The sequence below is a fragment of the Toxorhynchites rutilus genome, chromosome 3 (genome assembly GCF_029784135.1).
Source record: "Toxorhynchites rutilus septentrionalis strain SRP chromosome 3, ASM2978413v1, whole genome shotgun sequence".
Classification (NCBI taxonomy): Eukaryota; Metazoa; Arthropoda; class Insecta; order Diptera; family Culicidae; genus Toxorhynchites; species Toxorhynchites rutilus.
In genome coordinates, this window is record NC_073746.1 from 311702038 (window position 1) to 311823933 (window position 121896).

Consider the following 121896-nt stretch of genomic DNA (forward strand, 5'->3'; position numbering starts at 1 on the left):
CAAAATTTCACGGCAAAAAGCCGTGCTAAGGTAGAGCACCTTAGCACACCCAGTTTTTGCAAAAATGTTCATGCACCATAATGGACGATGAAAATTATGTTCTCGAAGACTTCAAACAGCTTCCGGGTCTCGCTTTTTATACTGCAATGCGAAGGGAGGCCGTAGCCGAGTGTTTCCGGACCTAGAAGCAGTCTGAATTCCCCAAAAAGTACTTGGTTTGACAGGCCATATGCAGTTTTGGCCGAAAATCCAAATCTTTCGTCTCTACCGGCACTATCAACAAAGATGTCTACGAGAAGGAATGTCTTCAGGAGCGGTTGCTACCATTCATAAGAAGCCACGACTCTTCAGTGTTGTTTTGGCCAGATTTGGCATCTTGTCACTATGCAAAATCCGTCCTGGAATCGTATAATGCACATGAGGTCAAATATGTGCCAAAAACAGCAAATCCCCCGAACTGTCCAGAACTTCGCCCAGTGGAAAATAACTGGGCTCTGATAAAGCGAAAGCTATTCGAAACTAAAAAGAAAGCGAATGGCATTAATGGTTTCAAGAGGAGATGGAAAAGCGCCGCCGCCAGCATATCCGAGGTTACTGTACGGAACCTAATGGCAGATGTTCCCAGGAAAGTTCGAGAATTTTACAGACAACGTAATTAACATCGAAGTAAGCTTTCCTTGTTTTATATATAAGTCTATTTTACTGAAATAAACAATCGGTTTTGTTGTATTACGTGATTTTTTGTTTTACTGGCATTTTTGTGACACCAAGATGTCCGAAATTTAACGTGGATAGGCTTTAATTCTCGAGTAATGTAGAAATTTGTGTTTCACTTGTATGGCAGCCCCCCTCCCCCCTCAGACAGACGGCAAGTGTGTCTATTCGTCCTAGAAACGTTTTGTGTCCCTTAAAACCTTCGCATGCCAAATTTGGCATTTTCTTGATTAGTTTACGAGTTATGCAGAAATTTGTCTTTCATTTGTATGGCAGCTCCCCCTTAGTGAGTGGGTGGAGTGTCTAACCACCGTGAAAACATTTATTGGGCCCTAAAACCTCCATATACCTGATTTGGTTTCGTTTGCTTGATTAATTCTAGAGTAATACAGTAATTTGTTTTTTATTTGTATGGCAGCCCCTCTTAAGAGAAAAGGGAGGAGCATCTAACCACCATAGAATCATTTATTGCACCCTAAAACCTACGCATGCCAAATTTCGTTTCATTTGCTTGATTAATTATCGTGTAATGCAGCAATTTGTGCCTGTGTGCCACAACGGGAATCGAACCCGAATCCCCGGCATGATAATGTGTGACGCTAACCACTCGGCCACGGGAGCACTAAGTTATGTACACACGACTTATAAAAATAATAAAACTTAGAAGTTTATATTTTAAATTGTAAAAAAAAACTTGATGATCAGTTTAAAAAAACTTAATAATAATAATAATAATAATAATAATAATTGGGTTGGAAAAATATGAGTACGGGAAAACAAAGTAAATATCCATTTTTACTAAAATCTAAAATTAAATCAAAATAAACTGTACCAATAAATTTAACCCTCAATTCTCTTGTATTCATTGGACCCCATCCATAAGAGTTTTCTGCATTTATATTTCTTTTTGTACTTGTCTGTTGTCTTTGCCAAAATAATGGTTTTTCATTGAGCTGCTCCAAAAAATTGCAAAAGATGTTTTTGTAGGTACTTCAGTAGTTCAGTAGATTTCATTGTTGTTGATTCGTTTAGTGTCGTAAAATTTTACTCCGCTTACCACAGGTTCAGATAGACTGCAGAGTTTTTCAATGCTAATTTGTTCATCTTCTCCGTTAACTCCGAACTTATTTTTTCCGGTTCAAAATTTGTTCACTGCTTGGGAAACTTTGAATCTTATATGCATGTAATTGCCTCGACCTGGACCTGGTACCTGGACAAAGTTTTGTGAAACGCTGACCTCCGCGCTAGTGACGGTAGTGACGCTTGAGACGGTTGAATTACAGCTTCGCAGATCACGCAAGGTTTTTCCCTGAGCACGATAGGACAGCTCCAGATTTTCCGTATGAACGTACAAAATTTATTTACGCGTCTCCTTTGGCTCACATCCATCTTAGCCGAAACTTGACTATAAACAATACACTTTGAAAAGAAGCTGTGCGAAATTAGGATAATTTATACCCAATACATTTTTTTTTTTTTGAAGGTTGTGTTCAGGACACGACCGCTTTGTTGAAATTATCTTAATCAATTTAAATGTAAAACGAGAAATGAATCATTCTGAGAGAGCTTTTGAGTAGAGAGATGCGATTTACAATGCTTGAGAAAAAAAACATACGCTGGGAAGGAAATATCGTGAAGACCGACTAGTAAATCGGAGTTGAAAAAAAAATGTGCTGAGCCATGTTCTAGCCGTCAACACATGAATGTCAATGTCGCTAAATTATTTCCGTTAGCTGATCACTCTCGTCTCCATCTAACCATGCGATTTCGGAGGAATTACCCATCTCCACAGCGGATCCTAGATATTGAGTGTTTGTAATGATAGTTCCAGTAAGATTTGTAGTTTCAACGAAGTGAAGCATTCGCCGTCAACGAAAGCAGAAAAATTGGCAAGCTTAGCAGTGCAAAATATGTGCGCCACAATCGGAGAATGCGGTTCACATGAGGATCTTTGCAACGTTGCCCGTTTGTGAGAGTTTGTGGAAAACCTTTCCCTAACAATAAATGTTGACACTATAGAACTCCGACAATTGTTTGGAGCAGCTTTTTGGAATGGAATTTGGCCTAACACTACCTCCATCAATGTTTCGTTAAGGTCAAAAAGTGAAAAAGCGTGGTCGATGGAATATAGACTTTCAGAATCTAAATTTTAGGTTCTGTTCCTGAACCGTATTCAACGTCAAGTGTTTCTATGGTCTCAAAATCTATTACATTAACAGCCTTAATGTATTACAAAGTTTGTCGAGAGTTAAAAAAGAATACGTTTTTGAGAAAACATGAATTCACAAGACATTTGACAAATTTCATGCCAACTTATCTTAGGAGTTGGCAGCAGCATCTCAGATAGCAGTGAAACATTGAGGGTTTAAAGAAATTGATCATTAGAGCAGCTTTGCATACTTGAAATGAAACATAATTAAACTACTTTTTGAAAAGGGCCAATTATTTTCAAAATTGAAATTAATTTTTCTCAAAAAAACCTTTTTTTTAATTCTCGAAAATATTATATGAATAGCCCTTACAATTCCCAACAAGATAACATGAAAAAGTTGATGTTAGAAAAACTCTTGCCCTGTAAGAGTGACCATCTTATGATGTATGGGTGACTTGTTGGAAATTATAAGGGCTATTCATATCTATTTTTTCAGAATTAAAAAAACAAATTATTTTTGAGATAAATGAATTAAAATTAAAAAAATACTTAATTTTCAATAATTTTTTTCTTTAAAAATTTGTTTGATATTTTAATTATGAAAACTAAAATACTTTCCTTATTTTTTTCTTTAACCAATATTTTGTACTTCTTATAGTTTTAGGGTTAAGATTTTTCGAAAAAAAAGTTGAAAAAAAACTCCAGATTTATAAAAAAACCTCACTCTGAAACTATAAGTCCTTCAACATTTTAATTGAAGAATGATGGGTAGGAAATTTTGTATGGTTTCACCCAAAAAGATCAAAAATTTCAAGAAAAATTTGGTTGGAAAAAAATTATTTAAAATTAAAATTCAGATAGACACTCCTCCCCCATATCCGCCATATTAATGAAGCATAAATTTCTTAATAACTCAAGAACTAATCATGAAAATAGAATGCATCTGCATTACTCGAGAATCAATCACGCAAACGGAACCAAATTTTGGATGTGACGGTTTTCGGGTACGAGAAATGTTTCTATGATGGTATGACGTCCCTCCCTCCTCTGGAATAGGGGGGTTGCAATAAATTAAAACACATATTTCAATCAAACATATTCCAACCAAACATGACAATTGAAAGTTTTCGGAAAACTCTGAAGAAAATGTAAAAATTTGCGAAAATTCAATTCCCATATGTTCTATAATTTCATAGTGACAAGCGTTGTTAGTCTATTTGTTGTTTGCTCTTTGTTCGAAAGTGGAAATTGATTTTAATGTGATAAAACTCACTCTTATAGCTTCTTCTATCTATATAAATAAAAATAGATCGCCGAATGTGTTGAGAAGAGCAAAACTCGAGAAAGGAATTGTCCGCTTTAGAGCTGTCTTTATTCTATCATATTTTCTGTATGAAACATTTATTCCACGTAACGGAGAAACATGTTATTTGCAAGTGGTTGGAAAATTTTGAACGAGAATTGTGTCTGAAAATAATCCCCTAAAAATAATATTATAATGTCGAGTTTTTGTAGAAGTACTAAGAATTTTATAGTGAAAGGTAATTTTAGAGGGTAGATTAGAAAATCAATCAATGAACAGTACTGACATCAGTGACTACAGTGTTTGACAAAATCATGAACTGAAATTATGTTTCGAAATGATTTAAAATTTATCGATTTCCCTCATTTATATATATAAAAATGGAGTGATGTCTGTCTGTCTGTCTGATTCTTATAGACTCGGAAACTACTGAACCGATCGACATGAAAATTGGTATGTAGGAGTTTTTGGGGCCGGGGAAGGTTTTCGTGATATTTTGAGACCCCTCCCCCCTCTCTAAGGGGGGGCTGCCATACAAATGAAACACAAATATCTGCATTACTCGGAAATTAACCAAGCAAACGAAACCAAAATTGGCATGTGCAAGTTTTAAGGTGCAATAAATGTTTCTATGATGGTTAGACAGTCCTTCCCCCACTCAAAGGGGGGGCTGCCATATAAATGAAACACAAATTTCTGCATTACTCAAGAATTAATCAAGCAAATGAAACCAAATTAGGCATATGGAAACTTTAGGGTGCAATGAATGTTTCTATGGTGGTTAGATACCCCTCCCCCCTCTCTTAGGGGTGGCTGCCATACAAATAAAACACAAATTTCTGCATTACTCGAGAATTAATCAAGTAAATGGGCGGGACGAAGTTTGCCGGGTCAGCTAGTATATATATATATTTATGATATATATATATATATATATATATATATATATATATATATATATATATATATATATATATATATATATATATATATATATATATATATATATATATATATATATATATATATTTATTATATATATATATATATATATATATATATATATATATATATATATATATATATATATATATATATATATATATATATATATATATATATATATATCTTCGTCTTCTTGAATGGCGTTAACGTTCCCTGTGGAACTTTTGTCGTCTCAACGTATGTATTAACTGGCGTCATTTATTAAAACATAGTTGAGATTTCTTAAGCCAAATAACACACCTTGAATGTATTCTGAGGGGCAAGCTCTAGAATACGCGTGACCACAAGTCGAAGGAAATTTTTTTGACGAAAAATCACCCGACCAGAACGGGAATCGAACCCGAACACCCGGCATGATAATGTGAGGCGCTAACCACTCGGCCACGGGTGCACTACACATATGTACGTTTGTGTACGCGTCAAAAACTAGAAAAGTACAGAACCGATTGAGCTTAAAGTTGTACACAATATACAACCCACTTCAAGGAGTGTTGTTACGGCATAAAAATATGGAAAATTGGAAGAAAAATGATTTTATATATGACCAGAGTGCGTTTCTGAAATTGAGCTTCTAATGAAAATCGACTATTCAGCAATGAATATGTGTTCTATGTGATGGAAACATCTTTTTCCACGTGTTTGACCTTTTTATATTTATGTTGTAACGTAGTATGCTCTCCATGTCAGCCACTTTGTAGCGGCAATCAAATTGAATTTTCGATATTATGGAATACGCCTCATTGTAATGAAGGAACGTACTAAATTTCAGAGCAAACAATCAAAAGAAAGGGGATCTTTCATTTGGTACCTATATGCGGGAGTTACATAAAAAACGTAATTGGCCATTTTGTGACTGCCGCCATCTTGGATTTGCATTTCATAAATAACTATGTTCTACTAATCAAGTCTTTCCATTTGATTGCCATTTCCATTTGGTTTTGAGAAAAAAATGTAATCCGCCATTTTGTAGCGGCCACTATCTTGGATTTTGAGTATCATGGAATATGCAGTTTTACAACTACAGCAGGAGATAAACATGGGTTCCAAATTTTGGATCAATCGGTCAACAGGTAAGGGGATACATTTTTATTAATGTGAGAAAGGGCTACAGAAAGTTACAAAGTTACAAAAGTTCATGCAAACGGGTCAAGCTAAATAAAACCATTTAATAAAAACTAGCTACAGACAAACATGTTTTTGTACGATCCCTTTTTGTGTGATTCCTCATTCCTGCGAAACGTTTCATGCGATTTTATTTTATGTGCGATTAGTTTACGCTGTTCAAGTTCGGATTTATTATTAGAATCGCGCAAAATGTGGCGTTCAAATAAGGATCGCACAAAAACAGGATTATCTGTAGTCTCAAAACTCTTCATAGTATTTTTATGATATTTAAAATTGTTGGCATGTAACGTATTTCTTAACACTTTAAAAAACATTATACATCCCGGTCCGATGTTCGTAAAAATATCGATTACGCAGCGGCCCAATTGCGCGCCCATCTTCATATCGAGTCAAATCGGATATATCCCCAACAACTTCCACCACCGGAACCGATGGAGCCCACCTCGCGCGCTCGTTTCGATTCGATTCGGAACTCGTTAAATTGAAATTGGAATTATAGTGATCCTTCCGCCCGTCGTTCGTCGTCATCGGACGGGGTGACGGGTTCGCCACGGCACGACATGGCAATCGTCTGCCACTCGAGCGGAAGAGATTAATTTTAAAATCAATTTATCAGTAAATGGCATTTTTATTGACGTGAGATAAATTTTTGCACTGACTGACACACACACACACACACACTCTCCTTCGCCTGGTGACACCCGTGCCTTCACTCGGTTTCGGTTTATGTTGTGTTTTGCGGTTCAAAGGATATTTTTTGACACATGGGACCCATTGCCCGGCATTCTTTAGCTCCGGCGTGGCAAAAAAAGGACAATTTTACCGTGTTGTTTTTGGGGGGTTTGAATGGATAAAAATGCTGACCCCAAAAATGCATTTTTATAATTGAGCAGCAGATGCGAACCATATATATTTCGCTGAGCTGACAATGCGTGATTTGAGACATGGGTCCACATTGGATAATTGAGCATCAGACTCATGACAATCAACACGTATACGTAAATCGAGACCACTGATTGCTGGAAAGTCGCTAGTCGCTTCATTCGTCATACTACGATCCAAAGCACAATGAAGAACGTAGATTTGTAGAGGCAACACTCGAAAACCCCCACTGTTTGTGTAAACTCTCCACTCGAATCGCCCCAATGGTTAGAGGTTAGATAGCACATCAAATGCGTTCTATCAGACCATTAACAAGAAAATTACATTTACTGATAAGACCAAATTGCAACCTGTGGGGTGGGCAAGGAGGGAATGTAGGTCGGTTAATTCTCGACATGTGTTCCTCGATGAGTTCGATTCCAATGAGGTGTTCTGCTATCAGTAAAACAACACACAAACGAAGGTGGAGCTGTTCTCCTATTTCATTCCGGGGAACGATTTGCGGAACTAATTGAACTCAAGCACATCAACTTGTTCCGTTAGTCTTCGCCGTGTATTTTCTCGAAACGGTTCGAGCGTTGTGGAACATTTGAAATTCTCTCGGAGCAATATTTGCATTTCCCTCTGTGCTGAAGGATGATCAAAGAGAAGCGATTGAAGTGCAGTGATTTCTGATTTACTGAAAAGATATGAAACGATGAGTTACTGGGAAAAGTGAGAGCAACATAATTCTTAGGTGAAGGTATTCCTCTGAAAATTCAACTGTTCGACTCGAGTGGAGTTTCCATCGGGCAGGATGAAACCCAACGCCAACAACATGCACTACTTCTCGGAGTCATCGGACGAGGATGACGAGCAAACGTTACTGATCAAAAAGTACGTATTCCGGATGTATATGAACGATGACACGATTCGGTGACGCAGTACGCGCCTTTAAATCAGAGTTACCTCTTCGGAACGAGGAACGAGGCAACAGATGAAACGAAACGGCGACCGGCGACGACGAAAGGACTCGGATGTAAATTGACTCAATTGAATATTCAATCAGGAAAAAATGCTCCGGCTATATATTATAGATTCCGAGAAATTCGTTTCCCTTCACTTGTTCTTATTATCCGCCTGTCTCCGAGGCGGGTTCTGTAATCTTTCCCTGCGCCCAGAAGCATCACGCTTTGCCGGGCCGCGACGTTTACTCCTACACGCGTCGGGAGGATCGAATATTTATTCAGATTTATGAAGATCCAATCACGTGTTTGAAGCAAACTCGCTTTCAATTATCTTCATCCTTCTCCATCGATTTATGTTTGCCCAATAATAACGGGCTTTTTTTTATTTTCCGATGAGCGACAGAATAACAGCCATAATGTAACAGTCGATAATTTTATTCTCGAAGGTTATTGACTTACAATAAGTGTATTGAACAGAGAGAGAGAACTTTGAATTGAATTAAAATGCAGATAAATGATGTTAATTGCCAGAAATGTGGCTTTATTCGAAAGATAATCCTTTGGTATACTATTTGGATATGATTCCCGGTATATGGAACCAATGAAGCGCACAAAAAAGAAACTTCTTCCAGCATACAACGGTGTTTCAGCAACGGGATGAGTATTTTCTTCATTTTAAATGCAGTGCTTCAGCATATTCGTTAATAGGCTTAACCAAATTTTCTGAACCATGTATTTTGTTAAATGCATCATTTACAGTCGTTGTTCAGACATCAGTCCCTTCATTTAAAAACCATTTTTATTTATAAAACCACTTTCTTTACTGTTAACTCTTCAAGAAAAAGTTCTCTTGTCTACTACGAATGGGCATTTACCATAACGTTATTTACACAGTAGGGGAATTAAATAAGGAATTGATAACGGAAGATAACCAAGAAGTTTTCGATGACGGAGGAGAAGAATTGTGATTTATTTGACAGCGAAACGAGTGACGAGAGTATTTTGAATACACGAAGAGGACAAGAAAGAATGAGTTTTGATCAGTGGCGTAGTGTGACATTTTGTTTTCGTTTTCTAATGAAAATCAAATTTACAATTTCCTTCTACTAAAATTTCCTATTAATTCTACCAAAACTCGTCAGTATAATATAAATTTATTTTCCGACACAATTCTCGCTCGAGATTCTTGATCCTCTTGCAAATAACATGTTTCTCATTTACATGGAACACATTATTGATAAAGGGAAGTAAATTTTCATTCACCATTTTTATTTCCAAAGCGCGTTATTCTACCTGAGAATCTATGAAATCCAATTGGACTAAGGCGTGGTGCACAAATTACGTATTCATTGCGCCTAAAAAGTTTAAAGCCTCTTTAATCCAACATCATCATCATCATCATAACGAAAAGAGGCGAATGAACTGAAAAGTTTAAAACCTCTATAATTCATCACGTTCGTTCGTTCATAACCAAAAGAGGTGAATGAACTGAAAAGTTTAAAACCTCGTTCGTTCGTTCGTTGCATAACCAAAGGCGCAATAAAGAGAATTTACAAGGCAGCGACAAACAGTGTTTTGGGATTAACGGGCAGTGGTAACTATATTGCCACCAATTTTGACGCACGATTACGTCTTTCGGGAACATATTGGGGTACAAATTGAAAATCGAAAATCGAGCACATCGTGAAAATTGTCCAATTTCTAACGCTCATTGCTCAGCAATTGTATGATGGATTGATGAGATTTTTGCGTCAATCGATTTCGGCACTCCATAACAATTTTATATTTATATTGAATAGAATAATATTTGTAATGAAACTAACTATCGTACAGTTGAAAAATCTCAACCCCTATCCTAACGGAAATACTCACTTATGATTGGTTGAAATTGACGACACATGCGGCGGGTCCCTAACAGAGACATCAAAACCAAGCTGCCTGGGGGAAATCGACATTGCAAATACATGAAAGTAGGGGGAGCTTTTTTCCCACCGAAATGTGTTCTTTAACAGAGATTTTAAATCAAGGTGCCTGGGGAAATCGACAAACATATGCATGTCGTGGGCATTTTAATATTGCAAGTAAGGTGAGTGATAAGATAAATTCTAGCAAATAAAATTTTAATTTGGAACTTGAATGTTGGTTGCTTCGTGAAATTTCATATTTCAATTTCAAACGTTCATTGTGAAAAATTTTGCACAATTGTGAGTACAAAATTATTGTGTTGTGTTGAAAATGACTTGATATATGAAACGATCTATTTCAATTTTGATAAATAAAAACCAAGGTTTGTTCCCGCTCAAGAACTGGTCGTTACGTTTATGCTTGTTGTGTTCATTTTCACCCAAGGAAAGTTAATACGACAGAAAAATTAGAAAAGTGAAGAAATACTAGAAAAAGTGATTTCCCATATGCTCTACATATAGTATTAGGTGTTGTTGTCCAATTAAAATTCGCATTGGGTCGAATGAACACTCAGAAAGTAAAAAATATAAAAAATACCTTTTCCATTTCAAATACGTTTTCTCTATATTAAAGAAAAATTGATAATTGTGTTCGGTATTGGTAATTATCATATATTACATTGGTGAGTTTTTTTTTATTTATTTCATCCATACATAACACATGAGCCATCTCTTCTAGAATCACAGAGGGCAGTTTTCATCATATCTCGTTCCACTTCGGTATCTTTATCTGATACGCACCATCCAACGACTGTTTACCATCCTTCTGTCATCATCACTGGGTAAATACTGGTGGAGTTGACAAACAATATCCAAAAACCAAACAAAACGGCCCTTTTCAGGGCCACCAAATCATTATCATCATCATCATCAAGTATCAATCAAGTTTTACGATGTAATTCTTCAAACATATCCAAAATTAACAGATAGCCTAACGGAATCCTACGTCAACTATGCGGTCGTGTCTCGGACACAACCCTCCTGTAACTTTTTTCAACTGTTTCAATAGTTATTTTTTGACGTAGTACTACGTCTTACATTAAGGGTGCCAAATCAGAAAACACGTCACGTTTTTATGAAATAAAGTTAACGTTAACAACTATTTTTGCTGCGAACGGATTTAAACGATTTGCATACCAATCGAATCGGAAATTTTCTAAGATTCGTTTGATATGCTATACATTACAATCCCATAGTCTGTATATGGTTTAAATTGATGAAAATTGAAATCATTCTCATTTCCCCATACATTTGTCCTGTTTATTTGTGTGCTTTCCTGAACAGAGCTGTCAATATCGGCCAACGTATGCAGCCGCAAGAATAGAAACGACGAAGGGGGATAGCAAAAAGAGAATATTTGGGAAGTAAAATCCACCTTTGCATAGTAAGTAAGCTGTCGCTAGCGTATATATATTGCATCTCCTCTGAGGAAAATTCTCAGAATCTTTCTGTGCCCGAAATAACAAAAGTCGTCTTTTCTGCTAGTTTTGTGTTTTATGTGAACGCTAGCGAATATTTCACATGAAGTGTGTTTCGATGTTTCATTTTTATCGCTGGAACTGTGTGCATCTGTTAGACGCGTGTTTGATGCTTGTTGAATGGCGATGCATGGAAGATGCCTCTCGTTAAATACTCAGCGCAGTGCGTGTATTGATATAAAGAAACAAAATGCGACATATGACCAATTAGTATATTGTTTTCACAAAGGCAAGAAAGAATCGTTGCTCCTCGATATGATTCTACAAAACCACGCAACAAATTTCAAAAAGAAAAGATTGCGTAGTTCTACATCCTAAGCGGTCGTGTCTCGGATACAACCCCTCGATTTTTTTTTTATCAATGATAAATATGTGTTACTCCTCATGTAAGGATTATGTTCTCTCAAATGGAGTCGATTCTTTCCCACGGCTTTATAAAGGGTTAACATCAAAAACACAGTTTGACGCTGTTTCATGAACTCATTTTATTGCGCTTTTGGTTTAGCAAGAATCAAACTATATTTCTAGTACATCGATCGAAAAACAAAAATTTATGTGGATTCACAAAGAAAAATGTAAATATTGCGGTTGTCCGCTAACTGGGCGAAACAGGGAGCCCAGTTAACGAGTTATGTCGTCTAACTGGGCTGACTTTTCAAACGTCAAAAAACACCGAGGGGAACGTCAATGATGCACTCAAAAAATATTAATTGAAAAATATGGAAGCGCAAAATATTACTGAACACTGAAAGAAATAATTAGTAAATATAACGAGCTTTTTAAAAAATTCAACTAATCTAGTCATTTTCTACCGTGCTTATTATTGATTCAGCCTACAAGGAGAAATTGTTAAACATATATGCCAAGCAGCACCATGATTCGAAAGCCGAATATCGGCTACATTTATCCGGTGAAAATGCACGTGTTACAATTATATCAAAAACTCTTATCTCCGTATTGCCTTATGGCAACAATTGACATATTCAATGCGCTTTTCTCACCACAGTCTTCAGATATGACACATTCAAGTTTACGTATTCTATCGAGTAAAATAGACTAACCTCTGGGGAGGATGTCCATTGAATCTGACATTCATACCCCAGCAAACATTAAATAGCATAACTTGGCATATTAGAATTCGCATACAAAGTGAGATCGAATCAAAATCATATACAATGTCGTTCGAAGGATACATTGTGTACATTTAAAATTGTATACAATGCGAAAACTACTATTTTATCTATCAGATCAAGCCTTAATTCGGTATAACAAACATCGGTTTTATGATATACACTATCGTAAAATCGATCTATACGAAATCCTTTATGCATATCAGTCCGATGTAGTTTGTAATTCGCATGAACATATTGATTAAATCAGTGCAGTACTGCGTAAAAATTGTATTACCCCAGCAAACATTAAATCGTATAAATTTTGCATATTCTAGGTCGCATATAAATTCGTATCAAATACCAATCGTATAAAATATCAATCAAAGGATGCATCATGTATATCCGATATCGTATGAAATGCCAAAACACGATTTCCTATATGATTGATGGACTCGTATTTCGGCATAACGATCATCCTAGTATCGCGATATGCAGTATGATATACGCACATTCTATTCAGTTTATATAGCATTGTCGAGTCAAATCGCATATCAGTGTAAATATTATGCTCGTTATATACGACTTTGTATGCGTATAAAATATGGCATATACGTATATCACCATCCTGCAGGCTTACGAGACTGTGCTCCGCCTTGCGTTCCACCATTCGGTGAGCGCATCGCATGCAGCCTTTATGCGTGCTATCGTACCTCTCTCACGCAGGCTACTTGGTACCGTATCATGCGCGTTATCGCATGCCTCTCTTACGCAGGCTGCAAGACTGTGCTCCACCTTGCTTCCAACATCCGTGACCACATTGAATGCACCCATCATGCTCTCGTTCGTACGGAACCACCAAAGCACAGATGAGTAAAAACTTTTACAACGTCCTGATACATCATTTATATCCCGCAAATATTCTCATACATACAAATGACGATTCGTGAGGTTATAATCACAGTTGATGCAAATATTTATCGCCATTTGTTTTTTTTTCTATGTATGTAATAAATCGTACATTTGAATGACAATATTTATTTATTTGTATATGTATTTGTGTATGTTGTTGTCTTGCAAGTATGTATATACCAGTTAGGTGCATCATATACCACCCAAAATATTGGATAAATGATAATGTATGTACGCTGGTTATACGGTTTAATGTTTGCTGGGTTCTTCAATTAGTCTTCAGCTGGTCCACTTTATCTATTGCACAAATATTGTGCCAGCGAAATATTTCCAATTCTTGTGCAAATCAAACATTCTAGGCGGCACTGGCAACAAAATACCAGCGCAGATATGCATTACCAACTCGGCAATCATTCAACACCAAAATACTTCGAGCGTGAAAGTGAACCCATCTGCAAATTGGGACAGCATAAACAAGTGCCCAAGTTCGAAAAGTCTCGGACCATCGCCACACAGTTAATTGGCACCAAGTTCCGATTTTATGCTTCTCAAATTAATCGATTACATTCTGTATGTTGAAATTTTATTTGATGGTGACAGATGAACAAAACATAACCTTTTTTGTCATTATTGCAAGAACTGAACATACGAGAACAATACAAAAGCAACCCGATATTGATAAATTGGACGTTGGTCCGAAAGCTGAATCGATGTTAAGCCGATATTCTGCTATAAATGTTGACATTTGTGTTTAACATTTACTCACGTAAAATGTACGTATAGTTAGTACAGTATAAAAAGATTATCGAGTTGGTACTTGTCAGAATAAAATTTGTTATATAAATATGTACTATTCATTTCTCTCAGTGTATTGATGACTCTAGATATGTGATGCATTGGAGTACCCCTCACCAATGTTGTTGTTTATGTTATATTTGGCGTTCAACTGATTTTTAACTGGGCTATAGCCCAGTTAGCGAGCGCCCAGATTAAAAGCAGCCCAGTTAACCCTCCTGTACTCGCGTGCAAAATCATAACACGTATACTCGCACACGGTGTCACAGACCGAAAATTGAACTTCTCTGTAATGTTGCCATTGTGTATTTTTCAGGCTTTATTGGCATTTATTTGAATAAGAGGGTATGATTGAATGAAAAAACTCCAAAACATATGTTTTCTTCGTCTTTATTATGTTTTAATTCAGCCTCCTCAAAATAGAGTAATTTTTGATACTCCAACACAAATAACGAAATTTGAATTTTTCACTGTTATTAATTAAAAGTAAGCAACTGAATATAATTCATGGAAGTATAAAGAGCTATAAAATAACATAAAAACGTATTGATCGATTGTGGTTTCATTGGAGTAAGAATCAGAACATAGCATAACTGCATGCTCGAAACAAAAATATTTTTTACATTTCATGCAGTTGTTGCGTGTTTTTCGGGTTTTTTTTTATCGTAGAGAAGAATGTGTAACGACCTTCTAGATAATTACCAGATGTTTTCTCTGTTGTTCTCTGTTTTATTGGTAAACTAAGAATTAATTAATGCCTTTTTTAGATGGGGCATAAAAAGATGATATAAAAAGATTCTTTCTTTTTCTTTTTCTTGTTTTCTTGTTTCCTTGTAAAAAAACATCCCCGAAACTGTAACTGTTAAAAATTATCATAAGCTACCGATTAGTTTATAGTTTACTGTCTACAATTCTTCCACAAGTGAAATTCTTTCACAGGTATGTATATGTATGACCATTATACTTAGCGATTTTTTTTTGTCTTTATTTAAGAGACTTTCGGCCGTAGGCTGGTTCGTCTCTGCACTTAGCGAATGACTATACAAAAGTCATACATTTATATTTTGCTTTTGAACGTATGAATCTAATGACGAATAATTTTTATATGTATAGATCCGTTCAATCCAGTTACAAAAGGGACTGAAATCAAATAAGAAAAGTCCGGCAATGATCATATGCATTATATATAATAAATATTCTACGCCACTAACATTAATTTATACATTTCATTCAACAATATTCTAGAACATGAAAAAAGGTACTTGTCCAAAAAAGTTACTCCTATACTCACGTCGGTGTGTCAGACCAAAAGTGTTAAAAAAGTGACACACGTCCCATTTGCACCAACACATGCGATACGCCAAACGATGACGAACGACGAATAACGAAGCTAGAGAGAATCACAAAATCATAGTGTTGATATTTTCTGAGAAATGAACGAATTATTGATTTCTCGGTCTGACAGACCAATGCGCGAGTATAGGAGTGTTAAAGAACGCCCAGTTAGTGAACAAGTGCTGTACTTAAAAACTGAGATTGCGGTATACGGCTTATGTACTTGCTGAAAGCAAAATTAATCACCGTTAGATCCTTATAGACGACGGAACTGGGGGAGCACAAATTGAACCAATCAAAATATGGGATCTAGCACAGCAGAAAATCAACCGAACGCATATTGCATTACACAGTTCCATATTCGTATTGAATGAGCAGGTGGGAGCAGAACACAGATTGCATGTGCTCGACCAATCAGAACGCGGGATTTTCGTTTTGATAATGCTTGACATTTTTCGTTTTGATAATGCTTGACATTTTTCAATTGTTCGATAGTTTTTTTTTATCCTATTTATTTATTTAAGGCTCATTAGCATTTTAGCTGTAACAGAGCCGAATTTTAATCGTGTACATGTCACATATTTATCATATCTATAATTAGCACATTACACAGTTGCCATTTTTTTGGCGTTAGAGTATTCCCTTCTATACCATTGCAAATGGTACACATTTACACAGTAGCCATTTAGGCGTAAGAGTTTTCTATCTGTTCTTCCAATATCCAGTTAAGACTGGACAGCGGAGACAGTCGTTGATCCATTGTTGAGTTATTTATAGAACAGCAGCCCGATGTTTCTTGCAGAGCAGAGCAGTTGTATGGATGAATCGATCTTATTTCGACCGTGGATCGATCTCCATCGCTGATGATTGTTGCGTGGACGTAGCTATTCTGTAACAACACAAAGATGAGGTCAATGAGGGCCCTGAGTTTTGAACTCACGATCGATCGCTTACTAAGCGAACGCGCAACCAATGTGGCTACGGAGACCCCCTTTGTTCGATAGTTAGTTTCATAAAATATATAATTTGCTTCATTGTAATGAATTTTTATGGAGTGCTAAAATCGATTGATGTTAAAACCTCGTAAATCAATCAGCAAATGACAAAGTAATAAGCTTTCGAAATTGGACAATTTTCGCGATCCGGAAAAATAATTATGAATGAATTTAATCAACACTTAACGCGTGTTAGACGCATAGAGGTACCGCGGCGAACTCACGAAAATGCAAATAATATTTTTGACGTAGAACTACGTCTTTCAGGAAGGGTGCCAGATCAGAAAACAGATCACGTTTTTGTGCAATAAAGTTAACGTTAATAACTATTTTCCCAGCGAATAAATTCTGATACTTTGAAAACCAATGGAATCGGAAATTTTCTAAGATTCGTTTGATATGCAATACAGTACAATTCACTAATGTCTAAACAGATTAAATTAATAAAAATTGTAATGGGTTGTATCTAGGACACGACCGCAGTTTTCGACGTAGAACTACGGAATTATAATATTCAATCCTCTTGTTTATCACTTCGGATATTATTTTAGAATGCATGGACATTTTTGTAATATCTATTCATTTTTTTATTACTTCAGTAGACTCCAAACAGTCGAGTAGAGTCGAAAGCTATCAGCACTTCTCGTTTATTTGGTTCTACTCGCATCAGACTTTCTCCTTCCCATTCAGATATCGATCACAAACTATGAACCCTTTTGCTCCTATATTCCGCTTGAAATGTGATCGAGCCCCACAACATGCAATAGCTATCGACTTTACTCGAATCTTTCGAGTCAATTGAAGTAATAAAATATTAAATAGTTAAAAAGATATTACAAAATTTTTTATGCATTCTAATATAATATCCGAAATGATTAACAAGGGGATTGGATAATATAATTCCGTAGTTCTACGTCGAAAACTGCGGTCGTGTCCTAGATACAACCCATAACATTTTTTTAAATTACGGAAATTTTCAATTCCGTAATCAAGAGTGAAGAAAATAATTTACATGCAATTCTCTATGAAAAACTATGTACAACTTTTCATTTTATCGAAGACTAATCAATATCGAGTTATAATATCTTTTATGATGATAACCATGTTTGTGAATCTCTCTGCGATTCCGAAACCATATTCGTAATTTCCACCAGCAGTAAAAAAATTTAATAGTTGCAAGTTGCTCAATTTTCTTATAAATAATAAATGAAGAAACGGTTAATTGAAATTGAATATTTTATTCTTAAAATAGCTATGAAATACAATAATAACCTTCTTCCTATCTACATATATCTACATTAGCCTAAAATAGTATACATTTATATGTCATAATAATTCTTCTCAAACTAATTTGTCCTACACATAAATTTGCACTTTATAAGTTAAACAGTTAAATTTTACGACCATCCATCGTCGTCACTTCTTGCGTTAGAGATACCTTGTAGTCTTCATAACAGAGCGGGTGGTAAGTGCTTCCGTCCACTCGAATAGCGTTCCTGAAGTGCCACTCTTCAGCCTCATCATCGAAGAACTGCTCGAACTCATCGAAGCACATCTTACACTGCTTATCGTCATCTTTCAAACCAGTTGGACAACTTGGTGGCGGGGGAGTGGCTTCAGTGCGTTTTCTCAGCCCTTCAAAGAAGTTGGTCGGCTCAGTCTGTAACCGATCCTTTCCGTTGTCTTCACTATCATCACATTTGAGCCAATCGGAGGCTTTGCAGTACCATTGGCGTGACCTTTGTGTCGAGTCACGTTCGCTACGATTCTGCCGAAAATGCCAATCCAAATGGTCACAGTATTCCTTTGTTTTGTTTGCTGGGAACCGAATACCACAATTGCTACACTGTGAACCACTGTATAGTTGCGAAACTAACGACTGCTGGCGTCTTTTTAGGGATGCCGAGTTTTTCAGATCGACCGGTTCGATTCCCATGGGGTCTTTCTTGATCGTTTTGATGGGTTCTTCGACAATCTCGGTGGCCGCTATCAAACCCACTGCAACAATTTTCTTGTAAAGCTCGTTAACATCGAGAGTCAATGGTACGGATGGGGTATTCGATGCGAAGGTAGTTGGTTTACCGTTGATGTAACATCTATCGCCAACAGAACTGTGAGAAGCCTTAAACGCCGAATATTGTCGTTGAAGAGGTTTGGCTGCGATCGGCGGCGAAATGATTGGCGTCACCGGAAATAAATTACGTGGTAGAGTTCGTTGATCATGATGAAATTTCGTTCGGATCATATCTCGAATGTTCACCTTCCCAGGAATCACAGATTCAGGAATGGCGGAAAATCGAATTGAGAAAGCTTTGCCTCTGAGTTTGAACACCCTCGAAGGTCCATTGAATTCTGCGGGGTATGGCTGGTTATTTATAATCACAGTAAGGAGGTAATCAGCAAACTGGATATTGTGATATTCTCCAAAAACTTCAAACGTCTGTACCTGAGCATCCAGGAACACAGGGATGAAATTCCGTTCATTAATGATCATGTTTATTTTGCCAACGACTAAATCTTTTCGACAACTCCCAACTTTGATTTGTGGCTTAGGGCCACTAATTCTGAAAACCCTAATCAACCCCTGCAGAACGATGTTCGATGGTGGATCCCCGAAGCTGCATCCATACCATTTGTTGTCGATGTACAATTCCCGGGTGGGAGCACCGAGCTTCATTTGGTACACCTTACCGTCGATTGTGAACGATTTGTAGCACTGGTTGGTTAGTTCGAACGATTCTCGATCGTCAACGAGGACCCTTCGGGAACCCTCCTGAAAGCCAATTTCCATTGGCTGGTCCCAACTCATGAATACGACGCACACGTCACCGTAAAATCGGATATCTCGTTGTATTCCATCGATTGGTACTGTCGCCAAGAACCGGTTGGTGTTTATTGAAGGGGGTGGACACCTGTAGTTATTGGTGATTGCTCCGACAGATATTGGGTCAGGGTTAGTAACAGGCTGGGGTATATCCCGTCGCGGTATCTTCTTCGGCATCGACAGTCCAGGTTCCGATGTACTTCCAGGATTGTTTGCAAGCTCATCGAAACGTCTTTTGGCATTTCTGCTGGAGTCAGCTACGCTCCTAGGCGGTAATTTTTTCGTATTATGAATTTCATTTTTTGATGAAGATGATGAAGAATGAGTATCCTTTTTATTAGGATTGGATTGTGCCACGATTGGCCAGGCCGAATCAATCGCGATGATCTTAGTGTCCAAAGCGCACAGTTTTGATTGTGAGAAGACTGTGCTCCAAGTATTACGCAGGTGAAACAGCTTCCCGCGAATGTCTGGTTCATTTGATGCCTTAAACACTTCATAGAACATATCCACTATGACTTCACCGAACAGCGATATGTACTGCTTGCCAATGTTCTTAACGATGGAATCGACAAGATACAGGACCGGGAGCTTGACACGTATTTGAACTTTGCTCAGATGTTCCTCGATGGCCCGGACGATGGCTGATGCGTTGCTCAAATTTTCTTCGGCGAGATACGTCAGCTTGGTGATCAGAGATTTACTGTTGCCTTTTAAATCTGCTAGATTAGATAGATACTTAATCTTAACGTCCTCGTTCTGTTTATTCACGGTATGTGGATCACTAGCGGTCACTTGAATTTTACGGTTTTTCGTTTGTGGTTCCATTGCTTCCGACTAAAAACTACTATCTAGCTAGATTTTGTTCGGATGGTCGAATTGAATTTCACGAATAAAACACTTTTTATGAACTATAACACCGGCGTATTTGTGAATATTATAATAACTTTGGCACGTTTTACTGATACTGTGTTATTGTTACTCTTTCGTTAATTGAATGTTTATTCAGTCTTCTCGTACTACCATATATACCCCATCAGCGGGTACAAGATTCAACAGGTATACAAATGAGGCAGACGGTTCACAGGTAGTGAAATGTCTGGTCTGCGTGAAATTGCTATGGGTAACAAGTTTTTTTGAGCCAACACTTCATAATACCCGAAGTAGTAGATAATTGTATAATTTCAACAAAAAACACCTTCACTGTCAAATTCTGAAATCGAAATTAATGCAAGTCAGTCTTCAGATTCACTGGACGAACCATGAAAATCAACTCAGAGCATCGCACCATGATTAAATATTTTTAAAATGAATTTTGAATGGATTTGTCATCCGCTGTGTAAGGAAACTGCAGTTCTCGTATTATAGTGGACTATGATCACCTAAGAATGCATTGGTTCAAAATACTACATTAAGAGGATATTAATGTTTCAAAATAGAATAATCAAACAATTAGGATATTATAAGGCGATGGGGAAATACCTCCAGCATTGAGGCCAGAATACGGGAACATGGAGAATAAAGGACACTGATTTTTTTTTCGATTTTCCTAATCGCTACCCATGTTGTTAAATGGCAGATGGCACTACGTCCGTCTCATGGAACATGCACATATGCGCAAGTAATCTCAATTCGTCTGAAGCAGGGGTTCTCAAACTATTTTGAGCAAACGACCCCTTTTCCAGACTGAAGTCATACCTCGGACCCCTATAGCCCAATTTCTTTGAGAATCCTTGGTTTGGTTTTTTTTTTTCTAACTGAATAATTATCAATTTAAAAACATTGCAGTTAGTTAAATGAGTAAATTTGACATCATTTTCTCATGAAGGTAATCTGACGTAGTGGTAACAACCGTACCTCTCACGCAAAAGGTCGCTAATTTAATTTTCACTCCCGACATTATTGCAACAAATGGAAATAATGTGACGAACCAGCCAAAAGTGTTGAGAATCACTATAATACAGAAAAAAAAGACATATTCGCATCATATTCAACAAAATACACATACAATTTAGTAAATATCAAGTGTAATTAATAATTATTAATACAAATTACTCACAAACTATAAAAACATTCAAACCGCAAACCAACCTATCCGCAGCTACAAAATATCAAAATACGGTTCAATAGTTAGTTACAGCCTGAAACCTCCGCGTTCGTTGATTTTCAAATGGTTCCTTCGGTTTCGGGTTGTTTGTAACCACACTGAAGCCTTTTTCGACAAAGTATGATGATGAAAAAACGAGAAGACATATTTCAGCAATGTCCCACAACACAGGATATTGTGTTTCAATTTTGTGTTGTAACCAGAACTTACACAAATCTTGGTTGTACTCCTCATCTGTGCTGATGATAATCAACTTTTCTTGCATTATCACCTTGATACATTCCTTGGCTGTGTAATGCGTCCAAGTGAGTATACGATATGATATAACATGATCTTGAAGCTTTTGTTTTATTTTTGACAAATGCGGAAACTCTGAATATTATTTTCTGTTTAAATTTTGTTTTTAAAGTTTTGTCAGAAAGGCCGATGTTCTTGATATTGTTTCAATCAAGTTTAAGTCGTCACCCTGCAGCTGAAATACAAATCCAAAAAAGCTAAAAATCCTGCTGAGCAAGAGCTTCTTGGTGGTAAGTGAACTTAAGCGTGTAGAAGTAACCGAGTATAGATTTCGTCGTTTTACTCAAATAGCTGGGCAAATTCTAAAAGAATTGCTCCGAAGTTTATTGATAGTACTTAGTGTTGTACGGTACAGATTACAGACTTCCGTCAAAAAGTACAGATTGGTATAGATTTTTCCGCGTGTAAAATTTCTCACGAAAATTATCTGAATTTCGAATTATCTAGAAACGCAATACGCAATCTAAAAAATGTATAAGCACCATCAAACACACGAGTGATTCGAGGCTAGCAAATGGTAATGTACATTGTCGTAAGTAAATCTAGATATAAAGTATGCAAGGAAATATAATAGTTTCCTGAAATAATTTTTAAAGAAATTGTCACGCCATGCACATAGATAACCAAGCATTTTGCAAATTCTATTTCAATAACTTTATAGGAATTCACTTTATTTAGCTATGTAAACACATTTTAATCTATTGAATTGAATCAGTGTACGTGAAGGACCGTTGCTATGTTAATAAGCCACAAAATTTGGAGGATCTTAAAGTAGAAATAACTCGCATTTTCAACAGTATCGAAGTCGTAATGTTAGAGTTGTGCATGAAGAATTTTGTTCACCGTTTAAAACGCGTTATCGAGAAAAGGGGTGGTCATATCGAAAATATCCTAAAATAAGCTTTATTTTCGGTTTTTAAGCATAAAAATCGGTTCACTTTTGTAGAAGTTATTAAATTTTTTTGTGTGAGCGTTTAATCTGAAAGACCTTTTACTATTCATCTGTATTCTGGAATCCGATCGAGTCAGAATTTCCCGAATAGATCGGAATTTAGCATTCTGTAATCAGTTCGCTTCAAGTCCAATTGAGTTGTGCAAATGTGGCTACTTTGCCATGCAATTCGACAACAATTAGCTCCATGTTCTATTTCTTTGAAGCAAAAATGACAACGGGTGGAATAAACGCACTTTTAAAACTAGAATTATAAATGAAAAATAGCTCTACCTTATCAAATATGTGTTTTATGTAAATAAAGTAACACTTTTTCTGAAGTGAGCAAAAATTTTGTTTGCAAGTGAGTGAAAATTTTACCTGATGATCATTTCATATTTTTTTTTTTTGGCAGACTTATCTCACTTCTTAACTAGGCGAACCTAGCCAGAATTTTCACCTGCCCCCGGGCTTCTGAATGCCAAAGGGGGACTAGGCTCTGCGCAATGCACGTATCTGCATACTCGTGCTGTTTTAGTCCTGACCGAGGAATTGTCGGACAATCGCGCAGGTGCTAAGGATGACCGACTTTTGGATGCCGGCCAATTCCTTCTCCATATTCAACACCTTTAGCGCTTCCAGAAGTGTCTTCGGGACAATTCCAGTTCCAGAGAGAACGACTGGAACAATTCTTGGGGCCTCCCTTAGCCCCCACAGTTCCTTGAGCTCCACGGCCAATGGTCGGTACTTGCAGATTTTGCGACCGTGGGTCTCCTCCAGATTCTGTTTCAGTGGAATAGCGACATCGATGATGGTGACTTTGCGGTCGCTCTTGTCGTAAACCATTATATCTGGGCGGTTGTGGTGGATCGAAATGTCGGTCAGAACAGTGCGATCCCAGTACAGCTTGAAACGGTCATTTTCCAGGACAGGTGCAGGCAGGTACCGGTAGTTTGGTACGTTGTCTTCCAGTAGAGCACATTGGAGCGCCAGTTGTCGATGAACAATACGGGCCACGTTGTTGTGGCGCTCGGTGTAGGCTGCGTTGGCCAAAACGGGACAGTCTCCCATAATGTGCTCTATGTTTTCACCTGGTTGATGGCACATCTGGCAAATGTCATCAACGTCTTGATGCCAGACGTACCGCCTGCAGTTTCTCGTCGGCATTATCCTGTCCTGGATGGCTATCATGTCGGCTTCTACTACTGAAGAGAGTTCACCACGCGTTAGCCACAGATTAGATGCGGCCTTGTCGACGTGTGGCCGGTCCAGTTGATGGGGGTGGGCACCATGCACTGCCTTCTGCTTCCAAGCTGCAATCTTCTCCTCCACTGTCTGCAGATTGCAGTTGAGTTGGTACTCCGCTTGCGCCAAGTGCAGAGCGCTGTATCCTCTGTCGGCGGCGCAGACAGCCCGGTATAGCGCGTTTTGGTTGGCGCGTTCTGCGAAGTACTCGCGCAGTTGTCGTACCTGGGCAACACACAGTGCAGAAATGTCGACGATTCCAAGTCCCCCTTCTTTGCGTGGTAGTGAAACTCTCTCCAGTGCCGATTGAGGATGGTGCATTCCGGCCTCTTTGAATGCTTTCCTCATCCTCCTCTCAAGGTCCTCTAGGTCAGTTTTGCTCCATTTGCCTACACCAAAACTGAAGGTCAGCAGGGGAACCGCGAATGTGTTGATCGCGCGTACCTTGTTCCCCGCGTTGAGGAAAGTCCTCAGGACACAGTTCACTCGACTCAAGAACTTGTCTCGCAGCTCCGTCTTGATGTCGGAGTGGCGAATCCCGGTGAGCTGTCGGAATCCAAGATATTTATAGGATTCGCCACGAACCATGTCTCTTATGAACTCGCCGTCATAGACCTCGTAACCTCCGGATTCGGTAAGCTGCCCTTTCAGCAGATGGACACAGCGGCACTTGTCGAGGCCGAACTCCATCCAGATGTCCCTGCTTATGTCTTCGACAACCCGGATAGCTACACCTAGACGCTGACGTGAATCAGCGTAGACCTTGAGATCATCCATGTAGAAGGTATGGGTCACTTCTTCGTGGGCGCCGTCGCCATACCTTATTTTATAGCCATGACCGTTTCTATTGAGCGTCCTACTGAGGGGGTTCAGTGCCAGACAAAACCAAAGCGGGCTGAAAGAGTCGCCTTGGAATATCCCCCTCTTTATCTGCAGCGTTCTAGACTGCAACACATTTTCCCCATCACTAAGGTGCAGAGACGTGCTCCACTGCCTCATCGCATGCTGCAGGAACCTAACGACGACGGGATCAATTTTGTAGAGCTCCAATACCCGGACGAGAAACGAGTGAGGTATGGAGTCATAAGCCTTCCTGTAATCGATATAGGCCATGCTTAGGTTCCGCTGGTTATAAACCGCCTGGCCGACTATGGCTGCGTCGATGATGGCCTGGTCTTTGCAGCCATGCGTATTTTTTCTGCATCCTTTCTGCTCTTCTGCGATGATATGGTGTTGTTCGCAGTGGGCAGAAACTTTGGCGGTTATGATGCTGCTTAATATCTTGTACAGACTCGATAGGCACGTTATCGGCCTGTACTTTGATGGGTTCAATGTGTTGCTGTCTTTCGGGAGGAGGAATGTGACGCCACGGGTGGCGAATTCAGGGAGGTTGTGTGGGTCACGTAGCACCTTGTTGAAGCACTCAGCTATCTTTTGATGTGCGACGGTCAGCTTCTTGTGCCAGAAGTTCTGAACACCATCGGGGCCCGGTGCTGCCCAGTTCCTCAGGTACCGCGAGGCTTCGCGGACATCGTTCTCTTCGACGATGATAGCTGGCATCTCTCCAATTTCACCACAACTCTCCTCCTCTCGTCTTAACCACATTTGCCCGTCGCGATGTTGTATTGGGGTCTCCCAAATACCAGCCCAGAAGTTCGTCACATCGCTAATATCTGGCAAACCTTCGCGGTAGTCGGGCTTCTCGTCGCTAATGTGGTCGTAGAACGCTTTTTCGTTATCTCTGAACATCCGATTTTGTTCCTGGCGCTTTGCAGAGTCAGAGTAACGTTTCAGCCGTTTAGTTAGGACGCTCAATTGCTGTACCAGTGTGTCGAGTTTTTCCGTCAGCTGGTGAGCTCCCAGCTGGCGAAGTTCAGTAGGCCGCACGATCACATCAACTTGGCGACATAATTTCACCGATCTGCTGCCTCTTTTGTACGCCATCAGTCTTCCAATTGCGGCGCGCTTGTTTAGGATCCGTTGCTCCAATCTCCTTCGCCATGGAGGCTCACGCCTTTCACGGAGATGTTGGAGCAGTCCGCCTCTTGGCCTAATATGGTATCCTAAACTTTTGGCGGTCGCCACAGCAGCACAGTAAACTTTCAGTTGCAGCTCCTCCATGTTCTCAGCATCAACCAAGTGCAGCGGAAGAACGTGCTCGTTCATGAGCTTTACTGCACTTGTCAGCCTGCGCGAATGCTGCAACTTCGGGATCCTGAGGCGCGACAATGGGTATGTGTCGCGGAACTGTGAGATCGCCTCGTCGTAGTGGAAGACCAGATCGCGTAGTAGTTGTTGATCTGGCTGTGGGTCTTCCGGCTCAGGGGGTTGTAGTACTGTGGCCTCCACTGGTGCTGATTCGCGTGCCCCACTCGCGAATGAATTGCTCAGCCGTACTGAACTTCGTCTCGACACATCGCTTGCTCTGTTGTTCCTGGAGCTTATTTCTCTCTGCACCTGCTGCTTGATCTCGTCGATTTGCGTTTGGGAGAGCATGTTGTTGCGTACTATCGCTCTACGCCTCGCGTTCATCGCGTTCTGATCAAGCCTCCCGACGAACTCTGGATACGCTTCCTCGAACATTGTTAGTATTCGAGGGCGACCGCTCATGTCCGTCTCCAAAGCAGTGCAGATGTAATAGGCGCGGATCACGAATTCATTCATTTCGTGTGTCCACATGATCCGGCGCCTAGTGGTACCCACAAGTGTGGACGACTGTCGTCTGGCAGTCGCAACACGTCTCGTAGGCGCAGCGTTTCTTGGGTGATGTCGATGGCTGCTGTTTCCGTGTGGCGATAGCTCTTCGGGTTGAACCCGGCTGGTGGCCCGCTCTTGCACATCGCCCTCCAGCCGCTGGCCGCTCGCTCTTACGCCCGTTCCAGGACCAACTCCAGTTCGGGGACCCTCCTCGGGTGATCGCATTCTAATTACTCTTCGTGATCGTAGCTCCATTTTATTGGGTGTATCTCCTTTACCCGGGAGACAGCGGGTTGGCAAGGCCTCCATGACCCGGGAGGCCTTCCCCGGGAGAGATATAGCGCTCTGACTCGCTCGCACCCCCTCACTTAGCCACTTTCGACACCCGTTCTCGGAGCCAAGACCAGGTGTGTGTTTCCAGTTCACGCCCGATCTAAAAATGTCGTCATATGATCTTCGTGGAGGCGTGAGATAGGAACATTTGAGACCAACAGGCAGGCTCCTACCCTATGTTGATCCCCATTTGAGAACCCAAAAAATATTTTTTTTTTTTTATTTATTTTTAAAGAGACTTTGCCTAATGTGGCATTCGCCTCTGCATTTCATATTATGGATACAGTTTTGGTGGAAATGCAAGGATATATATAGAAGAAAAGTTTAAGTTAGGGTTATGAGTTTTTTTGCATATTCACACGATATCGTGTAATAATTTTCATTCAAATTTCAGAAGAATATAATTGCAAATCGGATTCCGGAATATTTGTGGCTGTTCGATAATGTTACCACAACCATGATTCTTGGCACATACGGTAATCTGAATCTTTTATCGCCTTGTACCAACGACACGATCACAAGCGTAGGCAGAAATACAATACATCAACGAAGGAATGTTAAATACATTAATAAATACATTTGCTAGTCCGTGAATAAAGGAAGCAATTTGGATGTGTTAATATTTTATCAAACATGTCAATTACGTTAATGAATTACATTGAATCAAGCAACCCATTTTCGTGCGAATTGTTTCATTCGTTTTTTTTATAGATCACATTTGATTGATTTTATAGAACGTCAAAACGTTCAAACACACTTACAATATATTAGATATGTTTATTTATATTCACTAGAAATATTTTATTTGGCAGAACAACGTTTGCCGGGTCAACTAGTAAATCAATAAATAATTATCGCACTGCAAATCGGTAGGCAGTTTTAAAAATAAAAAAAAATTATGAGGTTTTGTCCAAGACGCGACCGCATTGTTGATGAAGAACTACGTTGTAATTCAATTCAAGTTGCTTGTTTATAGCTTTGGATATTATTTACGATAAATGATCGATGATTCATTGTTAACCGCGAAGAAAAATACACTAGCTGATCGTATGTCGCAGTTTGTTTCATGTCAATGCATTGAAAATTTACCTCGAACGCTATTCCGGGTGACCTTTTCGCAACTGATATACACTGGGCTACAGTCGATTATATACTTGTTGCACCAGCACCATTATTCCACATCTAATAACTACATCAATCTATCTTTGGCACCGCATGGAAACAATAAACGTGGGCAATATTTGTGAACATTATGCTACATGTTATTCTGTTTTTTGCATCATGTTATGCTTCTGGTAATATCATTTGCCTCGAAAAAAAGTTGAATTACTTGCTCATGCTCGAGATAAGCGCAGCTGTCATCCTTAGTGGAGAAAGTTTTTCTACTGGCAAGCGAAACCAAATCACATACTAAATTTTAGAACGATATTTACTTTCTTGGTGACTAAAATAACGAAATAAACTCTTTCTGTTAATCATTATGATCAAGATTAGCGCAAATGCAATCCTAGTTGTAGGCAGTTTTACAACTTGCACGCGGCTCAATGGTCTAGCTTGGTATTCCCCAAATAATTATGTGGCGCACAACCTTAACGCCTGCTTCGTCATAGCGTCAATTGCCTTGATGCAATGTGAAAGTCACCAATAAAGCCCTTATGATGACGGGAAACAAGCGATGTTAACTGCTTGGAGTTTGCCTCAGCAGAGATACAGTACTCATACCCTAGCGCAAATATTTTCCTTCCGCTATCTCTCCTACTTGTTAATATTAATCATCACGGCTGGATAATTTGCACCACCAAACAATCGTCCATCATAGTATCAAAAAAAAGTAGACAATTGTTACGTCGCGATAAGGCCAATGCACACGGGAGGAGATACACATGGATACAAATACAATTTCAGCGTAGCGAAGATGTACTATTTTTATGTACGGGTTATGAAGCACGCACGTACGCACACTAATCTCCATATATCGATGGCTTGAAGCGACTAAATATACACACAATTATCGGTTGTGTCCCATTTACCCGAATGTAACACATACCCGAATATAACAAATACTCGAATGCAACATATACCTGAATGTACATTTACCAGAATACGACAAATACCCGAAGAAATTTACCCGAAGGCAAAATTTACCCTAATGAAGAAGGAAAAATTCTGGATCAGAGATCATTCAGAAATGAGCATGAGTTATGGAATATTCCGAAAATTCAGCAGGTAACTTCACCGTAGGAAAATTAAATGAAAATGTGAAAATGCGAAAATGTGAAAAAGAATAGATAAGAAAAATGGTACTTACGTATTCGCCACCGCAGCGTTGTTTTGATCATGAATTATTATTTCGTGATGAAATTTATTCTGGGTGTTTGGATTTCCGGTCTATAATTTTCGCAGCAGTTTTGTTTGTAACAGCTCAAAACTGTAAATAGTTTTATTTTAAATAAATCGATTCAGTACAAATAGAATGTCACTTATATTTTTTGGTATAGTAACTCGAAAATCAAACAAATTTCTAGCTCAACTAATTCAAATCGTTTAGCTCCTAAAATAGTAAATTTCAGTAAATATTTTCCAAAAAACTAATAAATTCACCTTTCCACTAATTCTAATTTAAATTTTATTTCTTTTTCAATTTCCTATTATAGTTTCTACTCCCTATAACTTTAGTCCTTTTGATTCAACTGTAGTTTAACTTCCTTTCGCTTTAAGATCTCAACCAACTATAGTTTCCTGCTCAATGCACTGTATAGACCCTTTTCTTCTATAATTCAAATACTTTTTATCTCCTCCTTCATTCGATTATTCTTCAGTTTTTCATCTGTCTCTATCTATGTGCTATAAACAGTTTCCTATTGCTTCACGCGCAGCATCTTGGACCATTCTAACTCCGACAACTCCGATAAGGGGATTCGGTGCATGGCGGGCTAACATTCCCCGACCCGTAATGCCCCATTTATTCGGCTTTACCACAGTTTAGCACGTCCAATACCGCAAGCTTTGAAACTGGCCTTCGCATCATACCTTTCATTGTTTGGACATCTGCTTGACGTATCCTTCCATCACGACCTGCAAGTGTTTTTACAACTTTTCCTCGTACCCAGCTATTTCGTTTACTTTCATCCACTATCATTACGAGATCATTTAATTCCAACGGTTTAGTGTCTGCTAACCATTTAGTACGACGGGTTATTGTTGGTAAGTACTCCTTGATCCATCTGCTCCAGAATTGATCCAACAGGTGTTGTATTATCTTCCAGTTAGCCATCAAGTTTGTTTTCATGTCAGACGTTTCTTGCATTGGTTGAACAACACCTTTGGAGCTCAGCATTAGGAAGTGGTTTGGCGTGATCGATTCCTGATCTTCGTTGTCCAGAGGGACATATGTGAGCGGACGGCAATTTATAATGGACTCCGCCTCGGCAATGAACGTCAGAAACGACTCATCATCCAACGTCTTGCGGAAGCAGAGCGTACTCAACGATGTTTTGACTGATCGGACGAGCCGTTCCCATGAGCCTCCCATGTGCGGAGCCGAAGGAGGGTTGAAGTGCCATTTGGTGTTGGCGTTTGTAAAAGTCGCGGCCAGTTCTACGTTAAGTCCGGAGATTTGCTTGACGAGATCCTTATTGGCTCCAACAAAATTTGTACCATTATCGGTGAAAATATCTAACGGTGAACCTCTTCTAGCGATGAAACGGCGTATTGTCATTTTGCACGACTCAGTGGAAAGACTATGTGCAATTTCAAGGTGCACTGCACGAACAGTTAGGCACGTAAATAAAGCAATCCAGCGTTTTACCTGGCTCCTTCCTATCTTCACTAGGAATGGGCCGCAGTAGTCAATCCCAAGGTATGTGAACGGTCTTACATATGGTGACAATCTCTCCAGTGGTAGTGGAGCCATTCTAGGTGTCTGTGGTGCAGCCTTATAGACTCGACACCAGGCACATTCATTGCTGATTTTCTTCACAGCTGTTCGCAATTGTGAGATGTGGAACTTCTGCCTTTTCTCATTCACTATTGTTTCGCCATTTGAATGAAGAAATTTTCTGTGAAACCAGTCTATAAGAAGCCTAGTTACTGGATGATGTCTCGGTAGAACAATCGGACATTTAGCGTCGTATGTTATACATTGTGCATAAACTAATCTCGTTTCCATTCGTAGGACGCCTTGTTCATCGATGAACGGAGAGAGCTTCGCCAGGGGACTTGTACGATCGACTGATTTTTTGTTGGGGGCTTCTTGTTGTTGATTTTTCTGCAACGTTTGTAATTCTTCGTAATATTCGAACTGCTGTGCCTGTTTCCAGAGTGTTGATTCTGCTTGCCGAAATTGTTCACTTGATAACGGTGTAGCGGATTTCCAACCTGAACGAGTGATATTTATAAAGTGGTGCACATATGCAATCGATCTCACTAATCGCTCCCATTTTGAAAACCGGTGAAAATCAATTAATGGTACTTTTTCTGAAGTATGATGAATGTATGAAGTACGAAGTTCCTCGTTTGTGTCTGTCGCCGATCGTTCTCGTTGAGGCCAGTGATCTTCGTTGCTATATAAGAAGTCTGGCCCTTTATACCATCTGCTTTTCGAATCGAATGAGGGGCCTTTTCCCCATTTTGTGGCTTCGTCTGCCACGTTGAGTTTGGTTGGTACCCATTTCCATTCTTCGATGCTGGATTTGGATAAAATTTCTCCAATTCTGAATGCCACATATTGACGGTATTTTCTGGAATCTGATCTCAGCCAATCTAATACAGTGGTCGAGTCAGTCCACATGAATCGTTTTTGAATTCGAAGCGTATGGTTTTCGGCAATTGCTTTAGCCATGCGAGTACCCAAAACAGCTGCCTGTAGTTCTAATCGCGGCACGGATAGTTGTTTTAGTGGTGCCACTTTGGCCTTTGATGATACAAGGGCACATCGTGGATTCCCTCGATCCATTATTCGGAAGTATGCAACGGCACAGTATGCACTTTCGCTTGCATCTACGAATATATGAAGCTGCAACGTATCGTAGCTTTCTTTTTCGTAATTTGGAAAATAGCACCGTGGAATTGTCACCGCACGTAATTTTCCGATGACTGCGATCCATTGGTACCATTTGTCGACAATTTCGTTTGGCAAGGTATTATCCCAGCCTATTCCTGTTCTCCAGATTTCTTGAATCAATATTTTCCCATGAATCAAGAATGCGGAAATTATGCCAAGAGGGTCAAACAGACTCATCACGATTTTCAATACTTGTCGCTTTGTCGGTACTATTTCTCCCGAAGCAATCGGTTGAAGTTCACTTTGAAATTCGATGTTGAAAGAAAATGCATCGTGTTCCGGTAACCATTTTATTCCAAGAACTCGCTCTGAGCCGCCTGATTCGTTGAAACTAAATATTTTGCATTTGTCGGAATTCTGATCCCCGACCCGTGTGAGAACGTGTTTACTGTTAGACATCCAATTCCTGATTTCAAATCCTGCTTTAGCATGTACTGTTTTTACATCTAAGGCAAGCTTTATTAATTCTGCTTCTGTATCGCTACTATATAAGAAGTCGTCCACATAGTGGTTGTTGATTATCGCAGCCGCAGCATCAGGATACTCTTTCTCGTACTCCTTTCCGTTGATGTTTTTAACATATTGTGCTGCGCATGGTGAACACGTGGATCCGAAAGTGGCAACGTCCATTATGTACGTATCTGGTTCTTCATTCTCGTTTTCCCGCCATAGGAAGCGTTGGGATTGTCGATCAGCCGCACGTATAAAAATGCGGTGAAACATCTCCCGTATGTCACCTGTTATTGCGTATTGACGTTGACGGTACTGACTGAGAACAGCGGGGAGAGGCGTTAACAAATCGGGTCCTTTCAGCAGCATGGAGTTTAAGGAAATTCCATTCACTTTAGCAGCTGCATCCCAAATGACCCGGACTTTTCCTGGTTTACGACTATTAAGTACGAATCCAATTGGTAGATACCATATTCTTTCCGGATCGGACCGGTTGAGCTCAATTCTATCGGCTTTGTGCGCATATCCTTTAAGCTGGTAATCGATTATTTGATTTTGTAGATTCTTCTTTATTTCTGGCAATAATTTTAATTTTCGTTCTAGGCATTCCAATCTGCGTACGGCCATCGGGTAGCTGTTCGGGAACTTCACTGTATCATGCTTCCACAGAAGTCCTGTTTCAAACCGACCATTATTGAGACGAGTGGTAGTAGCTTGCAGTATTTGTAGAGCACGCTGATCGGATTCTGATTCGGGTTTGAAAGTGCTATCAGCTGCCAAATTTTCCATTTTGATGAAATCCTCCACCAGCTTATGCAACGTGTCATCTCCAGAACACTCACATATATGAAGCGATGTATGCGTAGTGGCGTTACTTCCGATTTTACCGTATATTGTCCAGCCCAAACGAGTTTTAGTTGCGACTGGTTCATTCGAACGACGTTCGCGACTTTTCAGTGCCAAAGTCAATTTTAAATTGTCCAAGCCGATTAAAATCCTGGGGATTGCAGATTCATAACTTTTCACCGGTAATCCGCTTAGATATGGGAAATGTTCTACCATTTTCTCATAGTTCAATGATTGACTGGGTAATTGTAATGTTTCAACAGTTCGCACATTCGTTAATGTATGACGAGGTCCATTATTGGCACCAGAAATCTCAACGTTAACTCTTTGAGAATTAGCCTCATTTCTGGAAACATTTGCAGTCCATTTCAAGCAGAGTGGATCTGCATCACCATTTATATTTAATTTCTTTGCTATGCGTGCTTCTAATAGTGTCACGGATGATCCATCATCGAGAAACGCAAATGTTTCAATCGAGACTTTTCCGTTATGGAGTGTAATTGGAATCACTTTAAATAATGCCGAATGTTGTATATGCTGGTGCGCTCCAACCGATTCGGATTTTCCAGGATGTAGAAGTTGGTGGTGACGAGCTTCGCATCCGTCTATACCACATAAATATGTTGCGCGACATGGCCACTTACCATGTGGGATTATGCAACGCTTGCACAGTTTGTGTCGCGCCACAGTTTTCCATCGATCATCGACACTCATTCTTTTTAGCTCCCAACATTGTTTAGCTTTATGACCAGGCTTATCACAAATTAGACACGAATTCATTTTGTCTGTTGCTTGGATTTTAAATGTTTTATATGCGTTTCTCTCTCTTTCAGTTGAATCATCAGAGTGTGTGTTAATGAAATTCCTAGGTTTGTGCTTTTCAGGATAAATTTGCTTAGGTGTATCCCACACTTCAGGATATGTTACATCGCTAGCAGCCGTCGCGAGAGTGGACATATATTCACCGAATGTACCCAGATTAGTTACAGAACAATTACGTTTGTATAGTGCCCAATCTAATTTTATACTTGCTGGAAGTTTATTCACCAGTTCATGCAGTAAACTCGGATTGTTAAGCTGTGCCTCTTGTTGTGCCGCTTTGAGATGTGCACAAAGATTTTGTACGACGAGCCCGAAGCTAACCAAAGTTTCTAGCTTGTCAGCCTTCGGTGCTGGAATAGATTTTACTTTTGCGAGGAGTACTTTTACAATCAATTCAGGACGTCCATAGAGTGTTGTCAATGTTGAAAGCACGATCGGGACCGATTCTGGCATGAGCAAATGGGACCTGACCGCTTCTAGAGCATTGCCTTTGAGACAACGTTGTAGTCTCATCAAATTTTCTCCATCGCTAAATCCACACATAGATGTTGAATTCTTATAAGCACTAATGAACATAGGCCAATCTATCGGATTGCCAGCAAAAATGGGCAATTCTTTTGGAATCACATGACGAGCGGACAATTGTCGGGAAGTTGGACCCGCATTATTTTCAATTTGATCTGGTATTACGTACGCTTGTTGATTCCCCTCTTGTCTGGGAAACATTATCGATTCACACATACTGTTGTCGTGTACAGGACCAGAATTTTGCATGTAATTATTATTGAATGTAGGTTCATTATGTACATACTGCACTTGATGTACGTGTTGGGATTCTATTGCTTCTATACCTGCCCCCCAATTAACAGTTTTCTCTTGGGTCAAGGATGGTATGACCTTATTACCAGAATTTGTAGTTATACCATGCTTCTCATTGAGCGATACGACTTTAGATTTACGAATCGCACCTGTGCTAATATTCGTAGAAACAAACTCCTTGATGATTGTCGGATTAGCAGCCGGAGTTGCCGTTGGGATTAATTTATTCCCTGAACCGGTATTCAACACCTGACTCTGTCGATCAATCCACTCTGTCGATAGCAAAGAAGAGCAGGATCACTGGGCAGCAACTTTGAGGGTGAGTATGGCAGGTTTCCTATCAAGTAGCGCTTTCCGGAACGGTGAGGCGATGCAGGTACGTAAACTAATTTTATTTCTCCATAATTTCACATCACATTTCTATTAAACAATTCACAAAGTATTTCAAGAAAAGTAATTCACAAACTAAATTATTTCAACTGAAGTTCGAGCAGCTGGTCTTCATCGGTCAAAACCGAGCGGTAAAAAGAGACCCCACATACGATTCAACAGCCTTTTATAGATGTTGGTTGGCGGAAGTGAAAATTTTAATTTCCTGGCTACTTCGATTGATTTTGTCATGTTTTTTGTAGCTTGAAGGTAATAAATTTTCTTGTAAACAATGTCGATCATTTCATACAGATGGCTCTGCATTCGTTCATCGAACATACTGGCCCCTCTGAAATCCCATTTCAGAAATTTCAAAATGTCGATTGTTCGTTGATGGCTGGTTGTTATGATGACCTCTTGCCCTTTTAGAAAAACTGGATGAGCTTACGGATTTATAATTCTGCTATCTTCGTTGGTTCTTCTGATGGTGTTGCTGGTTGTGTTGTCGCGATGGGTAGCAAGCATATCTTCGATACGGGCCGCACAAATTTTCCGCTGGGTGTTTGAAGAGTTACCACTCGAGTGATCCCGTCTGCTCCGGGGTGCAGTTCGATGATTCGTCCTGTCGGCCAGTGCACAGGAGGAGTGTTCTCGTCCTTTATAACCACCAGGCGACCTTTCTCGATGACTACAGGTGGATTGCACCACTTCGATCGTGGTTGAAGCGTCGAAAGATATTCGTTGTGCCATCGCTGCCACAGATGTTGGAAAAGTTTCTGCGTGTGCTCCCAGTGTCGAAGTCGATTGGAGGGAATTTTCGTGAGGTCCATGTCCGGAATTGCTTTCATCGCAGAACCAATCAAAAAGTGTCCGGGAGTGAGTGGTTGGAAATCGGTGTGGTCGTCGCTGAGAGGAACGAGTGGCCTAGAGTTCAGGCAACACTCGATCTGCTTGAGTAGAGTTTGCATGTCGTCGTCAGCTAGTTTGTTGGGTCCGAGAACACGGTAGAAATGCTTCTGTGCTGACGCGATAGCAGCCTCCCACAAGCCCCCGAAGTTAGAAGCCTTAGGAGGATTGAAGCACCAGCGTATTCCATTCTTCATGCATTCTTGTTCAACTGCCTGCTGGTGATGCTCGTTGCGGAATAGACGACGAAGCTCGTTTGCTGCGCCCACAAAATTTCTCCCGTTGTCGCTGTGGATTTCGGAGCAGATTCCTCGTTGTGAGACGAACCTGCGCAGTGCCTGGATAAATTTTGATGTGCTCAAATCAGGAACGAGCTCCAGATGTACTGCTTTTGTGCTGAAGCAAATAAAAACAGCTACGTAAGCCTTTCGTGGAGCTGCCTTTCGACTGACTGGCTTAAGTAGAATTGGACCCCAGTAGTCCACTCCTGAGACGGAAAATGGCCGCGCCGCGGTGACCCGTGATGCAGGAAGCTCGGACATAAATTGCTCCACGTGTTTTGGACGAACTCTATAGCAAGTCGTGCAGTTGTGAACCACAGCTTTCGCAAGCTTTCTGGCCCCTGTGATCCAGAAACGGAGACGAATAATGGTGAGCAATAGTTGTGTAGCTGCGTGAAGATGTTTGTGGTGATAACCTCGAACCAACAGTAGGGAAAAGCGATGTGACGACGGTAGAAGAATTGGATGTTTGACTTCGAAAGGCTGTTGCGATCTTTCCAATCTGCCCCCAATATGTATCAGGCCATCTGGTGCTAGGAAAGGATGAAACCATCGTAGAGGTGATTTGGCGGAAATGGGTTTTCCCTGCTGAAGCTTAGTCCAGTCGCTGTTGAAGCATTGTTGTTGAACTAATGAGATCAGCGTTTTCTCGGCCTTGGAGACTTCATCAGAGCTGAGACTAGACCTTTTTGGACGTGGCCTGGCGAGACAGTTGTGACGAAATCGTTGACAATAAGCGAGTACACGCAGCATGCGATCGTAGCTGGAAAATTTCTCCACGAATAAGTCCAGGAACGTGGGTTCGGCTATGGCGGGAACTGAGGCAACTGGTATTTTTCTGATTTCTAGTTGGGCATCCGAAGGTTCCAGTTCGTTGTGCTGCTGGATTGGCCAACTGCTGGAATGTTGTTGCAACCAAAAGGGTCCGCTCCACCAAAGTTCATTCAGGAATAGCAGCTCTGCTGTTGTCCCACGCGAGATGCAGTCTGCAGGGTTCTGTTGTCCTGCCACATGATGAAAATGACATCCAACCGTGGCGAGTTGAATTTTTGAAACACGGTTCGCCACGAAAGTTGTCCATGTTGATGGGGTGGAATTCAACCAGCTGAGTACCACCGTCGAATCGACCCAAAAGAATGTTTCGGCTGACAGTTGAAGAGACGCAGTAATTTTCTCGTACAATTGTGACGCAAGCAGTGCCCCGCAGAGTTCGAGTCGTGGTATGCTTTGCTTCTTTAATGGCGCTACCTTCGATTTGGCTGTAAGAAGCGCTACGTTTATGGTTCCGTCGGAGTTCGTCGAGCGGAGGTAAGCGCAAGTTCCATAAGCGCGCTCCGATGCGTCGGAGAAGATGTGAAGTTGTACCGTTGTTGGATTACGACATAAAACGTAACGAGGAATACGAAGCTCGTTTAGTAGCGGGAGTTGCGAGAGATACGATGCCCAATGTTCGATCATCGGTGGGGGGAGCTCTTGGTCCCAGCCTAGAACATTGTCGTCACTGTCCTTAAGCGTCCATAAGGCCTGCATGAATAACTTAGCGGTGGTAACGATCGGCCCCACTAGGCCGAGAGGGTCGAATAGACGGGCAATCTGGGAGAGAGCTATGCGTTTGGTAAGCCTCTCCTCGCAAACATTTGGCAGTTCGATCTTGTAGCGCAGGTTGTCCGTCGATGGTTCCCAATGTAAGCCTAGGGTTTTGATGCATGCATCTCGATCGAAGTCCACAGATGCCTGAAGAGCTCGGTTGTCCAACGAAACTTCCTCTAATACGGCTGGCTCATTCGAAGCCCATTTACGGAGTTGGAATCCTCCCTTGTTGAGAAGGGACTCAAGCTGCTGCCGAAGTGCGATGGCTTCTTGCACGGAATCCGCGCCTGAGAACAAGTCGTCCACATAGAAATCCCTTTTCAGGACCGTCGCAGCTTGTGGATACTCGTACCGCTCGTCTTCGGCCAATTGTTGAAGGACACGTGTCGCTAGAAATGGAGCACTAGCCGTCCCATAGGTAACCGTCCTCAATTCGTAGGTCTCGAGAGGATCGTCCGGGGAGAATCGCCACACAATTCTCTGAAGCGGAATATCCTTTTCGTCCACCAGTATCTGTCGGTACATCTGTTTGATGTCAGCGATTATCATTATAGGTCGGATCCGGGATCGTATGATGATTGACCTGATGTCCTCTTGGGTGACTGCACCCACCATGAGTGCGTCGTTTAGGGAGGGACCGGACGGTGTTTTACAAGACGCGTCGAAGACTACGCGTAACTTTGTTGTAGAGCTGTCATCACGTACAACGCAGTGGTGAGGAAGATGATAGGACGGAGATGGTGCTGTCTCATGGTCGTACACTCGATGCATATGTCCGAGGGCACGGTATTCTTCCAGAAAGTCGCAGTATTGTTTCCGGAGATTTTCATTATGCCACAGACGGTTTTCCAGAAGACGAAAACGGCGAATAGCAGTACGACGATTGTCTTCCAGCTTGGAGAGAATGTCGTTTCTGACTGGTAGACGAACTATATAGCGTCCTTCTGAATTTCTACATACGTTGCGTTGAAAGTGCTCTTCACATGCTGCTTCTTCCACCGAGTAGTTTGCAGAGCCGCTATCTTCCTCGACAGTCCAGAATTTTTCCATTTGCTGATGAAGATCTACGACGGTGGCAATATTAACTGATGCTGGAGCTGATGATTGGCCAGTCGATTTTCTTCCGGAAACGATCCAGCCAAAGACGGAGTTCACGAACAGTGGACCATTGGAATCAAGCTGAATTCTGCCAGAGGCTTTGAACAGGTCAAAGAATAGTTCGGCACCTAATATGATGTCGATGGGAGCAGTTTGGTGAAACAATGGGTCCGCGAGTTGGATCCCGGTAGGAATTTTCCAAGATGAAACGTCAAATGAATTAGACGGTAGATCGACAGTCACTCGTGGTAGGATAACGAAGTCAACCGGAGTAGAGTATTCGGTTACTAGAGAACGCACCGTAGAAACAATTTTGAAGCGAGCATGTGTCGAACGTTGTCCTATTCCAGCGATCGGGAGATTAATTTTCTGACGTTGGATTTTGAGCCGCCGTATGAATGACTCTGTTGCAAAGCAGCACTCACTGCCGGAATCCAAAAGTGCTCTGGCATGGTGTCCAATACCATTGTCGTCAACCACCAATACAATCGCTGTTGCCAGAACAACGCTTTTCACTCCACGACCTGATGAAGCGTTGACAGACGTTTCAACGATGGCTGCTGACATTGACATCGGCGGTTTATTATCCGTTGATTGTGCTCGAATTTTCAATGGTTGTGTTGATTCTGGAACATTGGCGCTAGGAAATGTGGACGAAGAATTGGAGCAGAGCTGAGTGTGGTGGTGACCATGGCACTTGCGACACGTGCTGGAAGAGGGACAATCATCTGCTCGGTGGCCTTTGCGGAGACAGTTCCGGCACAGCTGATGACGACGGACTTCTTTGTCTTTGTCGTTGATACTTAGTTTGGAGAAGACTCCGCACAAATATAGAGGATGGTGATTCGAACACAGGATACACTCTCTCGAGTTCATGGTGTTTGCTCCGTGGCTAGAAACAGGGCGCGTAAGTGGCCTTTTCACAGGTTGAGGTTGGGAAACATCGCTGGTTCGTCCAATCGATTGAAGTACTGAGACACGACGTTGAATGAAAGATGTTAGATCGCTGAATTTTATGGCATCCTTCGTTGAAGCGCAGTCCTCCCAGTCTCTCCTTGTTGTGGGATCAAGGCGAATGCTCAAGATTCTGATGAGAATGATGTCCCAGTATTCGGTTTTCTCTCCGAGTTGTTTGAGAATTTTCACATTAGCTTCGAACTTCTCTACCAGCGAATGCAACTCGGAAGCGGATTCCCGCTTGAGTGTGGGAAACTCAAAAAGCGAGTCAATGTACGACTGCTTTAGTCTTATGGTGTTCTGGTAATGCTCCAACAACAAATTCCAGGCTACGAGATAGTTGTTGGCGCTGATTGCTATTGTCTGCACTAGTTTTAATGCTTCCCCAGCCAAAGACGAACGAAGGTAATAAAATTTCTGCACACTAGAGAGTTCGTGCGACGAATGAACTAGTGAGACGAACAGATCGTGGAAATTGAGCCAATGATCGATGTTCCCCGAAAAGACAGGCAGCTTGATGTCCGGTAGACGGATGTGTGATGCCGTAGGGAAATGCTGGTTTGAATGGTTGGCTGGAGACGCAGGGTTAACCGGAGTTGATGGAGCTTTATGCAGCGACAGCAGAAATCCTTTTACACGGAAGTAAACAGTTTCGAATTCAATGCGGGTTTTCAGATGAATTTCGGTGCCGGCCTCGTCCAGCGTTTCCAAATCGCTTTGTACGGTGTTGAAGTCATTCCAGATCGTGACAAGATGCTCCAAACGGACAGATACCTCAACAGCATCGGTTTCATCATCGTAGTTGTCGACGAACGTTGCGATGAGGTTGAATGATGATAAGAGGCTCTTTTGTCTCGTTTTCAGTGATTTGATTCGCCTTTCGCTGGACATGATGAAGCGGGATCTGGAAAGCGAAAGACCGCGCAGCACAAACAGATAAATGTGAGAGAATGGAACGCTAATTACCTTCTCAAGGCAATTTTCAATGCCTTGTATGAGTTATAACAACGCAGTAACCAGCGGTGATGTAAGTTGTCTAATGAAGAGATCGAAGCCCGTTCTGAAGGGAATTGTACCAGGTAGCTAACCTCAACTGCGCACAGCCACGTGGTTAGGATTCCACAAGCGATAGAGATGTTGGATCAACGGAGTTCGACGTTAATCCGGTTCGAAGGACCACTTTGTCGATAGCAAAGAAGAGCAGGATCACTGGGCAGCAACTTTGAGGGTGAGTATGGCAGGTTTCCTATCAAGTAGCGCTTTCCGGAACGGTGAGGCGATGCAGGTACGTAAACTAATTTTATTTCTCCATAATTTCACATCACATTTCTATTAAACAATTCACAAAGTATTTCAAGAAAAGTAATTCACAAACTAAATTATTTCAACTGAAGTTCGAGCAGCTGGTCTTCATCGGTCAAAACCGAGCGGTAAAAAGAGACCCCACATACGATTCAACAGCCTTTTATAGATGTTGGTTGGCGGAAGTGAAAATTTTAATTTCCTGGCTACTTCGATTGATTTTGTCATGTTTTTTGTAGCTTGAAGGTAATAAATTTTCTTGTAAACAATGTCGATCATTTCATACAGATGGCTCTGCATTCGTTCATCGAACACACTCTTTTACCTTGCTTCTACTGCTTTGCGCGCTAGTACGACTCCTTTCACTCTTATCGTCATCGACTATGGTTTCTCCTAACAACTGATACTTCCGCCTCACATAATCTTCCTCGATGGCTTTTTTTTCTTCCCTCGACACCTTTTCTTGTTCTTCTTTCTCTCGATGCATTTTATCTGCAAGAGCTTTTTCCTCTTCTAACCGTTGCAATTCCAACTGTACTCTCACTTTCCGCGCGCTAGATGTATCCGATTTACCACTCTTGGATCTGTTACATTTATCTTCACATTTTATGCATCTCCACGTTCTATCTTTTATCGAAGCATCAACCTTGGCACAAGTGTAATGCCACCATGCATCACAGCTGTCGCACTGCACCATATCTTCTGCTGATTCAGGTTGAGAACAACCTACGCACGCTGATGTTGCACACGCCTGAGACAACATTGGAGTTTTCCCTTTTTTCTTCTTCTGGTCGACGTTTTTGCTCGCTGAACTCATTTTTCTAATCCTCTGATGTCCACAAAAAATTTTGGAGAAATGTTTGGATTTCCGGTCTATAATTTTCGCAGCAGTTTTGTTTGTAACAGCTCAAAACTGTAAATAGTTTTATTTTAAATAAATCGATTCAGTACAAATAGAATGTCACTTACATTTTTTGATATAGTAACTCGAAAATCAAACAAATTTCTAGCTCAACTAATTCAAATCGTTTAGCTCCTAAAATAGTAAATTTCAGTAAATATTTTCCAAAAAACTAATAAATTCACCTTTCCACTAATTCTAATTTAAATTTTATTTCTTTTTCAATTTCCTATTATAGTTTCTACTCCCTATAACTTTAGTCCTTTTGATTCAACTGTAGTTTAACTTCCTTTCGCTTTAAGATCTCAACCAACTATAGTTTCCTGCTCAATGCACTGTATAGACCCTTTTCTTCTATAATTATTTTCTTCTATAATAATTAATACTTTTTATCTCCTCCTTCATTCGATTATTCTTCAGTTTTTCATCTGTCTCTATCTATGTGCTATAAACAGTTTCCTATTGCTTCACGCGCAGCATCTTGGACCATTCTAACTCCGACAACTCCGATAAGGGGATTCGGTGCATGGCGGGCTAACACTGGGATTAATGTAATGGGAGCGAAGTTCCCATTTAACGAGGGCGCAATCCGAGTCTGCCACCGACCCACCGTCGGAATACCATAATGTTGTATATGGAAAAGTTGTTGAAAATTATAAGCAAATTCATAAAATTTCATGAATATGACGGTATAACACGACAAACATATTTAAGGGGCCTATTTACTACAAAAAGGCCAATAAATTAGAAATATATTTTTTTTAATATCTCGAGAATGACTGCATTTAGAACGAGGTTGATAATGAGCTTTTTTGTTTTTAATTGCATCAATATTCATAATTTGTGCCTAGAAATGTTTGTTAACATACAAAAATTTGAAATTTCGAAAATTAATAAATAGTTTCACCATCTTGGACTGCTTTTTGAATTTTCTGCGTGAATATGAATATGAAAATATGAAGAAATGCATATTTTAGATATTGCAAATTAAAGTTTTTTTTTGTAAATAAAAAATGAGTACAATTTTTTTTCTCAGTGTATATTTTTCCACGTTTTAACATCTAATATTTCTAAGACACCATTTCGGTAGGACTCATAGTTTTTTTTCCAATTTGCCCGAGACGAAGTTCACCGGCTCAGCTAGTAATTATAGAAAACTGCTCTACGATTTGTTCTTTTGTTTCAATATCCCCTGCATTCTGAGTGAACTAAGTAATAATTTGACTAAACAAATTATCCTCTTCTCAAACCCCGAGTTCCAATCCTCTGGCACAATTTAATTTTCAAAAATTTTATCTCATATTGTTAGTAAAAAGTAAATTCATTTCCCAACAGCTTTGTCGAATATCATATTTCAATCAGACTTTCGAGTTATGATTTTCTTCATTAAAAAAGAAATAATTGAGGATGCTTCAATTATTACAACAAACAATTATTAGAATTGTTGTTATGATAGTTAAAATTGTACTTTCGATGAAATGTACAAAGTAAAACAAATTAGAAAGAGTTAAAATCGCTTGTTTTCGGTTAATTCGGTCAATACGGAAATCGCAGTTTTTTCTTTATTACCAGAAAAAATCTCATCGATGAGATTATTTTGCGTAGAATTTATAAATGAAAGTAAAATTTATAGATGCTTGTTTTCCGTTGTCCCATTTTGTATCCTAAATTTAAGTAGCTCAGTAATAAGAAAAACAAAAACGCTTAATTGAAGTTGAATATTTTATTTCTATAATCGCAATAAAATACAATATTATGTTTCGTCCCATTCAATGATGAATATACAACATTTAGCCAAAAACAACAATTATCTATCATGATTTAATTTCTAAAACTAATTTCTTCTACACTTAAACTGATATTTTGTAAGTTTGAATGCTAATAATTCCATTTCTTGTTTTTCACCTTATCATTCTGGATCGATTTGTTTTGATTATCCTCCCCAGTGACAGTATTCCTCGTTGTCACAACTTGCGTTAGTGATACCTTGTAGTCCCCATAACAGAGCGGGTGGTAAGTGCTTCCGTCAACTCGAATGGCGTTCCTGAAGTGCCACTCTTCAGTCTCATCGTCGAAGAACTGCTCGAACTCATCGAAGCACATCTTACACTGCTTATCGTCATCTTTCAAACCAGTTGGACAACTTGGTGGCGGGGGAGTGGCTTCAGTGCGTTTTCTCAGCCCTTCAAAGAAGTTGGTCGGCTCAGTCTGTAACCGATCCTTTCCGTTGTCTTCACTATCATCACATTTGAGCCAATCGGAGGCTTTGCAGTACCATTGGCGTGACCTTTGTGTCGAGTCACGTTCGCTACGATTCTGCCGAAAATGCCAATCCAAATGGTCACAGTATTCCTTTGTTTTGTTTGCTGGGAACCGAATACCACAATTGCTACACTGTGAACCACTGTATAGTTGCGAAACTAACGACTGCTGGCGTCTTTTTAGGGATGCCGAGTTTTTCAGATCGACCGGTTCGATTCCCATGGGGTCTTTCTTGATCGTTTTGATGGGTTCTTCGACAATCTCGGTGGCCGCTATCAAACCCGCTGCAACAATTTTCTTGTAAAGCTCGTTAACATCGAGAGTCAATGGTACGGATGGGGTATTCGATGCGAAGGTAGTTGGTTTACCGTTGATGTAACATCTATCGCCAACAGAACTGTGAGAAGCCTTAAACGCCGAATATTGTCGTTGAAGAGGTTTGGCTGCGATCGGCGGCGAAATGATTGGCGTCACCGGAAATAAATTACGTGGTAGAGTTCGTTGATCATGATGAAATTTCGTTCGGATCATATCTCGAATGTTCACCTTCCCAGGAATCACAGATTCAGGAATGGCGGAAAATCGAATTGAGAAAGCTTTGCCTCTGAGTTTGAACACCCTCGAAGGTCCATTGAATTCTGCGGGGTATGGCTGGTTATTTATAATCACAGTAAGGAGGTAATCAGCAAACTGGATATTGTGATATTCTCCAAAAACTTCAAACGTCTGTACCTGAGCATCCAGGAACACAGGGATGAAATTCCGTTCATTAATGATCATGTTTATTTTGCCAACGACTAAATCTTTTCGACAACTCCCAACTTTGATTTGTGGCTTAGGGCCACTAATTCTGAAAACCCTATTCAACCCCTGCAGAACGATGTTCGATGGTGGATCCCCGAAGCTGCATCCATACCATTTGTTGTCGATGTACAATTCCCGGGTGGGAGCACCGAGCTTCATTTGGTACACCTTACCGTCGATTGTGAACGATTTGTAGCACTGGTTGAAACTTAGTTCGAACGATTCTCGATCGTCAACGAGGACTCTTCGGGAACCCTCCTGAAAGCCAATTTCCATTGGCTGGTCCCAACTCATGAATACGACGCACACGTCACCGTAAAATCGGATATCTCGTTGTATTCCATCGATTGGTACTGTCGCCAAGAACCGGTTGGTGTTTATTGAAGGGGGTGGACACCGGTAGTTATTGGTGATTGCTCCGACAGATATTGGGTCAGGATTAGTAACAGGCTGGGGTATATCCCGTCGCGGTATCTTCTTCGGCATCGACAGTCCAGGTTCCGATGTACTTCCAGGATTGTTTGCAAGCTCATCGAAACGTCTTTTGGCACTTCTGCTGGAGTTAGCTTCGCTCCTAGGTGGCAATTTTTTCGTATTATGAATTTCATTTTTTGATGAAGAATGAGTATCCTTTTTATTAGGATTGGATTGTGCCACGATTGGCCAGGCCGAATCAATCGCGATGATCTTAGTGTCCAAAGTGCACAGTTTTGATTGTGAGAAGACTGTGCTCCAAGTATTACGCAGGTGAAACAGCTTCCCGCGAATGTCTGGTTCATTTGATGCCTTAAACACTTCATAGAACATATCCACTATGACTTCACCAAACAGCGATATGTACTGCTTGCCAATGTTCTTAACGATGGAATCGACTAGATACAGGACCGGGAGCTTGATGCGTATTTGAACTTTGCTCAGATGTTCCTCGATGGCCCGGACGACGGCTGATGCGTTGTTCAAATTTTCTTCGGCAAGAGACGTCAGCTTGGTGATCAGAGATTTACTGTTGCCTTTTAAATCTGCTAGATTAGACAGATACTTAATCTTAACGTCCTCGTTCTGTTTATTCACGGTATGTAGATCACTAGCGGCCACTTGAATTTTACGGTTTTTCGTTTGTGGTGCCATTGCTTCCGACTTAAACCTGCTATCTAGCTAGATTTTGTTCGGATGGTCGAATTGAATTTCACGAATAAAACACTTTTTATGAACTATAACACCGGCGTATTTGTGAATATTATAATAACTTTGGCACGTTTTACTGAAACTGTGTTATTGTTACTCTTTCGTTAATTGAATGTTTATTCAGTCTTCTCGTACTACCGTATATACCCCATCAGAGGGTAAAATATTCAACGGGTATATAAAAAAGACAAACGGTTTAGAGGTAGCGAAAAATCTGATCTGCGTGAAATTGATATAGGTAACAACTTTTTCGAACCAACACTTCATAATATCCGAAGAAGTAGAAAAGCACTTTCAATGCAATGTTGTTTTTAACTAATATTTACAATAATATATGAGGTTTGTAAGGGCGTTTTAGTATTTTCAATGCTTATGCAATGCTGCTTATGCAAATCATTGTATAGTTTTGAGAAAAAAAAAATCAACTCAGAGCATCGTTCAGCTATCCCACCATAATTAAATGTTTTTCAAATTAACTTTGAATGAGTTTATTATCCACTGTATATGGAAACTGCCTAAGAATGCATTGTTTTAAACAAGAATATGACACAAAAAAAAACAATTATAACAAGAATATGAGAACATGGAGAACATTGGACACTGAAAGAATTTTTCGGTTCTCCTAATTAGGGGAACCGCGGGTAATACGGACAGTGGGGGTACTATGGACGGGTGGTTGATTAGTATAGTTACATTTTGAATTTCAGATTTCTGTTAATGAGAACACCTTCTACATGTTATTCTATAATATTCAAGCCACCCTATGCCAATGAATACTGATCAAAAGTGGAAAAGGAAACAAAAACCGAAAATCATACATGGATGTGCATGCGTGTGGATGTAATTTTAGCTGCTTCGATATTAAGCATTTTAAGTGGTTTAATATCAAAATTCAATTCGCTGATGGTTATATTTCGGTTTGTGAGTTAACAGAGAATCGATATTAGGTATATACGTAAAAGTAAATTCATTCGTAAGTGGTAGATTTAAATTATTGAAATAATTGTACTGGTGGGGTAAAATGGACAATTGCCAGTGGGAGCGAGATGAACTGTGAAAAGTCTGTTTAATCTATTCCTAATGAATGCCCTGCGTCTATAAATGGAAATCAAATCACCAGATATGGACTGTTTAGAAGCTGACTGGTACCAAAAGCAAAATAGTTGAGGGCCTGTTCGTTTGTACTGTTGAAAAGCACGATATCACTTCTAAGTGGATTAATACGATTTTTTAATCATTCAACGGACATTCGTGATGAGTTCAGACCTTGGATGAATAAAATTATTCCTCTCGCGATCGATAAACCTCTACTCTTCATATATTACAAACCTGTCCATATTATCCCCACTACATGTCCGTTATACCCACATCGAAAAAAATGTTGTACTTTTCGGTCTGTTTTAATTTCAGTGAAAAACATTGAAAACCCATTTTTTGTAAAATATTCGGACAATTAGGTAGAAAAACAGTATATTGAATTGCAAGAAACTTCATCAAAGTTTTGGGAAACATAAGTTTCCAAAAATATAATTGAAGTTCTTCTCAACATGTTCGTTTTACCCCCACCTCCCCTACTACCCATGACGCTTCACTTAAATACTGTTGCCTCGCAGGTATACCAATGACCATATACATAATCTACTACCTGTGAGTGTTTCAGAGTGTATCTTCGGCATCATGAGATCGATAGAAGGAAAAAGGATAACATTACTTTTAATGTATATTACAATGTACTTTCACTTATTCCTCTTTACTTGTCAATTAAAATGTGGAATGCAATCTTTCAGGGTAATTTTAAACAGCGATTCCGTTAGCCGAAATATTAATGATCATAATTTGTTCAGTCAAGTACAATTCTTGATTTTCCAAGAATACTATATACAGTGGTAGACATTCGTTTAGCCGCACCCTGTTTTTCCTCAATATTTTTAAAATAAGTCAGTTCTTTGTACAGTTTTGTTCATAAAAGCCTATTACTGTTTATTTTCATCGAATTCATTCTAAAAAAAAGCATAAATTCCCTTTTTATTTCTAGGTAATTCAAGTGTGTTGAAACAGGGTGGACATTCGTTTAGCCGCATCCTAAAATTTCAATAAAAGAAAATTTGTGCGGCAAATTTCGAGTCCAATCGGTAGTTAATATTTAGTATGTCCACCTCCATTTCGGATCACTTTGGAAACTCGATTTGGCATCGAGTCAGACAGCTTTTAAAGTGTTGCCATATTGATTATAGCCCAACACTCCTGAATTACTGCCTTGAGACTGGAAATGTTGTCAAATTGTCATCCGTTTGCATAGACCATCTCGGCCAAGATTCTCCATAGGTTCTCTATGGGATTGCACTCGACTGCAAGCAGGTCATTCAAGAAGCGGAATGTCCTTCTCGAAAAACCATGCCTCCGATTGCTTGGAAACGTGGATCGATGCATAATCCTGCTGAAAAAACGACCTACTCGGTAGCGTCATTCTCAATATGGCCAATCAAAACGTCCTCCAGTAATTGAAGATACTTTTCGGAGTTCAATCGGGTGAAAACGAAACAAATGGGAAGTTTGCTGTGATAGGAAACGGCTCCCCACACTGTAAAACTTCCGCCCTCAAAGTTTCGCTTCGATCTCTCGACATGCCGTTGACTTAAATTGTACCGATAGCAACTTTAACAGTCCGGACCATCCAAATTGAACTCTTTTCGCCGGAAAATACAACATTTCTCCATTCTAGTGTCCATTCCATGTATTGCCGGACGAAAATGAGATGGTTCTGCTTATGGGTGGCGGTCAGTTTTGGCTTCCCTTGAAGTTTCTTCCACATGTTGTTTGGTGACTCATTCAAGATGTGCGCAATATGCCTCTTCGTTACTGGAACAACCGATGCTGCCTTAATGTATGAGCAGGACACCGTTTCCTGGTTACTTCGTGTCTTATTCGACCTTTAAGACGCAAAGTAACTTTGGAGTTCCCATTTGTTGGTCGTTATATCCCATATTTCTGGCACTCCATTTAAACAAATTCCGTACCACTTTCTCAGATCGACCAATTTTTGTTACGATCGAGCGATTAGAAAACTTTTGTTCACTGAACATCTTTATTATTTTCCGCCCCTATTCCGTCAATAGAATACCTTTCGCCATTCCGTTAAATTCTACGTAAATAACTAATCTGACCAACTTCTTACGTTGCACATCTAATATTTATCTTGTTAATTGAACATTCCCAAGTATTTGTTTCAAAAAACATAGATAAAGGCTTGGTGATTATGCGAAAACTCGATTTTTATGCCCTGTGGCCAAACGTATGTCTCGGGAAAAACGACGTTTGAATTTTTATATCCACCGCTGCCGCCTTGTGTGTGTGTGTGTGTGTGTGTGTGTGTGTGTGTGTGTGTGTGTGTGTGTGTGTGATTGTGACGCACGTCCTTTCAATAAAAGTGACTTAAATATACTATCACTACAGCAAATAAGTATTCCGATAAAAAGAACATTCCTAGTTGTTTTGTAATTGTTCCAAGTTTTTTTTAAGGGCGGCGAAACGAATGTCTATCACTGTATTTCAATGATAAACGGGTTAGGGTGATTTTGAAAAAGAGTACTTGCAGTCAATGAATGTCCGCGATTGGATGTGAAATCGATCATGAAAAGTTAAGTTATTACTATTCATACTCTCTGACATTTGGTCCATTTTGTCTGAATAAGATATAATAACATATTTGATCAACTTTTCAATAACTATTAGTTGTCTGAAATGCATATAAACTGCGGTTCAGTGTTCCAGTTCCAGGGTTCCAGTGGTTCATAGAACTATAGGAGGAGAAATTTTCTAAAAAGATCTGGTTTAGATAGCTTACCATCAACACGAATGAACAGTCAAAAGTACAACGAAGTACTCCAGAATCATTTACTGCTGTTTCTGCATCAAAAACAATTTGATAATTGGGTAATTTGGCATTAATTCATAAAATCTGGAAGGTTATAGCATGGTTTTGTTGACTACGGCTTTAGCCGTACTGCCCAGCTTAGCTCACCTATTGTTTTATATTTCGCAGGGTCGGCTTTGACCCTCGGGAAGACTGTTCCGACCTTCTGAAAACCAGTAAAGCGGAGAACCGAAATGCGGACACGAGAAGTTGTCTGGGCAACGGACTGGTTTTGATGATAGAGGAAAATAGAGAGTAGTTAGAGTTGATTTTTCCTTATAATTGTATTTTTTCGGTTTATCGGGTTAGTATGGTACCGTAATCGTTGGGGCCCTTGCTGTCCCTCGTGGTCGTCGTCGTCGCGCTGCTGATCACCGTTGATGCTGGAAGAAAGGAGGTTTTTTCCTGGATTCTCCGAAATCTCGATCGCCCGGAAAGCTTCGCGTGAGAACGTGGTGGTAGGTGGCCGGAGTTTTTCAGCAGGGCACCCAAGAATGTAAACGTGGCTCAGGGTCCGCTTGACGAAATCAGTAGGAGGTCTTCTCTCTCTCTCTCTCTACTTCTTTTACTTCACTCTACCACTCACTTTTTACTTTCACGACACTTTTCTTTTCTTAATTTTTAACTTTCTACAGCTTGTCTTTGACTCTCTTTACAATTAACTTTCTCCAACTTTTCCGCTTGTTTTTCGTTTCCTGGCTCCGGACTAAGTGACCGAGTCAACCCAATATCTCCTTCTAAGTCACCTCCTTCCCTTTCCTCTCGCTCATTTCCTGCTCTCATTTTCTTCTTCCATTTCCTCCCGGAAGGACATCTGTCAATCCTGACAGATGAATGTGAAAGCCATGATGAAAACAAAAAAAAGCCTACCCTTAGAGAAATCCTCGGTCGAAAACTACTAAATACATTTGGTAATGCAAAATTAGTAGAATGTACAAATTTTTTGTACATATTGTCAACAAACCCGCATCCCTACCAGAGATTAGTATATTTTACTCGATAACATTAGTAAGCTTGGATATTGTCATATCTGAAAACTGGTGAGAAAAGCGCGTATTAACCATTTTCATTGTTCATTGATATAATTCTGATACGTGCATTTTCGGCGAGAAAATGTAGCCGATATTGGGCTTCCGAATCATGGTTCTGCTTGACATATGTGTTTATTAGTACGGTCGAAAATGGCTATAGATTGGTAGTATTTACCAAAAAATTCGTTATATTTACTAATTATTTCGCTCAGTGTACCACTCAGTGACGAATACCGAGAAGATCTACAGAACTACTATGGAACTCACCTTCGCGAATAATCGAGGTTCTTCTGTACTCTGTAGTGAAACTATTCTGTTTCATTAGGGTTGTCGCCGCAAGGATCACGATTTCCGAGCGTGATTCATTTCCTAGCCATATAGCGTGTGGTTAGACCGCGCTACTTTCATCACATGCGATCGCTAATTGACAGCCATAAAAGTTAGGCATCACTGAGCTTATAGGGGAAGTGAGGGCATAGTGGTCACTCTAAGGAATATGTCCATTTCCAGCGTAAACATACCGCTACAATTCCCGTTTTTCTAAGAATATTATAGTTCAACTCATTGTTGTTCAAGATAACATACAGCATTTACTATAAAAATTCAGAATAGTACATGTTTCATCATTAGAAAAAAGGTGAAAAATCGAACTTTTTTTTTGCTTGGGGGTAAAGTGGTCACCTAGTGGGGACAAAGTGGTCACACGCACAGATCAAGCTAAATGGGATAGGTACATGTATGAAATAAGCTAGGTATATTCACCTAGAGCATCAATTCAAATTTTCTCATGCATACAAAAACGCTGTAAGAAACACATAACGTTCCGCTTAATGAAGCTTGATTTAGCTGGAGTGGCATATTTTTCCAGGGTCAAAGCCACAAAAGGAACCTCTTCAAGAGCAGCATGTGATGAGGTATATTAGCTTTAGTAAACAGAACATTGTACGTCGTTATGCACCTATGACCACTTTGCCCCCAAACATCAAAGTAATTTCTATGAAAGTTAATCGCTGAGATTGAACAAAATATATGTTCACCTCTCCTAGAATATGTGAACATTCAGAAACAGAAACAGAAACAGAAATTCTTTAGATACCATGCGCACGGAACTACGGCCGTATGGCTATCGAGAGAGCAATTTCTGTTTTTATTTATATTTCGACATGCGACAGATCTACTGAAGTACAGTGTGACTCAAAATTCATTAAATTCTTCAAATATAAGGTGCGTATCAATACGGTGTCAATAGTCAATAGTTATACTACCAAACAAGCAGGTAACCATTTTGCCCCACATGACCAATTTGCACCCACTACCCCTATCTGTGTAAATGAAGAAGGACGGGAGAAATCCCAAATAGCTCACGTAAGGTGAAGGTGGAAGCTAGCCACAATGGCGCTCTTTCCTTTTATCTCCCTCCCTCACCCCTCGCCCGTAAATCATAATTTTGCGAAACAGTGTGAAGAAAATTATCGTTTTCGCACGCTTCCCATCAAGTAATATCAACCAAACTCTAATCGATTACTCACATGATATTAAATTTTCATCTGCTGTCGCACTATATAGTGAAAAACGTCGGAAAACTCGAGCGAGTGCTCTGAAAGTTAAATTTTCATTTTTCAATTTTCGGCAATGGTTTTGTTTGTATTGGTGAAAGCATCGTTATTTTTTCAACACTGATGCCAGACAACATCATCGAAACAGCTATAAAAACCATTCAATAAAATGTTACTCCTGAGTTATAGCATTTCATGTCATGAAAATCAATAGAATGAAATTGTGTTGATCTTCTTCTTCTTGAATGGCGTCAACGTTCCCTGTTGAGCTTTTGCCGTCTCAACGTATGCATTAACTAGCGTCGTTTATTAACCCTTTCGTTACGAGCGTCGTCTTTAGACGACATGAAATTTATACTGCTCTTCGATCACACCAGCGATGTGCATACTTTTCGGCGCAGTACTCCGTACAGGGGTAACACTTCGGCGGAGTTAATAGAGGAGATGTCTATAAAACGCGCCTGCCAGGTAATTTGACCCGCCTGATTTTCTCGTAAACCAACAAGAATAGAAATGCAATGGATATAGGCAATCGTGCTAGTCAATGATAGAATCCTACCACGCAAGTTTTACATTTGTAACATGCTTTAAAAAAATAAGAAAAATAATTTACTTTGGAAGCAATCTTCGATGTAATTTTCTACATCATTTCTATAAGGGTTTTGTTGGTTGCAACCGATTCAGAGGCTGAATCGGACTGGAAATATGTGAGTCATGTTTATTGAGTCGAATTCCCAGTGGATATCTCAGATAAATAAAAACGGTAAGAAAGGATTCATTTCCTTCTCAATTTGATATTTTCCGCATCAGCTTATCATCGGGCAGTACGGCATACCCTCGATCGGAACAATTTGCTCGCTGTCGGTCGGATAACATTCTCACGAGAGAAATAGCTTGTATGTGAGGGATGCCAGATGATTTTTTCAAATATCTCTGCATGACACGAATAAATTTCTTCCAATGTAATCATAATGAACAATAATGAGCAAATCATCGCTATATTTCTAAATCATGTTCGATACATCACACAAACAATTGTTTTCACATACTTTGAAATGACCTTTATTATTGCACGAATACTGGGAGAACACGCTCACCGGAGGAACGGTTTCTCCTCTTCGCTGGTGGGCATGAAGTGAATAGATTGATGGAATCTCTCATTCATACAAACTGTTTCTCTGAGCTTTATAGTCTCTGAGAGAAACAACTCATGGGCATATTATACTTCTGCTGGGCCATTTAACACCGTATGATTGGAAATTTAGAATTTGGGCGCCTTACGCGCCTTATAAAATTCGTAGCACTTTTGTTATTCAGTATCTAAAATACAGAACGATTACAGATGACTGAGGGTTAGTTAATCTACGTACTGACGTAGTTATTACTTTAAATTTTAAGAGCACGGACAAGATAAATCCATTCTCGCTTAGGGGGTGCATATTACACACTTAAGTTGAGATTTCTAAAGCCAAATAACACGCCTTGAATGTATTCCGAGGGGCAAGCTCTAGAATACGCGTGACCACAGTGCAAGTCGAAGGAAATTTCTCTGACGAAAAATTCCCCGGCCAGAACGGGAATCGATCCCGAACACCCGGCATGATAATGTGAGACGCTAACCACTTAAAACGCCACGGGTACACTTAAAATTGTGTTAATATCAATACAATTACTATTTTCACGTTTAATTGGTCTATAATGTATGTTTTAGCAACTTTAACATGGGGTGAGGAAAATGTATTGCAGAGCTCGGAACACTGCCACGGTTGCCTATGCTTTCGAAAACAGTAAACGGAAAAGTATTATCAAAATGTCTTGGTCAACGAAGAGAAGAGTTAAGGCTTTCCAACGTAAATATGTGAAAACAATCAACGACGGAAAATATTAAGGAATTATCAACATCGAGTTACTATGCGGAAGATCTTGTTAATACCAAAAGAGCCTCAATTCGCATGTGTTATAAATTTGCTCATGTTACGCTCGCGTATAATCAGAATTTTACTTCATATGCAAATGCACCTTCTATATATATTTATATCTGCAATTGTTCATCGGAACATATCGTTAATACATATTACTTTAGTATTGAATTGTTATTTTTTTTTCAAATGTATTCAAAGACTCGTGTCAATGAAACGCCACACAGTCTGATAAGTGAACTGAGTGAAGATCCAACCCAACGCAACGGGCGTTGGTGATTATAAAGAAATCCGAATTATTCTCGGTAATGATCCGAAATTCGACAATTCCTTCCTTTCCCATCCTATTTTCCTCCCCTATCTGGCTATGCCCTGCCAAATCCTGGAAGATGTGGTACCACCGGATCACATCAGTAGACGCATTCCTTCAGTTGTGCGCTCTATGAGACATGGCATACCGTAAGCGTCCGATAATGGGCCGGACTCTTTTTCATTATACAGGCAAATCGCAAAATCGCAAAATCGCAAATCGCATAAAAAAATCGTGCAAAACTTCACCAATAGCTTTAAAAAGTCGTGTGCTTTAACCAATAGCTCTGAAAAATGATCGGTACACAATTTGCAAAAAAAAACTTTTTTACAATGTTTCACAATATTTTTTCATATCAACTCATCATATTTCATGAAACTATTCCTCGTCCAATTGAACTTTTATTTAAATCCCTCAAAAGACTAACATTGGTGAAACGATATTTAATCCATTACACAAGCAAATACCAGCTTTACAGCACCTCACATGTTGACAAGCGATATGGATTTTCTAAATCGAACCAGACCCAGGAGAGAGCACAAATACACCTCAATCAATCGTCCACAATCAACAAAACAAATTCAATTCCACTGTGGACACAAAGCTACCCCACCTCAAAACTGTTGATTTTCTCTTCATTATTCATGATCAAAGCATTACATAACCGGCGTTGCCAAAATTCTCGTTTCCACCCTCCACCCTCCTCATCCGAGAACATACAGATGGAGCCCCGAGCTTGATTATTCAATCAATTACACCGTATCATTAGTACCTTAGGATCCTGGCCAACTGGGCCACATACGCAGCAGCAGCAGCATTTGTCGAGCGCTTCGGAGAAACTTGCTGAAAGCATTTGCATACATTATGCAATCCGTTCTCGGTTCGTCGGTAGTGCTGACTGTGTGTGTGTGTGTCTATGTCTCTCTGCAGCATCAGGCAAACGACCGTACCTACATATGTAGCAATAAGCACTCCGAAACGCAAGGTGTTGTTGTCGACGGTTTGTCCCCGCTGGTCGTCGGCAGCTCCATGAGGAGTTTTCTGTGGAAATGTTGTTCGTTCCGAAGATAGGAAAATGTTCATCAATATTCCTGAAATAGATGAACGCAATGGCAGCACATTTGGAGTTGGAGGCAGTCAATCCGTGAAACGAGCGATATCCTGCCTTCCGGTTGTGATGAATCAATCGGTTCATAAATTCTGCGAGGATGCAATTGCGTTCTCTGTCAACTGATTGCAGCATGGCAAATAATTCAAAGCCGCAGCCATTTGCATCGGCCCAAACACAAGGCATTGGTTCCACTGCGGTATTTGCTTTACTGCTTTACGATGACAATTTTCCAGTTTATTCAAGAAGCACACTTTGTGGATTTATTGCACCTCGTAAACTGTAATTAAACCATGTTTGATGGTTTCAATTATCCCCCCTTCTCCCGTTACAGAGTGCAGCAGGACAACAAACTTTGGGACTCGTTCCAGGATCCGCCGGTCCAGCAAACGTCCGGATCGGCAGCAACACGGGAGTACCTGATTGTGTTTGTTAAGGTTCTCAAAGTGTTTACGTACATCTTCGTATTCCTGGTAACGCTGGCGGCCGCCTGTTTCTCCAAGATTTCCTTCCTGCTGATGACGTCCAACATTAAGGAGGGCACCAAAAATCGATTCTGTGATGTGAGACGTGAGAGTTGCTCGGCATTATATTAATGAACTTTTTTCTGATAATCTTTCGATCGTCCATTCCAGAACCAGACAAGCAGTTTGAGGCGTTTATCCCGACGGAACAACGTGTAGGTTGGATGTGGGCAATCATATTCTCTTTCGCCGTTCCGGAGCTGGGCACACTGATCCGTGCGGCGCGAATTTGCTTCTTCAAAAACATTCCCAGACCTTCGTGTGGTCTGTTGTCTCTGGTCGCCCTAATGGAGACGTTTCACGTGGCCGGACTGGCTCTGTTGGCCTTTCTAATCTTCCCGAATCTGGATGCCGTGAAAGCCGTCATGCTGACCAACTGCGTCTGCATGGTTCCTGCCGTGCTGAATATACTGTCCCGATCAACGGCGGAATCCAAGCTGCCTTATAAGTACGCCATCGATGTGGTTGCGGTCAGTGCCCAGGTGACGGGATTCGTCGTTTGGCCCATGTTAAGCAATCAGTATGAGTTGTGGTTCATACCGGTTGCCGTGTTTCTAGCTTCGTGTCACTGGTGGGAGAATTATCTGTCGCTGAAGAGTTACTTTCGTAAGTATTTTTGTAATTGGGTGCATTTCATATTTATAAAATCAAAAAAAAAACCCTAATTATCCGGTATGCAGAGAATTAATACACTGGTCATCTTAAAATAAATCTCAAGGAAGTATATTTTTGTAGACTTCTCGTTTTATTTATGTATGTTTTTATGTAATAACTGGCTGACCAGGCGAACTTCGTCTCGCCCAAAATTGTTTTTAAACGGTTTTATTTAGCTTGCCCTGTTTGTATGTTTATGAAAAATGAAAATCTAAAATGGCAGCCACTACAAAATGGCGTCATATCTATTTTTTTTCAAAACTACATCAATATGGGTATCAAATGAAAGAACTTGACTAGTAGAACACAGATATTTATGAAAAATACAAATCCAAAATGGCCGCCACCACAAAATGGTGCAATATATATATATATATATTTTAAAGGCCTCATCAATATGAGTATCAAATGAAAAGGCTTGAAAATTTAAAATTTTTAATAAAAAAATCAAATCGAAAATGAACACCGCTACAAAATGGTGAAACGGTGAATTTGTTTCAACACCCCATCAATATGTGTATCAAATGAAAGTGCTATAAGAACGTAGTAGGCCATGAAAAATCCTAAAGGGTGTGTCACATCAAATTGCATCACGGAAAAAACGCTGTAGAAATTTAATTTTTAGGAATTATATCTTCAGCTTTCGCTTATAATCAGATAAGAGTGTATAGATCACGTTGGCCATGCTTCACTGTCAATTTTTCGTAAATTTGGAAAAATGTCGTCGAACGAAAAAGAGCGTCGTGAATTAATCCTGTGCACTCATTTCGAGAATTCGGAGTTGTCACATCGGGACATCGGTAAGATGCTGGGAATCGTCCAATCCACGGTCAGCAGAGTAATAAAAAAGAATATTCCAAGAACCTAACCATCGACCGGAAGGTGAAGAACGGCAAAAATGGATGCTCCGTCAGTGAAAAAGATCACAAGCGCGTAGTTAAGCAGTTTAGACGTGATCCGAGAAGTTCGATCCGGGATGTCGCCAATAAGCTGAATTTGTCAAGTTCATTCGTCCAGCGGACCAAGCAGCGGAAGGGCCTGCGTACATACAAGGTTCAGAAGGCTCCTAACCGCGACGAAAGGCAAAACATGGTGGGGAAGACGCGAGCCCGGAAGCTGTACACCGAATTGCTGACGAAGCCGCATTGCCTGGTAATGGACGACGAAACCTACGTCAAAGCGGACTTTCGTCAGCTGCCGGGCCTGTTGTTCTTCTCCGCAGAGGACAAATTTAGCGTTCCGGAGGAGATTCGCAAGCAGAAACTATCCAAGTTTGCCAAAAAGTACATGGTGTGGCAAGCGATCTGCTCTTGCGGAATGCGGAGCGCCCCTTCGTGATGACCGGCACGGTAAACGGGCAGGTTTACCTTAAGGAGTGCCTACAGAAGCGCTTACTACCACTATTGAAGCAGCACGAGGGCCCGACCATCTTCTGGCCGGATCTCGCTTCGTGCCACTATTCAAAGGACGTGTTGGAGTGGAACGTAGCCAACGGGGTCACCTTCGTGCCAAAGGAAATGAACCCGCCCAACGCGCCGGAGCTTCGCCCAATAGAGAAATATTGGGCGATTATGAAGCAGGCCCTCCGGAAGAACCCATAAGTTGTCAAATCGGAGGCGGACTTCAAGAGAAAATGGATTTCTGTTCAAAAAAAACTACAACCTGACGTTGTACAGAACCTTATGGACGGGATAAAGAGGAAGGTGCGAGCATACGGGCTTGGGCTCGAAGTATGAATAAAAAGAAAATGCCAAAAGTTGTTTAATAGTTTTTATTTTACTGTCTAAAATTTTCAAAAGGATCGGTCTACTGGGCGAATTTCTACAGCGTTTTTTCCGTGATGCAATTTGATGTGACACACCCTTTAATCCAAGATGGCAGCATTCCCCAAATAACCAATTACTTTTTTAAATAGTTTCATTCAGATTGACCTGTTTGTATGCGTATTTGAATGTATGTGGGGAAGGTACCATTCATGTTTTGCAATCCCCTCAATGTCGGTATTAACCCTTTGCGCTCGAGCGGTGCCTCTCAGGCACCACTGCATGTGATGCAATAACTCGAGCGGTCCCTGAGAGGCACCATTCGGATCGATGTGTCTAAATGTCTTATTTCGGGTGATTCTATCGCCATAGGAGATGAAAGCTGTACCGCAAACTGTTCATGTCACGGACACAAGCAACCTTTTCAGCGTAGCCGACAGGACCACCAATACATAAGTCCCAAACTATGCGTGAATGGCTGCTTATCGCCACGATATTTAGTCTGCGGCACCACTTTCATCTCCTATACTGCCGTTCTACGCATAGTTATCCCATGTTACTTTTTGACGATTTTCACTTTTCTTCACAAAACGTTGTTTTTATTCATAATCTTACGGAAAAACACAAAAAAACATATAGTTTATTCCCAACTTTAAAAAAAAAACATCAAGATCAATTGTCCCACGTTGATATTCCATTCATAACTGTCCCACCATGTATTTTTTGTAGATCCATATCGAATAAGTCGGTTCAAGTACATGAATTTCATGTCACCCTTTCAGCAGGCCTAATGCAGTCTTTTTTGGTTTGGAAGAACGAACTAATTGTCAAACAAATAAGGAAAAGTTTAACAGAACACGTGTACACCTTGTTAGCGAATGCCTAATAACAATGAGATTTTTATTCTGCGAAGGTGTTGCAGATCACTCATTTCTTCATAAAACGATATTTCTATGCATGATCTTTCGGAAAAACACAAAAAATTATTGTTTGTTCGCAGTTTATCAAAAAACAACATCAAGTTCAATTGTCACATGTTGATATTCTAGGCATAACAGTCCCACCATGATTTTTTAAACCCGTAATCAAGCTCGATTGATTCAGTGAGGGGATCTCAACACATTCCATTAAACAATAGTATAATGCTTATAAAAAACCCAGTGTATTGCTAAATTGAAATGATTAAAGCTTTTGGTAGACAAATATGAGAGAAATCTTTGATTGCGTTTTTCTCAGTTGCTGATTTTGGAACATGGCACGACGACGAAATTACTTCTAGTGAAGATGCGTTAATAATTGTATTCCATTAAGCTAAAAAAGTATGTATAATGTTAAAATATACGAGTTTAATGTGTCTTATTGCTTCTAAAATTATTTTAAATTACCAATAACGAACTCATTAAATAAGCGGGAGCGCGTGAGATTACTCTCGAGTTGCTGGTTCACCCGACAGAAAAGCGCCTCGAGCGCAAAAGGTTAAATGAAGTGTTTTGACTAATAGAATACAGTACATCATAAAAATATTCCTAGGAACATTAGGTGATAAAAAAAAATTAAAAAAAAGTTGAATGGTTTTACTATGGAGAAATATGCTAATAAAACTAGAAAATATAATAAGTAAAAAAAACTTTTTAAGTTACACGGTTACTTTGTTATATTTTAGTCTCATCAATGTCCTTGATTACTGGAGGAAGGGGTATGATAACTGCTAACTGCTAATTGCCTAATTATTTTCTAGCTTTTAGTACATTATCTGTATTATTATTAGTTTTAATCACAAAGGAACCGTTCAACTTAAAAAGTTTTTTTTAACTTATTTTATACATGAAAAGTTTCAAGCATTTACGTATTCTTACTAAGCGAACATTCGTGGGTCCAATCGCAGAATTCTTTTTTGATTGATTACCCTTTGACTCTTTACAATTTCCTTTTAATATAAAATTTTTATTACTTCTACCAAAACTCGTCATTATAAAATAAATTTATTTTCAGACACAATCTCGTTCAAGATTCTTTGTTTTCATATGAATTGAAGATATGGGAGTGCGCTTTTCCAACTGAAAATCCATTTCTACTTTTGAACAAAGATCAATTTCGTTATCGCAAACATGTCCACTCGATGTGCCCTTATCACGATATAATTGTAGAAAAATTGTAGAATCAATTGTCAAGTTTGGTTGAAATATGTGTTTAATTTGAATGTGGAAGAGGAGAGTGGGGTGTCAAACCATCGTAGAAACATTTCGTGTACTCTAAAATCCTCATATTCCAGTTTCGTTTACATCGGGTGTCCATTCGTCTACGAGAAGAGACCAAACCGATATAATGGTTCTCAGATTTTCATGAAAATTTGTAGTTTTGTTCCTTACCGCAAAACAGTAGACTCGTTTTTTTTTTATTTTTTCATTACGGTGCCCATTTCCATTTAGGGTTAGGTGGTCCGAAAAATATTTTTTTCACATTTGTTGACTTTGACTTTCTTCGAAAAATCATAACTACGAGGCCGAATTAGATGATCGACATATTAAATTGAAGAAAATGAGCTAGTCTTCTTATACTTGCGAAAAAATAATAATTTTGTATTAGTAATTCTTTATTATATTTGTTTTTTGTTATAGTTTACATGGTTTTGGAACCATTGCACAATGGTCCAGAAGGGGCATTTGAGTGAAATTAGCATCGAGAGCTTGACAGCTATTCTCTAAATAGTCAAAAACTATCTTCAACAAAGTTGTTACATATGATAAAGCGCTCATTTTCATGTTATCAAAAATAGGGTGACAAAATTTCCGATGAAATAAAAAATTTAACTTTCTTATCTTTAAATAGAGATAAACATAGTTCAACGATGTTGTAGTCCAAGTTATTCTAAACAACTTTTTAGAACAACGTTTATTTCCGATATAGCGCTTTTTCTCTAAGTTGAGTTAGGGTGACCATGAAAAAATAGGTTTTTCTTGCCCTAACTTTTATATTAAAAATTCTACATCAAAACTGTCTGCGAACGACTTTTAGAGCTTACTAGGACTAACATTTTGCGATGCATAACTTATCTATATCTTAATTCTATTCAAAGTTATTGATGTTTTCCCCTAAAAATACGTCCTTTTCATTAGTTTGCCGTTCTTTCTGGGGCAAACATTGTTTGACGGCATTTTAAAGAACATGTTTGACTCTACATAATGTGAGATTTTCTAAACTATGTTATTTTTTATATTTGAATAAATTAAAATTGAAATCATGAGTTCATGGGTGAAAACCCATCAATAACTTGGAGTAAGATTAGGATATTGACAAGTTCTGCATCGCAAAATGTTGGCCTCCATAAGCTCTATAAGTCGTACGAAGACAATTTTGATGTAGAATTTGAAATATTAAAGTTAGAGCAAAAACACCCAATTTTTTAATGGTCACCCCAACGTTTAATTTATCGATTTTCCAAATTTCCTTTCACCCCCCTTGGAAGATTTTCGAGGATCAAAAAATAAAAACTTTGAGTGCTTTGAAATGCCCCTAGATCATGTCCGATTGAGCTGAAATTTTGCACAGGTCATTTTTTCGGGCCAAATGTACATGGTTGGTTTTTGAAATTCGATGATTAATTTTTGTTCCATACATCCATTGCCACCCTAATATACAGATGGCAATATACAGGGTTTTCCATTTCGGGCTTCCGAAAGTATACAGCCCTGCGCTGACAACCGTTTGACATAGCTGTCAACCAAAGCGTCATATCGTTAGTTGAATGTCTGCCATTTTACAATATGGATCGTTTTAGCATCGCACAACGTGTTAATTTTGTTAAATTATACTATAAAAATGATGAAAAACCGGCAAATGTTTTTCGAGCATTACGGACGGATTTTGGTCGTCATGAACGGCCTACAAAGCACGCAATCGCTAATGTAGTGCGAAAAATCGAACAAACTGGATCCGTAGCGGATATTGTGAAACCTGTGCATCATCGTAATGTGCGTTCGGCCGAAAATATTGCTGCTGTTGCTGCCAGTGTGGAGGATGACCCGAATGTTTCGATTCCACGGCGTGCTCAGCAATTGGGCATGTCAAACACATCATTGTGGCGAATTTTGCATTTGGACTTGCACCTACATCCATATAAAGTCCAACTGGTACAAAAATTAGAGCGTGGTGACCATGGAATGCGTCGGGCATACGTCGATTGGGTTAACGAACAACAGCAGCAAAATGCTGAATTTTCGCATCAAATTTTCTTCAGCGATGAGGCACATTTCGAGCTCGGTGGCTATGTGAACACCCAAAATTTCCGTATATGGGGCTCAGAAAATCCACACGTGATTGTTGAGAGGCCATTGCATCCGCCAAAAGTCACTATTTGGTGCGCATTATGGTCTGGTGGAGTCATCAGGCCGTATTTCTTTGAAAATGAGGACGGCGAGACGGTAACTGTGAATGGTGAGCGCTATGGCCGCATGTTAACCGAAATTTTTTTGCCACAAATTGAAGATATGGATACGGATGACATGTGGTTTCAGCAGGATGGCGCCACGTGCCACACAACACGACCGAACATGGCCATATTGCGAACGAAATTTGAGGGACGCATAAGTTCGCGTTTTGGTGATGCCAATTGGCCGTCCAGATCATGCGATTTGAAACCGCTAGACTTTTTTTTTTGGGGTTATGCGAAAGACCGTGTCTGTGCCAACTCTCCGCAAACTCTTGAACATTTGAAAGACAACATTCGTGAAGTTATGACCGAGATACCGCCCCATATGTGCCGAAAAGTAATCGAAAATTACCTGTTCCGGATCAAGGTGTACGAGGAGGCCCTAGGTGGACATTTGAATGATGTTGTATTTCACACATAATGGCATGAACCAAACTTTAATTTGAAATAAAAGTTTCATCGAAATTCGAATTCTAAGCGTGTTTTATTTCAATTTACTTTCGGAATTTAAAGTTGGAAAACCCTGTACATATTTTGGATATAAGGGTGTCCCACATCAAATTGCATCACGGAAAAAAAAACGCTGTAGAAAATTATCCTTTAGGTATTTTCTCTTGAAAATTTGGGTAAATTACTTTAGAGTGTATTGTCCACACTGTATTTTAATCGCTGTAATTTTTTCAAAAATTGGAAAATGGCGTCACCTGAAAAGGATGACGGATGACGAGACTCACGTCTAGACGGACTTCCGACAGCTTTCGGGGCTACTGTTCTCCACCGTCCAGCACAAGTTCGATGTTCCGGAAGCAGAAACTTGCAAAATTTGCCAAGAAATACATGATTCAGCAAGCGATCTGCTCATGTGGCAAACGGAGTGCGCCGTTCGTGACTACCGGCGTCTGCAGATGCATAAAATGCAACATTGGACAACAATGAAGGACAGTCGATGTTTCCCATAATCAAATCGAAGACAAAAAGCCGTTGTAGATCGAACGTCTGAAGGCAAGCACTTCCATAGCGATGAGTCTACAGCGGCTTTCGTAATCGGGCCTATTCGCTGGGTCCGTCCACTGCGTTGCAGTTTCTTCATACGAAGTGTTTGGGTTGTATGAAATGGAACCCACGCACATACGGCATACTCCAAGATACTACGAACTAGTGAGCAGTAAAGTGCCTTCATTGCGTAAATATCCTTGAAGTTGCTGGTGCTACGTCGAACAAATCCTAGGGCTGAGAACGCTTTGGCTGTGGTTACGTTAATAAGTTCGTTGAATCGCATTTTACTGTCGATGATCACACCGAGATCGGGGATGGAAACAACACACTCCAGAGGTACGGGCCCGATTGAATATACGAATTCGATTCGAGATTGTCGGCAAGACTTACACTTTTTCACATTCCGTTCTATGCCGTTTTCAAAGCACCATTTATGCAGTTCGTTAATATCGGCCTGAAGTGCACAGCAGTCGAGGTGAGATGTGACGGATCTATAAATCTTCAAATCGTCGACGTAAAGCAGTTTTGGTGACTTCAATCGAAAGCACAGATCGTTCATGAACAGCACGAAAATCAGTTGCCCCAGGGCGCTGCCCTGTGACACACCAGATGTGATGGAGAATGCACGAGAATGCGAACCATTGATATTGACGTACGCCTGTCGCTCAGCCAGACAGGGACGAAGCCACTCGGTGATCCAGTGAGGGAAACTCAGGTGACGAAGTTTCGTAACAGCGAGCTCGTGAGAACCTTTGTCGAACGCGTTGGAGAAATCGAAATAAATGGCGTCTATTGGTGTTCTTTATCGATTTCTGTTGATGTGGAATTGATGAACGCCATGAGGTTTGTTGTGGTTGACCGCTTCCTCACAAATCCGTGTTGAAATTCGGAGATGGTTGTTTGAGACGCTGAATAGATGACATTGTGGACTAATTCCTCGAATACTTTGGCCAACCAGCACAAAATGGAGATACCACGCTAATCTTCTACGAGATGCCTCGAATCTGCTTTGTGTATTGGGCAGAATGAAGCTGTCTTCTATAGCTTCGAAAACACTGTGACCAAGAGATTTGTTGAAAATCGTTGAAGGCGGCTTTTTTAGAGACTCTGTACATTCTTTTAGGAACAACGGTGGAAGATTGTCGACTCCCAGGTCCCTTAGAAGCGTCGAGTTTTTTCAGAGTAATACAAATTTCAAGTTCTGTTATGTTGAAAAGTGGTAAAGTGGTAAAAGTATCAGTCTCTAATGCTGACAAACGAAAATGCCGGTGAGTTAGTGCTGTGTACGCTTTCGAAGAAATCAGCGAATAAGTTGGCTACACCGATCGGAGAATCAGCGGTCTCATCTCTTAACGTCATCTCAGCGGGGAATTGTTTACCGCGTTTACGATTGCGTACATGCTTCCAAAAGAGCAGAGGGATTTTGCTTCGCGGTCATTTCCATGTAGCTACGAAACGATGCAGTTTGGCAATCGTTGTACAAGGCTTCAATTGAACGAAGATGATTGCGATTATCATCTGTCCGTGCTCGAAAAATGCGCTTTCGAGATTTTCGTACATCGTTCCGAAGGTGCTGCAGCTCGGATGTCCTCCAAGAATGCTTGTAAGAATACTGTCTGCACCTTTCACGCGGAACAAACTGATCCAGGATTTCATACACTCTGTTATAGAATAAACATACCGTCACGGTCGTGAGGAAAATCATGTCTCAGTTTAATATATGCTAAATATGCTAAAAGTTTACTAATGGATTATATTTAATTGTCTGAATGTTTGAAAAGGATCGATCAACTAGGTAATTTTCTACACCTATTTTCCGTGATGCAATTTGATCTGGGACACGCTTTACACCGTAAATTTGAAACATTGGAAAACTAATATCTGCTCCACCTTTCCAGGACCATTTGCAGCGCTGGCCTCCATCAGGGAAAAACTATCCGAATCCCGCTACTACATGTACCTATTCGTGTCAGCGCTGAAAATCCTCCTCTTTCTGGCGGTGGGAATATCCCTCTCTGGACAATCGCTATCAAACTTCTTCGACATGTTTGTCGTTGGCTGGGGAAACCACACCATCGAAGTGAGGGAGGTAAGTTATCAGTTTTTATTCCCATCTCGTTGCTTTATCTCTTGTTTTGGTTTTCAATCAAACCCTTGCTTTAAACCCTCTCCCGCCTCTCCTGAACCCACACTCGGTGGCTCGAACGTGATCACATCAACGCCCGTTGGATTATCTTTCAACACCCGAGTTCGGTTGGCGGTATCGTGTTTTGTTTTTTTTTGTCCCTGCTGTTATTTGCTTTGTTGCTAGAAAATTCCCAGCAGTACTATCATTCCATTACCACTCGTAGCGATCGTGACTGGCAGCAGCGCTAGGATGTGTGTGATGGAAAAAAAATCCCCAACAGAAATTCTGTGTAAAACAATCGCCTGAACGAAAAAAAACAAGTCGCTTTCGTCGGAACTTCATTTCATTTCAATCCTTCCAAAGTAGATTCTGTATTCTCAAAACCAAAAAAAAAAAGAATTCGGTTGTGAAATATGAAATTATACGAATCACCATTATCAGTTGCTCCTGTCGGGGCTTCCTTTTTTCCCCAGCAAGCAAGCGCACCGGTTACAACCCGACAGTGTTATGCCTCAATGGTCACCAGGCACGCATCGGGAATCCAATTCACACACATAACACACGTTCACATAGACAACCCATCCCTACGCACATAGCAATCATTCCGCGTGGAATACGTTACAATCGTAAAAAGCGCGCGTGGGCGGGGAAAAAATGTGGGGAAAATTGCTCGCCAAAAAATGATTGCCAGTGGCGATGGGATTTATTGGCGTCATTAACGCCTCGATGGACGCGGTTCATTGCATTCGACGCTGTTCGGGTTTTTTTTCTTCTGTTGTGGGAACGATGTGAATTGATTGATATTTTTCGAATGGAAAGCCTATTACAGCGGAATCCTCGGATGTCTAAGCTGAATGGTTTGTGGCGTGAATCAAATGAGTTGTTCGAGCGTGAAGAGGAACTATATTGAATCTTCCATCGAAACGGTTCTGTTAGAGGATAGTACTGCGCTATATACACGAAATTACCTATCATTATTTTTGAAAGAACTTCTTCTACCTCGCTTGTTTTACATTTATTATTCACTAATTTCAAAAATAATAATATATTAGTATTGAATCAGCTTTTGCTCTCGTGAAAAATAAAGCTGAGCGAATTGTCCGTCGCTAGCTATTACGCAAATGGAAGACTAATATAGGAAATGGAAGAGACACGGAATGTGTGTTCTTGGACTTCAAGGAACGCTTCTCGAACTGGTAGTGGACAGAAACTTTTTCGAGTATTGCATAAAATAGGAAAATATAGTGATTTTGCAAAGATTTTGGATGTCAAAGAGCTACATATATCGGATTGAAGTCCAGTTGACTTGGGTGTTCCTCGAGGTAGTGTGCTAGGTCTTTTGTTGTTAATTTTACGTATTGATGACATGAAATGTTGTACAGAAAGAGAGATGCTGAAATAGTTTACGGCTGATTCCACAATGTATTTGGTGAACAGCAATGGTTTGCAGAAAAAAAAACTGAATATTAAATATTGAAAATAAGTTTGAATTGTCTGAATCTTTCCGAAACATATTGAATAATAATCGGTTGTCGAAAGAAAGACGGATTCATTGACGATGAGAAGACGAGTGAAAATTGTAGAGTACAAAGGTGTGTAAGTGAATAATTATCGTTTTCAGAACATGCTGACTACGTGATAAAAAGTTGTTAAATATGCTTTATCGGATGAAAAGATATTTAATATTTTTGTCGCACGTACTATGTCCGACTATTATGTTACAGTATTGTTGCACGCATCGCTATTACAAAAACTGCAAACATCACAAAACAAAATAATGAGAGTGATTTTTTTAGAGAAGTATGAACAAGCCAAGTGTATTGATGTTGGATGTAATTCAACGATATATGGACATGTGATGCAGGACTGGCCGAAATGACGTGGCTTTTATTCATGAAATGAAATTTGAATTGCTTATTTGACATTGAATATGAAAGAGGCGTGCACTCTAACACAGGGCCTTACAATTTCACTTCAATTGACACATCGCCTATCGCTTTTCGATTTAATGCAAACTCATGCAGGCTGAAAATAGTACTACTCTCTCGTCACGCTCAATAAAGAGAATAACATTCCACCTTCGTACAGTCTCGTTTGATCTCACTTTCATTTCTTTTATTCGTCATATTGAAGCGAAATTATCAATTCATCAAATGAAAATGAAAGGTTCTTATATCGAATGAAAGCTTCTCATTTCGTTGGAGCCTGATCCGTATTCACTGAAACTAATGAAAATGATGATGTGAAAAGATGTGCAGTATACTAGCATGCGTAATCAGTTGTCAGTGCCTCTTTAAATTCCACTTTTTTTGAAAAACGGTCCGGAATAATCCAGTTTGGTGAAATGAAATCGAATAAAACTTTCAATTGAAAGCAGTCATCATCCTTTCACATGTGAAACCGGAAGTAACATATAGCCCATTCGAATGATAATGAATACGGCAGTTTCAATCGTCAGGTAAAGGCATATGCTTTCAAATTCAAAGGAAACGACATCAGAACGAAAACGAAATTGAAGAATCGATGTTTCAGTAAACGTTGTGAATACACACAATCGAAATTGAAATTGGCTGAAGAGAAAGAAAGAAGTAAAAAAGTCAATTTCATCTTTAAGTTTAATTGTCAAGCCCTGCTCTCACAAAACCAGGAAAGCAGCTGATGTCAGACTACCGTATCTCACGAGAACGTCTAAACGAAATCACTTTTTTATCGTGTACTACATTACACATAATAGGACGCTGAATAAATGACAAATATTACACAGTTCAAATGTTCGTTTAGATAAAATCTTGCTTAATGACACCAGTTTCGTAAAATGACATCCATGTTATATAATGACAACAAATTTAAAAATAAAATTCATAAAAAAATTATTTAATTTTTTTACTTAAACATGAAACGAATTGTACAGTTCCGGAGAATTTCAGATAACATCAAATTGGATTACATATGAGGGGCTTAGAATGAAAGGGGTGTAAGTGATTTGATCGATTTCTCTACATCGACTCTATCTTTCGGTCATAACTTCGCAGCAAATACATTACCAACTGTTTTTCACAATGTGGAAGGTTTTTGCAGTTGAGTTATTAACTAAATAAAAAGTTGATGAAGAGAAATCGATCAAGTCACTTACACCCCTTGCATTTTAAGCCCCTCATATGAAAACAAATTACCTACAAGCAGTTGCGTAGTTTAGGGAGGGCGGAGGGGTTGGTCCACAGTTGATGTCACCCTTAGAGGGGTGATACCCATGACAATGACAAGTATATTATATTGAAAAATTTATAGGAGGTTGTGTCCATAATACGACCGCATTGTTGACGTAAAACTACGCTGTTACTTTATATAAGTCGCTTGTTAATAACTTCGGATATTATTCTATAATGCAGTGAAATTTTAGAATCAACTGCTTAGTAGAATAATCTCTGAAATGGTAGTTTCATTGTATAATCAGTTCACGATAATTGATTGATGAGTCATTCTTGCTCTCGCAGAACAATACACTAGCTGATCGTATGTCGCAATTTATTTCATGTCAATGAATTGAAAATTTACCTCGAACGCTATTCTGGTGGCCTTTTTCGCAATTGACACAGACTCGGCTACAGCCGATTATATACATGTTGCACCAGCACCATTATTCCGCATCTCATAACTACATCCATATATCTTTGGCACCGCATGGAAATAACAACAATGACAACAAGTTGCAAGTATCAAATATCATGCTACATGTTATTTAGTATTGCCTCAGTGGAATCGCACCTCTAGGCATCGTTCGTACAACGCAAACCAAGCGCCAAACAATCGTTCGCCATAGCATACATACAGAGCCATACATTGCACAATGGTCCAGGAGATGTATTTAAGTGGAAATTAGCATTTAAAGCTCGACAGTTATTCTCTAGACAAAAACTGTCTTCGACAAAGTTGTTACATATGATAGAGCGCTCATTTTTATGTTATTAAAAATAGGGTTACCAGAATTGTCAAAATTGTCAAATAAAAAATGTAACTTTCTTAACTTTATAGATAGAGGTAATCATAGTTCAACAATGTTGTAGTCCCAGTTATTTGAGATATCTTTGTAGAACAGAGCTTTTTTCAATCTCTTGAAATAACCGATATAGCGCCTTTTTCTAAATTACGTTGAGGTAACCATGAAAAAACTGTTTTTTTGCTCTAACTTTTGTATTTTAAATTCTACATACAAACTGTCTTCGGAAAACTTTTAGAACTTACTAATACAAACATTTTACGATACAGAACTTGTCAACATCTCAACTTTACTCAAAGTTATTGATATTTTCCCCCAAAAAACACGTTCTTTTCATTTGTTTGTCATTCTTTTTGGGGCAAACATAAAAAATGTTTGTAGACGAAATCTGAAGAACAAATTCCACTCTGTATAATATGTGATATTCAAAACTATGTTATTTTTATGTGTTTGAGTAAATTAAAACTAAACCATGAGTTTTTGGGTAAAAACATCAATAAATTTGAGTAGGATTAAGTAATTGACAAGTTCTGCATTGTAAAATGTTGGTATTGATAAGCTCTAAAAGTCGTACTAAGACAGTTTTGATGTAGAATTTGAAACTCATGATTTCAATGTAAATTTACTCAAACACAAAAAATTATGTAGAGTGAAATATGCTCTTTCAAATGCCGTCAATAAACATTGTTTATGTTGGCCCAGAAAGAATGACAAACAATTGAAGAGAGCGTATATTTTTGGGAAGAAATATCAATAACTTTGATTGAAGTTGAGATATTGACAAGTTCTGCATCGCAAAATGTTGGTATTGATAAGCTCTAAAAGTCGTACTAAGACAGTTTTGATGTAGAATTTGAAACTCATGATTTCAATGTAAATTTACTCAAACACAAAAAATTATGTAGAGTGAAATATGCTCTTTCAAATGCCGTCAATAAACATTGTTTATGTTTGCCCCAGAAAGAATGACAAACAATTGAAGAGAGCGTATTTTTTTGGGAAGAAATATCAATAACTTTGATTGAAGTTGAGATATTCGACAAGTTACGCATCGCAAAATGTTTTTATTAGTAAGTTCTAAAAGTCTTCGAATACAGTTTGTATGTAGAATTGGAAATATAAAAGTTAGAGCAAATAAACAGTTTTTTTCATGGTGACCCCAAAGTAACTTAGAAAAGAGGCACTATAGCAGTTATTTCAAGAGATGGAAAAAAAATAGTTCTACAAAGATATCTCAAATAACTGGGACGACAACATTGTCGAACTATGTTTACCTCTATCTATAAAGATAAGAAAGTGAGACTTTTTATTTCATAGAAATTTTTGGTCACCCTATTTTTGATAACATAAAAATGAGCGCTCTATCATATGTAACAACATTATCGAAGACAGTTTACGTCTAGAGAATAACCGTCGAGCTCTAAATGCTAATTTCCACTTAAATGCATCTCCTGGACCATTGTGCATTGGTGGCTTGAAACTACCAGGAATACAAACACTTCCCATCATTTTGCGCTAATCTCAAAAGAAACGCTTCTTGATTATTACTGGCGTCGGATAAAGTTGCATTACTTTCTCATGCTCGAGATAAGCGCAGCTGTCACCCTTAGTGGAGGAAGTTTTGCTACTGGCAAGCGAAACCTAATTACATACAAAATTCCAGAACGACAGTTACTTTCTTGGTGACCAAACATGCGAAATAAATTCTTTTTGTTAATATCAACAACCACGAAAATAGTAGCATTGATTCATTATGATCAAGATTAGCGCAAATGCAAACCTAGTTGAAGGCAGTTTTGCGACTGACACGCGAACCCTTATAACACTTATAACACTTATACCATTTCAGTACGACATTCAAGATGCTTGGTATTCTCCAAATAATTTTTTGACGCACAACCTTAACGCCTGCTTCGCCACAACGTCAGTTTAATGCATTGATGCAATGTCAAATGTACCAACAAAGCCCTTATGATGACGGATAACAAACAATGTTAACTGCTTGGAAAAAGACTGAATACTTGCTTCTGCGGGGATTCATTACTAATACCCTAGCGCAAATATTTCATTCCCGCTATCTCCCCTCCTTGTTTATATATATCATTACGGCTACATTATTTACACCACCAAAAACCACTGCATCAAAAATAACGCGATTGTTGCATCGTGATGTGGCCAATGCACACGGGAGATACAAATGGGATTTCAGCGTAGAGAAGATGCACTATTTTTACGTACGGGTTATAAATCACGTACGCACACAAATCTCCATATATCGATGGCTTGAAGCAATTAAATATACACACACTTATCTCCGTTTTGCGCTCTTCTCACCAATAGCCCTTTCTGTTAATATTGACGGTTTTGATTAACGTAGCTGTCCTCATTGGTGGATAGAGTTTTACTCCCGTCAGGCGAAACCAAATCACAGGCAAAATTCCAGAACATTTATTTTCTTGGTGAGCCGATCATAGCCTAGCTTGATGATTCCCCACACAATTGTGTAGCTCAGAACCCTTATGCAATGGCGTCAGTTTGATGCAATGATTGCAATGCCAGAGACATCAGCGAGTGAATAATTTAGTGGCGTCCACAGCACAATCCGAAACGAAGACATGTGATGACGCAAAACAAGGAAGAACAAGCGATGTTCATTGGTTTGAATACAGAACGAGAATGAAAGTTAACCTACTTCTTCTTCTTTGTTTTAAAGAGGCTTTAAACTTTCCAGTTCATGCGCCTCTAAAAGTTTGCCTCAGCGAGATCCACTGTTTATACTCTAGGCAAGTGTTCCCTTTCATTCTTCTTCTTTTCCTTTGTTCACGGAGAATTTTAATCCTACGATTTCCCCTTCGTTGCTCGTTATTGACAGCTCTGTTCGGGAAAGCACACAAATGGACCGAACAAATGTATGGGAAAATAGAAACGCTTAAAGTTTTCATGAATTTTAACCATTTACAAACCAGGGAATTCTAATGTATAGCATATTAAACAAATCTCAGGGAATATCCGATTAGTTCAGTAAAGGGTGTGTCACATCAAATTGCACCACGGAAAAAACGCTGTAGAAATTTAATTTTTAGGAATTATATCTTCAGCTTTCGCTTATAATCAGATAAGAGTAAATAGATCACGTTGGCCATGCTTCACTGTCAATTTTTCGTAAATTTGGAAAAATGTCGTCGAACGAAAAAGAGCGTCGGGAATTAATCCTGCGCACTCATTTCGAGAATCCGGGGTTGTCACATCGGGACATCGGTAAGATGCTGGGAATCGTCCAATCCACGGTCAGCAGAGTACTAAAACGATACTTCGAGAACCTAACCATCGACCGGAAGGTGAAGAACGGCAAAAATGGATGCTCCGTCAGTGAAAAAGATCACAAGCGCGTAGTTAAGCAGTTTTGACGTGATCCGAGAAGTTCGGTCCGGGATGTCGCCAATAAGCTGAATTTGTCAAGTTCATTCGTCCAGCGGACCAAGCAGCGGGAGGGCCTGCGTACATACAAGGTTCAGAAGGCTCCTAACCGCGACGAAAGGCAAAACATGGTGGGGAAGACGCCAGCCCGGAAGCTGTACACCGAAATGCTGACGAAGCCTCATTGCCTGGTAATGGACGACGAAACCTACATCAAAGCGGACTTTCGTCAGCTGCCGGGCCTGTTGTTCTTCTCCGCAGAGGACAAATTCAGCGTTCCGGAGGAGATTCGCAAGCAGAAACTATCCAAGTTTGCCAAAAAGTACATGGTGTGGCAAGCGATCTGCTCTTGCGGAATGCGGAGCGCCCCTTCGTGATGACCGGCACGGTAAACGGGCAGGTTTACCTTAAGGAGTGCCTACAGAAGCGCTTACTACCACTATTGAAGCAGCACGAGGGCCCGACCATCTTCTGGCCGGATCTCGCTTCGTGCCACTATTCAAAGGACGTGTTGGAGTGGTACGAAGCCAACGGGGTCACCTTCGTGCCAAAGGAAATGAACCCGCCCAACGCGCCGGAGCTTCGCCCAATAGAGAAATATTGGGCGATTATGAAGCAGGCCCTCTGGAAGAACCCAAAAGTTGTCAAATCGGAGGCGGACTTCAAGAGAAAATGGATTTCTGTTCAAAAAAAACTACAACCTGACGTTGTACAGAACCTTATGGACGGGGTAAAGAGGAAGGTGCGAGCATACGGGCTTGGGCTCGAAGTATGAATAAAAAGAAAATGCCAAAAGTTGTTTAATAGTTTTTATTTTACTGTCTAAAATTTTCAAAAGGATCGGTCTACTGGGCGAATTTCTACAGCGTTTTTTCCGTGATGCAATTTGATGTGACACACCCTTTATGTGAATCGCCAAAATCCGTTCGCGGCAAAAATAGTTATCGACGTAAACTTTATTTCATAAAATCGAGACCTGTTTTCTGATTTGGCACCCTTAATGAAAGACGTAGTTCTACGTCTAAAACCGACTTCTTTTCGCAAGGTTCAACAAGCCTCTAGAGTAATGAAAGCGTGTGATCAAAGTTTGAGCTGTTCAAGAAGATCGATGACTGTGAGTTTTTCGAAAGAGCAATAAACGACTCCGGGACCAACATCACCAACCAACAATGAAATATTATGCTGTTGAAATATTTTGATCTGAGATTATTTATCATGCTTCATTTTAATGATAATTCCACTCTCGAGCGATCCGGAACATATAGTGAAAACACGAGCATGCTGATCGACCCACAACGGATCCATGGAATGGCCATTCCAGAATGCTCGACAACGTCATGGACAAAATAGATGTGGCAAACCAGTGGCGAAGCGTGACCGGGTGTCCTCAGTACCACCCCTCTAATTAAATGTTGTTATTCAGTCTCTGTTTTGGTTCTCTAATGAAAAAACGAATTTACCAATCTAAGAAACCTGAATTCAAGGACATAATATTAAATGATGATTTTTTAGGCGTTCGATTTTTAATTCAAAGAAAAAAAAACAGGAAAAACAACAGGAAAAAATTTAAATATATTATTTGGGGTCAAATAAGTTACCCCCATAAAAATAGTACAACGGCGTCAAATCGCACTATCTAAGCGGCCATTTCACTGCTCCAAAACGAGAGATGAATTGCTCATCAAATTTATTGCGCAATAGGTCCATCGTTCCGTGTTATGTGTGGTATGTGGCTCCATCTTGTTGGAACTTTATGTCGACCAGATTAGGCTTATGTGCTTTAGCCTTGCCCGAATTCGCGAAAATTGAATGATCGATCGAAAAGTAATAACCACCAATAGGCTCAAAAACCATCCTAAATTTACAAATTTACAATTTACAAATTTACAATTTACAAATTATAAACATCAATTTGCTTTCTATTTCGGATGTTACTTCAGAATGTATCGAACTGTTGCATTGAATTGTATTGAAATAACCATGTAGTGAAAGGAATGAATTGTTTTTTGTTCTCGCGAAAACAAACTTGCCGAAAATATGTCGAAGTTTGCATCTCCTCTTCCAGAAACACTGAATGCAACCATATACGATTCTACATCGGTACCACACATCACTATATATTGTGGATCGATAAACATGAACCAATTTAGAATAGTTATTCCAAACTCTCTTTTGAGCAATTCCAAATGAAATCGACAAATGACAAAACATGAGTATTTTTGATTCGAATGAAAATTTGTATTCCGTTTGGGTTGAAGGAAATAGGAGTTTTCCACAGCAATTGGGATTTTTTTGACTCAAGTGTAACTTTCGAAAAGTACGTTTCGATTATAGTAAGAGAAATCTTTGATAATTTATATCTCAAAAACTATGAGTCGTACCGAAATAGTGTCTTAGAAAGAGTTATAGAGTATTGATGTCTAACCATGAAAAAAATATACACTGAGAAAAAAAATTAGTACTCTTTTTTTTATTTACAAAAAAAACTTTAATTTGCAATATCCAAAATACACATTTTTTAATTTTCTTTTTAATTTTTTCATATAAAATAGAAGTCATGTAGAAAATTTAAAAAATGGGTCCAAGATGGTGAAACTATTTTTGACGAACTTTGTGGAACATCGAATTTTTATGAATTTTCGAGACTTCGAATTTTTGTATGTTAACAATCATTTTTAGCCACAAATTATGATTCCTGATGTGATTTAAAACTAAAAAGCTCATTATACATCTCCTTCTAAATGCAGAAATTCTCGAGATATTTTGAAACATATTTCTAATTTATTGTCTTTTTTATAGTAAATATTCCCTTTTAATATGTTTGTCGTGTTATACCGTCATGTTCTTGAAATATTATGAATTTGCTTATAATTTCCAACAACTTTCCAAATACATCATCATTGTAAAAATATATGTTTAGGGGTTACGTTGAAAATCATTTGAGCACATGTGGGTTAATATAAAACGTAGCGATATTAAAAAATGTTTTTTTTTCATCTTAATACAAACTTTTAACTTGTTTTTATAAAAGAAAAAATATAATTCTCTACAATTTGGTCAAATAATTCCTGTATTTATCAGAGTTTAAGAGATACTAATATTAATACTAGAATTTTTATCATTTATTTTTTATCAACTAACAATTTTGTTGTATATAATTTATTTTTTTCATTATTTCCTTATATTTCTATACACATTATGATAACTTGCTGCATTGTCGTTAGAGTGCAACTTTGCTGCTACTTCATTCTAGAATACAGGTACAAAAGAATGATACTTTTGAGTAGCTGGAATTTGTTTGGTGTTATCATACATGCTACTCAACTCTTCCACATCCTGATCATATTCTTCTTGTGACATATATGAAAATGACAATTTTGTAAGATAGTCTTCTTTTCGCTTGCTAGCCCAGTCAAATAAAGTTTTTGCACTCGTAATCTGATGTTCATGCTGGCTAGCCAAACTAGCTCTTGTTGCCATCCGTTTTAATGTACCACCAATTGCATCACAAGGTCTTTTGCCGTGTGATGTTCCAAAAATGCCATTCAGCGTCAATGTCGTATTTCGATTCGAACTGACATAAACTCGCAAATTTTTCCTATTTTTATGCTGGGATGCAGCACCATCCGACATGAATTTTAATCATTTTACCTGCATTTGTTGTTTAAAAAATGTTACCAATTTAGAAATAAATACTTGCACAGCTATTGTGTCATGACTTAAAACTTCAGATAATACACTACAAAGCTTAAATTTGCCAGAGAACCTTTTTCATCTCTATAATAAACAACGAATGGATGGATTGTTGCTTGATCATTGTTCCAGTGATGGCTTTGAACTTCATCTTGAAGCACAAATGAATAATTTTCGGAAAAATCGCAAATCACAATTTCATTTTCTTGCAAATTAGCTTTTATATTGTTAAGAAATGTGGACTGTTGTGTTTTAATGTAATCATGAGTAAGTAGTTTTTCTATTTTTTCGCAAAAATGCGATACATATTCTTCCACCGGTTTTACAATAGTTTCTATGTCGCATCGATCAGTAGAAATCCATTGTGCATAAGTGATTTCAATTAAATTGCGTTCCTGAAGCTCATCTAGAAACCAGTTTCTAAACTCGTCCATTGTTGGGCATTTATCACATTCACGAAGGTAACAGTATTTTGATCTATTTGATATGTAACATAGTATTTTTTCCATATATTCTTTGCATTCAATGTTAAAGGAATATTTTTTGAGACTATGAAGCATAAGATTTTCATTTTCATGGAATGTACAAACACAAACGTTATGATTTCCTGAACTTCTCAGCAATTTGCTATGCTTCGGACGCATTGATGCAAAAGAGCTAAATCCAATTTTGCAATTTGGATTTAATTCCTTAAATCTGTTGAAAGTTTCCCGTAATGATGTTATTAATAACCTTTTTTGGATGTGTTGACGCTTCCCATCTTTGGCTACAGAAACATAGTCTCTTTCTCCAGGTAATGATCGACTGATATCGTCGTCATTATAAAATTCCGAAACATGATTTTTAACATCTTCACTTAAACTTGGTCCATATTTGCTATGTGGTGTCGACAATACACCTTTTTCATTTGCCAGTTTTTTGGCTTGAATTGCCATATATTTATTAACGCCAAATTCTTCTTCCATTTTTTGCACGGGCCAAGACTTAGGCAAAACTGTTAAAATTTTCTGATCTTGTTGTCTCTGTGTGGTCAAATTTCTCTTTGAGCTGATTGAAATCTAATCAAACTCTTTTGCCTTTTGTTTAAAGTTCGACTCTTCGTCTTCTTCATGTGAAAAGGAAAATAGATTTCTTTTAGCCTGTCCAAGTCTTTTCGTCATTATTGGTGAAACGTTAATACCGGCTCCCTTGTTTAATAGCTCAATGTTGTACGCTCGGGAATACTCTGGTATATTGCTGTTTTGCGACTGAAACTATTGATGACACTTCTTCTAAAGTATTTCCTACTACTGTACTGTTCTGCTCCTCAGTATTACACTGCTTTGGTTTGGAAGAGTATACAGAAAAACGGCATGATCCGCAAATTTTAAAAGATGTATCTAAAAGGATATTGCATTTCATTGATTTAAGTTTCTCAATCATTGACACGGTTAAGAAACGTTTTTCAGATGAACATTTCTTACCATTTTTGCGAAAAGGGTCTACAACACGAAAACAAATTTTTGTAGTCCATTGTGGTATACTGTTATTTACTCTATAAGGAAGATTATTCGACTGATTAACGATGTTTGAATATGAGTAACTTTATATACCCATACAGAGGTAGCTTAGAGATACCTGACTTCAGGCTAAATAAATGATTAATAACATACAAAAATTCGAAGTTTCGAAAATTCATAAAAATTCGATGATCCACAAAGTTCGTCAAAAATAGTTTTACCATCTTGGACCCATTTTTTAAATTTTCTACATGACTTCCATTTTATATGAAAAAATTTAAAAAAAATTAAAAATATGTATTTTGGATAATGCAAATTAAAGTTTTTTTGTAAATAAAAAAAAGAGTACTAGTTTTTTTCTCAGTGTATATTTTTTTCCTGTTTAGACATCAATACTCTATAACTATTTCGGTACGACTCATAGTTTTTTAGATATAAATTATCAAAGATTTCTCCAACTAGAATCGATACGCCCTTTTCAAAGGTTACGCTTGAGTCAAAAAATTCCCAATTGCTGTGAAAAACTCATATTTCTTCCAACCCAAACGGAATACAAACTTTCATTCGAATCTAAAATCATGTTTTTTAAATCTGCATTTTTTGGACGATTTCATTTGGAATTGCACTTTTTAAGAATCCATTTCGGACAGCTTCGATACCGCCCTCGTCGGATTGGTAGCTGGATGGCTGTCAAAGTCGTAGTGATGTGTTGTGTAGGAGGGAAGCAGATGGTTCAGATTGTGCAGAAAATTGAAACTTTTTTGCTGCTACTGTTCCACCTTGAGGACTATTAGGGGTGGGACTTACGACGCAATATTTCGCTTCTTTTCAGGTTTTCAGCAAAATAATTTTATGCGTCAGCAGCCTTAGGAGAGAAAAGGAAGGCAAACAACAACTAACATGCTTGTACGTTTTGTTATCTTATTTTTCATATTTCATATTTCTCCTCTACGCATTCTAGAAATATTTATAATCAATTGATGCAAACATTTTTGCGATCAATTACGAAACGGTCGAGTTATAAACAATAGATATCATTCATTATTTCCTACATGTTTAGTGTTTAGGCTTACATTTTTCCCCAAAAATATCTTGCACGTGGACATCAAAAAATATTTTGAAAGAAATAAGCGTTTTGTTCAAATTGGGATTTATTTTTTTTTATATAAATCGTTTATTTTTACAGGCTCAGTTACATTAGTTTAAAGGAGCCGAATTCTTAAATATATGTTTTAAAACTCTACATAAATATTTTTCCTAACACTATGGTTAGTAAGGTGGAAAACCGATTACTCGCGGTTTACTCGAGTTTAGAGGGTGACATATTCTTTCAGGAAAGGGATGGGATATAAGGGAATTGTTACAATGGTGATGATCACACTCGATTCTTAAATCTATTCGTATATCTATTGCATATTTACATTTCAACTTATTTTGCTGTGTATACCAAGGGGGCCAATCGCTCGCAATGGATGAAAAGGAGGGTATAAGGACATAGGTACAATCACACACGAAGATCGATAGCTTTAAGGAAAACATATATTTGGGTCATGTAATCAAGGTCTAACCGAGCCAACACATCTCTCACCGGCACATTGGGCTGTCTTCCTCGGGCCCGAAGGGAGTTTTCTAAATTTGATCTGGCGACAAGATACACCTCACACGACCAAACAACATGCTCGATGTCGTGATAACCTTGACCACAGACGCAGAGATTGTTGCTGGCAAGATTGAAACGAAAGAGAAGCGCATCTAACGAACAGTGATTGGACATGAGTCGGGAGAAGGTGCGAATAAAGTCCCGACTCAAGTCCAGACTTTTGAACCACGGTTTGAGGCTAACCTTAGGGATAATCGAGTGAAACCACCGGCCCAATTCATCTTCGTTCCATTTGCGTTGCCAGTTAGCGATGGTATTTTTACGGACTAAAGAAAAAAAATCATTGAAGGCGATTTGACGCTGGTAAATGTCGCCTTCAATCGCACCTACCTTTGCTAATGAGTCAGCCCTCTCATTTCCCGGAATTGAGCAATGAGAAGGGACCCAGACAAAGGTAATGACATAACAGCGTCTGGATAAAGCACTCAAAATTTCTCGTATTCTCTCAAGGAAGTACAGCGAGTGCTTTTCCGGCCTCACTGAACGGATAGCTTCGACAGAGCTAAGACTATCCGTTACAATGTAATAGTGTTCAACAGGTCGTGAGGCGACGCTGTCCAGCGCCCAGTATATCGCTGCCAATTCAGCAATATACACTGAGCAAGGATTCTGAAGACTGTGGGAGGTGCTAAAAATTTCGTTGAACACTCCAAATCCTGTGGACTCATTCATAGAGGACCCATCAGTAAAGTACATATTATCACAATTGATACCCCCATACTTTGAATCGAAGATCGTTGGTGCGATCCTCGATCGTTGATAATCTGAATATCCATGGATATCTTGCTTCATGGACAGATCAAAATGCACAGAGGAATTGATGTAGTCAGGGAAACAAACACGGTTGGGAATATACGATGAAGGATCAACCTGCATGGAGATGAATTCATGATATGAACTCATGAATCCGGAGTGAAAATTTAGCTCGATCAGCTGCTCAAAATTATGTGCACCCGTGGCCGAGTGGTTAGCGTCCCACACTATCATGCCGGGTGTTCGGGTTCGATTCCCGTTCTGGTTGGGGGATTTTTCGTCAAAGAAAATTCTTCCGGCTTGCACTGTGGTCACGCGTATTCTAGAGCTTGCCACTTTAGAGTACATTCAAGGCGTGTTATTCGGCATGGAAATCTCAACCAAGTATTAATGAACGACGCTAGATAATGAATACGTTGAGACGGCAAAAGTTCCACAGGGAACGTTAACGCCATTCAAGAAGAAGAAGCTGCTCAAAATTTCCGATCACCAATGGATTCATAACCTTACACCGGATGAAGAACCGAAGAGATAATAATTTGAAGCGATCTTTTAGTGGGAGTACGCCTGCCAAAACCTCGAGACTCATGGTATGCGTTGAGGGCATACATCCCAACGCAATACGGAGACAAAGATACTGAATTCGCTCGAGTTTAATGAGGTGTGTTTTGGCAGCTGATTGACAACAGAAACTGCCATACTCCATCACTGAGAGAATAGTTGTTCGATACATCATTATAAGATCTTCGGGATGGGCTCCCCACCAGGTGCCGGTAATTGTACGGAGAAAGTTTATTCTTTGTTGACATTTTTTACTCAGATACCTAATATGGGCCCCCCAAGTACATTTGGAGTCGAACCAGACCCCAAGATACTTGAATGACATAGCATGAGTGATCGGTTTACCCAAAAGTTGAAGCTTTGGTTTTGCTGGTCTATGCTTCCTAGAAAAAACCACCATCTCTGTTTTCTCCGTGGAGAATTCGATCCCTAGCCCAATGGCCCAGGTTGAAAAATTGTTCAAAGTATCTTGTAAGGGTCCTTGCAGGTCGGATTCGTTTGATCCTACGACAGACACCACTCCATCATCTGCAAGTTGTCTTAGGCTGCAATTTTGTGTAAGGCAATTGTCGATGTCGCTTACATAGAAGTTGTACAAAAGGGGGCTTAAACATGAGCCCTGGGGGAGTCCCATGTAGGAGACCCGACTTACTGTCGAATCCCCGTGAGAAAAATTCAAATGTTCCTCACAAAGCAAGTTATATAACATATTATTCAATAGAGGGTGCAGACCCCGAGAGTGTAATTTGTCTGACAAAACCTCTATTGAAACAGAATCAAAGGCCCCCTTTATGTCCAAGAATACTGAAGCCATTTGTTTTTTTCCGGCGTAAGCCATTTGAATTTCTGAAGAAAGCAACGCAAGACAATCATTCGTCCCCTTGCCCCTGCGGAACCCATATTGTGTATCTGAGAGTAGGCCATTCGTTTCAACCCATCGATCAAGGCGAAACAAGATAATTTTCTCCAACAATTTCCGTATACAAGACATGTGATTTATGTTTGGTTGGATTTTTCCTTCTGCTGGTCACTGTACGTATCAAACCGTTCATCACAGTTTTCAGTTTTCGAATGGGATACAACGGAATATTCTTCGCCAATAAGTATATGTAGATTGATAAGCATCAGTTACATTATCCTGAAAATATCAGTTTTACTAGTTCCAAATACAGAAAGAGAAATGCAATCTTAACTGACTATTTTAGCGCCCTTATATACCTTGCTACAATTATAAAATATTGTACCAAATATCGGTGTTGTAAGTGTAAACTCGATACGAAATGAAAGTTACACAATATATACCTGACTACATTTTAAACTAGAATAATGCATAATATTCAACAAATTAGGTTACCAAACAATAATTTCACAATGTGTAGCAAAACATAAACCAACATTGATATTCGTCGATGATATAACAACCGGCAATCGTATTATTTTGCTGCTATTTACGACTCAACTGAAGCATCATAATCCAATTGAACACCTACATCTAGATTTACAGGACAGTCGTTACAATTAGTCCTGTTTGCTACAGAGGAGCAGTGGTTTTATTGATTTGGCCATCATTTTTTGGGGGGCACTGCTTACACGGCACGGATCGGCAATGAACGACTCTATTTATTGCCTGCGGTGTGCAACGTAACAACGTTTCGTAATTAGACTAATTAACACAACCGATATTGCAAATCAAATACCGCGGTATAGAATCGTATCCACGGGTTTACAAAATAATATCTATTAATCAAACGTGAAATGGGGGAGGGGGCGGGAAAAAACGATTCGTCAGGTACATAATGAATTCATCGTAAAAATCAACAGCCACGAACTCATTAAATTAATTAGCTCGTAATTGGATGTTTAAACGGGGTGTCGTTAAATATTCATTTTTGTGGCCCATTTGGAATGGATGGTCCATGATTGTGCAACGCTTTGTGTAATTCATTGATTTTTGTTTTCAGATGGAAGCCATCCTCAACGAGAAGTTCCCGGATCTCACCTCGATCACATCGGACCTGGAGGTGTTGGAGGTATTCTCGGCAAAAAATGGCATCCTCTGGGTCACGGTCGCCCACGTGCTCTGTTCGTACTTCTGCTACATATTCAGCAAGTTCTCCTGCAAGATCCACATCCAAAGTTTCTCGATGGCCTTCCCGATTAGTCTGACCGTTCCGGTGACCGTGACCCTGTTGCTGGTGTTCTGTGGACTTCGCGAAGCGAACGTCTGCGCGTTCAACGGTATACTGCCAGATTATTTGTTTTTCCGGATGCCCCCGATCTACTATCTGTTTGATTATGTGATCAATGAGTTCTCCTGGCTGTGGATACTGTGGCTGCTGTCGCAGACCTGGATCACGCGTCATCTGTGGATGCCGAAGAGCGATCGGAATGCTTCCACCGAAAAGCTGTTCGTGACACCCATGTACAACAGTCTGCTGGTGGATCAAGGCTTGGCCATGAATCGACGCCGTGAGGATCAGGAGGATTTCGTGAAGAAAATGGTAGGTGTCATGAGGGAATTTGTATTTTGATTGGATGTTTGAATGGACATTTGATTCCAGGATATGGTCAAAGTGAAGGACACCGAACGAGCGAACGAGATCGACGCGCGGGCAAACGATCGTCGGAACGATGAGATCAAACCGTACGATAGGATACCGCAGATCTTCATATGTGCCACCATGTGGCACGAAACCAAGGAGGAGCTGATGGAGTTCCTGAAATCGATTCTGAGACTGGACGAGGACCAATGTGCGCGCCGGATGGCCATGAAGCACATTCAGGCCTCGAAGGAGGACATCGATCCGGATTATTATGATTTGGAGAGTGAGTTTTTGAAAGCAAAGTAAACAGTTTTAACGACGAGTGTCTTTTCAGCGCACATCTTCTTTGACGACGCCTTCGTAAACGACAAATCGAAATGCGAGAGTGCAAATGATTCTCCGTTGAACTCCTACGTTAAGACACTGATCAAATACATTGAGGAGGCAGCTCTGGAGGTGTACAAAACGAGGATGCGTATCTATCCGCCCACAAAAATCGTGACACCATATGGTGGACGGCTAATCTGGACACTCCCGGGTCGGACGAAGATGATTGCCCACTTGAAGGATAAGAACAAAATTCGACACAAGAAACGCTGGTCTCAGGTGATGTATATGTACTACCTTCTGGGCTACAGAATCATGCAATTGAAGACTTCACCGGAGAGAAAGATGGTGATCGCCCAAAATACCTATCTGTTAGCGCTCGACGGAGATATTGACTTCCAACCGCAAGCGGTCTCTTTGCTGGTGGATCGTATGAAGGTGGATCCGGATTTGGGGGCAGCCTGCGGACGAATACACCCCGTTGGAACAGGCCCGATGGTTTGGTATCAGATCTTCGAATACGCAATCGGTCATTGGCTGCAGAAAGCCACGGAACACGTGATCGGTTGTGTTCTGTGTTCACCCGGTTGTTTCTCACTGTTCCGCGGGCGTGCTCTGATGGAGAACTCCGTGATGAAGAAGTACACGACTAAATCGGACCAGGCCCGTCACTACGTACAGTACGATCAGGGTGAAGATCGGTGGCTCTGTACGCTTCTCTTGAAGCAGAAGTTCAGAGTTGAATACTCGGCAGCTTCCGACGCTTATACCCATGCCCCGGAAGGTTTCAATGAGTTCTACAACCAACGTAGACGCTGGGTACCCTCCACCATAGCGAACATATTTGATCTACTCGGAGATGCCAAACGGGTCGTCAAAACGAACAACAGTATTTCCATGCCGTATATCATATACCAGAGTATGTTAATGTTCGGTACGATTTTGGGCCCTGGAACCATCTTCCTGATGATGGTCGGAGCGTTGGTTGCCGTATTCCGGATCGATCTATGGACTTCGTTCCTGTGGAACGCACTTCCACTTGCAACCTTCATGGCAATCTGCTACTGGGCAAAACAAAAGTATCAGCTGATCGCGGCTTTCTTCATTTCCGCCATCTACTCACTTGTCATGATGGCTGTCCTGGTTGGTATCGTAATCCAGGTAATGGAGGACGGTATCCTCGCTCCATCATCCGTGTTCTTCCTCTGCGTCGCGCTCCAGATTGTCATTACCGGACTGTTACATCCCCAGGAACTGGAAGCCCTGCCGGCGGGACTCGTGTACTATATTACCATCCCATCGATGTACATGCTGCTGGTGATCTATTCGGTGTTCAACATGAACGACGTGTCCTGGGGCACTCGGGAGAATCCCACGGAAGCTGCTAAACCCGTGGCTACCCAGCAGCCTCCCCCAGGCAAAATGAGCAAATTTTTGGGCTATCTACGCCCGAACGACAGGGAGGAGGATGGATCGATCAACATTGGCATCAGGGGGCTGTTCAGTTGTCTGTTCTGTACGCACCCAAAGTCCAGCGCCGAAAAGGAGCAAATAGTTCAGGTGGCTTCCTCCCTGGCGGAGATAAATACCAAGCTGAAGGATCTTGAAATGTGAGTCGATTTTGCTATTAACACATATACGGCTGGGACCGCACGTTTTGTCTTTTGTGAAGTTAGCGCATAAAAGTTTTTGTTGCATGCAAGTTTCTGTTCAAAGTCTTGCTGGATTTAATGAATAATGAATTATTTCAGTTGAATAAATTGATTGTTTATCGAGTAACAACCTTAAAAATCATGCTCATTGGTTATAGAATTGAATCATTCATCTTTCCACATAATTTTTTTTTTATCGTGACAGAGGAATGTTTTTTTCCAATTCATTTATTTGTGCGGCTCAATCGCATAAGCTTTGCGGAGCCGCCAATTCAAGATTTGCTTATACAAAGTTTCAACTAATTGCCATGTTTAGTAGGATTCGACCGATTACTCGCGGTTTACTCGAGTTTAAAATACAGAGAAAAGTTATAGACTGAAACGTGAGCATGGGTCAACAGATATAGGAAAATATACAGAATTTTGAAAATCAATAAAAGTTATTTTATCTCTTTTTATTTATTTCTCTATCGAGGTTATGATTATTTGGGTCAATAGAGTTATCGAAGTTATTCGATAGAGAAATATTTTACCTATCTTCCAGCCACAATTTTATTAATCGGAAAATGGTCTGAGAAAAGTAATAGGCAAAGTTGTTAGGGAGAAATGAATTATTTTAAAGAAAATTGAAAAAAGTAATTTGCCCAAAACACATTTTTGAGATAATACTCATTGGATAAAGAATATTTTTATCCATCTTCATCCAAATTTTCGTTGACCGCAAAAGAGTCTGAAAACATATTTTCGAGAAAATACTCATTCGAATATTTGCTATTTCTCAAAAATGTGTTTTTGGTTCCTTTCAAATAACTTTTTTTTCAATTTTCTTTGAATTTATCAATTTCCCTTCTACAGCTTGTATACATTCTGGCCCATAACTTTCCTCATACCCTTTTTTGGCCAACGAAAATACACTTCACTTTCAAAATTGTACGTTGTATCGAATTGTACGTTAGATTATATTACTTTATTGTGTCGGTGTTTGGGTAAGTTTCATGAAAACATTCAACTAGAAGATGATGTTTCCGTTCGTACTGTTGATTAAAGTTGGATTCATTTAGAATCAGGAATCACAACACTATTTGTATTTCACGATTGGTTAATGGTACGAAACATGTTCTAGTATCAAAAAACAGATAATTTATTGCTCTTTCAGAAAAAAAATATTCAAAAAATTATTCCTTTACACTTTGTGTACGTTATATCGAAGTTCCCCTGTATTATGTTTAAATAACTCGAATAAAAATTATCGTCTTAAATTTTATGAACATAACACACAAAATTGTTAGTTCTCTCCTAGGAAAAAAAACCTTGAAGTACAGGAAGTAATAATTAGGTTGAATTATATGACCGAGAATTGTCAATTTTTATGGTAACGAATAACTTCAATTTTCTCGAATTGTGTTTAATTAGAAGAATTAGAAGATTATGATCTACGTAATATAGAAAATGCACCGCGCATAAAAGTTTTAATAGCGCTGCCATCTATCACAAATTAAGAGTATGAGATTTGTTTAACAACTTTATGTTCAAATCCAATAATGCTGAATGATTTCATGGTGAAATGTAATGTTACGAACCGTTCCGAGAGTACGCATAACATTTTTTAAACCCCCGCGTAAAGAAATCCTGGGTGTACAGAATTTATTTGTGTTTCCAAAACAGTTTTTCGATGATTATTTAGTGAACTATTTATCATCAAATACAAATGCATGTAAATTATGCTTCAAAGTGATTTATATCCCATCTTCATGCGCTGATATTTCACAATTTCAAAGCATTTAAAAAATCGCCTAATAATTTCGACTTCGCACTCTGTTTTTTTCATTTTTTTTCGAGTGTGTTTATTTTTTTCTATTTTCGTTAAATTTATTAATTTCCGTACTATAACTTGTATAAATTTTGGCCCATAACTTTTCTCAGACCCTTTTCCGGTCAACGAAAATTTGGCTGAAGATGGATAAAAATATTCACCAAAGAGAATTATCTCAAAAATGTGTTTTGGGTCCTTTCAAATAACTTTTTTTTAATTTTATTTGAATTAATTAATTTCCCGCATACAAGTTTTATAGGTTTTGGTCTATAGCTTTTCTTAGACCCTTACCGACCAATGGAAATATTGCTAAAGATAGATAAAAATATTCTATATCGGATAAGTACTATCTTAAGAACGTATTTTGGATCCTTTCAAATAATTTTTGTTTTATTTTATTTTTTTTAATAATTTATTTCTCCCATACAACTTGGCCTATTACTTTTCTCAGACTCTTTTCCGATTAATAAAATTATGGCTGTACGATAGGTAAAATATTTCTCTGTCGAATAACTTCGATAACTCTATTGAGTAATTCCAAATGAAATCGACAAATGATAAAACATGAGTGTTTTTGATTCCAATGAAAGTGTGTATTCCGTTTGGGTTAGGAGAAATATGAGTTTGCACAGCAATTGGTTTTTTTTTTGACTCAAGTGTAACTTTTGAATAGTACGTTTCGGTTATAGTAAGAGAAATCTTTGATAATTTATATCTCAAAAACTATGAGACGTACCGAAATAGTGTCTAAGAAAGAGTTATAGAGTATTGATGGTTGAATATGAAAACAAATGTACACTGAGAAAAAAATTAGTACTCTTTTTTTTATTTACAAAATAAAAATTCAATTTGCAGTATCCAATATATATATTTTTTAATATTTTTTTTTAATTTTTTCATACAAAATAGAAGTCATGTAAAAAATTTTTTTTGACTCCTAAAAATTCGATGCTCCACAAAGTTCGTCAAAAATAGTTTTACCATCTTGGGCCCATCTCTATTTTGTTTGAAAAAATTAAAAAAAAATTAAAAAATATGTATTTTGGATATTGCAAATTGAATTTTTATTGTGTAAGTAAAAAAAAAGAGTACTAATTTTTTTTCTCAGTGTACATTTTTATTCATATTCAACCATCAATACTATATAACTCTTTCTAAGACACTATTTTGGTACGACTCATAGTTTTTGAGATATAAATTATCAAAGATTTCTCTTACTAAAATCGATACGCCCTTTTCATAAGTTACGCTTGAGTTAAAAAATTCCCAATTGCTGTGAAAAATTCATATTTCCTCCAACCCAAACGGAATACACACTTTCATTGGAATCAAACATACAAGTTTTTAAAATCGACGATTTCATTTGGAATGGCTGTATTCGAACATTTTTTTTCTTTTTCAAAATTCTATATATTTTCCTATATTGACCCATGCTCAAAAAATGAATTATGTGGAAAAATGGATGATTCAATTCTCTAGCTAATGAGCACGATTCTGAAAAATGTTACTTGACAAACAATCAATTTATTTCGATTAAAATAATTCATTATTCATGAAATTCAGCAAGTCGTTGAACAAAAAACTTGCACGCAACAAAAACATTTATCCGCTAACTTCACACAAGTCCGTAAAGAAGGGATGCGAAACACGAGAAAACTCGTGAGCGGTCCGCAAGATTTATTTTATATTAGTGGTTAAGGCGAGCTTCCAAGCCGGAAGTTTGCATTCTCCCTTATGGCTACCAGAATATACATTGTTGACATTCCCAGCGAAATCTGAACTCGACTCTAAAAGTATTATCCCACATCATCCGAAACGATTCCCGTAAATTCTCACCTTTGCCTCCGCCCACCAAGCCCGCACTTCGTAAGCTGCTTTCCGCGGCGACTAAAACAAGTCCCCTCCAGAGTCATCCAATCGTTCAGCCGCTTGCCGCCCCGCAAAACGCTAGAATGAAATTGTGCCCAAGTGATCCGAAACGTACTTCCATGTGAAGAGGAGAGCGAGCAAAAAAAAAATCAGCACATTTTGCCAACAGTTTGTGCCGCTTCGTCGCCATTTGCAACGCTGCCGACGGCTGCTACCAAGGCTGTCATCCTCAGAAGTCCTTCGGGGGACATAAAATTGAAAAGCAGCTGAAGTACGGCATCAGCAGCATCCAACCACGCACCGCTCGAGTAGTCACCCAGCATTCGCAGCAGCGGCAAATAAGTTTCAATTAAATTAAAATACAATTTATGTTCCTTTCCCCTACGGTTCCTGATCCCGGAGAGTACTTTCTGGTTGGTCGTCTTTCTCAGCTATTTAATTTTTTTCCTCCTCCAAGACAAGATGTGAAACGTCCCAGATGAGGATGCAAACATCGCAACCGAGCTGCTGCCGACGTTGAGCATCTTCACATCGCACGCTTATTTTCACTCCCTCACAGGCTCGGTGTAAAGTATTTACAATTTACACATAATTTTAAGTAGTTTTCATTCGCTCGTTCGGGGCGTGTTTCCGAAGCGCTTGACTCGTCGTCTCTCGTAATGCAATTTGGTTGCCGAGTTACGTGATTTGCTCGAATGCTTCGTGTGCAAAGCGTCTTTTCCCTACCGGTTAATTCCAAGCGGTGCATGTTGATTTGCATATCCTATTAGGTATGAGGCAAGTGTTCCGGCCCTAAACAATCATCGCTGGGAAAAGGAGCACTCTTCACACGAACGCATGCTACCCAACCATCCAACCGAATCACTATCATCATCGCTCGCCTTTCCTCATTCTACTCCTTGCCCTGCCAAAAGGACGATGATTTTCTTTTCTTCCAACCCCCCAACGGCTCGACATTGGCGAAGACTAATGTAAGCCATCCGTGCAGGGCGATCCCAGGTCCTGTTTATCCCAACCACCACCACCCCACTAACTGGCAAATATTACCCCCTTCATTCGCAGGGTTATTTTCACTTACCTTACACCACCCCTTCGCTTTTATCTCCGACCGTAGGAAATTAACCGGCACCGTCACTGCGATGAGATCTGACGACGAGGATGATGATGAAATGGGCTGCCTTGACATGCACCCGGAAGGAGGCTCATCGACTGGAGTGTCCTCGCCCATTCAGACGGCGAAGAATTCCGAGCTGGAGGAGGTAAGTTGAGTTGCAGATATGGCTTAATTTGGAGTAAATTAAGTGGGAAAAATTTTTGCTGCGAAGGTTTTTGCTGCTCATATTTTAATTTTGAGGTTTGTCATCATTGCCAGTTATTTCTTCTATTTGCAACATGAATACAAATAGAATCAAATTCAAACATGGTTTTCTCAATGAAACTCTTCGAATTCATTCAGTACATTTCCCAATAATCATTGCAGTACTCGTACTGCTATGGGAAAAGTTGTATGCATTCTTCAACTCATCGACACCCAATTCCAATTAGAATTAATGAAGAAACAAATTTTAGGACTCGATGCGTAGAGATTTTTACATCAAATATAATTCTCTTCAACTCCCTAAAAGATTCCTAACAAACTAATCGAACACAATGTGTATAGTACTAGAGGAATTAATTATTTTGCAAAGAGATAATATTCAAAAACTTCAATAACATACATGTTTTCATACATTTTAGGGTATTCGTATTCTGTAACGAAGATAATGGTGCTCAGGGTTTATGCAAAGGACGGATTTCGCACCAACTCGTCTATGGGATTTGCATGACCCTCTCAGAACTTAATGAAACTTTCGGAGCGTGAAGACCTTACCTAATTAAGCAATTTGGCATACTTAGTTTTCCGAAAATTTATCTAGACATATGGAAAGGACCAAATATTTTTTACCCATTTTTTTATTAAATATTTTTACTCGAAAATAGTCCTACAAAAAAGTGATCTATGGAAGAGTTTTAGGAAAATAATTGAATTTTTTACTAAAAAAAAAGTTTTTGAAATCCTACGCTGAAAACAAATCGTTTTTAAAAACTAAAAGTCGATTTTCTCAAAATGGATCTCAGATTTTGATGAAAAGGTAGATAAATGGTAGATAAATATGTGCCTACTCTTTCATACATTGCAACTTGTGCATATTTAAGGCAAAAAAGTTTTTCTAACAGAAACTTTTTCAATATTTTATTGAAATTAAGTTTATTTCTTTTTTCAGTGCAGAAAGCCAACCCAAAATAATTTAAAAGATAATAATAATAAAAATGTTGAATGAGTGTATTAGAGGACTTTATTTCAAATGATATGTAATAGAACTTATGAAATTTTTTGACATTAAATTAATTTTCAATTCATCCGATCTTATACCATGTACATGTTAACTTACATTCTCAGAGATACAATCAACATATATTTCCAATTTTTTTCTTTCTATCTATCATTCTGAAGATTTTGGGATTATCTACTGAATTTGAAAATCTTTTAGCTGCGATTTCATTTTCATCTACAGGATTAAAGCAAATCAATTTTTGTGTTCCCGATATTGTCGCGTGATTGAATAGTCCCTCAAGTTCACTTGCCTTTTTTGTATGCTACGGTCCCTATCTACCGCACAAAAAAAGTTTTTTTCAAAATGTGCACCGAACACGATTTTTTAAAGCTGCTTTTGAAGTTTTGCACGATTTTTTTTATGCGACTTTTTTTTGTGCAGTCCCTATCCCTCGCACAAAAAAAAAGGTTTGCCTGTATTTGATATCTGAAAAAACCATCAAATTTATCATGAACGCACCTTGAGTTATTCATCCAAAATGATGTTCTCATTCAATTCGTCAATTAGGCGCGTTCGAAGGTGCGTTTATGGCAAATCTCATCTCTAACAATAGTGACCACCTTGCCCCCGCTATGGGTCAAGCAAAAGTGTCTCAATAATTTTATGAAATGCTTTAAAAACATACCGTTTTCTATACAAACACACTCACACGGCCCGTGTGTGTATTATTGTAACATTGTTTTCACAGGGCATGCCCATATTGACCACTAAAACACTAAATTTCTTGCAAGCAAAATAACAAATCAGTGATCGTCGCCATCTGAAATTTATTTTTATTGTTTATCATGACGTTTCACCTATACACACGCAAAAATGGGTATACATGATTGAGTGTAATGCAATACACCAAACTAATGTGTTATAATTGTCCAATAGTTGATTGTTTCAGAAATCTAGAGAGTGGCCATCTTACCCCGGGTGGCCGTCTTCCCCCGTCCTCCCCTATCAGTTATTGTATTGTATGTTGCACAACCAATTTGTGATCAATTCACTTCTTTGACATAGGACTATGTCTTTGATTTCTATATAGGGGGATCACTCTACGAAAAATGTAACGATTCATTAAGAGTTTTCAAACGCATATTACTCAAAATGGTTATTGCGACATATGTTGTGTTATATATCATTCTCCATTTACCGATAATAGGCATTAATTTTATGTTATATTGTATGTTGTCCAATTACTACACACAATCACAGTCCTATATCAAGATCCCATCCGTGCCCCTAGGCTCAGACCCATCAACATAAGTGCTACTAACAATTTATGTAATGTGGTCCAGTATGTCATAGTGTTGAGCGTGTTGTTTGATTATGTAAAAAATGCACTTAATAAATTTAACTGGCTGCTGATTTAGAAGATCGAAAGGGTATACTCATGCGTATCAGATTGTGATAGCTCGAGTAGTCGCGATCTTAATATTATGCTCCCCATATATGTCTACCTAAAAAACCCGCTTTACTAATTCAAGTATATACCCATTCTCCTTTTCCTTTCCTATACATAAGTAGAACTTATCACCCAATGGGATCGACTCACTACAGCAGCTACGAACTTCCCAAGAGAGCACTCATGACCATAGAATACTCAATATACAGCACCGGGCTATAAAGTTAATACAAAAAATGTTCCGGACAACGTAACAACGAAGGAGAAAATGCTATTTTTATCTATAATATATTTCTGTAGTCATAGATTCATGGTTCATGTCCTTGGATACGAAAGTGACCCAGTTTGCTTCGTAACACTCCAGGACATTCTTTGAATAGCGGCACGAAGCTAGATCCGGCCAGAAGATCTCAATCTTTGTGTTGTTTCAAAAGAGGAAGCAGCCGCTGCCTCTTTAGGCAGCCCGTTTACTTTAGACCTGCCCGATTACAGTCCCGGTAGTCACGAACGGTGCACTCCGTTTGCCACATGAGCAGATCGCTTGACAAATCATGTACGAGTATTTCTTGGCAAACTTTGAAAGTTTCTGTTTCCTTACTTCCGCCGGCCGCCGGAACATCAAGCTTGTGCTGGGCGGTGAAGAACAGTAGCCCCGGAAGCTGCCGGAGGTCCGCCTTGACGTAAGTCTCATCATCCATGAGGCCGAGTGAGTCTCATCATCCAATGAGGCTTCGTCAGCATCTGGGTGTACAGTTTCCGGGCCCGTAACTTTTCCACCGTATTTCGCCGTTCGTCACGATTTGGAGCCATCTGCACTTTGTATGTATGCAGGGCCTCCTGGTCCTTGGCTCTCTGAACGAAAGACTTGGACAGAGTCAACATTTTGGCCACATCCCTAATCGCAGGATTAGAATTCGATGCTCAGTAGCGTTTAATCACGACTCACCGAATATCACCGTTGCTTTTCGGGAGACGCCACGTTTTCCAATATTCGAAAAATTGACAGCGATAAAAGTACAGTGTAAACAATACACTCTAAACTACTTCTACTTCTTTTCAAGAGAAAATAACCAATGGATGATTCTCTACACAATTTAGTCGAATGTCTAATGGATGCTTCCATATTACGTAATTTGACGGAAAAAGTGTTGAATAAACTGGATTCATAACGCTTTGTGCGGTCATTCGAAATGACATTCAAAAACATGCCTTCTGATGACCACAAAATAATTTTCGAGCCAACAATTAGTCAGTGTTTAGTCAGACCAGACCATGTGTTTTGACCGGACCATGGGTTTTTATTGAGCACTAGCTGACCCGGCAAACTTCGTCCCACCCAAAATTTGTTTTTTGTTATCAATACATTCAAACATTGATTGATCTTCAAATCGACCCCGTTGAATTTGCCTTTTACTATAAAATTCCTAGTATTTCAAACAAAAATCATCATAATAATATTTTATTATTTTCAGACACAATTCTCGTTCAAGATTTTTCAACCACTTGCAAATAACATATTTCTCCGTTACTTGGAATAAATGTTTTATACAGAAAATATGATAGAATGAAGGCAGCCCTAAATGCGACAATTCCTTTCTCGAGTTTTGCTCTTATCAACACATTCGGCGATACTTTTTTATTGGTATAGATAGAAGAAGATATAGGAGTGCGTTCCATCACATTAAAATCCATTTCCAGTTTCGAACAAACATCAAATGGACTAACAGCACTTGTCACTATGTAATTATAAAACATATGGGAATTAAATTTTCCGAATTTCCCCTTTTTCCTTCAGAGTTTTCCGAAAATTTTCAATTGTCATGTTTGGTTGGAATATTTTTGGTTGAAATATGTGTAATATTTTTATGGGACCCCCTCTCCATTCCAGGGAGGGGTGTGATACCATCATAGAAACATTCTCATACCCAAAAACACTCACATCCCAAATTGTGCTTGATTAGTTCTCGAGTTATGCAGAAGTTTGTATTTCATATGATGGCAGCCCCCCTTGGAGAGGGGGGAGGAATGCATTCATCATAGAAACGTTTCGTGCCCCCTAAAATCTTCACATGCCAAATTCTTGATACTTTTTCTTGATTAATTCTCGAGTTATGCAGAAATTTGTGTTGCATTTCCATGTTCCGTTTGCTTAATTAGTTCTAGAATCATGCAGAAATGTATGCTTCATTTGTATGGCAGTCCCCACCTCCCCTCAGAGAGAGGGGAGGAGTGTCTATTCACCATGGAATCGTTTCTTGTCCCCTTAAACTATCGCATGCCAAATTTGGTTTCATATTCTTGATTAATTCTCGAGTTATGCAGAAGTTTGTGTTTCATTTGTATGGCAGACACCTCTCCCCCTCCACCCTTAGAGAGGAGGGAGGAGTGTCTAACCACCATGGAAACATTTATTGCACCCTAAAACCTCCATATGCCTAATTTGGTTTCATTTGCTTGATTAATTCTCGAGTAATGCAGAGATTTGTATTTCATTTGTATGGCAGCTCCCCCCTTAGAGAGGGGGTGGAGCGCCTAATTACCATAGAAACATTTATTGCACCCTAAAACCTTCATATGCCTAATTTGGTTTCATTTGCTTGATTAATTCTCGAGTTATGCAGAAATTTGTGTTTCATTTGTATGGCAGTCCCCCCTTAGAGAGGGGGGTGGAGAGTCTAACCACCATAGAAACATTTATTGCACCCTAAAACCTCCACATGTCAAATTTGGTTTCATTTGCCTGATTAATTATCCAGTAATGTACAAATTTGTATGGCAGCCCCCCTTTAGAGAGGGGGAAGGGGTCTCAAACTATCACGAAAACCTTCCCCAAAAACTCCTACAAACCAATTTTCATGTTGATCGGTTCAGTAGTTTCCGAGTCCATAAGAATCAGACAGACAGACAGAAATCCATTTTTATATATATAGAAGATTCGAATCAATTTAGATTTCGTTAATACTGCTCACGAAATGCTCAACCTAATGCAATCAATAACTCGAAATTTTAAATTTTACTACTTGGTCCCCTCTGACTTAACACCGATCAATTGGTAAAATAATTTCCCTCATTGCATTTTCTGAATATAATCCTAGAAGAGTTTTCCCAAGTTTCAGACCCATATTGAGACTTCTAATTCAGATTCTATTTGTCTTATGTGAGACCTCCAAATACCAATTTTAGTTATGTATTGCAGATTTTATATGAATATTTTCAGATACTTGATGCAGATTCAGTAAACGGTTTCCATAGGTAGATTAAAATGATCAGAATCAGAATATAAGTGTACTGAATTCAGATTCAGATTGAAAGTAGTACCGAGATAATCCGTTTCCAAATGTACATTGCAAATACCTTATTTCGTATTCGGTACACTTTTTCAGATCCCAATTACGAATTGCAGACTCTCACTTTGAGAGATCCAGTCAATTTTAGATTCCATATTTCAAACACACACACATATCAACCAATTGTAACTAGGTCTAAATAAATTACTGTTATTCCTTCTCCCCCAGCCCGAGAAACAAATCAACTACCTCCCCGACTGGCTGTACGACGTGGACCTTCGCAACGGTGACACCGAGACCATCTCCGCCTCCGAGGAACAATTCTGGATCGAACTGATCGAGAAGTATCTCAAACCGTTGGATCTCACCGAGAAGCAAAAGGACGACATGAAATCTCAGCTCAAAGCGCTGCGTGATCTGGCCGTGTTCGCGTTTGTGATGGCCAACGCCCTCTTCGTGCTGGTTGTGTTCCTGCTGCAGCTCAACAAACGCGATCTGCACATCCAGTGGTGGTTCAACGCAAAAAACACCATCAGTTTCGACGAGAGTACCGTCGAGATCACGGTGCGTCGGGAGTTCCTCGAGCTGGAACCCATCGGGTTGGTGTTTGTGTTTTTCTTCGGGTTGATTTTGGTTATCCAGTTTATAGCGATGTTGATGCACCGGTTCGGGACAATCTCGCAGATCCTGGCGTCGACCCAACTAAATTGGTACTGCTCCAAGAAGGCGAAGGATATGTCTTTGGATGCAGAGCTCCGGGAGAACGCAGTGGAAATCGCACGGAGGCTGCAGAGACCCAAGCCCCAGTGGGATGAGGAGGATTTGGAGGATGACCAGAAGGCCATCGGTAGAAGGGATACCATCCATAGAATACTGTATCAGCACAAGAATAAGCAGGATTGGAGCAACTTGGAGGCGAACTTCAAGCGGAACTACTACAAGGATGGTGACCTAAATCTCGGCGGTCGATTGACGCTCAGCAGGAAGACATTGAATGTTTTGGACACGCGACGAAAATCGATGGCAGAGCAGAGGAAGATCAGAAAGTCAATTCTTCGTGGGCAGGACCCGTACGATAATTCTGATGATTTGTGGTACCAGGGAAGTCCTGGAGATGATGACAGACAGAGGAAGTCTGCCTCGCCGCCGGAATACAGCACCGGACCAGGGCAGGCCAGAGCCATGGGCGGAAGCGGCTTTGATCAACCACCGAATTTTGGAACAAAGGACAGGGGAAGGGATAATTACGCGTACCAAATAGATGAAGAGTTTGAGGATGTTTCCGAAGATGAGGATGATTTGTCGTTTGAGAGACCTACGCTGCAGATGGAAATGACGGAAAGGCCGAGCGCCAAGTCTAAACGAAAGAGTCGTGTAGCTTTCGCCTAATGAACTACAATGAATGATGTACAAGTTCAATACTTTTAGAATGGTACACAATTTTGATAACTGTACTTTGAAAATTAAATTATTTAGGAGAACAACGCAATAAACGCGTGATTTGATGAATATCATGTTTTTTTTCATTTCGATCAACAACTCCAATTCAATTTGTTCCTGCGGTCCATCTTCAGGAAGCGAACCGCTGCTAACTGAATAAAATTTCCCGAGCACTGATAGATTCTTGTCCGGCGCAGCCAAAACCAATCGAATCGCCGGAGGAAAGTCAATTTTCCAATTGCAGTTATTCGCTGTTGCATTGTTTGCTTCCGTCTTCTATTTTTTCACTTTTTTCCATCGGATTTCCGCTCGTACTCTTCAGCAACGATCGACGTGGTCACCAACGCCATCATCAGCAAGTTGTTTGTTCAAATAATAGCGGTCAGTTAGAGGCAGCGTTGGCCGTTGCAGTCAGTTCAGAAATAATCAACGTGGTGCCGCCTCGAGGACATCGGTCGGGCTTTCGCTCACGTACGAGACGTATTTTTTTCAGACGTTCGCTTTCGCTGCCGATTTCGAATCGAATTAGTGGATGAAATCTTTTTTTTCTTCCTTTATGGGCACTGAACGCAGGTAACATTTTGTACAAGAAGTTTGTCAAAACTTCCCACAGCGCATAAAAAACTACCAATTCCATTTACAAATCTTCGGCTGGATGAGGCAAAATAATGGCACCTACTAATGCTGCAGAAATTAGAACTTTGCCAAGCAATTTCTGCAATTGCCAGCAGAAACAGCATTCCAATTATAAATCAACCTTGTGTACCAAGGCGCCATAATTCTTTGCCACCACTAAAGGCAGCAGCGGCAGCAACGGCAGAGGCAGTGATTTCTGGCCTCAACATATTGGAACCCTGGAATACCGCCCTCTCAGGAGAGATAGACGGAAGCAGCACCCAAAGTGGGAGAGACACTGGGAATGAGCTTTCCCAGCACAGTCAAACAGAACCAGGCGGGGATTCAAAGTTTGTGGCAGCATAAATAATAATGATAATAAAAGTAATGAATGTTTGCGAGTTCTGTTCATTGTTGTTTCTTCCAATTACGTTTGTGGGAACAGACACCTGCGGAATATCACATGCTCCTGCTGCTGAATGTGTGTGTGGTGGTTGCTCTTTCTAGAATACTTTCAGGGCAGGACCTCCGAATCCTTCAGGAGTGGTGCCATGCTATGTTTGGACAAGTTTTAATATGAACATTTGCATTACTGAGGGAAATAACGGCAATTGTTCATACGCATGCAAGGCTACAATTTTGGTGTTCATTTTGAGTATTCTTTCCTGTTCTCTCAATATATGATTACATCCAGAGTGTAAAACAGATTTCAGCTCAGCTGCCAACAAGTTCCTAATAGAGTTTGTTGACAGAATGATAAAATCTCATCTATTTATTCACAAATTATCACAAAACACTCACACGAAAAAGACTTTTTATATTTTGAGCCTAACAGCGTTAATTTATCATAGAAATTTATCTTATTATTTTTTAGAATGTAAGAATGTTATGTGTTCACGCCAAAAAGGGAACTTTTCGAACCACCCTAGATTTTAAAGCTTATCACCGTTATCTCACACGTTTAGCCGCGAAGAACGCTTTCATTATTATACAAAACCCGATCGAGCTTTATTGATCTGAAACCTATCTAGATAAGAGTGAGAACTGTAACGATAGGGAAAGAAAGGCTCAAGCCAGGTTCAACAGAAGATGGAAACGGCTGAATCAGATAGTCGGAAATCTGTAGGCGCGCGAAATAGATCTGTGGCTCTAGAGGGGTCCCCGGACTGAAAGGTAGAAACAAATTAATTTATCATTATTGCATTTTTGGATTTGGAAAGTTACAACCAAAAGTATGAAGTCACCTCAAGGGATATAGTATTGCTATATGGATTTTTAAAAGCGAGATCATGTTTTTTTCAGTTGGTGGTATCGATATCACAGGATCTACTAGACCGAATTTGCTGAGTTTTTTTTTTAGCTTGTAGAAATGAATTATCTAAAGCAGCTATACTCAACCTGCGGCCCGCGGGCCAATAGATAAAATGTGTATGAGTAATGTTGGTTACATATTGACCCAGAAACTTGTTTCAATAGCTCAAAACTGCTTCAAAAGCAAACTATTGAAATTTCAAAAAATACCTGCTTGAAAGTACATCTAATTCGGTCTTTTCCAGGGCCACTAAAACTTTCGACTAGAGAGTTATTTTTGCATTGCATTCTAAAAATCTATTTTATATTTATTTTTGGCTGGAGGGGGATTCTGTGATGAATCCAGGAGTGTGTTTGGATTTACTGGTATAATGATGTTGTTTTGAATTATAGAAAAAGACCAAAATTCGTACTCCTGACCCAGTGAAATCGTTCATTTATCGACCGTTGCCATTGCTATCAAATATTTATGTCAAAGTTTTTATTGTTAAATTGCTGTAATGTTTGTTCTCGCCGGCAAGAATTTCGTAGTTTTATGTCAACCATGCGGTCGTGTCTTGAACAGCACCCTTCTTGTCTTGCGGCCCGCGATACCATGACTAACATGTGTTGTTGTGGCATTGTGACCCCAATGCAAAAAAGGTTGAATACCGCTGATCTAAAGCGTTACATAGCCGTTTTATGATATCTATTTTTTTTCGTTTTTTCATGAGCTTCTAAACAGCGATTTTTCATGAAAAATAATTCATTTTCAACAACTTCACAATGCCAGAGTAGTGATTTGTTCTTTATTCTTTGACTTCTTTTATCCATTAGTTTTATGTATCGCTCTTCAGTTCCTTCCGAATTTCATTTATATTGTTTTCGGCTAACTTTTGTGCATAAAAATGCTATACCTGTTTCTGACATAGGGTACTAATCCTGCATCTCAAAGTTGTTCAGTCATATCGTTATGAACTTACGCAGGGATTTGCTTTACACTCGTTTGCGTGAAGTTCCCGGTTTACCAGCATTCCAATATCAGATCCCACGATCGCAAAGCACAATTTCTTTTAACACTTCGCCCAAAACGACGTTTTTGAGTTTCTTGCGGAGCCCAACATGCGGATAAATTATTAAATGAAGATCAAACTTAGTTTGTAGACAACTTTCACATTATCTAGGAATATTTGTTATAATTTGAAGACGATTTGACAACAATAAAACAAGCCAAAGTCATATTATATGGGGTTCGCAAAAAAAACTGCAGTACAAACCATCCGTACTGTAAATTAATGAAAAGTATAGTATAAACATTATAATAATATGGTTAGGATTTTATTATTTTTCTACATATCCTCCAGTTACATTTAGATGCCTATTGTACCAAATTCCTTTTAAAAATCCTGTTTGAATTTTGTTTGAAATTTGAATGAGGAAAGTGTCACCCATATCTGGGTGACGGGGCGACGAAAGTGTTAACTCACGCTAGTCGATAATCTAAAAATGCTACAGTCAGTGTATTCGATAGCTTCGCCCACATGTTTGTCGAGCCGTTCTACATTGTAACTCTCAAATAAACTGCATCACACACATTCTCTGCAAGGAATTCAATTTTCCAAAAGCATTGCTGTCTGGAAAGATCATGATGATATGGAGTAATTCCAAATGAAATAGACAAATGACAAAACATGAGTATTTTTGATTCGAATGAGAGTGTTAGAGGTAATATGGAAATATGAGTTTCACACAGCAATTGGGACCTTTTTGACTCAAGTGTAACTTTTGAAAAGGGCGTATCGATTTGAGTAAGAGAAATCTTTGATAATTTATATCTCAAAAACTATGAGTCGTACCGAAATAGTGTCTCAGAATGAGTTATAGAGTATTGATGGTTGAATATCAAAAATGTACACTGAGAAAAAAAATTAGTACTCTTTTTTTAATTTACAAAATAAAAATTCAATTTGCAATATCCAAAATACATATTTTTTAATTTTTTTTTTAAATTTTTTCAAACAAAATAGAAGTCATGCAGAAAATTTAAAAAATGGGCCCAAGATCTGTATTACAGTGATTTTCAACTCATTTGGCTGGTTCGTCACTTTTTACTTCCATTTTTGGAAGAATGTCGGGAGTGAGAATTGAACTCGTGACCTTTAGCATGAGAGGCATGGATGTTACAACTACGCCAGATCGCCTCCACAAATGGGCCCAAGATGGTGAAACTATTTTTGACGAACTTTGTGGAACATCGAATTTTTAGGAATTTTCGAAACTTTTCGAATTTTTGTATGTTAACAATCATTTTTAGCCACAAATTATGAATCCTGATGTGATTTAAAACAAAAAAGGTTATTATCAATCTCCTTCTAAATATAGCCATTCTAGAAATGTTTAAAAAAATATTTCTAATTTATTGTCTTTTTTATAGTAAATAATCCCTTTTAATATGTTTGTCGTGTTATACCGTCATGTTCATGAAATTTTATGAATTTGCTTATAATTTCCAACAATTTTTCCAAATACATCATCATGGTTCATTTTTTGACATAACTTTTGGAAAAAGCGTATCGATTTGAGTAAGAGAAATCTTTGATAATTTATATCTTAAAAATATGAGTTGTACCGAAATAGTGTGTTAGAAAGAGTTATAGAGTATTGTTGGCTTAATTTGAAAAAAAAATATACACTGAGAAGAAAAATTAGTATTCTTTTTTTTATTTACAAAATAAAATTTCAATTTGCGATATCAAAAAATATATATTTTTTTATATTTTGTTCAATTTTTTCATATAAAATAGAAGTCATGTAGAAAATTAAAAAAATGGGCCAAAGATTGTAAAACTATTTTTGACGAAATTTGTGCAACATCGAATTTTTAGGAATTTTCGAAACTTCGAATTTTTGTATGTTAGCAATTATTCTTAGCCACAAATTATGAATTCTGATGTGATTTAAAACAAAAATGGTTATTATCAATCTCCTTCTAAATGCAACCATTCTCGAGTTATTTAAAAAATATTTCTAATTTATGATCTTTTTTATAGTAAATAATCTCTTTTGATATGTTTGTCGTGTGATACCGCCGGTTTTAAGGAAAACTTAAATATATATATATATATTTTCCACTGATAGTTCCACAATCTTTCGTCAAAAATTATCATTATGTTTTTATACTATCCGAAGAGTCGCAGTTCTTGCGCTTAAAAGTTGAAAAGTTGGGCTGTGGTCTGAATCTGGGTCATGCGGATAGAATCAAATTGGATGTCGAAAAGAATCAAATATAAATGTCAAAAGAGTTCCAATAATCAGAAGCGGAAAAAAGAGTTACTTTTCTTATAATAATCCACCAGTTTTTTATGATTCTAAACATTAGAATTATATTATTTGACCTTTTTTCTTTCATTAGAACAACTTAAAAGTATGAATTATCCAATTTAAAATATTTATTTAAATACTAGTTCGGTCACAAAAGGTAAATAAACAAAGCCCGAGTCACGGAAACGTTTGCTCTTTCTATAGGAGAAACGTTTGACAGCATCTGAAAAACAGACAGTATGGGGAAAAAAGTTCCAAGATTTTAATTACAAGCAAATTGCACTTGAAATATAAATTCGATCAAGTCCGCATGACCCAGGTCTGAATAAGTAATAATCTGCTAAATCCGGTGAATACGGTGAGTGGAATAGCGCATTCCAGCCAAATTCCAAAATTATTTGCCGGAATGCCAAAGAGACATGGGGCCGTGCGTTACTCTGGTCTAACACGACGCCCATCATATTGATTAATAGAGGACGGATCCCTGCCTTCGATTCGTCCAGTTGCGAGCTTTATTTATTGTAATTTATCGACTGATTGTTTTATGAAAGTTTATAACACAGAATTCCTTTCCAATACCACCAGACACAGAGCATGACTTTCGTCGAGAAAAAGACCGGCTCTGGAAGAAGCTAATGATTTTAGTCAATTTTCCCAAAACTTTTCCATTCAAAATTGTTCTCACGATTTTCAACAAGAACGGCAAACGAAAGCTGAATAGAAACCCGCAACTAAAAAAACAATGTCGAGCATTTTTAATATAACAATACTAACAGTTTGTAGTGTAATTTTCATCCTGCTGGAATGAATGATCCTCTACTAACAATGGAAAAAATCGTTCGCTAACAATTTATATGCGTAGTTTATACATTCGACGAAAAATTTAGAGGAACAGAATGCGAAGTCGAAAATTTTAGGTGCTTTTTGACATGCTGTAACTTCCTGGAAAAACAACGCTCATCGATGGGATGCGCATCGTTTTGAAGCTATAACTTTCAGATATTAGAGTACTTTATGCACATATTTTTATCTTGATGTGTGTAGGTGTAGTGGGCAACAATATCGGGATGAAATGAAAAATCAATCTTTCTTTGTTTTTTCAAGAATATTCTGGACTAACATAATTTGTTGCTAACCATCTCAACAGCAAATCTAATTAACCTTATCAACCAGCTTTTATGTGATATTGACAGAGATATTTCAGTTTGAATTAAAAATTACCCCTTCGTCTTTGATGATGAATAATTTAATAAACAACCATCGCACCGCAAATCGAGAGGCAGTTTTAAAAGCTCCAATAAATTCTACACAAGAATAATTTGTTACTTTGACGGAAAAAAATTATTTAAATTTTTTGCATCGATTTCAAAAAAGTGCCAAAAACAGGATTTTTTCAGTGCTTTACAAAATCCACTGTAATTCTGCAAATATCGCAATAAGTTCTAATGTTTGTAGGCAAATTTTTAGCCTAATGTATTCCCTAAACATCCGTGAACGTTTCATATTGATACGTTCAGACGTTTTTTCTAGCCGATTTTTCAAAGTTTGGAGTAAATTAGAGGAGCATTTAATCGCAAATCGTATCAGAAGTATTAAATCATAAGCGACTATCAGAATGAACGATTTAAGGGGGTATTCTAGTGTAAAGACACGTATTTCGGACGTTTTTTCGAGCTTCGTAAAAATAAAACGAAAACTATGTTTGCTATCTATCATATCATTACTAGCTGACGCGGCAAACTTCGTCCCGCCCAACATTTGTTTTGACGTAGGATTACGTCTTTCGGGAACATATGAGGGTACAAATTGAAAATCGAAAATCGAGCGCATCATTAAAATTGTCCAATTTCAAACGCTAATTGCTCAGTCTTTTCATTATGGATTGATAGATTATTGCGTCAATCAATGTCGGCACTCCATAACAATTTTTTACATTGAATAAAATAATATATGTCATGAAACTAACTATCGAACAACTGAAAAATCTCAACCCCTATCCTAACGGAAATACCCACTTCGGATTGGCCGAAAATGACGACACATGCGGCGACTTATGTACTTACAATTATTGGTCAGGTATTTCCTGATGAATTTACGAGATATTTGCAATAATTGATCTGAGCACTCCATAACAATTCATCACAATGGATAAAATAATATGTCATGAAACTAACTATTAAAAAATCTAAAAATCTCATCAAAACCAAGCTGCCTGGGGGAAATCGGCATTGCAAATACATGAAAGTAGGGGGAGCTTTTGTTCCCATCGAAATGTATCCCCTAACAGAGATTTCTAATTCAAGGTACCTGGGCGAAATCAACATTTAAATACCCTCGTGGTCGATAGTTTAACAAACGACGTGCACAAATGGATAGTGCTCATTGTGACTAGCGTGGGCAGCGCTGATTGCATACGTGCTGGCGGATAAATTGGGATGAACGAGTGTTTTTTTTTCGTTCCAATAAGAATCTTTCGATGGATTAACTTATGTTTGATAGAATATAAATAAAATTTTAATTTGGAACTTTACGTTGGTTGCTTCGTGAAATTTCATATCATTGACCGACTATGCATTGTAAAACTTTTAGCACAATTGTAAGTGTAAAATTGTATATTGTAGCGGTTGTTTTAAAATTACTTGAAATAGGAAACGATTTTTCATGCAAGTTCATGCGTCGAGAAAAATTGGAAAAATTAAGGAGTGAAAATGGTTTGAATGAACACTTAGAAAGTAAAAATTATAAATGAAATTATTTTCTCTATAATAAAATAACACTTTTATTTTGGTGAGAAAAATTTACAATTGTGTTCGATAATCATAAGTATCTTATATTACATTGAAGAGTTTTTTTTCTTCATTTCATCCATATATAACGCAGAAGCCATCTCGTTCAGAGCCACAGAGGGCGGCTTTCGTAATACACACCATCCAATGACTAATCACCATTCTTCCATCATCACTCGGTTGTGAACACTGGTCGAGTAAACAGGCAATACCTAACAACTAGACAAAACTGCGCTTTTCCGGGCCACCAAATCATTATCAGAGAATTTAACAATGTAATTCTTCAAACATATCCAAAACAACAGATAGCCTAACGGAATCCTACGTCAACTATGCGGTCGTGTCTCGGACACAACCCTCCCGTGACTTTTTTGTTATCAATACCTTCAAACATTCACGTTTTCTTACTACGAGCAAGTTCATGAGTCCAATCGCAGAACTGTTCAACTGTTCACTTCTAATCGACCCCGTTGAATTTACCTTTTACTATAAAATTCCTAGTTTTTCTAAAAAAACTCATCATTATAATATCAGATTATTTTCAGACACAATTCTCGTTCAAGATTTTACAACCACTTGTAAATAACATGTTTTTCCGTTACATGGAATAAATGTTCTATACAGAAAATAAGATAGAATATAGACAGCCCTAAATCGGACGATTCCTGCTCTTATCAACACATTCGGCGATACTTTTTTATTGGTATAGATAGAAGAAGATATAGGAGTGCGTTTCATCACATTAAAATCCATTTCCAGTTTCGAACAAAGATCAATTTCGCTAGCCCAAACATCAAATTGACTAACAGCACTTGTCACTATGTAATTGTAGAACATATGGGAACTTAATTTTCCGAATTTTCCCTTTTTCCTTCAGAGTTTTCCGAAAATTTTCAATTGTCATGTTTGGTTGGAATATTTTTGGTTGAAATGTGTGTAATATTTTTATGGGACCCCCTCTCCATTCCAGAGGAGGGAAGGGAAGGGAATGTTGAACCACCTTAGAACTGATTCCCTAAAACCTCCACATGCGAAATTTGGTTCAGTTAGCTTGATTAGTTCTTGAATTATGCAGAAATTTGTCTTTCATTTGTGTGGCAGCTCCCCCTTAGAGAAGGTGGTGCAGTGTCTAATCACCATAGAAACATGTATTGCACTCTAAAACCTCCATATGTCTAATTTGGTTTCATTTGCTCGATTAATTCTCGAGTTATGTAGAAATTTGTGTTTTATTTGGATGCTCCAAGAGAGGGGGAGGAGTATCTAACCACCGTAAAACCATTTATTGCACCCTAAAATCTCCACATGCAAAATTTGGTTTCATTTGCTTGATTAATTCCCGAGTAATGCAGAAATTTGTGTTTCATTTGTATGGCAACTATCTCAAACTATCATGTTGATCGGTTCAGTAGTTTCCGAGTCCGAGACAGAAATCCATTTATATATATATATATATATATATATATATATATATATATATATATATATATATATATATATATATATATATATATATATATATATATATATATATATATATATATATATATATATATATATATATATATATATATATATATATATATATATATATATATATATAGTCAACTCTCCCTTACTCGATGTTCTGTAACTCGATATTTTCCCTAACTCGATGAATTCCATGGCACCTTTGATTTTACATGCATTCTTCTCTCCCTAACTCGATACCTCCCTTACTCGATGCCTCTGTTACTCGATGGGCTTTGTTTCATTTTTCCATGGATTTTTACCTCGCTAACTCGATTGATTTTCGTGTACTTGTTTTTGTGCGTTTCTAGCTGTCATTTCAATTGCTCTTGAAAGTGAAGACGAAGTGTTCGTATTATCAAGGATTTTTTTTTTTCAAGTATGGAAAACCAGGGAAAACCTTTCAAGCGAACGATTAAAACGCTAACCATTGCGCAACGTTTGAGCATCATCGAGCAGGTCGAAAAGTATGGGCGAAAGGTGTCTGAAGTTGCAAAAGATTTCAGTATTGCACAAAGTACGGTGTCAACACTATTCAAGCAATAGGAAAAATGGCATCGGATGGGAAAATTGAATGTGGACAAAAAGCGTATAAGGTTGGTTGGGAACGAGAAGCTGGAACGGTCAATGGAAATTTTTGTCAATCAAGCCAGAGAGAATAATTTACCTCTCTCAGGTTCTATTCTTCGGGAGAAGGCTTGCGAATTTGCCCAGAAACTGGGAATTCCCAATTTTAAAGGAAGTTCTGAATGGCCAAGTAAATTTTTAAAACGGCAAAAGATGACATTTCGGAAGCTATGTGGCGAGAGTGCCAGAGTGTAACGGACAACTGGATTTCGCAAACCCTACCCAGTATAATCGCCGAGTATGATGCACGTGATATCTACAATGCAGACGAAACAGGACTTTTCTACAAATGTTTGCCAGACAAAACATTTGCATTTCGATCAGAAACTAGCCACGGAGGAAAATATTCGAAACAACGTCTGACAGTCATGTGTGCAACCAACATGGACGGAAGCGATAAACTACCATTGCTGGTCATTGGAAAGAGTAAAAACCCACGGTGTTTCAAAAAGAAGAAATCATTACCAGTGATATACGAGAGTAACACAAAGGCCTGGATGACCTCTATTCTTTTTTAAGAAATGGATTATGCAACTTGACGAAAGATTTTCCAAAGAAAATAGAAAGGTATTGATTCGGGAATTATGTGTAATGGGAATGTATCATACTTATATCTCTTTCTCCTCAAAGGTGGTCATGTTCGTTGATAATTGTACAGCGCACCCAAAATCTCTCCAACCAAAGCTTTAATCGATAAATTTGCAGTATTTTCCACCAAACTCTACTTCAGTAGTTCAGCCGCTGGACTTGGGCATAATCAAGAACCTGAAACAGTACTATCGCCATGAATTAGTAAAACGAAGACTGCTAGAAATGGAGGATACAACGGTATTTTTTTCCTTTTTACATTCGTGTTATTCAGCACTCATACTGCATTCAAATATACTCTAGGACTCTTCAGATATATCGGTATTGGATGCAATTGAATTACTTTCACGCTCTTGGATAAACAAGGTTAAATCTGAGACTGTTCAAAATTGCTTCAGGAAAGCCGGATTTTCCATAAATGATGATGATGATATTCCGCTGGCAGAATTAATGCGTCGTGAGCTTGCTGCTGTCGACAGTGCAGTACCATTCGATTGTTCATCGTCATTTGATGAATATTGCGAAATGGATCAAAACGTGATTTGCTGTGATCTAATGACTGATACCGATATACTGGAAAGTGTTGAAGAAGCTGAAAAAAACGTTGAAAATAGTAGTCCTATGGAGTTAGAGGAGGTTCAGGAAGTTTCAGCTGATTGTTTTGAAATTACACCTTCGAACGTTAAATCGAACCTAAAGAATATGTCCGAAATATTGCAATCAACTGAAAATGTTCCCGTGAAACTATTTGAACATTTCTTTGCGATTGAACAGTTCCTGCGTGATCGTTACAATTTAGTTTGAATTACATACATAATTAATATTTTCTTTGTTTTTTTTTCCAAAATATATATTTTTATAAAGGCTCATATGGCGTTAGCCTCACGGGGCCGGGAGTTCAATACAATTTTTCTTATTATCTATGTTAGTAATATGTAACCGATTACTCGCGGTTGGCTCGAGGTTAGTATTACAAGTGTTTTCGTAATTCGGATGTTGCTGTCTCCAATGCTCTGTACGTGTGCCCGACACGGGATACTTCCTATTGGGATGCAGCTTATTTTCTTTGTTAACCTAGTTCCTTTTCCATTTCCAATTCCATTTTACAATAAAATTGGCCTACTAAACAAACATCCTATGTATTTTAAATTTATATTAAAATTTGAGAAAAGAATGTATAATAGTACATGCGCATTAGTACATATAGGGTAAATGTACTAATGCACAAAAACAAATCAATTATAGTAATATCCTGTATACGCAATGGTACCAATTATAGTAAACCCCATGTACCATAATTGGTTTATTCCTAATTGGGTAATATTTTTATGCCCTAATATTGGGACACTTACCCTAGCATCATATATTTGCAATTTGTGGCTTAAAAAAAATATGAAAAAATGTTCTGTATCTCGATACCTCCCTAACTCGATGGTCCCTTGGATATCGAGTTAGGGAGAGTTGACTGTATATATATATATATATATATATATATATATATATATATATATATATATATATATATATATATATATATATATATATATATATATATATATATCCTGTATACGCAATGGTACCAATTATAGTAAACCCCATGTACCATAATTGGTATCTGAAACAGAAAAATCAAACAGATTCTGAATCAGAAGAGATGTCGCTATCGCATGAACCTCGGACAAGTCGAAAACATTTTTATTGATAAAATGGCGGCCGTTTGAAAAACAAAATGCGGTTTAAATAGTTTTTTCTTACGTTTCCAGATTTTTTAAAAATAGTCAAATTTAAAAATTATCATTTCTCAGTGGTTCATGCGCGATGCCGTACCAGGTTGGATACCGCATTGTTAAAATGGTTCTAACTCGGTAAATAATAGGATTTTCGATAAGTCCTTTCCAGAGTATATTCTTGAATGCCTTAACTACAGAAATATGAAGAAAACTAGACCAGAATACTGCCTTAACACAAGTTTTAACAGTAGAGCATATGCTACCTATATTTGTTTATAGTTTGCGTAATGAACACGGCCTACCTGAAAATGTTGTACACGTCGCTCTCAAACGAGCAGTTTGTGTGACCAACTAGCCCCTCTAAATATGAAAAAGAAAATTCATGAAAATTCAATATAAATAATTATCAGCGATTTCCATTAACACTTAAATCCCTTTGTCTTAAGTTTGAGCCTATTTTTTTGATGATTATTAACCATTTTCAGAACAAATTTTATAATGCGCAAGCCATGAATGGTTTTTGGCAAAATCGGAACCATGTCCTCATTTTTTAACTTAATTACTTCTTCTTGAATGGCGTTAACGCTCCCTGTGAAACTTTTGCCGTCTCAACGTAACGTATTAACTAGAGTCATTTATCAATACATAGTTTAGATTTCTTAAGCCAAATAACACGCCTTGAATGTATTCAAGCTCTGGAATACGCGTGACCACAGTGCAAGTCGGAAGAAATTTCTTTGACGAAAAATCCCCCGACCAGAACGGGAATCGAACCCGAATACCCGGCATGATAATGTGAGACGATAACCACTCGCCCACGGGTGCACTTAATAACTTAATAAACTTAATAGAACAGTTTTTCCAATTTGTTTATTTTATTGCATAAGCAATTCGCTATATTTTGTCCATAGATCGCTTTTTTCGATTTTTTGGACGCTCAGATCCCGAGATATCGTCACTGACCAACTTTCCCCTATGACCAACTGGCCCCGTCACCATCAAACACACAAATGACTTACAAATGTAAATGTAGTGTTTGTAGTAAATAAATGAGTATTTTTATGCTAATAAAATAGATTTTTCTCTACAACGAACGTTTTTGATGGTACTGATTTTTGGTACAGATTTTTTGAAGATGAGATGAGAAACATTTTCGACCCCTCTGGTACAGATAAAAATGTGGCAAAACAGCCTCCGAGTATCAAGCTCGTGCTAGCCAAGTGAAAAAAAGACAGTTGTAAGCTCACCCTCAGTGGTCTCCGTGGCTCACGCCAGGGATCGAGAGCTTCTTGGGGTTAGCCCTTCTGGCTAGTCTACCTAAGAGAGAGTTACAATTGGGTGAGGATTGTAGTAATCAAAATTGACAGCAATATAAAATATTGTTTGATTTACTGCCGCAAAACTTTTACAAGAAATCGGAATGGTCCGTCTGAATTCAAAAATATGGACATCGTGCATCGAAAAACCTTAAATCAGCACACTCAATGTATACATTGTAATTGTCACTCTGACACGGATTTAGTTTCAGTTACATTCTTGAACCCCCGGATTATCAATGGTTTTCAAGTTCATCTTCCCAAATCATGATGTCCGACTACGGCAAAATCCAAATGCATTACACATTCTCCGAACCACAATTCTTTACCAAATTGAAGAAATAATCCGAGAAACCAACAAATTCCGAACGCTGATTGGATCGAACGGCAGCACAACCACATCATCGGCGGTCTTCTGAGCTCCCATTCTGTCTTAAGACATTTATCCAGACAAATCCAAACGATGCACGAGTCCTTATGAAATGAAATTTGATCCCTCAATGTTCGAGTTTTCCGGATGACGTCGGTTGCTAACGATGCGAGCGTTGGTTTCGCGGAAGGAAAGAAACCGGGAGGAAGCGCTCCGCAGCCAAGATAACAACGTCTCCATCATGCGCCATTGAGGTTTTGTGCCACGAAGAGGCCCCAGAAGGAGTTGTTGCTCGCTTAAACGCGAGCTACATTTTGACTGTGAAGGTTAAAAATAGTGAAACTACCATACAAAGGCGGGAGATATACGGGCGGGGAGAAAATTGCATTGAAAATTCATGATAAACCATTTTTGGGCGCCACACACACACACACACACACACATTTTCGTGCCCGTTGGATGCGAGGGTAAAGTGGCGGTAAACCAAGCATTCGCCGGATAGCAGCAATGGCATTATGCATATCAAGCGGTTCCACAAAGAGTCAAGGAAGATGCCTCGAGGCTCTGGGAAACCATTATCTTGCACCGAGCGGATTTTTCTCTCTCTCGCTTCGTTTAAAATGCACAATTTACCATTTTGAAGGAATGCAAATTAGGACTGAAGGAACGAAAAAGTTTCTGCTGAAGTTGGAAGATTTTTCTGAATTTCCATTCATTCTTGTTTAATGAAGGATTGCATGAATTTAGTTCACCGAGGGTCGTCAAATAAAAGAGCAGTAAATCCAGGTAAGTAATTGACCAACAAAATTACCTTCGAGCTCCAGCAAGGGAGCGATTTTACAGAAATTATTTACCGGTGATAAACATGTTTCTAATTTTCCCCATAATTTATTGGAGCTCAAATGCAGCACATAAAATATTGATTAAAACCAACTCCGTATCGAGCTAAATGGCTCGGCCTGTTGTTTCGGGCAAAGATAATTCACACACACATTCCATTACTCTCTCCACCCGAAAGGTCAACAAATCGAAAAACAATGTCCTCCTCCGGTGGTCACCGTTTTTCGGTGCCCCAAACACCGAAAGCGCATCCCATTGGACGAGGCTCCGCAAATATACACTCGGTGCAGTCTGGCGGGGGTGGTGACAACGCATAAATATCCTCACGAAACAGCTCGTTTTAAACCTTTTCGGGGGAAAATTAAACCCATATTTCAAACCATGGTGATTCCCGAATAAACAGCAGCTAATAAACACGTCCTCCCGGGGATTCCGGCCGCATGGGACCGTTTGCATTGAATTCGTAAATAATTGGAGGCAGAGGTCGCACAGTTCACAGTGTCATTCGGGGTCTCCTCCGGATTCCTGCGCCCATCGATTGTGTAGGGAATCATATTTTATCAATACACTAATTACGATTATTACTACGCGGTGTGTGCTATGATAAATGGCGCAGTTTGTTAGTTTATGTTTAACTGTTACACCAGAAATGCAGCCATATTGAATGTTTTGTGTGGTAGTCTGTAAATTTAGACGCACTCACAATTCGGCATTTTCTCCAACAATGCCGAGATCACTGGAAATATCAAGGCATAATCTATCTGTTGGTTTCGAAGCCATACGATTAACTGAGCAGTGCCGTATATGAGAATAGTTTGCGAGTAGAGGAATAGACTGCTTGAAATTATTGTTGGCTCTTCGCTAATTTATTAATTAAAGATTGTTCGACATTTATAACTGAATGACGTTTCGTCCAATTTACCAATGATGTATCTCTCCGCTAACTAACTCTCGCGCATCTCTTTTCAATGATAGTAATCAAGGAGCTGGAATTGACAGGTGGTTCGTTTTCGACAGTATGAGGATGAGGCATAGAAGATGCGGGAGGGGATGAAATATGACAGCGACTTTTTGGTTTTCCAAAACTGCTACAGTGGTATTTATGCTCGTGAAGGGAAAAAATTGAAGATTTTCGGAAAAAGAAACATAATAGTGCGAAACGGAGAAAAAAGTCACAGTAAGTAATTCAACAATGTACACATTCTAGAATTTCATCACTGCAATGAACGCACATTCTTTTTCCCTTCATTTCAGATGCCGTATTATTGCGCGGTGATAGGATGTGGAAACAAGGCTCTACTTACAAAATGTGATCCGGACATTGTTTATCACACTTTCCCAAAAAGCGGAGAGAGATTAGACAGATGGATTAATTACTGTGGCCAATCAGAAAACTGGAAACCTCTGAAAAAGCAGGGTATCTGCTCGCGACATTTTCATGCAAGCAGTTATGATGAGCGGTATCGGATACGTCACCAGCTTATTGGTGCGAAGCAATGTAGGATGCTGCTTTCTAATGGTACTTTCTATTTAGTAAATTCTAAAATATTTGTACAGAGCATGATTGACATTGCTTTTAGCCATTCCCACAATACATCGCCCGAATTTTCCTAGTGAGACCATTGCATGTTCCCTGGATGTCGTGACCACTGAAGATCACGAAAATCCATCATTTGAATTATGTAAATAAAAGCGTTTACAAAATAGCGGTTATTACATTGAAAAACAATGAATTTTTTTCTTCTACACAAGCTCTACAACACACTAGATTTGAAGAAAATAGAGAAAACAATCTGAATACTTCCAATGTGTTCAATTTGGAGTTAAACTCAGCTTTGGCTACTATTGAAGAACTGAGAAAGAAGATAGAGGAGTTGGAAAAACACAAAACGCAAACAGCGGATAAAATTTTGGAGTTGAACAGTACATTAGTAGCACAACGCCAGCAAATTGAACTACTCAAAAAAGCAAATATGATGTTGTCATTGGAGAAAGAAAAAAATATGAAATCGTTCAGTAAGCAGTTGAAAGAACTTAAAAAGAAAACCACAATTTGTGAAACGGAACACATAAATAACACACAACTTATCAAACATGTACAAAAAATGTTGGATGGTGTTCTAACAAGGAATCAATTAGATGTTATCCTTGGGCGCAAGCAGAAGCCACGTTGGACTCCGGGTGAAATTTCGACAGCCTTTGCTATTCGCTATCTTAGCAAGCGATGTTATAAGTTTATTCGCGAAGATTTGCGCATTCCATTGCCAGGACTCACAACGCTCAATAACCATGCCAATCATTTAGATCTGCGTAGCGGTTTACTGTCCGATATCATCAGATATATGTACATTGTTGGCTTGGAAATGCAAGAAAAGCAGCTGGCATGCGTTATAACATACGATGAAATGAGCGTGCGTCAACTAATCGAATACGATCAAAAAATGGATGAGATTGTTGGACCGTACAAATATGCACAAGTAATCATGGTACGTGGATTGTTTGCAAGTTGGAAGCAAATTGTGTTCGTTGCTTTTGACCAGCCAAGACAAGGCAAATTCTTCAGAAAACAATCTGTGAGTTACACGCAATCCGTTACAACGTAGTTGCGATTAATTCGGACAATGGACCTGGAAACGTAATGCTGCGCAAAAATTTGGGAGTGACCTTAGATAGATCGTATTTTGAACATCCTGTCACAAAAGAGAATATTTATGTGTTCGGAGATAGTCCACATAACTTGAAGTTGTTGCGAAATTGGTTCGTTGGAGAGGGAATTCTGTGGAAAAACTTCAATATTAACTCTAGGTTAATTAGGGCCATCATTGAGGACAGGTCCTATTGTGAACTAACTCCGCTTTTTGCTCTTAATTATGGACACATCAATCTGACATCTCTTGAAAAACAGAACGTTGCAAAGGCCGCTCAACTTCTGTCTCACACAACTTCAACTGTTCTGAAACAACGATTCAAAAATACAGCCGAAGAAGAAGAAGCCAGTATTGTAGCAGAATTCATAGAAAATTGTAATAGCTGGTTCGATATTTTCAACTCATACAATCCATTCGCACCAGTTGAAATGAAGAAATCTTATTCTGCCACTGATTACCAACTCCAAGCGTTGGACCAGATGATGCAAATGATGCAAGATTGTCGACCAATCAACAAAAGCGGGAAAGTCTATATGACCCTAACAACATTTCAGCAGTCGATCATAATGTCGATAAAATCGCTGAAATGCTTGTTCGCAGATATGAAACGAAAATATGACATAAAATTTATTTCAACATTTAAGGTAAGCGTAAATCTCTTTGAATAAATATATTAAGCCTTCCTATAAATCTATATGCATTTTCAGTTGAACCAAGATTTACTTGAGAATCCATTTTCTCAAATTCGTTCCAGAGGGGGTCTGAATGATAGGCCAGCTCCCCTGGACGTTATACGCCGAATACGCCTAATAATTCTCGGAAAAACTCCTGGAATCACACAAAACAACGTGAATTCATACGACCAGAAAAATATATCTCACGTAGAGGACAACTATATCACGACCACGTTGTTCCAAAAAGCTGATATACAGTTGCTGGAAAATTCAGATTTGGCTGATGCGGAAGATTCTTCGAATCAACAATCTGATGAATGTAAGTATCCTGAAATGAGAGATGATAACTTCATGTAATCAAAATTTTTTTCCTGCAGTTTTAACATTCACTGTCTACGACGATAACACTTGCCTTGAACATCGGAATGTGAATTCGTCATTACCGACCTCGGTTATGCAAAACAATCAAGAAAAGGATGGTTTTGCATATCTTTTAGGTTGGGTCGCATTTAAGTTGAAAAAAACACACCCAGACCTTGGAGATAAAACGAGCAATCTGTCTAATCGTGATGTTCCTCCTTTTTTAGCTAATTTGTCCTATGGTGGCTTAACTGTACAATCTGCAGCATTTCAAGTCGTTGGATTAGAAATGGAAAAAATATTTGTTTCAAATTTAGGAGTTAATGGGTTCAATTTCAAGAAAGATGTGGTGTCCACCATTGTAAAACGAGTTCTTGAAGCTTATCCGAACTTCGATCCTACTATAGTCAAAATCTATATTAAAATAAGAACAATCGCTAGACTACGCTATTGCAATCTTCAATTGCAAGGGTTTCTAATGACTAGAGGGAATAACACAGATTTTTGTATAAATCGCAAACGAAGGAGTGGAGGAGCTGAAACTCGGAAAGATGTTAAAAAATACAAAAAGTTGAGCTCACAATAGAGTAGAACTGTATATATTATAGATAATACATTTTAAAAATCAACGAACAAATTGTTATATTATCTTATTAAAACATAGCAACACATTGTTTCATTTATGTCCACCACTGTTTACAATCTCTAACTCCAACTTATTGAAAACAAATTAGGCATATGTAATTATTTTCGACCTCTGGCTACTCTTATGGCTAAGTCCCAAAAACAGTGTATACGATGTACATGGTCCATTGCAAGAATGTTTCTTGACATCAATACACTTCTAAATTCTCTTCTTGTGACTGCATACTTCCTCTCTTTTTAATGGCAAATATTATTAAAATTTCAGCAATCTCACATTGAAATAGAAAATGGTGTGAGCCTCATATATAATCGATTTTCAAAATTGTGCATCGATTACTCCAGTCCGATCAAACACACCTGAGCTGCTGCGAAAACCTCTAGCGGCTCTACAATATAAAAAAAACAATTAATAACTTGTCTCAAATATTCTATTTTAACTTACCATATTGTAAGTGTAGAGTCGGTAAGCGATAGCCAACTCATGGCCGTTTACCCTATTAGTTTTCGTGTACTTGGTGCGAGAGAGAATAATGCGAGGCGAGCGATTGATTCGAAGAGAGGGAGAGGGAATCGCGTGGAGGTAGAGAAAACGATTGTGATGTTCGGGGATTATGAGGAGTTTAACCGTTGAGGCGAGTGGAAGCAAATAAAAGGGTTAAGGACAATTTACGGACTTTCAATTATTCCGGGAAATAGGAGGATACTTTCAGACGAGACGCTACAAATTGGTGCAGCTTGTAGGATCATTTTTTGTGGTAAGTTTCTTGTCAAGAGGAAATCAAGAGTTTGTGTTGAAATTTGCCTTCGACAATTTTGGTCGGCTATTTTTTTATGTTGTTCGTGGAAAAGTGCTACAGTGGAGAAAATTTATTCATTGCCAGTAGGATTGAATATGTAATTTGTTTAGTTAATTAAAAAAATAATAATAAATAAGTGGAAAAGACCGGTTTGTGATAGTGACAATTTACAAAATGGCGGACGAACAAAGGCCTGCAAATTTACACACCATAGAAAGTGAGGTTAAAAGATAATATATTCCAAGCGAAAAGATGCGGGACCGGTTGATGACCGAAGCGCACACTAATACAAAAGATGTGAGGTTGAGGCACACAAAACAAACGAACACATAAAGATGCGAGACCGGTTGAGGACCGAAGCGCACACCATTGAAAGAAATCCGAGGCTGATTGAAGACCAAAACATCATATGCGAGACCGCTTGATGTACACACCAATACCAACCGATGCGAGGTCGGTTGAGTATCAACTTTCACTAGAAATGCGGTGCGGTGAGAAACGGAAGCGAAAAAGAAAAATAAAGAAGAACAGAATATAGGTTGAGAACAGCAATGTGAACAGATGGAAAAATGTCCGTCAGGCAGGAATGTGATCGCTGTGGTTCCTGGCAACACCACAAAGATTCACGGAACTGCATTGCTCGGAACTCACGATGTAACAATTGCGGTCGTACAGGCCATTTCGCTAGGAAATGCAGAGCCATGCGAAAGACACAGCTTAAAGCACGCACCACTTGGAAGTCCACCAATAACGAGGCCGCCTACGCCATACGGGAGGAAAATCACAGCGACGAGGAGCCACTACGCCGTCGTCCGAAACCGGAAGAGTCGATGGAGGTAGAATAATGTTTATACTTTATCTCATTCTTGCAATCAATAGATTAGAATTTCTTTTAATATCATCTGTGAACCTCATGTTTCTTTGAGGGATTGTAGTGTCTCGTTGATTTTTTTATAATAAATAAAGCAAAAGTCAGGATATTGGTTTGATTTCCTCCTATTTCGTTTAGATGAATCCAGAGAACGATGGAATTATCACCTGCAAAATCGATCAGCATCCAGTAGACTTCTTGATCGATTCAGGAGCAGCAATCAACACGATTACTGAACAAGTTTGGGAGAGACTTGTGAATGTCAATGCAACTCTGTTCAAAAAAAGATTCCACCGTGACCGAAAGTATCTGGCTTACGCTACCCAAGAACCATTGCAGGTATTGGTAATATTCGAAGCATGGATTTCGATAAATGAATCCAAACCGAAGAGTTACGCCGAATTTTTTGTCATTGAAGGGTCCCAAAAATCACTACTAAGTAAAAGAACGGCAGAAGATCTAAAGGTGTTGAAAGTCGGGCTTGAGGTACAGCATATTTCAGCTAAAAGTGAATCATTCCCAAAATTCCCCAACGTTCAGGTGAAGTTGTCGATAGATAAAAGGGTACCGCCGAGAAAAATCGCATACTTACGAATTCCTGTGGCTATGGAAAAGAAGGTCGATCAAAAATTATTGGAAATGTTGAACGGTGATGTTATTGAACCGGTCGTAGGTCCCTCGGAATGGATATCACCAATGGTTGTAGTACCCAAGGGCAAAGATGATATTAGGCTGTGTATCAACATGAAATACCCCAATGAAGCAATAAAACGTGAGCATTATCCTCTCCCGATGATTGATACATTCTTGAATAAACTCAGAGGGTCTACCGTCTTCTCAAAGCTTGACATAACTTCGGCATTTTACCACATTGAATTACACCCAGACTCTCGAGATATCACTACATTCATGACGAGCCGGGGCATGACGGCTCATGTTCGGAATCAATTGTGCCCCGGAGATATGTCAGCGGGTGATGACCGAGATGTTAGTCGGAATCGAGGGCGTTGTGGTGTATATCGACGATGTTGTAGTGGCTGGAAGCTCAAAAGGAGAACACGTCGCCCGTCTCCAGCAAGTACTGGCTGTTCTCAACAAAAACTGTGCCACTTTGAACAAAGCCAAGTGTCTTATTGGAGTAACCGAACTAGAGATCTTGGGTTTCAATGTAAGCGCAGCGGGTGTATGTCCTTCTGATGAGAAGATCTCAGCCATTCGTAATTTCCGTAGGCCAGAAACTAAAGAAGAAGTGCGGAGTTTCTTGGGACTGGTCAATTTTGTTGGCCAGTTTATTCCAGATTTGTCAACGAGATCTGAACCATTGCGGCAATTCATGAGAGGGGATGTTGAAATCTTTGGGAAAGATCAACAAAGAGCCTTCGATGATCTTCGAAACGAGCTCTCTAAAACCGTCCACAGACTAGGATTCTACGACCCAAATGATATGACAGAGCTGTACGTTGACGCTTCTCCCGTGGGCCTTGGGGCAGTGCTCACT

General features: G+C 39.0%; 1 protein-coding gene across 1 annotated transcript; it reads left to right on the forward strand.

Annotated features, from left to right (window-relative positions):
* The first annotated feature begins 7685 nt into the window (after window positions 1-7685).
* Window positions 7686-99441, forward strand: LOC129777721 (chitin synthase chs-2-like). Its single transcript, XM_055784164.1, has 9 exons — window positions 7686-8057; window positions 56976-57211; window positions 57277-57771; window positions 66906-67096; window positions 84677-85216; window positions 85277-85541; window positions 85593-87195; window positions 92034-92178; window positions 98200-99441. Exons 1-9 carry the CDS (start codon window positions 7978-7980, stop codon window positions 99358-99360), a joined length of 4716 nt encoding a protein of 1571 aa, XP_055640139.1. The 5' UTR covers window positions 7686-7977; the 3' UTR covers window positions 99361-99441.
* The last annotated feature ends 22455 nt before the right edge of the window (window positions 99442-121896 follow it).

Excerpts from the sequence above, each read along its gene's own strand:
- LOC129777721 (XM_055784164.1), top strand. The coding sequence starts at position 7,978 with ATGAAACCCAACGCCAACAACATGCACTACTTCTCGGAGTCATCGGAC. Across the intron at positions 57,212-57,276 it reads TCGATTCTGTGATGTGAGAC|AACCAGACAAGCAGTTTGAG; the intron begins GTGAGAGTTGCT and ends CGTCCATTCCAG. Across the intron at positions 57,772-66,905 it reads GTCGCTGAAGAGTTACTTTC|GACCATTTGCAGCGCTGGCC; the intron begins GTAAGTATTTTT and ends CCACCTTTCCAG.